At 47.4% G+C, this 141,300-nt stretch overlaps 6 protein-coding genes and 1 pseudogene across 16 annotated transcripts in view; 2 read left to right on the top strand and 5 right to left on the bottom strand.

The window, feature by feature from the left end:
- Nucleotides 1-6,644, bottom strand: part of Vps16 (VPS16 core subunit of CORVET and HOPS complexes) — a 19,859-nt gene extending 13,215 nt beyond the window's left edge. Inside the window, exon 1 of one of the 2 annotated variants that reach the window (XM_006984529.4) lies at nucleotides 6,505-6,644. In XM_006984529.4, coding sequence (XP_006984591.1) covers nucleotides 6,505-6,557 — 53 coding nt within the window. In that variant the 5' untranslated portion in view covers nucleotides 6,558-6,644. The remainder of the gene's footprint in view (nucleotides 1-6,504) is intronic. The other variant, XM_042276232.2, reaches the window with a different exon arrangement.
- Pced1a (PC-esterase domain containing 1A) lies at nucleotides 6,183-12,241 on the top strand. 3 transcript variants are annotated; one of them, XM_076570637.1, is made up of 8 exons: nucleotides 6,183-6,459; nucleotides 7,418-7,558; nucleotides 8,058-8,137; nucleotides 8,249-8,487; nucleotides 8,578-8,728; nucleotides 8,815-9,061; nucleotides 11,138-11,413; nucleotides 11,703-12,241. In XM_076570637.1, exons 2-8 carry the CDS (start codon nucleotides 7,435-7,437, stop codon nucleotides 11,948-11,950), a joined length of 1,365 nt encoding a protein of 454 aa, XP_076426752.1. In that variant the 5' UTR covers nucleotides 6,183-6,459; nucleotides 7,418-7,434; the 3' UTR covers nucleotides 11,951-12,241. The 3 variants fall into 3 exon arrangements, with proteins under 3 accessions (XP_076426752.1, XP_076426751.1, XP_006984589.2); XM_076570636.1 differs by lacking the exon at nucleotides 6,183-6,459 and adding an exon at nucleotides 6,983-7,118; XM_006984527.4 differs by lacking the exon at nucleotides 6,183-6,459 and having other exon boundaries at nucleotides 7,243-7,558.
- Nucleotides 12,242-25,313: 13,072 nt separating this feature from the next.
- Tmem239 (transmembrane protein 239) lies at nucleotides 25,314-26,411 on the bottom strand. Its single transcript, XM_076570638.1, has one exon. It carries the CDS (start codon nucleotides 26,409-26,411, stop codon nucleotides 25,956-25,958), a length of 456 nt encoding a protein of 151 aa, XP_076426753.1. The 3' UTR covers nucleotides 25,314-25,955.
- On the bottom strand, nucleotides 25,478-27,915 carry C4H20orf141 (chromosome 4 C20orf141 homolog). 3 transcript variants are annotated; one of them, XM_016003005.3, is made up of 4 exons: nucleotides 27,838-27,915; nucleotides 27,421-27,619; nucleotides 26,560-27,330; nucleotides 25,478-26,425 (listed from the first exon to the last, which is right to left on the bottom strand). In XM_016003005.3, exons 2-3 carry the CDS (start codon nucleotides 27,576-27,578, stop codon nucleotides 27,093-27,095), a joined length of 396 nt encoding a protein of 131 aa, XP_015858491.1. In that variant the 5' UTR covers nucleotides 27,579-27,619; nucleotides 27,838-27,915; the 3' UTR covers nucleotides 25,478-26,425; nucleotides 26,560-27,092. The 3 variants fall into 3 exon arrangements, with proteins under 3 accessions (XP_015858491.1, XP_042132171.1, XP_042132172.1); XM_042276237.2 differs by having other exon boundaries at nucleotides 27,421-27,555; nucleotides 27,838-27,909; XM_042276238.2 differs by lacking the exon at nucleotides 27,838-27,915 and adding an exon at nucleotides 27,736-27,824.
- A 3,716-nt stretch (nucleotides 27,916-31,631) lies between these two features.
- LOC143272991 (glyceraldehyde-3-phosphate dehydrogenase pseudogene) lies at nucleotides 31,632-32,543 on the bottom strand (annotated as a pseudogene).
- Nucleotides 32,544-35,085: 2,542 nt separating this feature from the next.
- Nucleotides 35,086-42,029, top strand: Cpxm1 (carboxypeptidase X, M14 family member 1). The gene is made up of 14 exons (XM_006984522.4): nucleotides 35,086-35,321; nucleotides 36,173-36,334; nucleotides 36,448-36,557; nucleotides 36,652-36,791; nucleotides 36,907-36,997; nucleotides 37,704-37,854; nucleotides 37,951-38,039; nucleotides 38,351-38,474; nucleotides 38,556-38,752; nucleotides 38,840-39,019; nucleotides 39,103-39,400; nucleotides 39,571-39,710; nucleotides 41,443-41,545; nucleotides 41,645-42,029. The coding sequence occupies exons 1-14, from the start codon at nucleotides 35,174-35,176 to the stop codon at nucleotides 41,884-41,886; spliced, it is 2,175 nt and encodes a 724-aa protein (XP_006984584.1). The 5' UTR covers nucleotides 35,086-35,173; the 3' UTR covers nucleotides 41,887-42,029.
- A 22,236-nt stretch (nucleotides 42,030-64,265) lies between these two features.
- On the bottom strand, nucleotides 64,266-134,810 carry Ebf4 (EBF family member 4). 6 transcript variants are annotated; one of them, XR_013050768.1, is made up of 18 exons: nucleotides 134,410-134,806; nucleotides 133,823-133,944; nucleotides 122,769-122,925; nucleotides 122,379-122,442; nucleotides 122,197-122,252; nucleotides 120,605-120,678; nucleotides 119,613-119,681; nucleotides 74,790-74,871; nucleotides 73,948-74,065; nucleotides 73,730-73,863; nucleotides 73,510-73,636; nucleotides 72,109-72,197; nucleotides 71,918-71,983; nucleotides 71,651-71,822; nucleotides 71,378-71,563; nucleotides 68,363-68,444; nucleotides 65,239-65,314; nucleotides 64,266-65,041 (listed from the first exon to the last, which is right to left on the bottom strand). XR_013050768.1 is itself a non-coding variant. In XM_076570634.1 (18 exons), the coding sequence occupies exons 1-17, from the start codon at nucleotides 134,716-134,718 to the stop codon at nucleotides 65,244-65,246; spliced, it is 2,094 nt and encodes a 697-aa protein (XP_076426749.1). In that variant the 5' UTR covers nucleotides 134,719-134,804; the 3' UTR covers nucleotides 64,266-65,041; nucleotides 65,239-65,243. The 6 variants fall into 6 exon arrangements, 4 of the variants coding, with proteins under 4 accessions (XP_076426749.1, XP_076426748.1, XP_042132163.1 ...); XM_076570634.1 differs by having other exon boundaries at nucleotides 68,363-68,560; nucleotides 134,410-134,804; XR_013050767.1 differs by having other exon boundaries at nucleotides 73,730-74,065; nucleotides 134,410-134,810.
- Nucleotides 134,811-141,300: the final 6,490 nt, after the last annotated feature.

Genomic DNA, 141,300 nt, shown 5'->3' with positions numbered 1-141,300 from the left:
CAAAAGCAACAATGGGTGTATCACCTCCCAAAGCCTTTGAGCGAGATAGTGCTCCTGGGGACAACACATGCTATGCCTCTTGGGTGGCGTGGGGAACAGATGTGCAGAATGGAGGGCAGCCTCTCAGGAAAGCCTAAGAGTAAAGCTTCCATGAGGACGGGCCATCCCTCAACGTAGAAGGCTAGTTATATGCTGTGGGAGGGTCTGTATGTCAAATGCTCTGATTGGTCAATAAATAAAACACCGATTGGCCAGTGGCCAGACAGGAAGTATAGGCGGGACTAACAGAGAGGAGAATTGAGAGAACAGGAAGGCAGAAGGAATCACTGCCAGCCGCCGCCATGACAAGCAGCATGTGAAGATGTCGTTAAGCCACAAGCCACGTGGCAAGGTATAGATTTATAGAAATGGATTAATTTAAGCTATAAGAACAGTTAGCAAGAAGCCTGCCATGGCCATACAGTTTGTAAGCAATATAAGTCTCTGTGTTTACTTGGTTGAGTCTGAGCGGCTGTGGGACTGGAGGGTGACAGAGATTTGTCCTGACTGTGGGCAAGGCAGGAAAACTCTAGTTACAGTTATATCCTTCTCTTCCATTCTCACATCCCAGAAATGGAAATCTCCTGAGCAGCAATAAATAGATCCTAGATTGTAATCTGGGAAATTGGGAAACCTAGCACTTTTGGTAGCCTCCATTCCAGCCCTGCAGTCATTGATAAAGAAGTCCCTCTGGCTATGCAGGTAGACTTCTGGGAAAGCACTGTCCATCGTGGTGGGAAAGGAGCCCTGTGTGCAACAGGCCGGGCAGAGAGGTCTATCAGGTCTGACACTAGGGAACAATCCAACAGTCTGTAGGTCCCTAAAGGGGGTCCACTATCATTTCCAAAACCCCTTGCTTCCAAACAACTCAAAACTAAATGATGCTCAACGACTCTGGGGTACTGCGGCTGGTGTGTAAATCGCACAACTGCTGTTGTGGAAGACAGTAGGGCAGCTCTTAAAATGTGAATGGAACTGCCAGACAATCCACTCATTCTATTTCCGGATATACACCCAGAAGAAGTAAAACAGAAACAGCGAGTCTGAAAAGGGTTTGTTCGTTCATTTCTTGCATTTCCCTCCATAAACTAAGCATGTACTCAACTAGCCTTTTTAAAGACACACACACACACACACACACACACACACATTTATGGGAGCATTATTCTCCAGAGCAACACTGCTATGTCTAATGGTTTCCTGGCATTAGAATCCAGGGTCCATTTACTGCTGCTAACAAGATTTCTATTTCTGGGGCCTGGGTAGAAGCCTTTACCACTGAGTGCATAGCCTGTCCTCATGAAAGCTGTACCACCCACCCCATAGGCTTTTCTGAGAGGCTATCCTCCATTCTGCATATCTGTACCCCATGCTGCTTACTGACAGAATGGATAAGGAAAATGGAGTATGTACATAAAAAAAAAAAAATCTTTCAGCCTTAAAAAATAAGAAACTAGCCGGGCGGTGGTGGCGCACACCTTTAATCCCAGCACTCGGGAGGCAGAGCCAGGCAGATCTCTGTGAGTTCGAGGCCAGCCTGGTCTACAGAGTGAGTCCCAGGAAAGGCGCAAAGCTACACAGAGAAACCCTGTCTCAAAAAACCAAAAAAAAAAAAAAAAAAAGAAAAAGAAAAAGAAAAAGAAAAGAAAAGAAACTATGACACATACTGTAACATTAACCTTGGGAATACTATAATATTAAGTTAAATAATCCTGTCACAAAAAGACAAATGATAGATATCGCTTGCATGAGTTACCTAGAATAGTCGAATCCAGAGAAATGGAAGTGCTTGTTTAATGGGGAATTGCTATTTAATAGGCACAGAATTTCAGTTTTGTTAGATGAAAAAAATTTAAATTGGCAGTACACCACAGTAAATGTACTCAACACTATTAAACAGTAATTAAACAATGGTTCAGATAAAGGGCTGGAAAAGTAGCTCAGTTGGTAGAATGCTTGTCTGGCATGCATGAAGCCCTGGGTTCAATGCCCAGTACTGGATAAACCAGGTACAATGGCACATGCCTATATCCCTAACATTTGGTAGGTGGAGGCAGAAGGTCATCCTGGGCTACCTGAGAGCCTGTCTCAAAAAACAAAATCAAGGAGGGCTGGGAAGCCAGCTCAGCAGTTAAGAGCACTGGCTGCTTTTCCAGAATATCCAGGGTCAATTCCCAGCACCCACATGTTGCCTTACAAATATCTGTAAATTCTGTTCCAAGGGGTCCCATGATTTTTTCTGGTCTTTGTGGGTAATGCACACATGAGGTACACAGGCATACATCTAGACAAAACACGCACAAAAAGATAAAAAAAAGTAAGTAGTGATATTTTCCCTAAAAACAAGGCAAAACACACAGAAAAGTTAAGATGACACATTTTGTTATATATATTTAACGATGCTTTAAATAAATATTTATGCTTATTCAAAATATAACTACAACTACAATACTAAAATAATCTCCTGGGGCTGGAGAGATGGCTCAGTGGTTAAGAGCACTGGCTGCTCTTAGAGGTCCTGAGTTCAATTCCCACCAATCACATGGTGGCTCACAACCATTCATAATGGCATCAGATGCCCTCTTCTGGCATGCAGGCATACATGACGATAGAACACTCATACATAAAATAAATAAATCTAAATAATAATAATAATAATAATAATCTCCTTCCCTTTTAAAAATAACGGGACTACCCAGTATCAAGAGAGGGAGAATAACAAAGAAAGGAAAAACAACTCTATAAGAATAAATTATTCAGTGTTATATAAAATGTATCATCACTCTTCTTCCTTTTACAAATGAAACTAAAGTTTCTAAAGTGCCTGAAACTCAATGTGTTCAAAACCAAGTTCAGGGGCTGCGGAGACAGCTAACTCATTCACTAAAGTGCTTGCCGCACAAGTATGAGACCTTGAGTTTGATCCCCAGCACCCACATAAAAATCCAGGCATGGTGGTGCATGCTTGTGGTTATGGTGCTGGGAAGGTGGAGACAGGTGGATCCCTGGGGAATGCCCAGCCTAATCAGCAAGTCCTAGGTCCAGTGAGAGACTTGTTTTTCAAAAACAGAGTGAATGGCTCCTGAGGAGCAACACCAACCCTCCCCCTTCTGCAAGAGCATGTGTACCTACATATACCACAAACACAAAATACACCCACACATACAAAACAAGTCCATCCTCTTCTCTGCCAAATCCACTTTTCCCTTTTCATGATTTTAAGCTGAGAACCCACGTCATCCTCGATTCCTTGCTTCCTCTCACCCCCAAGTTCAGTATTCCCCGTAGTAACCATGATCAAAGGTTGAGTCCTTATCCTCCATGTCATGTGCTGGCTGTAAGCGTTATGAACGTCAAAGGCACTCTATGTCTGACTCAACTTACCGACACATACCGAGTCTGGCAAAGGTGGGATCACATTAATGAATGGAATCAGCTCAAGTTGCAGTTTTAGGATTAAAATGGCTAAATCTCTAGAACCCAGTAAGAGATGGTCACCACTTCCGCTCCTCACCTTTTCAAATCCAGCAAGTTCTTGAGAAAACCAATCCAATGCAAAGACTCCTGCCCTACAGATGGGACTCAAGTGAAGAGTCTACTTTTTCACCATTCATCCACTATTCAGGATCACAGACTAAGTCCTATCCGAGGATATGAATGAAACCAAGCACCTATTCTTAAAACACTTTCACATTGGTGAATAAACTAGAAAATGCTTTTGCATTTTTCTGTCTTAAAAAAATTTGCTTCAAGAGGGCTCAGCTTTGTGAAGGCACTTGCTGCCAGCCTGATAACCTGCGTTCAATCCCCAGATCCCATGTGGTGGGAAGGGGAGAACCAACTCCTCCTACAAGTTGTCCCTTGACTTCTACACATGTGCCGTGGTGTACACACACACACACACACACACACACACACACACACACACACACACACAATATAAAATAAAAAATTCTATGTTTTGGCATTTAGAGTCTACCACTATTCTCTTGTTTTTGTCGGGGGGGGGGGGCGGGGAGGGAGGTTTTTCAAGACAGGGTTTCTCTGTGTAGCCCTGGCTGCCCTGGAACTCACTCACTCTGTAGACTAGGCTAGCCTCAAACTCAGAGATCCATTTGCCTTTGCTAGGATTAAAGGTATGTGTTACCACTTAATTACTTAACCTGGACTCTCTGTCCCTCAGCTTCCTCATCAGTAAGTTGGAGCAAATCATGATCCTGATTCCATGTAGTGGGATACTTAAGAAACTACACATAGAGTGCTTAGCATAGTGTCCAGTTTAAGAAAGTCTTATGTGTTAGCAACTTAGGACATATATATAATCTCCAGCAGGGTTAACACGTCTAATCATTTCTGAGTTCAACACAGGTAATGGGAAATTAGCCACTTCTATGACACATGCCCACACTCATATCTTTTGAAATTTTATGCATCCATGAAGCTAAGATTTCATACAATAAACAGGAGGAGCTCTGTTGTAATGAGGTCATTGTCTTCTATGCTCTGATTTAAAAGTACTTTAAAAATAATAGTTAATATTTTATTTTTATTATTTTTTATTTTAAATATGTATTTTGGGACAGAGTCTCTTCTTGCCTCCAATGTATGTATATAACCAAAGTTGGCTTGGCTGTATACATATATAGTGTATATAGTAATGTGATTACAGTGGTTAGCGTCTCGTTGACTTTCTAAAACAAAGTACAAACTGTTTCTTTTTTTTTTTTTTTTTTTTTTTTTGGTTTTTCGAGAAAGGGTTTCTCTTGTGTAGCTTTGCGCCTTTCCTGGAACTCACTTGGTAGCCCAGGCTGGCCTCGAACTCACAGAGATCCACCTGCCTCTGCCTCCCGAGTGCTGGGATTAAAGGCGTGCGCCACCACCGCCCGGCACAAACTGTTTCTTTCTAAGATAAAGTATAAACTGATCAGTTACTAATCATGATCCTCCTGTCCAGTAGTATTTTCAATGGGTGAAATCATTAATAGTTCCTGTTGATGTCAACTAAGTGTTTCATTTTTTCATTTTTCATATTGTACACGTGTCTAAGAGGAATTATGAATAAGCAAATGCAACATATCTCTAAAAATTATCACAAGGCATCCTTTGTCTAGGAAATGCATCACATTGTGAACAACAAAATTTCATTTCAAAGTCTGGCTATGAGAATGGTAAATTGTTTCACTCGTGGAAGCAAAGTCTTCTATTGAAATAAGACACCAATGCAATGTCTCTGTGATCTACAGGTGCATCAATAAAACATTCTTTGCAATTTTGCAACTAGTTGGGCAACTATTAGCTTTTGTTTGTTTCTGTGTTGTTGTTTTGAGACAGGGTCTTACTATGTTTCCCTGCCTGGCCTGAACTGACTATGTAGACCAGGCTGGCCTGGATCTCACAGAGATGAGCCAGCCTCTGTCTCCAGAGTGCTGGAATTAGAGTCATGGGACACCACAGGCTGGACAACTATTAGGTAACAGGCACTGGTTTAAATATGCACGGGAAATAAAAGAGACATTCTTAGCCTTCGAGGAGCTCAGCAGAAGAAACCTATACAAATATTGCCTTCATTTGTTACCTATAATAAGACTCTACAACTGAACCCTGAAAGGAAAAAAAAAAATTCTACTGTAAGAAGATCAGGGAGGTCCTGAAAGATGGGCAATAATTCTTCAGCGTGATAAAGAGGAAAATAGCAATGCCCACAAAAGAGACGGTAGGGCTGTGAAAACACACAAAGCCATGAAATTGCATGACGCGATGAGCCTGCCTGCAATTCTGTGCGGCTGGAACACGATTAGAGGATGGCTGAGATCAAATCGGAAGCCGCTCAAGGAGACAAAATAGAGGCTGGCCAATTGATGTGTGTTCCACAAGCAGTTTGCACTTTCTCTTAAGAAAGTAAGTCAGCGAGACGCTAACCACTGTAATCATATTACTAGTTTAGACTTGAGAAAGACCCACTGCTCAGGGCTCTCCAACTTCGGTGAGTTGCCAGTGCCTAGGGTTCTTCATTAATAGTGCCCCAAAGCTGAATGGCTATTCACCCCCCTCTCTCAGCTTTGGTCAGTACTGTCACCCCGCCCGCTGTGGCGATCCCGCCCTCCTCTGAGAGCCCCTGTGGTCTGACTTCAGCAGCAGTTTCCGGAAGGAGACTGGCACTCGCTGTCGCCACGGGCGGCCTTCCTCAATGTGATCTGAGCATCCTTCCGGAGGCCGACAGGCCTCGGTATTGGGGTGCCTTCTGAGCTTGCCTCCGTTGGAGCAGAGGAAGGAAAGATTGCTGCCCCTAGGCAACCGTGCATAAAGTGGCCGACGCTGGGGCGAGCCGCCCGAGGGGCGGACGCCAGCACCCGTAGTGACGCAGGGGGGGCGAGCGCCGCTGGCTCCGCCGGGGGAGGCTCAAGCCAGCAAACGAGCACGGTAAGCTAGGCGCTGGGCGAGAAGGTGGGGCGGCGGGCGGCTCACCGGTAAAAGGCAGAGTCCCCGAGTGGATTCCAATTCGCAGTGTAACAGTCCATGTCTGGTACAGCTGACGGCTGGAGGCGCCGGGAAAACACCAGCCTGGCGCAAGCTCCAGGCCGCACTTCCGCTTCCGCCCGTCGGGGTCACGTGGCGAGGCCGCCATAGCGGCCATCAGCACTGTGGGCAAACCGCACTGAGCTATCCTTCTGCCCTCCGCACTTACCCGGGCTTCGCGCCCGCCCGGGTGGGCCTAGCCCTGATTCCTATCCTTCACGGCGGCCAGCGTCGCTGTCTTTCTGACCCTTCCGACGTTGGGGGTCGCGCAGGGATGGACATGAGTGACCGGAAGTGGGAGCCATGAGCCTCTCCTCCTGGAGCTCAGATGCTGGAGTCGCTGGCCGCACCACCGCGACGCACGCATGGAGAGCACTGGGCGTCGAGCTGCGCACCGACAGCTAACCTGGGCACCCGGGCTCTGTGGGGCGGGGTCTTTGCAGAACCTACCGCCCTCCAGGGGCGCGGGAACATGACTCTAGATCAGGAGCCCGCTGTGGGCAAGGCGCCCGGCACCCGGGCCTGCCCTACTGGCCGGTGAATCCCTGGAGCCAGGAGACTTGGTAACTGGCGCGAGCGGACGTGTGCGCACACGCGCGGCCTCCGCTGACACGTGGCTGGGAGCAAGGGAGTCGCTGCGCGCGCGAAGCGCCATAGAATAGGCCCTCAGCCTAAGCGACCCTCCGCCTTCCTTCCAAGTGTGATGAAGGCTGGTGCTATCACGGGATGTGCCATGCGGCCCCACCCTCCTCCCTATTACTCAGAGCAGCCAGGGAGGGGCCTGTGCGCATCTGTCATCTTGGGACAGACTGATCGTCCTTGAGTCCCTGCTCTCTGTCAGCTTAGTGGCCTCTCCCTGCAGCCCGTGTCAGTGGCAGCATGGTCTTCTGTTTGGAAAACGAGATGCCACACCGTCTGCTGCGAAGCACCATGGTCCATTTCCAAGCCTCTGAAGTCCAGCAGCTGCTACACAACAAGTTCGTGGTCATTTTGGGGGACTCCAGTGAGTGACCACTCTAGGATGACATTTCACAGCCCTGTATCTGCAGCCTTTTCTTTATGTCTGCACCCCGTATCTCCATTTCAGTTTTCTTCTCCATCTTTTACTCTGTCTTAGACCACTAAACTGTTTTTCCCCGTACATACCTTCCACGGGTGTCCTGGCGTATCATTTGTACACCATTTTAGCCCATGCTTTTGCTTCTTTGTCTCTTGTAGCCATCCATGATTTTTTTTTAAAGGAGCTGTGGGTTATGTTGTGTGTTTCCCTGGTGACAGGGCCAGTTAGTTGGTCTTGGGTCACTATACATGAGTTAGAGGAGAGGCATATGACTAGAAAGAACCCAGCCTGGGTTTTTAAACCTCATCTTTTCTTCTTTAAGTCAACCCTCCATAGAGCTGCTGTTGGGCAGCCAAACCCTGGGAGACCAAAGGCCTTCATTTGGGAGGCTCTGAGACCGAGTGAGGCCTGCTTTAACCTTAGGACCCCTGTCTCCCTGCAGTCCAGAGAGCTGTGTATAAGGACCTGGTGCTTCTGCTCCAGAAAGACACACTGCTCACAGCTTCCCAGTTAAAAGCCAAGGTGAGAGAAGCTTGGCAGTCATGCCAGTGTTGGGTGGGTGCAGACCCTGGCCTGAAAAAAGACCACCTGCCTGGCATGGATCTGACCATCGGGGTGGGGGTGGGTGGGTAGGGGGAGCTGAGCTTTGAACAGGATCAGCTGGTGGCTGGGGGCCAGCTGGGCGAGCTGCACAACGGGACACAGTACCGAGAGGTCCGCCAGTTCTGCTCTGGCTCTGGCCACCACCTTGTGCGCTTCTACTTCCTCACCCGTGTTTACTCCGAGTACCTTGAGGACGTCCTGGAGGAGCTGTCGTATGGACCTGCCCCTGACCTAGTGATCATCAACTCCTGCCTCTGGGATCTCTCCAGGTTCAGGCCGGGGGGAAGGGAGATACTGGTTGGAGGTGGAGGTATGGCGCCATTCCTGTGCCCATGCCCACCCTAAGTGTCACCCAACAGATATGGCCGCTGCCCAATGGAGAGCTACAGGAAGAACTTGGAACGAGTGTTTGTACGAATGGACCAGGTTTTGCCAGACTCTTGTCTGCTGGTGTGGAACATGGCAATGCCTTTGGGGGAACGTGTCACTGGGGGTTTCCTCTTGCCAGAGGTGAGTGAGGGGCCCTTCTGGACAGAGGATAGAGTGGCTGGCTGGTAGATAGGACACCATCTTAGAGGCTCTACTTTCTCAATTAGCTGCAGCCCCTGGCAGTCTCTCTGCGACAGGATGTTGTTGAGGGGAACTTCTACAGTGCTACACTAGCTGGGAACCACTGTTTCGACGTCCTAGATCTCCACTTTCATTTCCGGCATGCTGTACATCATCGTCATCGAGATGGTGTCCATTGGGACCAGCACGCACACCGCCACCTCTCACACTTACTTCTGAGCCATGTGGCTGATGCCTGGGGTGTGGAGCTACCCAAACATGACCCTCTCCCAGGTAAGACCTGCCACAGAGTGGGTGGGTAGTGATGTAGACAGGACCTTTAGCACACAAGGCACAAAGAGCCAAATGCAACAGAGGTACTGGTAGAAAGTAGATGATCGCTTGAAAAACAGTTGTGGCTCCTGAGTGTTTCTTTCTCATTTCCTGGAAATGGGTAGATCACAGGAGTCCCATGCCTGCCCGACTCCCAGTTCTTCAGCTTTATGATTCCTTCTGCATACTTGAATGAAAATGTTCAAGTACTGATTCCAAAAGGCAGCCCCTACTCAACAGAGGAATGGGAAAGAAATGAGAATACTTCTAGGTAGTCTCGGGTATAGGAAGTGGGACGACAGATATGGAAGAAGAGCAGTCCAAGCAGTGTGGCAGAGGCAAGAGAGCTTATCAGCTGGAGAAGTGAAAGGTTCAGCCAGGTAGCAGGTTGTTGTCGAGAGACGATGTAAACTACAGTGTCTCTGCAAGTCGGTCTCAGGGTGATAGGGGTAGTAGACATCAGCTCGTGGGCTCCCCAACTCTGCTTAGGCTCCCAGTCTCACTGGATCCAGCCTATGCAGTCCTCCACTGGCCCCGTTCTAGTCAACCTGTGGCAGGTGCCGAGAGTGTCACTCCTTTAGCTTGTTTTGGGGACACTACTCGAATTGCATTCCTGCTGAGATGTTCTCTGCTACAAATCTTATGTTTGCTTGTTAGTCTCTTAGTCCCTGGCTGCCTGCAAAGAAAACATCGGAGTTTATTTCTACATCTGCTTCTCCCCTGCATCAGGTCACTTGTTGATAGTTCATCCCCTCCAGCCCAGTGCCAGGACAGATGTGCTGTGTTTCAGTGCCAAGAGTGCAGTGTTTGTCGAATTGGAGGCCTGAGTCATCTTAGATGCTGTTTGTGGCAGCAATAGAAGCTGTGGGGGACCTCACAGGCAAGGGATAGAGGCAGACCACTAGAGCCTAGAAGCTAGGAGCTGAGGCTTTAGGATGGATTCGGGTGGATTATGTACTGGTTCCATTTCCTTTGTTTTGCTTAATGAGAGAATTGGTCCTCAGTAAATAAAGGAATGCTTTAAAGGTTGAAAGACTGGTTTGTGGTGCTTCACAGTTTTTGATTCCGTCTAAGAACTATGGAAACAGCTGGAAATGTGGCTCAGCTGATAGAGTGCTAGACGTTGATGCATGCATGAAGCTGTGGGTTCAATCTCTGGCACCACATACAGCCAGGCGTGTGGTGCCTGCTTGTAATTTTAGCACTTGGGAAAAGGAAGCAGGAGATTCAGAAGTTCAAGCTCATCCTTAGCTTGAGTTTAAGGCCAACCTGGAAGATATGAGACCTTGTCTCAAGGGGTGAAAAGGAAATGAAGGTTGTTAAAAGAAAGACTTGATTTGAAGTGGGGAGATGAGCAAGTAGGTTTGATTAGGGCAGATCTGTTTGACATGTTGTGGAGAGACTTGGAGTCATCTGTACCCAGCAGAGGTATATGAGTGTGAACTGGGAAGGAGACAGCAGATCAGTGCTCACACCTCGGATTGCAGAGAGCAGATTGATGGGGAAACAAAAGTAGTTGAGAATGGAGAGGTGCTTTCAGGACAGGGTGTGTTGTTGATGTCATGTGACTGGACTGTTGGAAAGAAGAGGTTTGGTAGGTTTGTCAGGCTGTTCCATTTAGTAGGAAAAACATCGAAGGCATGAAGTGTTCAAAAGAGGCAATGCTCAGTTGATGAAGGATAAAAAACAGGGTAGAATCCTCCCTGGGAGGGTTTAGAAGCAGATGAAGACTAGTTGGGAGAGGGAGCTGGATCTTCATATTTGACTAATTTATTGGCCTGTGAGGACTCGGGAAGAAGAAAAAGCTAAAGATACAGGCACTGGGCAGGAGCAGGCATGAACTCAGAACACAGGTAATCATGAGCAGCAAGAAAAAAGGAACACAACTTGGTCTTGGCTTGAAGTGAAGGGGAATGAGGAGGGCTACTGGCCTTATTCCCCAAGAGGGTGCAGTAGAGCTCTGGAAGTGTAGATATAGGTAGCATTTGGGGCAGCCTGACTTCCCAGGCCTACTTAACACAATCATTCCATTCCTAGACACATGGATTGAGGACTGGCCAGAGATGGCTCATCCATCCCAGGGAAGCCATAAGCAGCCCCCAGACTTCAGGGAGAAGCTGGCCTTGCCCCTCCTCCCACCTTTCCATTTGCCTCGTCCCATGTCTTTTCCTTATCCACGTCTTCAGCCCTCACCACCTCCCTTGTTCCCGCCCCTGCACCAGGATGCCCCCTTTTCCCAAGGCCAGCCCTTTCGACGCTATGAATTCTTCAAACACAATGCAATGGAGGACTTCTCGGTGTCATCTAACTTAGGTAGGTGCCTCTGCAGCCTCTGCTCCCACCCTCCCCAGCCTCCTGTGCACATTCTCCTACCTAGCCACCTGTGTTGACATGAGCTTGGGAGTTGGGTTTAGTCACATTAGTCCCTCAGATTGGAACAGCATCGATAAACTTATTAATCTGCTCACAGTTCCTGGTCTGGGGTGAGGGAAGTAGAATCTCCATTCTGCAGATGGGAAATGAAAGCACAGAGAGACTTACCCCAGAGGAGCAGAGCTACCTGGTCAGAAACTTACTCTGATGATGACTGCTTCTCTTGTAGGATGTGGCCCTGGAGTGAACTTTGTGCCTGGTCCCCTGCCACCGTCAGTCTCTGGCCCTGTCTCCCATGGTCAACACCGGGGCCCCGTGGTCCACCGGGGCAAGCCACGTTGTGTTCCCAACAACCCCTACCATATACCAAGGATTGGGGGGGCATGTAGGCAGAGACTCAGGCACTCAGACAGACTGATCCACACATATAAACAGGACAGACGGGGACATGCCCATTCAGGGACATGGCCTGGGTAGACAGGATCTAGAGGTGCCAATGGCCCTGAAGGGTCTGCCTGATACCCTAGCTCTTGGGTTGGGGTATTTTTGTCCACTGCTGATATCAATAAAAGCATGGAAGGACAGAGTGACATTCCTGTGTGAGGGAGTGGGTCTCCCAAACCATGGCCTTAAGGGTTGGGGAAGCTGCCTCTTGGACCTTTGTACAAACTATTTAGAAATCAATGAATACACTCATTTAACACAGTTCTATCTTCACAAGAACACATATGCTAAATAAAGATCCCAGTGGGTCCGTTGTTATCAGCAGGTCTTTGGGACTGGAAAAAATCAAGGACTGAGTTAAACTGTCGGTATTTGAGGTGAGATTTTGGATCTGGCTCATTCTGACTTTCCCTCTCAGTTGTACACAGTCGTGTGTGTGCTTGGTACTCATCTCTTTCTGGAGGTGGGAAGACACAGCCTTAGCATGCATTCCTGGCACAGAGCAGGCGTGCAGTAAGTTGTAAGCACCTGAGTGAGAAGCTCCCAAATGCAGGCAGAAGACCAGTTAGGATCCCTTTATGTGCTTGATGCGGTGTGCGGTGAGAGAAAAGCAAATACTGACCAACCTTTGTCAGTCGTTAGAAACAAGAGCTGCTGGAGAAGACATCCAAGGTCACTGCAGAACAGGGGTGGTGTCAGAGATGCTCTGCTAAACTGGTCACAAAGTCAAGCAGAAGTTCAAGGCCTCAGCTTTGAAAGAGGGGAGGGAGGGGTGGAGTATGGTAGTGATAATGGGGCAGAAAGTGGGTCGTGTAAGGACCCATTACATTTGAATTAGAATGGATGGAACAGAATTCTTGGATTCATTTCTCTTCTTGTTAATGAAACCTTAAAAAAAGGCAACATCTCACCCAAAAGAAATGAGAAACCTAATCAGAAAGATGTTGACTTGGTTAACAATCTGGTAGGTTAGTAAACGACGGGGTTAACATACGATGGTGCTAAGGAAATGGTCACAGACAACAGGAGTTAATAAAACCGTTTGGAGGAGCCAGGAGACTGCAGAGGCACCAACACAGTGCCTGAGACAAATGTATGAATTCCTTTCTTATGAACAAGATTAAAGGGAGACACAAATGAAAAGCTTTTTTGGTTTGTTTTTATAGAGATAAGAATTATGACAATTTTCCTTGCAGAAATGGATTTTTTCCTTTTCATCATTGGAAACTTAATTGGTAGAGCAGCCTTCTCTAGCTGCAGTTTGTCCAGTCCCTGGTCACTTTCTGCATTTCCTTCAGAGACTTCTGTATCTTTGGTTGTCTAGTGTTGCTGGAGAAAACTGCACCTACATTGATTGCCAGGAAAACACTGAGTTTTCCAGCTTCATGGGCCTTCCCTGTTGCTGGCCATCCCATTCTCCAGAGTTTTGCATCACCTGCCCTCCTCAGCTCTCCTCAGCTTTTTCTACTTGTTCCTTGAATTCTGAACTTGAAAATTCCCAATTCTAGAACTTACACTCTATAAGCCACCTCAAGACAGGTATGCTTAATATTGTCTGCATTCTTCTTGTGTTCTAATTTCTACCCCATTTTACTCTGGCTTTCCATGCCCCAACCTGTTTTTTTTTTTTTTTTTAATTATCTTGCATCCCTTTAAAGTTTCCTGAAATAAGATAGATGCACTTTAAAATCTATCCTAAAGAGAGGATAAAGAGATTTTATTTTTCATTCTCATACAATTGAAAAAGTTAAGAAATAGCCTTACACATGCCATCACTTACATTTCAGTTATTTCCTGGACTTTGTTTTGAGGTATAAAAATGAGCCGGGCGGTGGTGGCGCACGCCTTTAATCCCAGCACTCGGGAGGCAGAGCCAGGTGGATCTCTGTGAGTTCGAGGCCAGCCTGGGCTACCAAGTGAGTCCCAGGAAAGGCGCAAAGCTACACAGAGAAACCCTGTCTCGAAAAACCAAAAATAAATAAATAAATAAATAAATGATCAAAAACTTAAGTTACCCCAATATAAAGGCCCACTATTGGCTAATCAGGACGGAACTCAATTTTCATTGTCTCCCAAACCATTGATTCACACTGCCTCACTCAGTTTTAAAGGATAGGTCCAGTATTCCATTCGAAGAAACCACTGAAAGCAGGACACGCTGTGTATTCGCTAGTGTGTCAGCTTTTATCTGACAACTTTGTGGAGTTCTTTCACCTTTATGTGGGATCCAAGGATTGAACTCAGGTTGTCAGGCTTATGCAGCAAGTCCTTTTACACCCCCCCCCCCCCCCCCCCCCCGTCTGCTTCCATGACCCAGAGTGTGCGTGGTGTGTGTGTGTGTATGTAAGACGAGGTCTGAGAGGTGTCAGATCGCCTGGAGTTACAGGCAGTTTGTGAACTGACTGGTGTCAGTGCTGAGAATTGAACTAAAGTTCTTTTACGAAAAGTAAAACAACTAGATTTTTTTCCCCTAGAGAATTTGATGAACTGAAAGTTTTCCAACAAAAGTGGGTAGCTGCCTGTTCTTGTGGGGCATGTATGTACACCATCATGTTGAAATGCATCCAGACATACAATAGCGAAAGTGTGTCCTTTCTCATCACAAGGAAATAGATGTTAAAAATATTGTATGTGACTAAGGCATTTAAAGCACACAGTTTGGTAAGTGTATCTGTGAGATCGTTGTCACCAGGAAAACCAAATTATTTTATACTTTCTCCCTCTTTTCCCGGCCTACAGCTTCCTCATATTTCACTACTTTAGTCCCCAAGCAACCATTAATACCAATCTGCTAGGATTTTTATATAAATAGAATCATTTGATAGGTGTTCTTTTAATCGGGCCTTTTCACTCAACCAAATGAATAGGATTTAAAAACCATTCCAATTTTTAAATTGATGTTGGAGATTGTGTACTTGTAAAATAGTTGTAAGACAAAGGAATCACACCCACGAGACTAGCTCAAACTTCCATGTGTGGTCCTTAGCTTACACAAGCAAGGATTCAGAGACAATGGATATGGAGTTGTTTTAGTTCCCTGTGACTGGATTTTTTCTTTTTTTTTTTTTTTTTTTTTTGATTTTTCGAGACAGGGTTTCTCTGTGTAGCTTTGCGCCTTTCCTGGAACTCACTTGGTAGCCCAGGCTGGCCTCGAACTCACAGAGATCCACCTGGCTCTGCCTCCCGAGTGCTGGGATTAAAGGCGTGCGCCACCAACGCCCGGCTGGATTTTTTCTTTAATTTAAGAAAAGTTGTGTATGTGGGTGCACAGGCACTTGTGTACATGCATTTGGGGGTCAGAGGTCAACGTTGGGTGTCTTCCTCTATTTTTTTTTTTTAATTTTCTACTTATTTATTTTGAGACTGGGTTTTTCTGTGTAGCTTTGCGCCTTTCCTGGAACTCACTCTGTAGCCCAGGCTGGCCTCAAACTCACAGAGATCCGCCTGGCTCTGCCTCCTGAGTGCTGGGTGTGTGCCACCACCGCCCAGCTCTCTATTGTTTTCTTTTTTGAGACAGGGACTCTCACTGAATCTGGAGCTCACTGGCTCCCCTCCATTGCAGCTTCAGGGGTTCTCTTGTCTCTGCCCTCCTCCCTTGCACCCCAACCTCATGCTGGGAGTGCAGATGTGGTCCACCATGCCTGGCTTACATTAGGTGCTGGAGGCCCAGATTCAAGGGCTTGCATGGTAACCATCGTTCCCAGCCCTGCTTAACCGAATCTCTATCTAGAAGGAACTGTTTCTAATTTTCACCATTAAACATAATTTAAGTTACGATAGGTTTTTGATGACTGGCCTTTATCCAGTTAAGACATTTTATTTCTAGACCATGAATGGATAAAAGATAGCAAAATGAAGGCTGGAGAGGTGGCTCAGTGGTTAAGAGCACTGGCTGCTCTCAGGGGACTTGGGTTTGATTCCCAGCACCCACGTGGTTACTCAACAACCAGCTATAATTCCAGTCCCAGGGTACCAGGCACACAAATGGTGCACAGATATGCACAGGCAAAATACCCTTACACATAAAATTTAAAAATAAGAAAACCAAAACCTTAACATCATGCTGATGTTAACATCATACTGATGAAAGAAGCTGAAAACTTTCTCCCCCAAATCAGAAAGAAATATACTCACTTTCACTGTTTCTGTTCAGTGTTATATTGGAAGTCCTAGCCACTACACAAGAGATCTAAATAAAAACCATAGAGATTGGACAGCAAGAAGACTTCCTGGCAGATAGCAGGATTATCTGTGTAACAAATCTAATGGAAATTTATTTTTAAAGGAAATCTGCTAAGTATTAAGTGAATTTAACAAGTTAGTTACTGTGCAGATAGGAAGACTTTGTCTCAAAAAATATATATTTTGGGGTCAGTAAGATGGCTCAGTAGGTACAGGTGCTTGCCAGTGTCTGGAACCAATATGGCTGTCTTGGGGTGCGGGGTGTAAAGGAAACGGCTGACATGACCATGCCATGACATGGTTATGAGAGAACAGCCAGAGGCATCGGGAAGATTTCAGAGCAGAGAGGGGAGGCCAACTGGACGTGGCCAGGGCCAGGGAAGCAGGAGAGTGGGAGGAATAGTGGAGCTAGCAAGACAGACTAGAGCACAGGGAAGAAGGCACGCTGATGGAGAGTGTGGTAAGACTGGCCAGAGAGTAAGTGCGGGGAGAGTAGAGAACCCAGTTATAAGGGGGTGGAGCAGCTGGGGGGGGGCAGGAGGCTGGTGTTGGGAGCTTTGGAATGTATGACAAGTACTTGTAACTAGGGACTGAGGGGGGCTGGAGGCTGGCATGGGCTTTGATATGCAGCTATAGATGTGTGTCCGTGGAACCATATGCCCCTTCTGCCAGAGGGAAGGGAAATGACTCCTTTCAGTAGACAGGAACCGGCTTCACAAGTTCCTGAGGGATGCTGGTTTTTAATCTAACTGTCAGAAACCCTCCTGTAGTCCAGGCTGAGCTCATTTCTGGATATTTGAAACCTTACAGTGGTCCAGAAACCCTCCTGTAGTCCAGGCTGAGCTCATTTCTGGACATTTGGACAGCCTGAGACCTTACAGTGGTGAAAGGGAAAAACAGATTTCCACAAGTTGTGCTCTGGCCTCCACATCCATGGACACACACTAAATAAAATTAAATTTTTTAAAACTGGAAGTGGTGGTGCACACCTTTAATCCCAGCACTCGGAGGCAGAGGCAGGAGGATCCCTGTGATTTTGAGGCCAGCTTAGTCTACAAAGCAAGTTCCAGGACAGCCAGGGGTGTTACAGAGAAACCCATCTTGAAAAACCAAAAAACCAAAACCAAAACAAAACAAAAACAACAAAACCACCTTTTTAAAATGACAGTTTCTTCAAATTGATCTCGATATTCTGTATAATCATAGCCAAACTGCAAACAATTTTGCAAAAGTTAACAAAGTAATACTAAAACTTTATATGAAACAAAAGATCGAGAGTAGCTAGCTAACAAAATTTTAATAAAACTACATTCAGAGGGTGTGATACTGGCACAGAGACAGGCACAAGTCTGTAGAGTCTAGAGGGATGGAGAGATAGCTAGTGGTTAAGAGCACTGGCTGCTCTTCCAGAGGACCCAGGTTCAATTCCCAGCACCCACATGGCAGCTCACAACTGTAACTCCAGTTCCAGAGGATCCAACATCCTCACACAGACCTGGCAAAACACCAATGCACATAATTCTTTTAAGTCTAGAAAGAGCCACAGAAGTATGGGCTGGAGAGATGGTTTAGAGGTTTAGAGCACTGACTGCTCTTCCAGAGCATCTGGGTTCAGTTCCCAGCATCCACATGGTGGCTCACAACCATCTGGAACTCCACTTCCAGGGATTACTTCTTCTGGCCTCTATGGATACCAGGCACATAGGTGCTACTCAAACATAAAGGCAAGTTAGTAGAGGATAGACTTAAAAAGTGGAGAAATCACTGCATAGTCATCTTAGGAAAATGCATTTCAATTTGTAATTCATACCACATAAATATTAGTTTGAAATAGCTATAGCCCAAAATGTAAAATTTAAAACTACAAAGTTAGAGGAAAATAGCTATAGCCTATTGTTGGGCAAATATGTTCTAGTTATAACACCAAAAGCAAAATCTATAACTGTAGTGGGTAGCCATTCCAGCTTGGATCTGGAAGTTCCAACCCCCATTGAGACTCTGGCAACTGTCACGCCTACGAGGCCGGGCGAGGGGAGGCGCTGGAAACCGGAGAGCTGGATGGGCCAGCGCTCTCTCTGTGTGTGCTCTCTGTGCCTGGACCCTGGACGGTGGAGGTTGACCGAGCAGAGCTCCAGAGAACACCGCTGGATTGCGATACACCTTCCCCAGACCCCCGCAACCTATTTATTCCTTCATTTGTAAGTCATCCACTAAATAAATCTTCCTTTTAACTACGTGAAGTGGCCTTTATAATTTTCCCCAATATATAACTTTCTTTTTCTTACTTTTGTTTGTCTATGTAGTCCTACCTGTCCTGAAACTCGCTGTGTAGACCAGGCTGGCCTCAAACTCACAGAGATCTGCTTGCCTGAGTGCTGGGACTAAAGGCAAATGCCATCATGCCCAGCCCAAAAAATAACATTTTAATATGCTGTTGTACTGTATGGTTCAGAGAATGACCTGTGATAACTATATTTTCAGTTTTGAGTGGCAGTTTATTACTCTAATAGTAAACCAAAGTAAAAGGATAAGTAGCAGGCTGGAGAGGTGCTCAGTGCTTAAGAGCACTGGCTGCTCCTCTAGAGGTTCTGTGTTTGGTTTCCAGCACCCACAGGGTGGCTCACAACTGTCTGTGACTCTAGTTCCAAGGGATCTCATGCCCTCTTCTGGCTTTTGTGGGCACAAGAAAAGCACATGTGTACCGACATACATGCAGGCAAAACACCCCTACACATAAATAAAAATTAATTTAAAAGAATAAGTAACAAGAACTAGCTAACCCAGGCAACATGTCTTTAGTCCCAGCACTTGGTAAGCAAAGGCAGGAGGATCTCTGTGAGTTTGAGGCCAGCCTGGTTTTACATAACACCTGTGAGTTTCAGGTCATCAGGACTAAACAGAGAGACCCTGTCTGGAGGGGCGGGGGTGGAGAGCAAGTGAAAGCTAAACATCAAATTGGGTGCTCAGAACATCCAGCAGAAATGTACTGGGGAAGCCTTCTCAAGGCAGCCAGCTGGCATTCCCAATAGAGAGGGGGAGCAGAGTGTCTCCTTGGGTGGGTGTCCAAGTAAAAGACATAGCAACAGATAATGTCATCAAGTCAGGCCCAACATCCAGCAGCAACCAACTGGGGAAGCTGAGGCAGTCCATTGGAATCCCAACTGAACTTTCTCTCCATAAATGAGCTTCCCGTGACTGAATTTGTGAGTTCTTTTCCTGCTGTGGGCACTTCTGTCATGGATAAACATTAGTAACCTCTGTTAAATAGCTTGCCTTCTAGACAGAATCCCAATCCCCTGGGAGACCCTAGCCAAGGCTACCTTTCAGGGCCAGAGCCACACATTCCACCAGGGGGTGTATCTTGCTACACTGAGCACCCTATTTCCCACACTGGCATTTTGGGGGACACCCATAGTCCAGGCCACCTTGATGTGGAGTAGACACAATGGTGGCTTTGGCAGTTCTCTCCCCTCCCTGTCACAGAAATTAGAGGCTAGTCCACCCTCAGACAAGGGGAGATTGGAAGACACTTCGATACAAACATGCTTTTTTTGAAATGGGTGTGGGGAATCCTGCTTTCAGAGCCAGCTTCTTTTTTTTTTTTTTTTTTTTTTTTTTTGGTTTTTCGAGACAGGGTTTCTCTGTGTAGCTTTGTGCCTTTCCTGGAGCTCACTTGGTAGCCCAGGCTGGCCTCGAACTCACAGAGATCCGCCTGGCTCTGCCTCCCGAGTGCTGGGATTAAAGGCGTGCGCCACCAACGCCCGGCTCAGAGCCAGCTTCTTGGTGAGCTCAATCAACACATGACAATTCACCAGTACAGTTCATTGTAGTTGTATTTCATTAAAATGTAAAACTTCTGTTCTCCTAGAGCTGTTTAGAGATGGCAAGCTGTAGCCTGGGAGAATGTCTTTACAAATCATACTATCTAGAATAAGAAACACCCTATTTCTAGTATAGAATAAATAACTCTTAAAGCCCAGTAAATTTAAGGGAATGCAAACAGTTTGAACACCTAAGGGAAGAAGATAGATTGTAAATAAACGCGTCAAAAGATGTTCAACATCTTCAGCCACGAGGAAAGATGCAAATACAAACCATAATGAGATAACACCATTTACTGCTGGAATGGCTGATGTAGAAAAGATTGTTCTGTATGATCTGGCCACTTCATCTTTAAGTGTTTACCCACACAAAATGAAAACATGTTCATAAGAAGACTTCATAATTGCAATTTCAAATGCTGAAAATGACTCATGTCCATCTATCAACGGGGTGGATTGATAAATTGGGTATACCACTCATTAGAATGCTACCCGGTTATTTTAAAAAGTGGACTATTGGGCTGGGAGGACAGTCCAGTGGGTGACGTGCTTGTCTTGCAAGCACGAGGTTCAGAGTTTGATTCCCAGAACTCACATAAGAATGCTCTAAGTATTGTGGTACACACTTGAATCCAGTGCTGGCGAAGACGAGACAGGCAGACCCCTGGGGCAATTTCAGCCTAATTGTTGAGTTCAGGCTGTGAGAGACCTTGTCTCAGAGGATGTAGATGGTGTTCCTGAGGCTTATCCTGTGGCCTCTGAGCATGCAGACATACAGTGTGAACTATCGATGCGTACACCAACATCTATTTTATTTGGGGGTCTGACATTTGAAGACAGAGAAGAAAATATGGTAGAAATAACAGATGTTAATGAATCTCTGTTTAAACTATTTTATTGCAGTTCCAGGAACCAAACCCTGGACATCACACATGTCAGCCAGGCTCTACCACTGAGCCACATTTCTGGCCCTAATTTTTTTTTTAACTTTTAAGATGGAAAAGACTTGAAAGGTGAGTTATCAGTATAAAGAAAGCAAAGGTTTCATTACAAAATATAAATGGAAATGTTGACTCAGCTGAAAAAGATGTTTTACACAGTTAATTGTGTCCAGATTCTCACCAAAGGCAGCTGGCCCTCACAGGATTTTCGTCAGCTGAGCCCTCCACGCCTTGGTTTTCTCTTTCTGGGTTAGGCAAGCTGGAGATTTAGGAAAGTAGGCAAGGAGGCAATAAAGCTGGCATCTGGTGATGGTAGACCTGCTATTTCTCCATGTCCCCAAAGTTTCACCCCACTCACCCTAAGATTGGCATCCAAGCCTGTGGAATCCCACTCCCCTGGGCGACCCTAGCCAAGGCCAACCTTTCACAGCCAGAACCACAGATTTTTGCCTGGGTGAGGAGGAGCATTGCTACATTGAACACCAGTTTCCCCATGCTGGAATTTTGGACTCTCTATGTTCCAGGACAGTTATCACTCCTTCTCCTTGTGGATGCTAATGGCCTTCATGTCCTAGGCTGGGCTTGGAATTTTCTTATGAGTGTCAGGCCCTTGTCCACCCTCTCCACATCAGTCCACCTCAAGGCTTGTCAGCTGCCCTCACTGCTCCTCTCCACTTAGCCAGACAGGATTTCCAGAGGACACCATCTAGACTAGGTGTCCCTCAAGCAATACAGACACACCCCTGCGCTAGCGATCTCCCCCTTGCCCCTGCCATTTGGTACAGCCAAACGTGAATACCAATGGTAGGCCCTTGATTCTGGGCTTTCTTCTGTCACTGCTCAGGTCGCCTCCTGGACCAGGATACCGGGCTTTCTGGCTCTTCAATTTGGCCAAAGGCCAGTCACCCTTGAGTACACGCTCTCGAGTCTAGTCTTACCACACTGAGCCTGGAAAGTAGCCTGTCTTCCTGCTTCTAGGGACCCCTTTCCTGCCTGTCCCACTCAGCCAGGCATGCTCATCAATGAGCACCTAGATACATGCATTCCCCTTTAATCATTTTTAAAGGTCCTTCTAGGTCCAGGCTGTTCTTCTTTTCTCCCTGTACCATGAGACAGAGAGAGAAAGGTCATATTGGACACACACACACACACACACACACACACACACACACACACACACACACACACACCTTAGTATCATATTGGTACCGTATACTGATAGTGCTTCTCAGTATCCAGATACGGTGTTGGTGCGAATCAACTAAGCCATACCTGACCTTTTTTTTTTGTTGTTGTTGTTTTGTTTTGTTTTGTTTTGTTTTGTTTTGTTTTGTTTTTTATGAAAACCATTGGTGGATCCCAGCCCCTTTACTCCAACCCCATCGAAAAAAACTGTGGATGAGGTGAGGAAGGGCAGGCAAAAATATACACCCATCACGTCAGTTGGGACACCTCTTTCCTCTTCGCCCAACTGGAAAGGCTTAGGACACTTTGACTTGAGTGTTTCCATTCTCCATTAGGTTGTATTTTAAGATCTTTTAAACTCTAAGTGGATGGCTTTGTATACATTAAAGGATTTTCAGGAATTATGTTGAAACTTTTTCTTTTCTGCAAGGTGTCTCACACTGTTGCCCACTCCCATTTGCCTGCCGCTAGTCATGCATGCCATTCTGCTTGACCCTAGTCATCCATGCCATTCTGCTTCTCGACCCTAGTCATCCATGCCATTGTTTCTTGCAAAAAGCAATATTGTGCCACTATACAATTTAAATGTGTGCAATGAGAACTGTATTTTATATTAAGATCTCATGACTGATCTGGTAGCTTCTGCCCCTTCTAACTGCTGCCTTCCTCTCCATGCTTTACCCTTCCCATCTCCTTGCCCCCATCAACAGTGCAGTCAAATCCTCAGCCCCATGTCCAGTGCCATGCCTCTCAAACACTTGTCACCTTGGAGTCTTTAAATGCAGGACCTAGCTCAGCAGGTCTAAGATGGAGCTGTAAAATCTGTTTTGGGTTTTGTTTGTGTTTCTTTCTTTCTTTTTAGACATCATCTCATGTAATCCAGCCTGGCCTCAAACTTGATATGTAACTGAGGGTGGCCTTCAACTTTTGTTCCTCCTGAGTTCATCTCCCAAGTCAAAAACTACCATCCAGTCTTCTGTGGTACTGGGGATCGAGGCTGATTGCTGGGCAGACACTGCCAAATAAGCTACATCCTTAGCCCCTGAGGGTCTACTTTTCACTTTCAAGTTTATTTTATGTGCATGTATGAGTGCTTGCATGTATCTGCACCACATGAGTGCTTGGTGCCCTCAGAAGAGACGGGGGCATCAGAGCCCCTGCAATTGAAGTTACAGATGATTGTGAGCTGACATGTGGGTTTGGGGGACTGAACCAGGATCCTCTTGCAAGAGCAGCAAGTGTTCTTGACTGCTCAGCCATCTCTCCAGCCCCCCTCAGAGTATTTATCTAAAGAGCTAAGGGATGACGATACTGCTCTTCCTGAGACCATGGTTTGAACAGTAAGACCCTCTGAGGACCTCTGTGAGAATTCATTTGCATTTCTAGGATACGAGGACCCCTGATTTATAAGGATTGCCCATCTGCTTTCTAGTTTCACTGTTTCACCCTGCCCCATACCAGCAGGTCAAGAGGGTGGAAGATGTATCTTGATAGGAGGAGAGGGGAAAGGCCTTTCTTGTTCTCACCTACATCATGTCCCCTGCTATCCTGTGCATATGGTCTTGGTTAAAACCTCCCCTCCCCTTAATTAGAATGGTCCCAGGTCTCTGGAGTGACGTCCCTGGTCAATGAAGCATGGCTAAATTAATAAAAGATCCAGGCTAGGCATCTTAGTCTCTGTTTCAACCACAGACAACTCTGAAGTCTCAGCCCTGTAGACATCTAGACACATTTGACTTAGGACATCAACTAGACCTTGGCTTCACCTCTAACATGGATTTCTCCTTAGTAGCCTGCTAGAGTGACCTAGGACTCAAACAGCCTGGCCTTGGCACTGGTGAGTGGCTATCTGATCCTGACAAAATAGTCACGGTGTACGTACGTACGTACGTGTGTGTGTGTGTGTGTGTGTATGTTGTGTCATTAGGGGCTAGTTCAGGCACTTGCAAGCTAGATGCCCCAAGGCAAGTGTCTTTTTCTTTGTTTTACCCATGTAGAAAATGAAGTTCAGAAAGACTTGTCAGGGCTGGAAATGTAGCTCAGTTGGTAGAGCGCTTACCTAAGATGTAGGAAACCTTCAGTTTGGTCATCAGTACCAAATAAACCAGGCATGGTAGCACATCCCTGTAACCCCAGCCCTTGGGAGGTAAGGGCAAGAGGATCAGAAGTTCAAGGTCATCCTCAGCTAACCGTAAAACTACAGCATCTCCATGTCTTGCCTTGACCCTTGCAATGGCCACATTGCAAGGGGAACTTCAAAGAAACAGGAAGGGCTAGGTTGGGGGTTTAGGCAACAAAGCTAAAGACGTCTAACCAACAACATACAGCGTTCCAAAACTGTGGCAAGTTTCAGACAAAATGAACCATGATTTGAGGTGCATGAGTGTTTAGGTGGCAGAAGAGTTTTTTTGGCCTAGAGCTTCTGAAGCAAAGATTTTAAAGTTAGATATAAAACAAAGAGTTGGGAAGCAGCAGGGACTGGGTAGGGGTTGGGAGTGGGTAAAGACTGGTAGCTGTGCCCTGGCTGTGGGCAAATCATCTAACATGTTTATTACTTCATTTGGGAACTGATACTCAAAGTTTTGTTTGGAGGGGTCAGCAGATAGGTAAATGGCCAGACCCTGAGGAAGTATGGATGCTCCAAAACCTTCTGGGATGTCAGCAACTTGCTTGATCAATTTTGGAAATCCCTGAGCTATTATTTTCCTACTCAGCTTTGCAAGCATCTCCTGCTACCAGGCTCCAGCCTCAGGGCATTGCACAACCGGTATAGTTTACTATCTGGCCAGTTTGAGGTTGTATGACACCAGCTTTTACATTTCATCCACACCATCCATTCTGGGTTAACTATTTTAGGGCTGAGATTCTATGACAGGATTTCTCTGGACTCCCAGAGAAACTTGCTCCATCATCCAGCTTCTGGATCAAAAGGACTTTTGAGCTTGTAGAATGATCTTGGAGCCAGAATACCTTAACTGCTTTTGGGCCTTACAAAGTACTTTTCATAAAACCAGGCATGGTGGCACAAGTTTTAATCCCAGTACTCTGGAGGTAGATAGAGGCAATAGGATCAGAAACTCAAAGTCATCCTCAGTTAGTGAGTTCCCATCATGGGCTTCATGAGACCCTGTCTCAAGATGAAAACAAAAACAAAAAAAGCCAAAGAATTTTGCTGATAGATACTGACTTTGGATCATAAAAATTTCGTGAATAAAAATGGGACCCACTTAACACTGAGGTTCAAAATAATGAATTGGCCAAGTGTGGGTGTCTGAAATGGGACTTATTCTTTCATAATAGATCTGGAGGTTCTATATGTATGTAGGGGCGGGGTATATGCTTATGCACAAAGCCTTTGATTCAATATCTAATATGTGTGTGCATACACACACACACACATGCACGCACGCGCGCGCACACACACACAAAACTCACTATGATGATTGACCCCATTTCTGGTAGGTGAGTGAGGTGAGTCCCCAGGGTTTTGGACCAGGACCTTCTATCTTTCTTTCAGTAAGGCCCATTCCAGAGTCTGTGCTCCTCCTGGAAGTAGAGAGGATCCGTGACAAGTCCAGGGGTATGTGGGTGGAAACTCTCAGGAAGCCTGAAGCAGGGAGGGCTGAGGTGGTGTGACACAAAGATGCTGCCCGGGAGACCAAGTGATGCTACCACATCCATGTGGGTGTTCTCGGTGGCTTGGCCTCTTGTCCTGGGTTACACCATTTGTCCTGTCCCCGACACCATCATGGGTTTAAGGTAGGATGGCCCAGAAGCCAGGCCTCCACCTGTACTTGTGACTGGGGGTCTGAGGTCTGTTGAGGCTCCACTGCCCTCCCCCCCCCCCCACAGGGCTCAGGCCCTAGTCCAGGGCTCAGCAGACACAGGCAGTAAGATGGGGTTGCCCTTCTATTGGTCCAAGTCCTGAGCATAGCCTGGGTGAGTCATGGAGGTAAGGAGGCCCACGAGGCTCAGCAGTGTGGAGAAGAGCAGCAGGAAGGAGGCAGCGAAGAGCAGAGCAGGCAGGGCACTGAGAACCAGCAGCAGGAGAGCTGGCAGCAGGTGGCTCCACATGGCAGCCACCACAGGCCACAGGGAGCTCAGCAGGTGGGAGCCAGTGGTGAAGAGTGCATGACACAGCATCAGCGCCAGCAGCAGGTAGAGCGTCCCCTCCAGACCCCATAGCATGCGCTGTAATGGTTGCCGCCAGCCTGATGTGTTCCACCACTGGGACCAGCTCCGGGGCAGGTGGCACGCCCACCAGCGCACCCACTCCTGGCGGGTGACCCAGGCTGACCAGGGCACTGCCCGCTGGGGCCCCTCGCCAGCCCCGATGATATCCGTCTCCACTCGTGGCTGCTGCATCACGGTTGGTGCACCTGTGGACAGGGCCAGGCCAGCTGTAGGAGCGGCCCTGGAGATGCCCAGGACCTCTGGATAGGTGGGGATGCAGGGGTCAGGAGGAGACCTGCACGGGCAGGACTGGGCTTTTGAACTGGGGTCTAGGACTTACCTTTGGGTAGAGCCACTTAAGTCATGATGCTTCCTGTTGTGCCCAGGCCAGCCTGGCAGCCAGGTCCCAGTCTCAACCTCACTCACCCCACCATCCTCAGAGGAGTCTATTATGACCTGGGCTGGGGCGGGGCCTGGCTAAGAGAGGAGCTAGTGCATAGTGTCAGACTCACTTGAGTCCCTCACTTATGGACCCTCCAGGCTGTCAGCAAGCCTCACAGTTACCATCCCCCTTGCTTATGGGAAGCCTTCCCAACTCCTGTTCCTCCTTGATGGCTTCCTCCACCTGCAGGGCTGGAGTTGGCTGCTGTATCCACCGTTTTCTCTGCCTTCTCTTGTTGCCCTAAGCCTCAGACCCAGTTCTCAAATGTCCATGTGGAACTAGAGGCCTTTGCGGTTCAAGTTGAACACAATGGAGTATTCTACCCGTACCCCACAACCTTACCCTCGGGTAGCTTGGGACGGAGGAGAAGAAACCTGGGGAAGCAGAATGGCTGGTGTATTTTTAGAAGGTATTCAGTTTTCGGAGGGCCCTTAGTCCCAAGGATGGAGGCAGAAAGCTAGGCCCAGCAGGGCTAAGGGTATACCAGAGCCTCCCAAGAACAGGCCCAGGCCCAGGAACAGCAGGAGCAGTGCATCCTGGAGACTGAGCAGTCCTGAGACTATCCCTGTTGGGAAGAGGGGAGCTGCCTGCCGTCCTGGGCCTTCACCAGCCCCCTGGCTCTGACCCATTGGGAGAAGTCTATGTCGTAGCGGCGTGGGACCTGAGGGCCTGTGGAGAGAGAAGACAACGGCAGCTCAAGGCAACTGCTCTTTTGTCCCTGCGCTTGTGACACCTACCCGGCAGGCTGCTGCCACTTACCCGTGAAGCAGGTCAAAAGCGAGGAAGCTGAACAGCAGCAGGAGCAGCAGCGCTATGCCAGCTGCCGAGAAGACTGTTCCAATGGTCACTCCGAGTGCCCCCAGCCCTAGGAGACTGTCCAGGAGCTGGGCCTGGCTGACATCCCAGGGGACACACATGGCTCACTCACCTGCTCAGCCCCTCTCTAGCATCCACACCCCTGGGAAGGACAGGACGGGGTCTATAAGGGCTTTGGGCATGGGCAAGCAGAGCTGGGGCTTGGAGGTATTAGGAAGAGCTAGTGCTAGGAGATTAAGAATCAGGAGGGAGGAGGACCTGTATACACGCAAGGGTGAGCTCAGAGAATGGGGAACTCGGCTCTTTGTCGATGCCCCCACCCCCAACTCCCACTCCACGTCTTCCCCAAACCCTCCTCACATCCTCCCACTTGGGTCAACCATTCTGGATTTGGACACCTGGGGCATTGTGACTTATTGCCAAGGGAGGACCTTGAGTTAAGGACAGGGCAACAGTTTGTCTTGCCTCATAAGCACTAGTAGCCTAGGTGGGGCTTAGCTAGCAAATAAATGTTTTCTGAGAAGTAGGACTCACCCTTAGTTACTGCCTTGGCTAATAATTCTCTGCCCTAGGGACTTCCCATGGGTTCTGGGTTGTCAGGAAAGCATGCTAACAGCATGACTGCTTGGACTCCTGCCCAAGGGAGGAGAGGCTACTTCTTCCTGGAAGTTCCTCAGGCTGTGTGTCTGGGATGTCATTCAGTCATTCAGTTTTTCTGTATCCAGTTCTCTTCCCTGAATGTGGGGTAAGGCCTGAGGGGTAGTGGGGGAGTCAGACCTGCAACTCTGAAATGCAGAATAGGTTTTTCCAGGAGGCAAGTTAGGCTATGGGTGTCCGGAAGATGCATTTGGATGTTTTAAACACTGCAGTTTGGGGAGATGTTACGGTTTCAGAAATGAGACAGAGAGCTGGGTATGGTAGCATATGCCTTAATTTCAGTGCTCAGAAGGCTGGGGCAGAAAGACCGTGAGTTTAAGGCCAGCCTGGACTATATAATGAGATGCTGCCCAGAGAAATTGAAAAAAAAAAAAGATAGAGGCCTACAACATCGTGACCCCAAGTTATTCTGAGCAAGGTCTGTTTGTGTGTTCCAGGCTGGCCTTGACATTTCCATATGCTGCAGGCTGCTCCCTAACTCTTGGTAACTCTCTGCCTCCTCCGGAGTGCTGGGACTGCAGGCATGCACAACCGTGCCGCATGCACAACCGTGCCTCGAATAAACTCCAAATGGGAAGTTAAAGGCTGCCACCTAAGAATGAAATTAAGGAATGAACATGGAATAAATGGATTGGCGCCATTACTGGTTACAATTATCCAATAAGAATAAACGTATTCCCACTGAATCTATGAAGGGGGAGTGGTTACAGAGTTACTAAGTACATGGACTGTTTGGTGATGAAGATGAGTAGAAGTGACATATAAGTTTAAATTTTACTCGTACTTTGAAGGAAAACTCAAAGGGTTGGGGTAAGGGAGACACTGACAATACAACCCCCAGAAAAAGAAGAGATTGAGTGATAGTGATAGCCCTCCCCTAAAGACCCAGGCCCAGTGACCTTGGCATGTTTGGTGATGGAGTTGGCACCGGAGAGCCAGTATCATTTGCCCTTCACATCATTCACCAGTTGCTCTTCCACTGGCTTCTGTTTGCCTGGGAACCGTGTTTCCGATATAGATTTGTCTAAAGGGACATAGAGACACCAGAGGATCCTGTTTTTTGTCTAAGTCTCAATTGTCTTTGTAAATGAGACAATTGGCATTTAGGTTTTCAATTGCCAGTTTCGTGAGTCTGCTCATTTCTGATGCAGCCACTTGCAAGATTGCATCCCTGATCTATGGGATTGAGAGTCACGTCCTGACAGTTCTCCCGAGAGGAAGTCGCCACAACGTAAGGGTTTGGGAATAGGGTATGAGACTAATACTCCTTAAGATTTAGCGTGTGCAAGGTGCTCTGAATAATTTGTAGGGGAGTTCTACTTGGAGTTTTCCCTGTTTATTTTTCATTCAGTAAAAATTTATAAAGTGATCCCTGTGTGCCAGGTTTTTCATCTAATGTTGGATTAAGACTCCTAAGACAGACCATGGGCTCTCATACAGATGTTCTACTGAGGGTTTGGAGTTGTTTTTTAGAAGGAAAAAAAATTAGGAGATGAGGAAAGAGAAGGGCAGGGTAGAGGAAAGGGCTAACCTAGCATGTGGTCTTGTCTAGAGTCCAGTCTCAGTCTGACCTTGCAGATAGCTCTGAGAACAGTGGATTGTGCTATAGAGTTGATCTCATCATATCAATCAGTCATTGATGATACCTCTTTCATGAAGGAAAGGGAAGAGGGAGATAGAAGTTGGAGAACTGTAACTTTCCTATCTGCTGAGGGCTTTTGTCTGTAGAGATGAGACAGCTATGATTTATGAATGACAACACACTGTTGGTAAAGGGGACCTCAGTGGGGAATCAATAGCATCTGGCAGCCTATCTTGTAGTAAAGGACTCAGCAAATCTGGATGATCTGTATCATGTTCATTCATGAAAACAATTTGTCTTAGGCTGGAGTAGAGCTTGGTTAAGAGCTCTTCCCACTATTCCAGAGGACCAGAGTGCAGTTCCCAGCACCCACATCAGGTGACTCACAACTATATGCAACTCCAGTTCCAGGGGATCCAACACCTCCTTCTGGCAACCCTCATACACATGAGCATACATATATATTAAACCTCAAAACTGGTTGGCTCTTGCTGGGCTCTCTAAGGAGCTAGTCTCTAAGTCCTTGGAATATCCTGTTCAATCTAAGTGTCTCTGTTTACACGGAAGTCTTGGGCCACATCAAATGGTCTATGCCAACAATGTGATTTTTGTTGGGGACTTAGACCAGAAACTAGGATTACCTTGGCCTCTAGAAGGTTTGGACTAACATCAACCAACATGAGCAGTCAACTGTACTTGTATAACTCATCTCCAAAAGTAATCTGGACACCGAAGTTGCAATGACTATTTCTTACTAACAGCACTTGGTGCTGATGAGACATGATGTCTCACATACTGCTGGAAGGATTAAGTCCTGGCTACCTGATTCCATTGTCATACAAATAACTGGAAGCTCGTATCCAGCGTTTCCTGTACCCTGCCAAAGTACATGCTCCTATTGTTGGTTTTAATCTACCTGCAACCTTCCTTTGCCACAATCTGTGGCCATTAGTATAACCACTTAGGTAAATTCTCCTGATAGAACATTGAGTTCTAAGAGAATGGTCATGGGGACTCCAGAAAAACGTTGGCATCTGAAGTAGGATTCACAAGGACAGCGCTGATTCACTAAAATAGGATGGAATCACGAGTTGAGAGAAAGGATAAGAGGGACAGTCTTTGATTCCCAGATGGCTACTTAGTCACCCACAGCTTGGAAATGAAGCAGTCTCATGATCAGGTTACTGGAGGTCAAAGTTATCAGTGGAATTTATTGATGACAGCTAAGTCCCAGGGGAGTTCTTTAGGAAACTGTCCAGAATAACAGAATAATAGCCAAATAGAATAATAACCAAAACCCCAAAGAAACTAAAAAAAAAGTAAACAAAAATAGAGAAATAATATTTGAAAGTTAGTTTTAGAAATTTCAAATAGAAAAAAAATCATAAATTTTTTTTCTGGCGCAATGAACTTTACCTATGTTATTCAAGGGAATGGGGCTTCTTAAGTGCCTCCCCTTCTTCTGGAGGCCTGGGGTGAAAGCTGTGAGAGGAGATGCTAAGTATTGGGGGATGTATGTTGGGGCTTGAGTTGGGAGAGGGAATCCCCAGCATCCAAGAGCCTCACACTTCCTTTCATTTTCTTTCGGGTGGGCGGTTCAGGGCTCCTTACTCCTTAGAGGCCACGTGAACCATAAGCTCCACCACCCTGCAGAGGTAGCTGAATTCGTTTGTCAGACCAGGAAATGAACTTGACAGAGTTGTTAATGAGAGCAATGCCACCCCTGCATCAAAGATGAAAGAGTGGGGGGTCACTGCTAAAATGACAGGAAACAGCCTGTTCCTCCCCATATAGCCCCAAATGCCTGCTACAGCTGGGTGCCTGCTTCACTACCTTTTAAAAACAATTTTAAATTTATTTTCTGTGTGTGGGTGTTTTGCCTGCATGTATGTCAGGGTACCAGGTGTGTGCCTGATGAATGAAGAGATCAGAAGAGGGTCCCAGATCCCCCGGAACTGGAGTCACAGATGGTTATGAGTCACTTTGTGGGTTCTGGGAATTTAATCCAGGTCTTCTGCGAGAGCAGCAAGTGCTCTCAACCAGAGTCATCTCTCCAGCTTCTTCACCGTCTTCTCGATGTGCTTGACAGCTTTCTCTGGCGGCAGATCAGATCTACAACACACACTGTGGGTAGGAACGTGGAAGGCCATGCCAGCGAGCTTCCTGCTCGGCTCCGTCAAGACCTTGTCCACAGCATTGGCGGTGCCAGTGGACGCAGAGTTGATGTTCTAGGCAGTCCCACAACCATCACACCACACTTTCCCAGAGGGGCTATCCATGGTTTGTTTGTTTGTTTTTTGGATGATGAGATGTCATGTGCTGTGGTCATGAGTCCCCCAATGATGCCAAAGTTGTCATGGATGACCTTGGTCAGGGAGGGTAAGCAATTGGTGGTGCAGGAAACATTGCTGAGAATCTTGAGTGAGTGTCATACTTCTTGTGGTTCATTCCCATCACAAGCATGGCAGCACCAGTAGAAGAGGCAGAGATGACGACCTTTGCCTCCACTCTTCAAGAGGGCCCCAGCCTTCTCCATGGTGGTGAAGACACCAGCTGACTCCATCTGTGTTTGGCACCAGATTCACCCCGTTTGATGTGGTCAGGATCCTGCTGCTGGAAGATGGACATTGTTTTCCCATTGATGACAAATTTCCTGTTCTCAGCTGACTGTTCCAGGGAACTTGCCCTGGGTGGAATCATCCTGGAACATGTAAACCATGTAGTTGAGGTCTTTGATGGCAACAATATCCGCTTAACCAGAGTTGAAGGCAGCCCTAGTGACCATGTGCCAATATGTTTGACCAATATGGCCAAACAGGGAGGATCAGAGAGCCTAAATCACGCAACTTTTAATAAGCTAAGTGTGGTGGTGGATGTTCCACCATGATGATAATGGACTGAACATCTGAACTGTAAGCCACCCAATTTAACTTCTTTATGAGAGTTGCCGTGGTCATGGTGTGTCTTCACAGCAATGGAAACCCTAACACAAGACCAAACTGGGCTACATAGAGTCCATATAGTCCTACCGGTTCATAGTCACGTGAAGTTAAAATTACTGGTGCTTCCTGCACAGAAAAAGATGACATACATATAAACAAAAAGGCAAAATGGCGCCAGAATTTTGTCTATTAATTATATTCTTGGTTTTAATGTTTCATTTGAGATCAAGGCTTGCTGTCCTGCTCATGCTGTCTTTGAACTCTTGATCCCAGCTTGTTCCCTCAGACTAACATCTCCTTCGGACGGGTGCCCCATCCAACCTACAAGGTTGTTTCCTGAAACATATTCTTGTCCCTGTGGCACCCAAAGATCTTCCATGAGGCTCTTGGAGATAGAGACCAGGCTATGTAGGTGACTGGGTAGAAACTTGCCATTGCATCCCTGGGGTCATCATCATTTGACTCTGTCTGGAGACCTCTTGCCTTTGCAGCCCAGATACCCAGTGGCCAGGGCCAGAGGTGGTAGCCTAGTAAGAGAGGGCTGTGAGAAGATGCGAAGTGGTTCAGGGATCAAGATGGGCTCTGAGGAAGAGTATGGAAGGAGGGAGGAGGGGCTGAGTCTCAGATGGCCTGTTGTTGCTACTTCTCTCTCCCCTCCTCCCTTTACAGCTCTCTGGGAAACTTGGTTGAGCGTGAGGCTTCTGGTGGAAGCCCAGAAGCCCTCTACCTTTTCAGATATTGGCCTGCAACTCAAGGAAGCTCTGCATCCGCTGTCTTCAGATGTGCATTGGCCCTGTGTTCAGAAAGTCTTGTGCCTTAAAGCAATCCTGTTTAGCTTCTGTTGTCAACTTGATACATCAGAGGGGAAAACCTCAACTGAGGAACTGCAGAGATGAGACTGGCCTATGGGGGATTGTCTGGATGGTTCATAGATGGATGAGGGCCCAGCTCACTGTGGGCAGCACCATTCCCTCCTGGACAGCTAGCTGGTCCCGGGCTGTATAAGAAAGCGAGCTAAGAATGGACCCGATAGCTAACCAGCAGGGTTTTCCTTCTGTTTCTATGTCAAGTTCCTGCTTGAGCTTTGCCTTGACTGCCCTGGATGAGCCTACAAACAAAAATAAATCCCTTTTCCCCCTAAGTTGCTTCTGGCCTGTTTTACCAGAGAGGCTTCCTTAAACTTCTCTGTCTCTCTTTCAGAGATGACCTGGGCCTAGCATGCTGCTGAGGTGGGGGTGCCAAGAAGGGACTTGGTCACACATTGATCCTCGGTGATCACTCCCTTCTCAGAGTTCTCTGCCCCTCTCCTTTGGAGTGTTACAGCTGGACCAGGTGGCAAGGCTTACCGGAGGTGGCCTTAGTTCAGGAGCCCGCACGTGTGGCCTCATGCATTTCTACCAGACCCTGGTTCCGTTCATGCTGCCAGAAAGGTGCCGCCTTGATGACATGGTTATTCGGTTTATTTCCATAGACCACGGCCCTGTACCCTTTTCTTAGGGGTCCCAGCCACCTGTGTGCGTCACTTCTTGTGGGAATGGAAGCAAAGGCAGAACAAGCACCAGAGTGCAGGCCTTCCTTTGGGGCGGGTGGCTCAGGGGCAGGGTAACCCAGAGGGGTCCTGGGAAAGACAGGGGTCTGAGAACTCCTGAAGGAGGAGAAGAGAGGAAGGAGGTGGAACAGGGAGAACTAGCCTCTCGTTCTTGACGCCAGCCCTCTGGTTATCAGCTCTGGCTGCCTTCCTCGAGTTATGTAACCCCCCAAAACGTGGCATCCCAGGGAGGGAAAAAGAGAAGAGGCGGAACCGAGGATGGTGGTGAAGAGGGGGAAGCGCCGCCTCTCTTTGCACCCCATGGGTTGTCTTTGGAATTAATGGAGGACCCCTCATCCCTCACCACCGCCACCCCCACGAACCCTGAGCCCTCACCCCCGCTGTATTCCAGCGGATTTTCCCGCTTTGTCCCACCCGCCCTAGCAAGGCACCCGAGGCTCTGGATGGAGTTTCCTCTCCAAATCTCACAGCCCTGCTACCTTGGCCACGTCTACTAACCGCCCCATCCGAGCCTCAGTTTACCAGTCTGTAACCTGAAGTTTGACTGATATTCAGACCACGTGCAAAGCCCCTGGCATAGGTGCCCGCAGTGGGATGGGCGCGCGCGGTCCGATGGACTGTGCGGTGGCTTTTGCAGGCGACAGTGGAGGGTCGGGCACCGGTGAGGCTGCGGCACCGGGTCGCCGGGCAGGCCCCAGCCCGCCGCCTGCCGGGGGGTCCTCGCGGCCCACCCGAGTCCTCGGCCACAGGGGGACCTCGCGCCTCTCCCCAGCCCGCCCTCCCCTCTCCTGGGAGGTCGGATTCCGGCGAGTGGCTGTGGGCGGGCCGGAGGCTGCAGAGGGGCGTGGGGCGGAGGAGAGCGAGCGGGCGGGCGGGCAGGAAGGGGCGGGGGGCTCCGCGGGCGCCGGCAGGAAGACGGGGACCCACCAAGAGCCTCGGCACCGCGGGCCCGCCGACCCTCCCGCTATGTGGGGTCTCTTGCTCGCTGTGACTGCCTTTGCGCCTTCCGTCGGTCTGAGTCTGGGGGCGCCCAGCGCTTCAGTGCTGGGCCTGGCACCGGGCTCAACCCTGGCCCCACATAGCAGCCTTACACAGCCGTCCACGAAGGCAAATGGTGAGCTCTGGGACCCACGGTCGGTCGGCTGCTGAGCAGGTCAGACCCACTCCCCGAGCTGGGTCCTCCAGCTCGCCCTGTGAACAGGGACACACACTCAGCCCTGTGCAATGGCTGCTGACTCAGCAACCCCATTCTGGTCAGACCTAGTCAGCAGTTCCAGGGCAGGCCCAGTGGGATGCTGGCCGCCCCAACTCCAGCCTTCTCTGTTCACAAATGAGGAAACTGAGGCCAGAATCTGGAGGAGCTCAAGCAAGGTGAAGAGACGCCAGACTAAAAGGGGCAGAGTGAGCCTGTGTAGGAGAGAGTTTACGGCCAAGGACTGGAGGGGGAAAGAAGGGGTGTTGAGGCTGCGTCGGGGAAAAGGATCATGCTCTCCTGATGGGTACAGGCAGGCTGTCTGGCCTCCCGGCTTCTTCCCGTGGGAAGTCGGAGCTCTGAGGCTAGCACGTAGGCCAAGCACAGACTTCAGGACAAGACCGGAGGCCTAGGCTGAAGCTGAGTATGGCTTGGAGGATGGTCGGGGGAGGTGTAAGGTCAGAGGTGGGCGGTAGTATTACTGCAGAGGGAGCAGCTGGGAGACGGTCCAGAGGTTAAAAACTAAACTCGGATCTTTAAAGTGACCGGTTCCTAATGGGTCGACATTGCTCCCCACTGGATCAGAGGCAGAGGGCACCAAGGACGTGACTAAGAAAGGCAGGCAGGGGGTAGGTGACAGGACTCGAAGGCCATGCTGAGACTTCAGTAATTGTAGTGAGAGTCCCAAATGCTCCAATGCCTTCTTGGGCTCATTCCATTTGGGTTTTATGACATTCTTCCCTCCCCTGGTACATTGCCTCCCGGTACCCTAGAGACCTCAGAGCAGCATGTCCGGCTGCGAGTCATCAAGAAGAAAAAAATCATCGTCAAGAAGCGAAAGAAGCTAAGGCAACCCGGTCCTTCGGCGACTGCCAGGCCTTTGGTGACCACCAACCCAGCGAAGACCCTCCCTGTCCCTGAGAAACAAGAACCAGGTATCGCCTTGCCAGGGGTCCTTCCTAGCATAGGATCACGCTCAGGCTCATCCCCTGAGCAGCTCTGGTCACCCTCTATCTAATCCCATCTCCTTGTTCTGTCCTTATGCCAGGATGTCCCCCTCTAGGCCTGGAGTCCTTGCGGGTTTCAGACAGCCAGCTTGAGGCCTCTAGCAGCCAGTCCTTTGGTCTTGGACCACACCGAGGGCGGCTCAACATCCAGGTCAGCAGCCTTAGGACCTTCTCCTTCGCTTCCCTCGTCCTGGCCCTTGTCTGTCGGCCTACCTGGCTTCATCACCATGACCTTGTGTCCACAGTCAGGGCTGGAAGATGGTGATCTGTATGATGGGGCTTGGTGTGCCGAGCAGCAAGACACCGAGCCTTGGTTTCAAGTGGATGCCAAGAATCCTGTCCGCTTCTCGGGAATTGTTACGCAGGGCAGAAATTCTGTGTGGAGGTGAGGCAGGCTAACTATTAGCCTGGAAGTGATTGGTGGACAGACACAGACGTCCTGCGATGGTACTACTTGGGCAGTATCTCCGTGTAATATTTCTCTTTATCTATGTGACCAGGTATGACTGGGTCACATCATACAAAGTGCAGTTCAGCAATGACAGCCAGACCTGGTGGAAGAGTAAGAATCACAGTAGTGGGATGGACATGGTAAGTGACTCCATAGTGGCCAGGACCAGCCCATTAGGGTACTGGGCTAGGGTGAGAATTCTCTGCAAATAAAAAATAGATACACACTTAGGCTCCAGGAGAAAGTTTTTTTTTTGTTTTTTTTTTGGTTTTTTTGGTTTTTTTGAGACAGGGTTTCTCTGTGTAGCTTTGCGCCTTTCCTGGGACTCATTGGTAGCCCAGGCTGGCCTCGAACTCACAGAGATCCGCCTGGCTCTGCCTCCCGGTTTTTTGTTTTTTTTCCCTGCAGTGCTAAGGCTCAAATCCAGGACTTTGTGCATTCACAGGGCAATTATTTACCCAGCACAAGCTCCTTTAGGATATCCTCATTAACTCCACCACAGGGTGGGTGCTGCAGCCTCTTCCTGGGACACCCTTCTGACCTCTGGCTAATTTACTTCTTGTCTGTTCATGGCTCTGGTTTTCCATCTCATGGACCTCTTTTATACAAGGCTGCAGAATGGATATGTTACTCTAATGAGCGGAGACCATGTCAGAAAACACAGCTGCCCAAAGTTGCCCACCAGCAGGAGCTGTGGAAATGGGGGTCCATGTTTGATAGCGTGCATGTCTCCAGCTGAACCTGCCGGGGAGGCTTGGCTCATGGGTGTGGGAGCCTGAACTCCTTCCCTGGATCTTGGGCCAGTGTCAGGTCTCAGCATCCTGAGCAAGGACTTCATATCCCCAGGTATTTCCTGCCAACTCAGACTTAGAGACCCCAGTGTTGAACCTCCTGCCAGAGCCTCAGGTGGCTCGCTTCATTCGCCTGCTGCCTCAGACCTGGTTCCAGGAAGGTGCCCCTTGCCTCCGGGCAGAGATCCTGGCCTGTCCAGTCTCAGGTGAGCAGCTGGGCAAAGGCTGTATGGGCAGGGTCTGACTTCAGGGGCATCCTCCAGTATGAACTTAACTTTTACCTGGAGTTCACTTCCTACCAGATCCTAATGACCTGTCTCCTGAGGCCCACACGCTGGGATCTTCTGACTCTCTGGACTTCCGGCATCACAATTACAAGGCTATGAGGAAGGTCAGATACAACCCCTGTGACCCAGGAAGGAGGCCTGCCTATCCCCTTCCTGCCAGGGCAAACTGGCTGTGACTACCCATGAGTCTCCTGGCCCTGTGTCCCACTTTTCTCCATTTCTCTTGATTCCTAAGTTCTGTCCAATTACCCTTGTCTTGACACCACCCTTTCTGTCCCTTCCTTCTGGCCTGCTGTGCCTTCATACCACGTTGCTCACATCTGTGTGCACCTCTGGCTCTGTAAGTCCTTCCACAGTTACTCATGGTCTGACTTCTTCTATGTGTAACCGCCTCATGCTCCCCTCTGTCTCCCAGTTGATGAAACAGGTGAATGAACAGTGTCCCAACATCACTCGCATCTACAGCATCGGGAAGAGCCACCAGGGTCTGAAGCTGTATGTGATGGAGATGTCAGACCAGCCTGGGGAGCATGAGCTGGGTACTCTTTGACGGCATGGGAAGGGGTGGGCACAGCACAGGCTACGGTGTGAGCTGGCGCTAAGCCTCCATGTATTTCCAGGAGAGCCTGAGGTCCGCTACGTGGCTGGAATGCATGGGAACGAGGCCCTGGGGCGGGAGTTACTTCTGCTTTTGATGCAGTTCTTATGTCACGAGTTCCTGCGAGGGAACCCACGAGTGACTCGGCTGCTTACTGAGACCCGTATTCACCTGCTGCCCTCCATGAATCCTGATGGCTATGAGACCGCCTACCACAGGGTAGGCCACCCGGCATGAGGGCCTCCCTGTCCCTTCTGCCATGGTACACAGAGCCTGTTTGACTTGAACAAGGACCTTTCTTGGCAGGGCTCAGAGCTGGTGGGCTGGGCAGAGGGTCGCTGGACCCACCAGGGCATTGACCTTAACCACAATTTTGCTGACCTCAACACACCACTGTGGTATGCAGAAGATGATGGGCTGGTACCCCACACTGTCCCCAACCATCACCTACCACTGCCTACTTACTATACCCTGCCCAATGCCACTGTGAGTATTTTGGGGCCAGTGGTGGAGGGCAAGCCCCCCCCCCCGTTTCTGTGTGTAGCCCATCCTCACCTACCCTTGTCTAGGTGGCTCCTGAAACGTGGGCAGTGATCAAATGGATGAAGCGTATTCCGTTTGTGCTGAGTGCCAACCTCCATGGGGGTGAACTTGTGGTGTCCTACCCTTTCGACATGACTCGGACGCCGTGGGCTGCTCGTGAACTCACCCCCACACCGGATGACGCTGTCTTTCGCTGGCTTAGCACGGTCTATGCTGGCACTAACAGGGCCATGCAAGACACAGATCGCCGACCTTGCCATAGCCAGGACTTCTCCTTGCATGGCAATGTCATTAATGGAGCCGACTGGCACACAGTTCCTGGGAGTATGTGCCTGAGAGTGCAATTTGTCCTGTCTCCATAACCACCTAGCCCATAATAGTCTTTTTGTAATGTATAGTACTTGTCAATCCCGACCCTGGGTGTCTCTCACGGGCACTGGGAGAGTGGGCTCCTATCCACCCACTTAACACTCCAGTGTCTTTGGTATCCCCAGGCATGAACGACTTCAGCTACCTACACACCAATTGCTTTGAGGTCACTGTGGAGCTGTCCTGTGACAAATTCCCTCATGAGAAGGAGCTGCCTCAGGAGTGGGAAAACAACAAAGATGCCCTTCTCACGTACCTGGAGCAGGTGGGATCTGAATCCCCAGTTCCTGGCCTCCCTCCCTGAGTTACCCCTGGCCAGTCTGCTGCCCAGGAGTTGTACCGTAAAGAACTGGGAAAACCAGCAGTCTTAACTGGCATCAGATTTCCACTGCATTGTGGACCACGTGTGATATCAGATTGCCTTGGAATGATCTAGGTGAGGAAGTGCAATTTGCTAGTAGGGTGGTTTCAGATATTGTAAGCCAGTGGAACTAGAAGCCAGAATGACCTGAGGCTAAACTGGCCCCTGGAATAGTCTCAGACCTGTCATTGTTAGGATAGCTTTTCTCAGAAAAGACATTAGTTAGAGGTAACAATGTTACATCCCTCTGGGACTAAGATCCCTGTGAATGGCTCTGTAAGAATAGCATCCATGATTCTACAAAAGATATCTCCCCAGCATGAGATGGCCCGGAGGTAAAGTCACCTGCTGCTCAGCCTAACAGCCTGGGTTTAATCCATGCCATACACGTGGTGGGAGGAGGGAACTGACTCCTACAAGTCCTCTGACCTCCACACACTTGTCCTGGAGTGTATGTCCCCACATGCAAACATAGGCCCACACAACATAAATAATGTAAAAAAAAAATTCTTTTTAAAAGAGGATTGAAGTTCAGATGCCAGCACCCATGTAACAAGCTGAGCATCCCCAGAAATTCCTGTAAGCCCAGCTCTGAGTTGGGTAGACAAGAATTGCTGAGCCTTGCTGGCTTCCAGCCTAGCCAAGTGTGAGCTCCAGGTTCAAGGACAAACCCTGCCTTAAAGAAATAGGTGGAGAGAGATAGAGGAACTTGATGCCCTGTTCAGGAACGCCTGTACATACACAAAGATAAGCTTAATAACAGCCCTACCACACTTCGGAAAGCCCCAAAGTTATACCTTCTTACAAGACCAGGTATATGTTATCAGTTAGGAGATAATTTTTTAAAAATAAATTTATTTTTTTATTTTTATATCCCAGCTGCAATTTCCCTTCCCCTTTCTCCTTTTTAATAGAAATTTTGTCACCTAGGATCATAGTAGATCTGGCACCTTATCAAGCTTGCAAGGCAACAGTCAGAAAGTTAAAAAAGTCACCTTTTTTTTTTTTTTTTGAGACAGGGTTTCTCTGTGTGGCTTTTGGAGCCTTTCCTGGAACTCACTCTGTAGCCCAGGCTGGCCTCGAACTCACAGAGATCCACCTGCCTCTGCCTCCCGAGTGCTGGGGTTAAAGGCATGTGCCACCACTGCCCGGATCAAAGTCACATTCTTACGCAAAGGGAAGGTGTCTTTAAATTTTTTGTTTATTTGTTTGATTTTAAGTCAGAGTCTCACTGTGTAGTCCAGGCTAGTCTTTAACTTGAAATCTTACATCTACCTCAAGGCTTTGATAAACTTTTATACAGGCTGAGGTGATTCACACCTGTAATTCCAAAACTTGGGAAGTGGAGGCAGGAGACTCAGGCTCAGGGGTAGCCTGGACTACATATCGAGACTTTACCTGAAAAGTCTTCAGCTGGGCAGTGGTGTCACATATCTTTAATCCCAGCACTCAAGAGGCAAAGGTGGGTGGATCTCTGAGTTCGAGGCCAGCCTGGTTTCTAGAGTGAGTTCCAGGACAGCCATGGCTACATAGAGAAACCGTGTCTCGAAAACCACAAACAAACAAGCCCCACCAAAAACAAAACAATAAACAACAACAACAAAAAAAAAAAACCCACTTAACTTCCGCTACACAGGTGCGCATGGGCATCGCAGGAGTAGTGCGGGACAAAGACACAGAGCTGGGGATTGCGGATGCTGTCATTGCTGTGGAGGGCATTAACCACGATGTCACGACAGGTGTGTGTGTGGCCGAGGGAGGAGCTGGGGACTTTTCGACTGGTCAGGAGTTGAAGATCCTTGAACCCCATCTAACCTCCCGCCCTTCACTTCTATCAGCATGGGGCGGAGATTATTGGCGGTTGCTGACTCCTGGGGACTACGTGGTGACAGCCAGTGCTGAGGGCTACCATACAGTTAGACGGCACTGTCGGGTCACCTTTGAAGAGGGCCCTGTTCCCTGCAATTTCCTACTCACCAAGACTCCTAAGCAGAGGCTTCGAGAGCTGCTGGCAGCGGGGGCCAAGGTGCCCCCAGACCTTCGGAGGAAGCTAGAGCGGCTGAGGGGACAGAAAAAGTAATGTCTTCAGCTGAAGAGAGCCACATGCTTGGACAGGCTGGACCTGTCCGGAACTGAGGGAGGAGGATAAAAGAGGGAGGAGGGAGGCACAGGGCAGAAGAAGAAGAGGTGCTCTGCCTTATTAAAGCTTCCTGGTGCCTGGTATTCCTGCCGTCTCTATATGTCCCAGGTCCTTCTCCAGGCTAGGGCTCAGCCTGCCTCTGAGCTCCTATTCTGCGTGCACTTGTACACACTAGCGCGTTATGTACAAAGAAGATCCCACCTGAGCCCTGGTCCCCGGGGCGTGGCAGAGCAGCTCACTTCTGTCTGTGATTTTCTGCCATGGGTGCTATTGCATTCCTTAAGCATCTGCTTGGTGTCCAGTGTGTGAGCAGTCAAGAGTCAACAGTGTCTGTACCCGGCCTTCTGGGGCTTCCGGTGAGGAGGGCACAGGCAGTCCACTGTGAGGTGTGCCGAGGTGGAAGACAGTTGATTTTGTAGCGCAGACAGGGTGGTCATACACATGGGAAATGAAGGTCTGCAGGGACTCCAAACAGTCAAGGATGCAGTAGAGGTGGTTTAGGATTTCAGATGAAGTCCACGCCAGGCAAAGGATTATGGATAAGGGACTAAAGATCAGTAGAAAGCATCTGAATTTATTTCATCAGCTATTCAGTGAGTACCAATAAATACATGATAGTTTCTTTCCTACTAAAGGAGGAATTGACTTGTGAACCTGTGTCTTGCCAAGAAAACAACCCATTACAATGATTCCAGACAGAAAATTTTAATGCTAGAAATAGTATATAAAATTGAAATTACTTCATGAGAAAACGGGGGAAAGGAAATTTCACCCAGAAAGCAGGAAGTTAATAACCTTTACTTACTGTTGTTGCTATTTAAAGTTTTATTTCTTTAATGTGGGTGCCACATGCTCGTGGAGATCAGAGGACAACTTCTGGGAATCAGTTCTCTCCTACTGTGTGGGCTTCAGGAATCAAAAGTCATCAAGCTGAACCATCTTGCCTGTCCCTGCTTTGGGGTTTATACCTGTATTTAGTTATGTTGATGCTGAATCCAATTAACTTAGCTGTCAAGGAATTTGTAAAATGTAGGTAAGCTTTGGGCCCTTTACAATTCAGAGTAGCAGAGATTCCTCTCCACTGTGTTCCATTCGGTTTTTACTTCATTGGACATAACAGAATCTTAGTTGCAGACAATGGAATCCAATCAACAGCTTAAGTAAAAAGGGACTTGTTAAAAGGTCTTAGTTTATACAGCTTCCAAGAGAACTAGAGACCAGACTTCAGTGCTTCCAATTCTAAACAACACAGCCATTGTCAAGAAAGAGCAGAGGAATGCCAAGCCATGTTATAGGAATATCTTATAGGAACCATTTGCTTTCTATTGGCAGCCAAGATACTAGAGACCAGATGTTAGAAACTTCTCTATATGTACCAGAAGAACTGGACACTTCCACTACCATAGTCAGAAAATATGCCATCTCCTGTTGCCCAATTTTACACCCAAGTCTAGGGCTATAGCATCTCTTCAGTGGTATCTAGGTTATACGAGTAATATATGAGTAATCCCAGGTAAAAAGAAATCTGAGAGACTTAGCTCTTGGCCTTTTGCCTTTTAAAATATAGGAAGTCAAGTTAAAACAAGCTTCAAATCAATGATAAGTGAGCTCGTTTACATGTTGGAAACACTGAAGAGGATTTCTGAGCAGGATCACTGTATTGTGCAACATTAGGGAATTGTGTTTAAAGTAAGTCAGTACTAGGACTGGAGAAATATCTCAGCATTTACTTTTCTTGCAGAGGACTCAAGTTTCGTTTCCAGTTTACACATGGCAGCTTACAACTTTCCTTAACTCCATTTCTGAGGTATCTGGCACCCTCATCTGGCCTCCAAGGGCACCATGCATGCACACAGTGCACATACATATGTTCTGGCAAAACCTTCACACATCTTTTCTTCAAAACTTAAAATGAGCCAGTAACCCAGAGGCCCACAGAACAACCAGACCAATGCTATTACTCTCGGTTACTCACCAGAAGTAGATGGTAAGGTCCTGTTGCTAAAGATACCACACACTTTGGTTGCAGGACACACAGAAATCAAGCGAACTGACTAGGAAACATCCCCTCTGCTAGCTGGCTTTCACAGTGCTAAAAGGTGCTGTGCAGGTCACTGGGAGAGAAAATACACTCTAGTCTTTGAATAGGAATCATCTAGGAACTGAAGTTTCAGCACAAAACACTTCTTGGAAGAAAAGCTTTGGAGTCTTCTTTTCATTCTAAGTACCCCAGAACGTGTCCTCTCTTTCTGTCATGTGGATTCTGGGTTGATTTCAGGTGTTGCTTTTTTTTTTTTTTTTCTGCTGGGTCATGTCTTCAACCCACAGGAACAGTTTTCAAAGAGATGTTAACCAAGCATTTTCTAGAACTGACAAAAGACAAAAATTCACAGGTAAAAGAATCTGGGGGCTAGGAGTGGGTGGCCACGCCCACCCTGCAAAGGCAGAAGCAGAGGCAGGAGGACGGCTGTGCATTTGAGGCCAACCTGATGTACAGAGTGAGTTCCAGGCCAGCTAGGGCTCCATAGTGAGAGCCTGCCACCCTGCTTCAAAAAAGAAAGAAAGAAAGAAAGAAAGAAAGAAAGAAAGAAAGAAAGAAAGAAAGAAAGAAAGAAAGAAAGAAAGAAAGAAAGAAAGAAAAAGAAAGAAAGAAGAGGTGGGAGAGAGAGAGAAAGAAGAGAAATATGCAGATTACTCAATTTTGGGGAAGGGGGTTGGGTTTTTTTTTGTTTTTTGTTTTTTTCTTTGTTGGTTTCTCTCTCTTTTTTATTAAGGAATTCTTTTAATTCATTTTACATACCAATCACAGATCCCCCTCTCCTCCTCCCTCCTCCCCCTTCCACCTTCCCCCCCAAGCCATCCCCCATCCCCTCCTCCAACAAGGCAAAGTCTCCCACGGGGAGTCCACAGAGCCTGGTACATTCAGCGGAGGCAGGCCCAAGCCCCTCTCCCTGAATCAAAGCTGTGTAAGGTGTCCCACCATAGGTAATATGCTTCAAAAGCCAGATCATGCACCAGGGATGGATCCTGATCCCACTGCCAGGGACCCCTTAAGCAGACCAAGCTACACAACTGTCTCACTTATGCAGAGGGCCTAGTCCAGTCCCATGGAGACGCCACAGCTGTTGGTCTAAAGTACATGAGTTTCCATTAATTTGGTTTGGTTGTCTCTGTAGGTTTCCCCATCATGATCTTGATGTCCCTTTCTCATAGAATCCCTCTTCTCTCTCTTTGATTGGACTCCTGAAGCTCAGCCTGGTACTTGGCTGTGGATCTCTGCATCTGCTTTGGTTTTAGCCAAGGCTGTCCTGGCACTAGCCCTGTAGATCAGGCTAGCCATAAGCTCATCAATCCACCTGCCTCTGTCTCCCAAGTGCTGGGATTAAAAGCCTGCATTATCACCATCAAGCATTATCCAATCATTACTTGCAAATACTAACAATTTTTTTATAATTAAATTCATCTTGAAGAATTTTTTGATTATATTTTTTATATTTGAATGCATTCTAAATACTTCTCATTATATTCACTGGTAAGTGTAGATCTCACCTCTCATCAAAAAAGCTACTTTTATTTTATTTTTGCACCAGGTAAAGATCATTACAGAAGGCTACAATTAGTCAAAATGCATAGATCAACTGACCATGGGGTGCCCATCCCCAATTAGTACATTTGCAACACAACCCCTACATTTAAGGTTCAACAAACATCATGGAAAAGCGGGGTGAAGAACTGTAAGAGCCAGAGGACCAGGACATCTGCTTAGGGATAGTCTCTTCTAAACAAAGGACAAGAAGTGTTGTTGGTTGTTTTTGGTTCTTTTGGGGGGCCCACCACCCAGCTCCCAAATAAATCAAACACGGAGGCTTATTCTTAATTATTAATGCCTGGCCTTAGATTGACTTGTTTCTTGCCAGTTTTTCTTAATTTTAAATTAACCCATCTGTCTTTTGCCTCTGTGCTTTTCCCTTTCTCTATTTCTGTATACCTTTCTTTCTTACTCCACTGCTGGTTGTATAGATGGGTGGCTGGCCCCTGAAGTTCCCCTCCTTCACTGACTCCTATTTCCTCTCTCCTCCCAGCTTTCTCCTCCTATTTATTCTCTCTGCCTGCCAGCCCCTGCCTGTCCTTTTCCTGCCCTGCTATTGACCGTTCAGTTCTTTATTAGACCACCAGGTGTTTTAGACAGGCACAGTAACACAGCTTCACAGAGTTAAACAAATGCAACATAAACAAAAGTAACACACTTTAAAATAATATTCTACAACAAAGAATTGTGTGTGTGTGTGTGTGTGTGTGTGTGTGTGTGTGTGTGTGTGTGTGTTTGTTTCTGGGAGGGTGAATATGATAAAGATACATTGTGTGAAAATCTCTAAGAATTAATAAAAATATTATATTTTAAAGGAAGAAGATTCTGACCCACAGTACAGCACAGATAAACCTTGAAAACAATATGCTAAGTGAAGTAAGTTATATGACAAATACAGAGCTGTGTGATTCCACTCACATGAGACAGTAAGTCAGATTAGTGGTTGCCAGGGCTGGGAAAGAAGAAACTAGGAATTATTTTTTAATGGTCGTATTAGTTACTTTTGACACAACTCAAAGGAGGGAGAATTTATTTGGGCTCGTGTTTTGAGGGTATGGCATGAGCAGGCAGCTCCCCTGTGGCGGGAGGCACAGCTGGGACTCTTCCCATCTCACATCCTGGTGGAACAGGAAGCAGGGGGCGGATAGAAAGCCAGGGCAGCTGCAAACCTAAAGCTCACCCCCAACAATCCCTTAATCTTCTGAAAAGTTCTATGACCTACCTCAACTCGATGTACCATGCTCTGTTGACACCCATGGGAGGCCTGCCCCTTTCTAAACAGAAACAGAGGAGGAGTGGATTGTGGGGGAGGGGTGGGGAGGGGTGGGGGGAATTCGAGGAGAAGAGGGAGGGGAAACTTTGGTTGGGATGTAAAATAAATGAATAAATTTAATTAAAAAAAGTTCTATAACCTCCCAAAGCAGTGCCATCAACTGGAACCAGGTATTCAAACATATGAGCCAGTGACGGGACATTCCCCTTTAAATCACAGTGGGTACATAGAACTTGAATTTTGCAAGGTGAGAAGAATTCTAAAGATGGATAGTGGTGATATTTGCCTGACGATATGAGCATATTCAATATCACTGACCTGTGCCCTTAACAATGGCGATGATGAGCTAGGCATGATTTACAGCACCTACAGTCTCAGCTATCCAGGGGACTAAGGAGGGATTGCAAGTTCAAAGCCAGAGCTTGGGGAGACCCTGTCCCAAAAATGAAAGATACACCGGGGAAGTAGTTCAGTGACATCACACCTGCCCAGCTCTCCCCAACGAGACACCACATTAAATTCCCACTACTTCGGGGAAGAGTGGTAAAATAAAGTTAAGATGACAAGTTCTATGTAAGTATGCTTGACCACAATTGATTTTTTAAGTTATTCATTTTTATGTGCTGGGTGTTTTACTGTGTGTGTGTGTCTGTGCTCCACATAGTGCCTGTAGAGGCCAGAAGGGGCTTCTGGAGTCAGATTTCCTGGGACTAGCGTTGCAGATGGTTGTGAGGCACCATGTGGGCACTGGGAATTGAACCTGTATCCTCTGGAAGAGCAGCCAATGCCTTCTCTCTGCCCCCTACAATTAATTTTAAAAAAGAAAACTGAATGGTTATATTTGAGAACAAAGGTTAAAGATGCAAAAAAGAATGAAGCATGTGACCAGACACAGGACTGGGGGCTAATTTGGAGGTTTCTGTACTGAAGGGAAGAGTTTTTCTTTCTTTTCCTTCTTTTAATTTTTTTTTTAATCTAAAATCTTATTTTTTAAGATTTATTTATTTATTATGTATAGTGTTCTATCTGCATATATCTCTGCAGGCCAGAAGAGGGCACCAGGTCTCATTACAGATGGTTGTGAGCCACCATGTGGTTGCTGGGAATTGAACTCAGGACCTTTGGAAGGGCAAGCAGTACTCTTAACCTCTGAGCCATCTCTCCAGCCCTCCTTCTTTTAATTTTTTTAATGATCTATTTTTTATTATTTTAAATTATGTGTACAAGTGCGAGCGTGTGTGTGTGTGTGTGTGTGTGTGTGTGTGTGTGTGTATGTGTGTGTGTGTGTGTGTGTGTGTGTATGTGTGTGTGTGTGTGTGTGTGTGTGTGTGTGTGTGTGTATGTGTGTGTGTGTGTGTGTGTGTGTTTGTGAGTACAGGTGCCTGGTGCCTGAGGAGGCTAGAATTGACAGATTTTCCTGAGGCTGGTGTTCCAGGCAGCTGTGAGCTGTCCAACATGGATGCTGTCGACCCATGTCCTCTGGAAAAGCAGTATGTGCTCCTAACCACTGAGCCTCCTCTCTGGCCCTCTTCTTATCTTTTTTCCTTCCTTCTTCTTCTTCCTTTTTTTTTTTTTTGGTTTATATATTTTATTTTATGTGTATGATTGTGAATGGCCCCTATAGGCTCAAAAATTTGAATGTTTGAGCCCTAGTTAGTAAAACTGTTTTGAAGGGGATAGGGTGTGTGGCCTTGCTGAAAGAGATGGGTCACTGAGAGCAGGCTTTGAGGTTTCAAAAGCTTTAGTTATTCAGTTATTCCCAGTCTCTCTCTCTCTCTCTCTCTCTCTCTCTCTCTGTGTGTGTGTCTGTGTGTCTGTGTGTGTGTGTGTGTGTCCAATTTGTGGATCAAGATGTAAGCTCGCAGCTGTTTTTACCATCCTGCCTTTTTTTTTTTTTTTTTTTTTGGTTTTTTCGAGACAGTGTTTCTCTGTGTAGCTTTGCGCCTTTCCTGGGACTAACTTGGTAGCCCAGGCTGGCCTCGAACTCACAGAGATCCGCCTGGCTCTGCCTCCCAAGTGCTGGGATTAAAGGCGTGCGCCACCACCGCCCGGCACCATCCTGCCTTTTCTTTGCCATCAAGGACTGTAACTCTCTGAAACTGTAAGCCCCAATTAAACACTTTCTTCTATAAGTTGCCTTGGACATAGAGTTTTATCACAGCAATAGGAAAGTAACTAAGACAATGAATATTTTGCCCACATGTGTGTATGTGCACCAGTGTGCATGCATGTGTCTGTGGATGTCTGAAGAAGGTATGGAACTGAAGTTCTGAATGGTTGTGAGCCACTATGTGGATGATGGGAATCAAACTCACATTCTCCACAAGAGCAACAAGTGCTTTTCACTGGGGAGCCATCTCTTCAGCCATTCTCTTTCTTTCTGACAGGATGTGCTGCCCAGATGTCCTTTTTTTTTTTTTTTTTTTTTTTTGGTTTTTCAAAAGAGGGTTTCTCTGTGTAGCTTTGCGCCTTTCCTGGAACTCACTTTGTAGGCCAGGCTGGCCTCGAACTCACAGAGATCTCCCCAGTGCTGGGATTAAAGGCCTGTGCCACCACAGCCGGGCACCCAGAGTGTCCTTTTAATCCCTGATCCTCCTGCCTCTACCTCCCAAGTGCTGAGATCACCGGCTTCACTACCACAGCTGGCCTTGTATGTTTCCTTTTGTGTGAAGTGTTCAGTGTAGGCAAATCAGTAGATACAGAAAACAAACTATTGTGTAGGGATGGGCACAATTGGGAAGGAGTTCTAAAACAAAAGAATAAGGTTTTGTGTTTGTTTTAGTGGCTATATTTTTGTCTTTCCCAGTTCTAAAACTGAATGTGTTGATAGTGATATATATATATATACTTACAACTATATAGAAAACCACTAGGTTCCAAAAAGCCAGCTCATGCATTAGGAACAGGTCCCGATCCCACTGCCGGGGAGGGGGGGGGCTTAAACTCTGTGCAGCTTTGGTGCAGGGAGGAGGGGCTTGGACCTGCCTCAGCTGAATGTACCAGGCTCTGCTGACTCCCCATGGGAGACCTTGGAGGAGGTGGGAATGCTGAGGGGTGGGAGGAGGGAGGACAGGGGAATCTGTGGTTGGTATGTAAAATGAATAGAAAATCTCTTAAGAAAAAAAAGACATCTGATATTAAAAAAAAAAAAAAGAAAACCACTGAACTGCATTATTGAAATGAATGAATTGTAAAGTTGTGAATTTCATCTAGAAGCTGTTACAGAAAGTCTACACTGGCAGATATACAGTGCATCAAATACAGTTTGTTTGACAAAATCACATTGGAGATGCCGAGGAGGGGAGCGGAGGAGGAGCGGAGTTCCTGCACACTATGAAAGTTGGACAGACGCTGGGATGCTGTTGAGTGGTATCACCGTCCCCATGGTAACCACTGAGAAAGTAACTCAAGGGAAATGGCAGAGGGAGAGATGGGAACTTAAGTGACACAAAAGAAAATGTTTTAACATGCGAGAAGTTCAAGAAAATGAACAGCAAAGTGGTATGTGCAAATCTCACATCGGTTTAAGTGACTGAACCTCATCCTCTAATTACATAGCAAAGACTAACACAGTGAATTAAAAGACACATTGTGTAGCTGGAGAGATGGCCCAGTAGTTAAAAGCAATGGATGCTCTTCCAAAGGTCCTGGGTTTGGTTCCCAACACCCATGTGGCAGCTCGCAACAATTTGTAACGTCAAGGGAATCCAATGTCCTCTTCTGGCCTTTGTGGACACACACATGGTGCACAGACATACATGCAGGCAAAAAATACCCTTATACATAAACAATTTAAAAAAACACATTGTGGGAGTGATTTTTCTAAGAAATGCTGTTAAAAGTTTGCCTTTACAAATCAAATGTTCACTCAACCTGTAACCAAGTTAATGCTGTGCTTTGAGGCCATTTAGAACCCAGCATTCTTCTGTTGACATACTGGGTACTTAGCCTGGTTAGAATTAAAGTGACCTTTAAGAATAACAATGCAATCAATCTTATTATACTTTGGACTTCCAACATAATTAACTCCTACAAGCTCCACTAAGTGCATAGCTTTGATTTTACTATATTCCCCATTTCTTTGTGATCTAGTCTTGCCCCTGACTCAGAACAATGCATGCTTGCTTAAGATGTGGTGCCGAGACCTAAGACCATTTGCTGGAAGCGGCGAGGAACCGAAAGCAACTTCTCCCAAAGATGTTGAAAGCACCAAGCGGGCACAGATTGATAACATCTGATTGTGGCTTTCTGCATCAGTGGGTTTGGAAAAACAATTTCTCTCTTTAGGAGACTCCTGTAAAAGTTCCCCATTCTTTCTGTGTGCTTATCTGAAGTATTTATTCTCAAGAAATAAATATTAATGCATTTGGTTTTGCTTGAGGAAGGAATGTGTTTTTCTAAGTTGTATAGAGATTTCATATGCACTGTGCTCAAAATGAAGGCTATTTGAAATCACCAGAGAACATGACAAAGGCAGTGTAAGTCTGTGTTATATACGTGTCTCAAGCTCGATACTCCCAAGTTAGCAAAGGGGCTCCAACTTTAATGCGAAATTACTACCTACTAAAGTCTGCACGCAGGAAGGCTCGGGGAAGCCCAACCAAGACCCGGACCTGGCTCCCCAGGGTTTGGTGAAGGTATTCTGTCTTTATAAGAAATTCAAGTGTGTGGAAGTAGGTTGCTAATTCAGGCCGAGCCAGAAGAGGTTGCTTTGCAAACAGTGTCCCGGTAGTTGGGATAATGGAAGTTCTGGTCATTCCTGTTAGTTTGTTGAGCTCACTGATTTTTATTTTGCTTTGTTTATACCCTTCATTCCATTGTTGAACCCATGATTATTGTTAATTTTATTATTTTTATTGTTGAACTTTTTATCATAACTCCTTTTCAGTTCTGTTTTTATTAGCTTATTCATCTCTCTGCTCTCACTGCCTTTCCTTACTAAGGCTGTTCTCACTTTGCTTCAAGTGTATTCATACTCATTTGTCAATCACTTTAAAAACCATCTCTGTTAACTATATTAATTCTGTGTTGTATCCAAGGTCTTTTCTTATTCGAAATTCTTTTTTGTTTTGAGACAGGGCCTTACTATGCCTGCCTGGCCTGGAACTTGATATATAGACCAGACTGGCCTCAAACTCACAGTGATGCACTTGCCTCTGCCTCCTGAGTGTTGGGATTAAAGACCTGTGCCACCATACCTGACAACTTTATAGGTAGCTTTTTACTGGTGCCTATCATCTGGGGTGGAGGGGCTGCTTTGTCAGATGGAGGTAGAAGATCTAGTTTCCCCAGATGATGAAGGTTGGCTCCTAAGGACCTGTTTCTTTTTACTGATAGGCAAGGGTAGGGTGTCTGGCCCTGTGATCTCCTATGACAGACACCATGGTGTCAGGGAAAGGCTAACTTTGGGCTATGGTCCTGACCCTTTACTGTAACATGAATCTTAAAAGGTTTTATTAATAGAGACAAACTCAGAGCCAGGTATTGGGGTGAGTGCTGGAAGATCAGAGAAGTAGAACAAGCCACAACTAACCTCGCCTCACCAATTCCTCAGCTGATCCTGTTTTCTCAGATTGGAAGCCTCTGAGTCCTCATCCAAATGGATCTCAGCTGAACTGCTGCTCAAAAGCCTAAAAGCTTAACCAGGGCCCTAGTTCCTGGTTTTCACACCTTATATACCTTTCTGCCTCCTGCCATCACTTCCTGGGATTAAAGGCATGTGTCACCATGCCTGGCTGTTTCCAGTGTGGCTTTGAACTCACAGATTTCCAGACGGATCTCTGCCTTCGGAATGTTAGGATTAAAGGTGTGTGTGCCATTATTTTCTGGCCTCTATATCTAGTGGCTGTTCTGTTCTCTGACCCCAGATAAGTTTATTAGGGTGCACAATATATTGGGGAACACAATGTCACCATGCTTCACTAGGCTTTTGATGACGCCAGCCCCAAAGTAAGGCTGAGCAGCACCCGTGGCTGCTGAGTAGGAGTGGAAATGCTGGCTTCTTCCTTCCTTCCTTCCTTCCTTCCTTCCTTCCTTCCTTCCTTCCTTCCTTCCTTCCTTCCTTCCTTCCTTCCTTCTTCTTTTTTTTTTTCAAGACAGGGTTTCTCTGTGTAGCTTTGGTGCCTGTCCTAGATCTCACTCTTTAGACCAGGCTGGCCTCAAACTCACAGAGATCCACCTGGCTCTGCCTCCGGCTAAATGCTGGTTTCTTATGTGGTCTTCACTGAGAAGTGAGGACACAGTGTAAGTGGGAGGAGGCTTCACTGGCTGGCATGGACGAACATCACAGGTCTTTACTCAGTCTTACCGGACACTGCTCCCTGCAACTTCAGGAGGGTGAGAAATGATGCTTTCTACCTGGCCTTTGCTGGTGCAGCAGGACACAGGACAGTTTTGCCTGTGGAGTTAGCCAGGAATACTGTTTAATTCTCTCTAGGGTTTTGTCTTAGAATCCTTCCTTTCCCATTAGCTCCTCTGCTCAGGACTTCTTTCTCAGCACTTACTCTCCCAGAGCATGCTGTCTTTGTTCTCTGGGCATTGTCCCATGTCTCCTGGGGTCCCCTTCACCTCCTTTCTGTCATTTATATCATCACCTCTATTAATCAGTGGTACCTAGAGCTGCCTAAGGGAGACTGCTAATTAAGACCGCTGTCCCAGCAGTAGAGAGGAAGAGACAGAGCGGGTTCCATTTTCTTGTTTCTGTTTGTTTTTGAGTATCCAAGGACTTGGAGATCAGGACTTGATGTCAAGAGACTCCAGTGAGACTAGGAGACAGTAAGATCACCAGCCCTCATCCTACCCTAGAGACTGGCAGAGGGTCACCTGACCTGGAAGGTGCAGGAGAAGGGAAGGGGAGCCCAACCTGTGGAAGTGTGATGGGGGACAAGGTTTTGGCCAGCTTTTAGTGATGTAGGTAGCAACAAAAGCTATGGTTCAACAGAACTCGTGTGGACACTGCTGGGTGGTTTTGCCAATTTGACACAAACCTAGACACGTCTGGGGTGAGGGAGTCTTAACTGAGAAAATGTTCTCTCTTTTTTTATTCTTCAGCTGAGACAGCAAGATGATTTATTGTACACAAGTTACACTTGGCCACAAGTGAGAACAGAACAAGTCCAGAATGCCTTGGGTTCAGGGCAGAGGGCCAGCAGGACTGTACTGGTTGTAATGAAGTCTCTCAGGCGGTCTCTGCGAGCAGATGGTGATGTTCCAGGTCCATTGAGACTTATACCAACAGTAGCACACAATCCAACAACTTGTACCAGCGTCCCAGCCTACAGCATCCCTTGCTTCTGTCCTTCAGCCTTGTGGGTGCACAAGCTGGCTCACTTGGGCCTCTGCCTCATTTTTGTCTTGTTCTTCAAGCCTGCACATGTGCTTCTTCCTCCACTTGGCTCTCATGGCGCAGGAGTTTCAAGGAAGATGGTGCTAAGGCCAAGCAAGAAAACGTTCTTATGAGATTGTCCGTGGGGCATTTTCTTGGTGATTGATATCAGTGTGGAAGGGTCCAGTGTGGGAGGGTGGGCAATGCCACCCCTGGGCTGATGGTCCTGAGTGCTGAGAGAAAGCAGGTTAGGCAACAAGACATAGGGAGCAGGCCAGTAAGCAGAACTCCCCTTGCATCTGCTCTGCATCAGCTCCTGCCCTGTTTAAGTTCCTGCCTCAACTTCCCTGAGTTGTGGAATATTCCTTTACACTGTGTGAAGATATATCACTGTGATTGGTTTAATAAAAAGCTGAACAGCCAATAGCAGGCAGGATTTCCGGGCACAGAGACCACTGGGAAGAAGAAAGGCAGAGTCACCAGCCAGATGGAGAGGAAGCAGCATGGGCAGTACAGAGTAAAGGTAATAAAGCCGCGAGACAAAAAAATAGATTGATAAAAAAATGGGTTAATTTAAGCTGTAAGAACTAATTAGTAACAAGCCTAAGCTATTGGCCAAGCTTTCATAATTAATAAGACGTCTCCATGTAGTTATTTGGGAGCTGCCTACACTTAGTGATGGAGTTTGGCCTGGGAGTTGTAAGTCAAAGCTAACCCTTTCCTCCTCAAGTTGTATTTGATGACAGCAATAGAAACCCTAACTCAAGGGGCTTGAGATAGATGGCTGCTCTTCCAGAGACCCTGAGTTCAATTCCCAGCAACCACATGGTGGCTCACAACCATCTGTAATGAGATCTGGTGCCCTCTTCTGGCTTGCAGGCACACATGAAGGCAGAACACTGTATACATAACAAATAAATCTTTAAAACAGCAACAATTGACGATTGTCGAGTCAAGTGTTTACTTGCTATCTTTGTCCACTTCTGCTGCAGAGCTCTGCCAGGCTCCTTTGACCCTGCAGGAGGAAGAAGACTCTTTGCCTCTCAGTGGCCTATAAGCTTCACCTGTAGTAGAAGTGGAGTCTTCACTACTCAAGAAGTGGAGATGGCATAAAGGAGGTCCTAACTCTTTTTCCTGGAGACACTGGGCAGATTGGCACAGTGTCTCCCCCAGATCCTCTTTAACAGCTGTTTGGTTGGAGCTTCTGGTAGCCCCTGTACAAGCTGGAAAACCCTGTCTGCCCTATTTCCTCTAACCCATGCTGCACTGAAAAAAACTCTAAAGAAAGGAATGGCACCCAAGCGCCCGCACAGGGACCTAGCTTTTGCCCATACTTGGGTGCAGTCCCAGCTCCTGGCTGGCAGGTCATCACCCCTTTCCTAATATCTATACAACCTCCCTGCCTTAGCTCAGGGGTGCAGCTTCTCTGGCCTCGTTCTCTGAGACCGGTGAACCCACCCAGGAGCTGCTTTGTTCTCAATAGCCCTGTTGTTATATTTGTAATTTGGCTTGATCTGGCTTACTGGGTCAGTAGGGGAACATTTTCTGGGGAAACTTATAATCTGGGAAAAAAAAAAACATTTCATCTTGGTGCTGAAACCTGGGAGGATTTGAGCCCTCAGCACAGCGGGCCGGCCCTCCAGATGTGCGGGGAGGCTGCTCCTCTCTCTTTTTCCTTCCGCCTGACTTTCTACTTTTGACTCTGGGTAAGTCACCCATTTCCCAGCCACCATCTAAGAGGCACCAGGTGCCTCATCCAGGGTCCAGGACCCCAGGTCCCCTGCCAAGCCTCAGCCACACCAGGGCAAGCCTGTTCCAGAACAGAGACAGTCTCTGTTCTGGGGAGCCTTTGGGTTCGGAGATGTCCTTCCCAAGGCTACCCCATGCCTACTGCTCAATTCCAGGCTATCAGAGGGGATGCCTTGCCCTAGTCATTAGTCTCCAGCACAAGCTTGGAAATGGGTGACACCAAGTCTAAACCCGATCCTCAGTCATCCTTGGGGTATCTGCTGCAAAATTTATCCAAATTGGGACTATCTCAGACCATACACCAAAACACCTAATTTTTCTTTGTTTTGTGGGCTGGCCTCAGTACACTCTAGATAACCAGTCTAAATGGTCACCATAGGACATTCTTGACTTTAACATCCTCCATGATCCTAAAAAATTTCTATAGGTACACGGGTAATTGGTCTGAACTACCTTATGTCCAGGCTTTTGGAAACTGCACTCACATTCCTCCCTCTATAGCCAAGGTTCCACAGCTCAGATCCTGCTAGCAAGGACAGCCACACTGGCACCCCTTGCCTCCAAGGACGGACCCCAAACCCGAGACATCTCCCTTGACTGAGCCTCTGGAAACTCTGGCTCCCCTGTTCTCTGTCCCTCCAACTCCCAATCACGCCCTCCCTACCACCCTGTCTCCTCCCCTCCTTCCACTCCATCCCCTCCAATACCCCAGGCTCCCCTCTCCCTCCTCCCTCTTCCTGGTTTCCATCCTCCCACTGGCCTAAACCCCTTGAAGCATCGACTGTGGCCTCCACATCTAGATAACTGATCTAAATGGCTGCCTAACAGCTCCCTGGATCCTAACTTATTTAGGATCTTTACACCTTTTGTGAGAGCACAGGAAAATGGAAAGAGATCCCTAAGTCTCTGCTTTTTCCTTTCTCTGCTCCAAGCCTTCCCTGAATGCCTCCTGCTCACCATCCCACGTCCTCCTTGCTCTCAAGTCCTCAGCCCCTCCCCCACACTTCCGTTTCTGAAACTGGAACTCTGGCCTTCAACCCAGCGGATGACCCTCCCCCTCCTCCCCCTCCTCCTCCCCATCAGTTTCATTCCCAACAACCTCCTCCTGCGTTCATCACCCTCCCCACTCCTCCATCCACCCGGATTTCACCACAGCCAAACAGACTAGCCTCTGTGTCCTTGGCTCTCACTCATCCTACCCTACACTCCTTAACAACAGATCAGCCCTGTGTCCCTCTAGAGACTCACTTTCCTTCGGCTCATGTGTGTGTCCAGGATGGGGCGTCCTGGCTCGGCCTCTCAGGGGTGTCCAACCTGAGCCACTGCTTCCTTTGTGCCAGCCACCCTGGGCCACCCTTTTTTTTTAATTTTATTTATTTATTGTGCATACAGTGTTCTGCCTGCATCCCTGCAGGCCGGAAGAGGGCACCAGATCTCATTACAGACTGGGCCACCTTTTACAGACCAAGGAAGGTCTATAAAACCTCCCTGCCTTAGCTTGGGGGGCGCGACTTCTCTGGCTTTGTTCTCTATAGGCCTATAGGTTCTCTATAGGAGTTGCTTTGTTCCCTATAGGCCTATTGCGGTACTTGTATCTGGCTTGATCTGGCTTACTGATCCGTCCGCAGTTTCCCCAGAAACTTATTATCTGGGGGAAAAGAAAACGTATCACCAACCGCTATACTCACCCCTCCATCTTGGAGAGTGCTGGCTACTAACTTTGTGCACAGCTGTTTCCTTCTTCCAGGTGTTGCCCATGGCCAAATGGGAGCTGCTTTACCCAGGTTACCAATCTGGCAGTCAGCAGCCAATTACCAGGAGCACAGAAATACAGCTGTAGCTTTTCACCAGGGCGATCCTAGTGTGGTGCCCTGCAGCCTCCAGAGCTTGGACGGTGTCAGACTTCCATGGAGATGACATTATGCCAAATTGCCCCCTGCCCTTGCCTTTCTTCCAGAGACAACTTTCATGCACATCTAAATCTCTTCAGGCTCTGCTTCCAGGGTCTCCTACCTCAGATTATAGTGCACGCTGAATAAATTATGGATTTAATGGCAATGTAGCACCATCACATTGGCTATGTGGAGGGAAGGGAAGGTCTTGCTGGCTCTTTCTCCTGCTACGGCAAACCCATACCTGGCACAAGCCTCTCCCCACACCTTTGATGCTGAACTGCTTCAAGGGGAGCTGGATTTGGAGTTCTGTCAACCTTAAGTGGTAGTGATGGGCTCTTTGGTTTTCAGGTAAGACCAACAAACAATGCCTCACTCAACAGGGGCCCAGAGAGATGTCTGACAGCCTCTTCTGGCCTGGCCTGACTCTCCAGCCCTCCATCTGGGGAAGCCGTGGGAGACCGGCTAACAGTTCTGCCAAGTTTGGGTGTTTTCAGCAGCTGCTCCACCACATTTCACCAGTAACCAGTTTGTTTTGGCAAGGTGAACCCCTAGGCCCAGCTTCTTAAGAAGCGCTCCAGGAGTGGCCCAGAGAAACCAGTTTTTACCACAGAAGCCAAGGGTGGTCAGATTTGAATAAGTACCAGTTCAAAATGGCTGGGTCCTCCCCTAGTCACCTGAGCGTGGAGTCAGTTCTGGGTAAGGGCATGGATGCATGGCAGGGAGCAGGCTCATGGTAGCTACCAGGGCTCCATACAGCCAGGGGTTCCCGCCACCCCCAGCCAAGGATGCACTGGGACAGCTTCTATTCTCAGGCTGGCAGAAGATGGGAGAGAAAAGCCTTAGGAACTAAGATGCTAAAATGCTGGGCCCTGGGCGTGGAGAGATGGGTCAGTGTTAAGAATGAATACTGCTGTTTCAGAGGATCTGAGCTCAGTTTCCAGTACCCATGTTTCAGGTGGCCTGTAACTCCCTTTCTAGGGGCACCCAACACCTCCAGCTGCCTCAGGTACACACACACACACACACACACACACACACACACACACACACACACACACAACTTTCACACACAAGCACACAAGTTAAAAGTAAAATAAATGTTTTAAATACCTGCTATTTGATGACATTTCCCTTCCCCTTTTAAATGCTTGGCTCCTTTGCTCTCAAGGAACAAAATAATCAAAAGGAAAGAGGTCAAAACCAGTCTTGTTCTGTTACTCCCTGCTGGGAAGCCTCCTCTTCATCTTTATAGCCATGAAGTCTATTCTGTTCTATCGCCAGCTGGAACCTCTGCACTCAGAACCCCACTCATCCTCAGGTTCCTGAAGCTGCAAACCCAGAGCCCCTCCTCCCAGACCTTGGGTGCTGACACCCTATTAGGGTGAGCTGAGGAGCCTGGACATCTTTGTGTATTGAGTAGATACAGGGGTTTCTAGGCAGGTCACCCACCAGGGCTCTTCTGGATCTCCAAGAGTGGGGACCCAGAGCTGTGGCGCCTAGCTGGGCTGGAATCACACAGAATAGGACAGTAAAAGGATCAGTCATAGGGAGCTGAATGACTGTAATTTGTTTGTTCTCATATTTTCTCCTTCCTGGATCCCAGGAGGTACCAGAAGCCAGCATGGAAAGAAAAATCGATATGGTATGTAGATTTCTGCATTTTGCTTCCCAGAAGTCATAGAAGCACAGATTTTTATGTGCCGAGAAGTAGGAAGGACAAGAGCAGGAGATGGTGAGGAAGAGAATGGGGCCACATATTAGTAATTAATACACCTGGTCAGAGGACATGTAACAGTCCACCACTAAATATGTCGTTCAAGTTAATGCAATGGTTTAAAATTAGCCATGTAACTAATGTGATTTAGCACAGTAACAAAATAATGCAGAAAATCACTTGATTATCTTAAGAGATTCAGAAAAGTATTTAAAAAAATTTGGAATTCAGTCACAATTTTTAATTAAGAAATTAGATTTAATGATAACTATAAACCAGACAGGATACTTGGTGGTTCAGTGCTCAAAGTCGGCCATCCAGGATCAAGAACAAAGATATCCACTATCACTACTTTTATTCACCATGAAACTGAAGATTCTAAGTAGTACATTTAGACATAAAATTGAAATTAAAGTAAAAACTGCAAGTGAAGATGTTTGTAGATGAAACAGCCATACACTTAAAAAGATACATACTTAAGACAATCTATTGATAAACTATTACTGATTGAAGTATGTTGCTGGATATAAAGATATTATTTTTAAAAATCAGTTGTGCTTCTAATTGCCATTTACTTAAGTATTTATAATAAATGCTTAAATAACAAAATGTACAATTATATAAAATTCTTAAAGTGAAAGATGTGCAAAACTATCATGAGAAGTCTCTAAAATATTATTTTTTAATTTAGTTTTTATTTTTTGAGATTATAATAGAATTACATAATTTTCACCTCCCTTTCCTCTCTCCAAACCCTCCAATATAATGTTCCTTTCTCTCCTTCAAATTCATGGCTTCTTTTTCATTAATTGTTATTATGTACATATATGTATATGTATACATATTCCTAAACATATAAATACAACCTGCTCTGCTGTGGGATGGTCTGTATGTCAAATTGCTCTGATTGGTCAATAAATAAAACACTAAATGGCCAGTGGCCAGGCAGGAAGTATAGGCAGAACTAACAGAGAGGATAATTGAGAGAACAGGAAGGCGGGGGAGTCACTGCCAGCCACCACCAGGACAAGCAGCATGTGAAGACGCTGGTAAGCCACGAGCCACGTGGCAAGGTATAGATTTGTGGAAATGGATTAATTTAAGCTATAAGAACAGTTAGCAAGAAGCCTGCCACAGCCATACAGTTTGTAAGCAATATAAGTCTCTGTGTTTACTTGGTTGGGTCTGAGCGGCTGTGGGACTGGCGGGTGAGAGAGATTTGTCCTGACTGTGGGCCAGGCAGGAAAACTCTAGCTACACTGCTCAGTCTATATGTTACTTGTATGTTTTTTCTAACTACATTCTAAATATCTGTCCTTATACCTGCAGATGACTGTAGTCTTCACCCTCAACAAGAAAACTTCTCTTTGCCACAGATGGAGACCATTACAGAAAACCACAACCAGTCAAAATACAGAGTTGTGGACCACATTCCTAACAGATACATCTCCAGTACAACTCTTGCACCTAGTAACAGTTCAGAAGGGACAGAAAGATTAGCAGAGCCAGAGGATCAGGGAGTTTGCTATGAGACTGTGTCTCGTGGGAATGTCAAAAGCTATGCCCCCATTGGTAAGTTTTAAAGGAGTGAAATCAATGGAGAGCTACAAAAACAATATTCCTAGATCAAAACACTTAAGTTGCTGGTTCTGCATTAATTAATTTAGAAATTTAATGTAACCTCAATGAGAGTCCAGCAGGTTTTCAAAATAGCAATAAACAAATTTTTTGTTTTGTTTTTTTCCGAGGCAGGGTTTCTCTGTGTAGTTTTAGTGCCTGTCCTGGATCTCACTCTGTAGACCAGGCTGGCCTCAAACTCACAGAGATATGCCTGGCTCTGCATCCTGAGTGCTGGGAATCAAGTTGTGTGTAATAAACAAATTTTGAAATAAACATGGACTTGAATATGGCAACACACACCTGTCACCCTAGAACTTGGGGAACTGAGGCAGAAGTATCAGAAACTCAGGACCAGTCAGTAAATCTCTCAGATAGGAAACTAAGTTGGTACCTTGCTGTATGTGCTGACTAGTTTTATGCCAACTTAACACAAGCGATATTCATTTGGGAAGAGGTAACCTCAATTAGGAAAATGCCACCATCAGACTGGCCTGTGAGGAAGCTGTAAATTTTCTTGACTGATGTGGGCAGCATCGAGCCTGGGATGGTGGTCCTGGGTGCAGATAAGAAAGCAAGCTGAGCAAGTGTGGGAACAGGCCAGTAAGCATCACTCCTCCATAGTTTCTGCATCAGGTCCTGCCTCTCAGGTTCCTCCCTTATGTCCCTACCCTGACTCCCCGGGATGATGGACTACAAGCTGTAAGAAGAAATAAACCCTTTCCTCCCCAAGTTGCTTTTGGTCATGGTGTTTATCACAGCAATAGAAATCCTAAGACACGGTAGTATACAGCAAAGCTTGCTATATATCTAAAGCTGTTAGGATCCTGTGGTGTTGGTGTGACAGATGAAATGACCAGCAGATCAGAACAGAGAAAAGAGAACAGGCCGGTGTAGAGACAACTGCTTTGTGATTAATCTCCACTGCAGTGAGATGGAGGAAAGACAGAAAGCTTAACAAATAGAGCTGGGCGATGACTATTCACCTGAAAACAAGTACATTTGATCCTTGGTCACCACAACACAGAAGGTGATTCTAGCTGGGTGTGGTGGTGCACCTCTTTAATCCCAGGACTCAGTGGCAGGCAGATCTCTGTGAGTTTGAGGCCAGCCTGGAATACATAATGAGATTTAAAAAAACAACAACAACTAAACAAACAAAAATCGAACACAACTAATAATGCTATCGAAGAGAAAGGGAGCGACAGGATTGAATGGCAGACTCTAGGGTCCACATTTGTGGTCACAGCCTTGTACTTATCAGGCTCCCATAAGGACAGTCTTCTTGTAAACATCAGGCCTCTAGGCTCCTTCTGTTCCATCATCCACTGGTTGTGGTTATCACCACTGAGGTGACAGCAGAAGGCAGAAGCTTGAAGGTAAAAGTGCAAAGGTGTGCAGGGATTGGAGGACAGTGCCTACTCCAGGCAAAGGAGATCAGGACTTCAGAGAGTCACGATCCGTGAAAAGTCTCTTTTCTAGGGGAGAAAGATGCTGTAGACTGACTGCTTCCTATGTGGAAAAGTCATCTTGGAGCAGACAGGCTTCAGGCTTATGTGAACCACCTCAAACGTGTTTAATACTTGTGCCTTCACACACACACACACACACACACACACACACACACACACACGCACGCACGCACGCACGCACGCACGCACGCACGCAAAGAGAGAGAAATAGAGACAAATAATAATAAAGTTTTTATTTTAAATTAAAAAATTGGTTGTGTCAGTGGGGAACAGACCTTGGAGGTCCCTCTGGCAGAAGGATGCTTATCTTTCCGCAGGGGAATGAGATGACTGTTTCAGGTTTTTCGTTCTGATGTATAATCTACCCGGAACTGGTATGTGTGTGTGTAAGAGAGGTCATGTAAACTCAAATGGTGCTTAAGTACTGTGATGGGACCACGGAGGGAAGACAGATATCGTATCTCATTTTATATTGAGTATGGCAACTGACCCATTTGGGGGGGGGGACCAGAATGTAACCTCCATCCAGTTACCAGTTGTCTCCAGTACTGAATAGAGTCTGTAGAGGCCAGGCCTTGGAAGGCTTGGCTTGGTAAGAAAGGCTTGTAGCTGAATGAAACAGGCTTGGGGGGATAAGCTTTGCTGTAGATAAGCTAAGGGGGCTTCCGTCCGGGACAGCAGGGGAGGTCAGGCACTGAGGGCAGGGGGACACCAGTCATGCATCCCAAGTGAGAGGAATCCTAGATTCTGTCCAAAACCACTAGAGAACAAGTGGTGAGACCTCTAAGGACAAGGCCAGCCCACCTGCTGTGACAAGGATGCTTTCCCAGAAGGCTGCAGGGCATTGCTGTGGGGGGGTAGGGGGTTGGTAAAGACTTGGTTTCCAAATGCCTGAGGTCCAGATTGGGCATTGGACTCACTGGGTAGTGGATTTAAAAAAAAAAACAATGGCTTTCAGGAGAGAACCTGACCTTACCTAGGGAGTACGGCTCAGGGTCTGGGAGTCTTCTAGCACTCTGGGTGGATGAATAGGCCAAGGAAATTTTTCACTATGCTCCTTTTAAATTCTTAGATAAAGCCAAAAGGGGTCTCAGTAAGAGGCAAGAGAGGTTGAAAGGTGATTCAAAGGGGGTCTCCTGGGACCCATAGGCTGCCAAGCCCAGGTAAGTCCTCTAGCCTCTGAAACTGGATTTCACTTCTGGACTCCTACACATCTGAGTTAGTATGTTGCTTTTGTTTTTAGAGACAGGGTTTCTCTGTGTAACATCTCTGACTCTCCTAGAACTCACTCTGTAGACCAGGCTGGCTTTTAACTCACAGAGATCCGCCTGCCTCTGCCTCCCAATTGCTGGGATTAAAGGCGTGCGCCACCACCGCCTGGCTCTAGGTTAGTATTTAACGTGCTCTGCTCTAGTTCCCGGCAATGTCTCAAAACCCTCATCTTGGTCTTGGCCAGATGGTCAGGAAAGCAAGTTCTAAGTTCCTGATCATGTCCCCATACAACACTGTTGGGATCAAACCCATCTAGAAGGCATAAAGCAGGGGTAATTTCTCAGCTGATCCCTGGAGATGTCGTAAGAGCCTGAGACACAAAGTTGCCCAGGGGCATGGATCAAAGCCACCCTAGGAGAGCTGCAGGGCCATTGAGAAAAGCAGACCAAGGAAGCAGGCCAGAGAGGCCACGTGGCCACCTGCATCTGGTTTATTGTTCCATTTTGTCCAAACTCAGCGGAGTGTGAGGCCACCAAGGGGCAGCCAGGCTGTTCTTTCCGGCCAACTAGAGTTGGGTGTGTGGTGGTAGGGGGACAAAATTCACGAAACATCCATTGGGGTAAGAGTCAAATTTCAGGAGGCCCTTCTGTGCATCTTCCATGCCTACAACCCCCCCAGGGAGGTGTGATGGGATCCGCATGAATGTGCTACTCTCAAAGGAAGTGGGGGCAGCCATTGGGGTCCAGTGGCTTGTGGGCAGCTCCATGGGAGCCTGAATGGGCCTCCTAAGACTGCTAGACACCACCTTGTTCACAAGTGAGAAGGTGGGCTGCTAGGTCAGGTGAGACTGCTAGATCACCTCTCCCTGAGATGTCCTCTTTCCCACGGTTCCTAATTCTTGCTCACCTCACCAACGTCTCTGGTCTTCACAAAATCCATCTCTTACAGAGGAACCAACCCAGTGGGTAAAGGCCCGACATCACAACACCTCCCTATGATGCTCTCTTGCCAAGAGCATCCTCACAGTGCTGGGCTCCTAATGTGCCCCCTCCCAAAGGGAGGTAAGTATGAGGGTCTGTGGGTATGAGGGGGCCTTGAGCGCAGAGGTGAAGGCCTCTCCCTGTGTATCCCAGGGATTGAGGTCTACCCACAGTCTTGACCCTACATCTGTTTGTGCTGCCACCCCGGGCCATGAATGTGAATCCAGAGGAAGCTCCAGTCCGGCCTCATTGGGGGCAGCACCTGCGGACCTGCGGTGGGGAAAGAAGGGAGAAGAAAGTCTTGGAGGAAGCTTGGCTGCAAGGGTATAGTAAGCCATTTTCTTTCCATGTACCTTAGTCAGCTGTCTAGACAAGCACAAGGAAGGAAGACCTGGACCCCCACTCCCCAACCCTGCCAAATCCATTCCAGGGCCAAATGAGAGAGGAAGACTGAGATGGATCCCTACCGTGATTAAGAGTATGCCAGGCCCTGGAGCCCCCGGGCTGCCGAGTGGAACTTGTCAGTATCTTCAAAAGGCTGGTCTGTGGTCACCAAGGAGAGAGGGAAATAAGCCTTCTGTGGCCTGCTGATCTTACCTGCCTGTTCTTCTCTGGGCTGAAGATAGAAGGCAGGGTATATAACGCTTCTTACAGGCTGTCAATCTATCTGGCACCCTTCTGGTGTCTCAGAATGTACAGCCCACATCCTTGATTTCCTTACTTCCCTGACCTCTGGGCTTCTCTTCCAGGCTTATCTCTGCTTCCTCTTCTTCTCCCCATCCCTGTGTGTTACTGTGTGTCCGTGTCTGTGGTGTATGTATGTGCATGCAAGGGGGCTCACTTGAGCACGTGTGTGGTGAAGGCCAGAGGCTGGCCTTGGGTGTCTTCCTCCACTTTAGAGTCAGGGTCACTCACTAAAACTGGAACTTGCCATTATTTTCCAGGTAGACCCACTGGCCAGTGAGCGGTGGGTATCTGCCTGTCTGCCCCAGGGCTGGGGTTACAGGTGTGTTCCCCCACACTTGGCCCTTATGTGGAAGTTAGGTGTCTGACTCATGCTTTGCTCAAGTCATCTCCCAGGCCCAGACCCACCTTCTTCAGAGGGCCTGTGCCAAGGTGAGGAAGCAGATGGATGAGGACCAGGACAGTAATGAAGAGGCAGCTTCCAGGAGCGCTGATACACACAGCAGCATCCTGTCCGCCACCCACAGGTGGGAAGCCATCATTTCACTAGCTCCTACCCCACTGACCCCTTTCCTTGAGCCGGCAGGAGAACTCTTGAGTCCTCTGTCTTCCCCATCTCTCACATTTTAAGCTGCACACGCATGTTAAGAAAAATTCCCCAAAAGTTGGAAATAAGACCAAGAAAAGGGGTGCTGTGTCCTTGGGGGCAGGGGATGGAAGTTGGGAACAGGGTCCTACTATGTAACCGAAGCTGATTCTTTCTTTCTCAGCATCTTAAGTTCTGGGACCCCCAACTCCACCTTCCCGACATTACAGGCAGGCTGCCAGGCCCACCCAGCATCTGTTTGTGTTCTGGGGATCAGAACTCTGGTCCTCATGTGTGAGAGCTTCAACCTCTGAGCTCTCCCCCCGCCACCCCCCCCCCCCCCGCCCCCGTCAGTTCCCATGAACTCTTTGTTGCTGGTTTTCTTTTGTTTTTGTTTGTTTGCTTGTTTTTCTGAGACATGGTTTTCTCTGTGTAGCCCTGGCTGTCCTAGAACTTGAACTGTAGACCAGGCTGGCCTTGAACTCAAAGAGGTCTACCTGCCTCTGCCTCCCTAGTGCTGAGATTAAAGGCCTGTGCCACCACTGCCTGGCCCTCATGCATTCTTTTTTTTTTTTCAAGACAGGGTTTCTCTGTGTAGCTGTGGTACCAGTCCTGGAACTCAGTCTGTAGCCCAGGCTGGCCTAGAACTCACAGAGATGTACCTGCCTCTGCCTCCTGAGTGCTGGGATTAAGACGTGTGCCACCACCACCCACTCCTCATGTATTCCTTAAGTCACTTTGTCTCTCTGCTAGCTGATTCATGAGTTAAGTGTTTTACATTTATCTATATGACTTATCTTCTAAAACTTTGTATATGGGTCCCTATATCCCGACTTCCCCCTCTACAACTCCTTCCTCCCCTAGAAAAGGAGTTAATTCTTCAAACCCTGCCCGGGCAAGGCCTTTCTTGACAGCAGTCCATCCTGTGGATGGCATACCAACCAGTCTTCTAGTCCTCTTACCCTAGATAAAAGTTTGCAATTGGTTGAATCACCACCTCAGATCTGTCTGGAGTGTCCAGAGGAGCAGCCTCCAGAGGGAAAGAACTCATTCTATCTACATACAGAGTAGGGCAGAGCACAGAGGAGAATTTCCAGATTGCTGCACCACCCTCCACTACAGTCAGTTTTTTGTGGTCAGGTGGATCTTCTGACTGCTGTGTATGTTTGTCATCCTTAGTTGTCTTCTCGGGCCTCAAGAATGCCACACACTCCTTCCAGTGTCCCCTGTCTCTCATGAAGAGAACCTTAGAGCTCAGAGGCCTTTCAGGGTACTGTCTACAGTTCTTCCAACAGTCACTGTGTGGGGCTGACGCATGACTGTGGGCCTTGTTACAGCGGCTTGGCTTCCATGACTTTATCTTGGCCTCAGCAAACCACTTCGTATTTAGGAAACCACATGGGTGTCTCTACCTAAGCCCCAAAGATATTCCCAGGAACTAATGCCAAGATGATCTCTTTTTAAAATAAAATTTGTGCCGGGCATAGTGCTGCACTTCTTGTCCTGGCGGCAGCTCCAGGTGGTCTCCCTTTCCTTCCTCAGTTCTCCTCTCTCCTTGTCCCGCCTATACTTCCTGCCTGGTCACTGGCCGATCAGTGCTTTATTTCTATAGTGCGATATCCAGTCTGTGTGTTTATTTTATAAGTGGGCTCTGGGACTGGCGGGACTCGGCGGCGGCGAGCTGGAGAGAAATTCTCCAGCAACACTGTGACTTCTACCTCCTTCCCCATAACTATTCTCTCCTCCTCTCTACCGAGTTTCCAGTGACTGTTTGGGTGGGGTAAGTTCTGTGGGCTAAAGTATCTGCTGCCTATGTGTACAGTGACAGAACAAGCCTTTCGCTACTGAGACACAGGACAGGGACTTGCTCTTAATTCCTAACCTGTACACTGGGAAAAGGGAAGGTAGGCTAAACCTTATCCATGGTCAATGTCCTCTTGTTCATTAGATGACCCAGCATCAACGTGGTATGTCCCTCTCGTGGACACAGGAGAAAGACATGCAACCTGAATGGTTCCTTCAGTTCTTAGGGTTGGGTCTTTACTCTAGGCTCCATTGAACCGGGCTGGACTATTGAGACTTTTTCCAATTGGGATTTCAACCTTCTTGGTCAAGCGGTCAGTTGAGTGGGTCTAGACAAAGGCCAGGACACTTCTAGCTTTAAGTAAGGAAGTGCGGTCCAGATGGGTCTTCCTGGACCCCCACAGAACCTTTTGCTGGGCACCCTCCAAAAACCATTGGTCAACTGCATGGGACATGGGTGGTGATTAGATGGAGTAGGCCTTCCCTCGGGTCACTCTGAGGCAGCCTTGGTTGCTCACCTGGAAGCCCCTCTCTGTGGGCTCTGGGGCAGGCCTGGGATGGGGAGCTGGGTGGGCGCAGCACAGGGGCGAAGGCGCTCCTCTGTTTGACAGCGGAGATCATGTTGACAGGCGAGAAGGAGAAGACGCTGGTGGTGGGGGCAGCGGCCGGGAGGGACATGGAGGAGGCAGCCGCCAGCGGGGGGCTAGAGGGCATGACTCCGGGGCGGGGCGAGGAAGGGGCAGGTGCAGCAGGGAAGGCAGTGGGAGACACAACAGGGAGACAGCACCAGAGTGAGCAGCAGGACTGGGGTGCCACGTGGGCAGTGAGTCCCTTGTGGACTGTTGACCAGGCTGCGGGCTCAGACCTCCCTGGGGGCTACGACGGTCCTGAGACAACCAGTACAAGAAAGATAACGTCTAGAGGCAAAATGGGAGCTTCTGGGTCCTGGGCCAGTCCTTGCCTTTTGAGGAGTTCTGGACACCATTTTCAGGGTTGGGAGATGACAGGATCAGACCCAGTGAAAACAAAACAAACAAACAACAAACAAAAACAAACAGTGGGAAGTGCTCTCAACGATGGGAGATAGGAAAGAGATGAAAAGATTGGAATGCCTGCTGAATACCACTGGGATTCGGAAATGCTAAGAAATGTTTATGGGCCTGTGCTGCTGAGACTAAACTCAAAGTCCCAGGGTCACAACAGTGCTGGAGGAAGCAGATAGGGAGGAGGTTTTGGTGGGTATGCAGCCTCCTGTGGAAAGCTGCTCTCCCAAGGATGACAGCTCACACATGCACCCTCACTTCCTCTCTAGGGAGCTTTCCCACCCAATGTGCCCTGTACTTCATTTGTCTACCCTCCAACCCTGGGCACCATTTCTTTCCACTTTAGTTCAAGGCCTCTTGTATCTGCTAGGGCTCCTGTGTAGGGCATCTCTGTCCCGTCTTTCTCCATCCTCATCTGAACCCATTTCCCTGCGTCTCTCTTCTAAAGACCAGCAAGCAGGATTTTTAATCTTCTCCAACCAGCAGGCAACGGACAGCAGACATCTTGGAAGATATCTGTGGCCTTTGACATCACAACATCCGTTCATCGACTTTTGGCACAAAAAATGACTGCAATAGCTAACCTAGTCTCAATGTCCTTAGCCTGTGGTCACCATCTCCCCGGAGAAAATGCTCAGTGCTCAGGTAAAGCCATGGCCATTATGGAGTGCTTAACATCATGATTATATATATATGGTATCTGCTGAGGCCCAGAGAACTAACAGCCACATTTTGCGGATTTATGGAGTTCTAGACTTGCTAATAACTAATACCATAGACCAAATAGAGACACAGGCAGCCCTAGACCCTCTGGCTAGGACAGTTCCAATGACATTTTAGGGACACCTTGGCAAACTCAGTGAGAATGACTCCCTGTGCAACTGTGTCACAAGGCATCCTGCACTCGGGGGAACGGTCTGGGTAGAGTCCCGAGTGTCCCTGCCGATGGTGAAGTAGGGTGTAAGTGACTCGGGAAGTTCTGATCTGGTTGACTAGGGTGACCCAGGATGGACTGTGCATTGGGCAGCTTCTTTCACGGCTGACAGTACTGTTGTGTATTTGGGGAAGGGCGAGAGAGTCAAACCCAGGGGAACACAGGAAAAGGCTGTGAGGTCGCTGTCACTGAAGGGATGTGGAGCAGCGGAACCCGGCTGAGCCAGGAGAGACTGGCCTTGGGAGGGACACAAGAAGGCCTGTGTGGACTCTGGCTTGGAGGGACTTTAGGTTCCACAAGTTAAGTCAAGGTCAAAGGGAAATGGCAGGCCAGCTTTGTAGCCAGTAAGAACAGCGCCCCTGGTAAGGAAAGTTAGGCAGGTGGCTAGACAGTTAGGTAATGAAAAACTGAGGGAACTCCAGGTAAAGCCAAAACAAGCTCCTTCGTGGGCAGATGTTGCTATTTCTCAGACTCAGTAGTGCCCCGGGCCTTGAGGAACATGGTCTCTTGTGACTGGTAGAGAGGTTTTTGCTGGTGAGAAAGTGTGGACAGAGTCGCCCAAACCTAGTCGTTCTCACCATGTGGATTCTAAGTACCTGCCAGGTAGCCATTGGTATTGCAAGGGCCTGACAGGCCGTGTGAAATGATAAAGCACACAAATCCACACTGTCCATCCGCCAGAGAGCTGCCTTAACCCAAGGTGCCAAGCACTGGGCCTACAAAATCATACATTCTTTCTAAATTTTGTCTGGGTTTCCAATGGCATATTCAGATAAGGGAGCTACCTGAGGCCGGGGTTGTACTGATCCTGTTTTACTGAAGGGGACTTAAGTTCATAGGTGCAACTTGTTGAATGTCCCACAGCTCCTGGCTAAGACACTCAATCGGGTTCTGATCAGAGGACATTGTCTTGTTTTGTCTGAACCATCTGGGAGAACCTGAGAGACTGCGCAAGGTACTCCGAGGGACGGGACAGGAATAAGAGTGTCCTGTGCGTGAGGGAGCTCCTCCAGAGCCCCGCCACACCCCTAGGGGTCGCCCCACTAGGTCCCACTGTTTCCCCGCCCTGCCCCAGGAAGTGCTGCTGAAACCCGGAGCCACACACATCCCCGGGGCAGCCGGGCGCTGGAAGCCCGAGTCTTTAGAGTTTCCTTAGGCTTCCAGCAGGGGCCGCCAGCCTCCTCCCGAAGTCCCGGCGAAGGACCAAAAGGTTGCTGTCCACCAGGTTTCAGCACAGGTCCCCCTAATTAAGGGCGGCTTCACAATCATGGGAGGGCTAGAAGCGATGTGTACAACTGGGGTCAGCAAAGGGGGCTTAAGGTGCAAGAAGTCGGGCCCCAGGATCCCGGGGCTCCCCAGGATTGAGGCTAAGGTCCAAAACCAGGGAGTGGCCGTATGAAAGGAGCATTGAGGGCTCTCCACGGCTAGGCCAAGGGCCACCCACATAAGGCAGGAACTGGAAGCCCGCACCCCAGGGTGGGCTGAAGGCAGGGCTGAGTCCATTCTGCATTCCCAGGCTGGCCCCACCCCCTTTCCTGTGGGCTGGGGACACTCACTGGCGAAAGGTGAGGTTGCGGTGGAGCCATTGAGGAAGCTAGGGGACCCGGGCACGCCGAGGCCAGTCACACCCGGCGCCCCGTAGCTGCCCAGGCCAGCTCCAAGGCCACTGCCGTAGCTGCTCTGCTGAGAGCCGGGGCTGGGCGCGAACCGGGGCGACGCGCTGCCGCAGCTGCGGGCATAGCCTGCGGGAGAGGGGCGGTTAGCCCAGCTGGCGACGCTGGGCTCTCCTGGGGCACCGCAACGGAGGGGGCAGGGGTGGCGACACGCACCGGGCTCCGGTGTGGCATCCCCGACGGCGATGGCCAGGGGGCTGCTGAAGGCGTTGATGCCCACGACGGCGGGGTGTGGGTGGCTGGGGGCCAGGGGTCCGAGGGGTGCGGGTGCGCGCGGGGTGCTGTACAGAGCCTCGGCCACGTCCGCCGCACGCTTCAAGAGGAGCTCCTGCGAAGACAAGAACGGAGCACGGCCGGGGCAGCCGCAGGCGCGGGGTCAGAGCCCCGGCCCCTAGTGCTGGGAGGCGGGCGGAGGCACCATACCTGGTTACTGCTGGGCACTCCGTACAGGGCCTCCGCCAAGTCAGCCGCCCGTTTCAGCAGTACTTCCTAGGGCGAGGGAGGAGACATTAGGACGGAGGGGCAGCCCCTGGGGGCGCAGCGGGACCCTGGAGGGGCTTCCTCATTCCCTAGCCCACTGGACATCCTTATTCCCGGCCCATTCCTCTGAGTACCTTGGGCAGCCTCTCCGGGTCCCCCGGATGTCTGGGAATGACTTTTTGTAGCCTCTGGAATCCGTAGTCAATGGTAGGCTCATTCAAGGCTGGGAAGAATGGCAATATTTGGAGGACACCCCTCCCAGAACAGAACTCACATCCACCATGCCCAGCCCCATGTTGGCCAAAAAACCCGTGCTCCAATATCAGTGAGCGTCAGAGAAGTATTTGGTCAGAATTAATTCAACAAATATTTACTGAGCCAGGCTCTGTACCGAGCTTGGTATCAACACACACACACACACACACTTCTATACTTCTAGGGGCAGGACTCAGGATTTTTTGCATTTGGTCATATCAGTTTGCCATTAAAAAAAAACCTTAACAATCTTTATTGATCATGGAGCAGCTTCTTGGCGTAACTATCAAGGTTTGTGCCTCAGGAAAGGGACCAGCCAAAACCTTGGGCTCTCAGGGGCTCAGCCCCTGACTCTCTCTCCCTTGAGCTCCTTACTCCAGCCTGGCCTCCAAAGTTCTACTTTCTTCTCTTCCAAAGCTAGGCTTAATTTCCTTTCCTTTCCCCAAAGCATAAAGTACGAACTTCCTGGGCTTTTTTTCTAGCCAGTCTTCTGCTACCAACGCCTACCTCCCTATCCCTCTGAGTTACAGCTTATACTCATACTCCCAGGTGTGGGCTTTCCTCAGGCAAGTCCTCTACCCTGTAACTCACCCACCCACCCAGCCTGTGTTTGCAGCTCAGCCTGCCCAAGTTATGAAGGAACTACCTGAGGCCATCCCGAGCCCCCATGCCTCAGAGGGTATGGGGAGAAGTCAGTGGCCAGATACAGAGACCGGTGAATGAGGATTTCCACCAGTGGTCAAATTGAACCCAGTTTTCACTACATCCCCTTGAACCTTGGGCTAACTGTTCACCAAAGCGCTTGTACAAGGGTGTGTATGTGTTTGTGAGCTCTCTCTCTCACACACACACCAGTATGTGAATGTAGAATGCAGCCTGGAAGACCCAAGACACTCAGGAAAGACTTGGAGAGTCGTGAGCCAATTTGGAAGCACCTTTGAGATGAAAAAAACAAAGCAAAACAAAACAAAAAGAAAACCCTCGAAGAGGTTCTCAACTCCTGAGTTCATGCAAGGAGGGAAAGACTTGAGGCAGAAGTTGTTTCCAAGGAGCCAGAAACTCAGGGGAAGAAACATAGGTCAAGAGGAAAAAAGGACTTTGAGAGATGGCTTAGCAGGTGCGGGTGTGGGTGAAGGTGTGTGGGGGATGAGGAGCCACTGCTTAGGGCCCGTGGCCACCTGTAGATTTCTGTCTCGCCCTGCCACTGTGTTTGCATCCTTGAGCTCAGAGGGCGATTCTCTGTGGATCTCAGTCCCTGCTTCAGCTGCCTCCTTCCTTACCTGTGTAGACGAAGCGGCCAGGGGCTCCTTTACAAAACTGCTTGGATTTGTAGGAGAGGGTCACTTCTACCACCCCAGGGATGTGTCGCGGCGGCGTCTGCACCCGGATAGCGTGGGGAGTGATGAGCTGTGAGAGGAGAGGGGGGAAGCCTGCAGGTCTAGTCCTGTGGGCAGGGCCTAGCCCTGAGACTCAGAGGGAGACGGGCAGGGGTTGGCCCACCTCGCTCCACAAGAGCACGTTGCCAAACACGACCTGCAACCCGTCGAAGAAGTTGTCTCCGATGATAATGACGGTGGCGCCTCCCGTGGTCCAGCCCTCCCCGGGGCTGATGGCCTTGATGCAGGGGGTGGTAGCTGGGAGGTAGGAGAGGACCCAGGTCAGGGGACTGCACCAAGGTGGAGACTGAGGTTGGCCAGGGCCGGGCCGGGAGTCCTGACCTTCAGAAGGGTCCAGGCGTCGGGCTCTGCGGCCATGTTTGGAGTTGTTGTGTACAAACATGTTGTCCGACACGGCCAGGACGTGTCCATCCACGCTCACTGTTGTGGACACCACCACCTGTGTGGACAGAGAAGACCAGTCTGGCTGGGGCCCTTGGGACATCTGGACAGGCACTGTCAGGGAGAGCTAGCACCTTGAGTTGGGTGGCTGGGAGCTGGAATTCACAATGTCCTTAGGGGAGGGGGAGTTCGGCTGGGTGGGGCCTGTGCTGGTGGAGTTGAAGCCAGCTGAACCACGTGACACCCTCAGAGGGACTGACCTCTCAGGAGCTACGAAAATCAAAAGCCCAGAAAAAGTTGTAGCTCCTCAGGCAGAGGACCCTCCATTTTCGCACGCCCGGGAACACTATTCAGGACCGATCAAATCTGGAGACAGTTTGCCTTCCTAAAGTTGGGCACAACATCAGTTACAGAACCCATCAACAGGAGCCCCCACTTTATTCTGGGCAGGAAATTGGTGCTGCCTTCTCCCTACCCCCTGCTTTGGGAGGGGTGTGCAGGTTGGGGATGTGCTAAGGGCAGCTGTTCTCAGCTTCACACTATGCAAATTACCTGGGTCGTTAATCATGTAAAAATGTCACAATTAGCATCTTCTTAAGTGGGACTCTAATGAAGCCTCCCTTGGCAGCCAGCATAAGTTGAGATGGAGCTGCCCCACCCCCAGCAGGCACCAGGCCGCGAGGCACTGGGCTGGGCAGGGAGCTGGCAGGGTCACAGCTTTCCCTTCACCTATCGGTAAAGGGTAGATTTGCAGGGGGTGAGAGGGCTTTTCCCAAGCCTACCTGGAAGCGGCGCATGTCTCGGGGATTCCCCGCGTTCTTCAAGCAGTTCTGGTTACATTTGAGAAAGAATTTGAGGAAGAACCTGAAACAGTGAGGTTTGGGAGGCTCAAGGGTCTGGGGGTTCTGTAAATAGATGAAGAGCATGCCTCCTCCCAGCACACTGACACCCCTTGTTTGCTTACACACAGGTGCACACTCCACATTCCTATCTCAAGCTGTGTGCACACGGGGTGCCTGAGATGGACCAAATAGATCCATCACCGGGACTACCTTATTACACAGATGTACACAGTGCTTATTTGTCTATAAAGTGTCTGTTTCCCCCGTGCACAATGTAGATCCATCACAGAATGTGCTAACCATAAGCTCTACGGTATATGTGTGTACCTATTACTCACAAATTATACTCATCACAATGTGTACCTATCACACAAACAACGCATATTCCACATGTAGCATAGACTTACATATACCAAATACCAAACGTAAGGTTTTCACCATGTATCTGTTACAGTCTGTGCCCACCACACACAATGAATCTGTCATACAGCACATCTCTCCCCCAGGTGATAACCACCACCTATACAATATGTACTCAACATAAACTGTGTCAGTTATAGATGATACATAGGCTTTATTTATTATTACCCACAAGACACAGCCATACCACAAGCATATATTTCACATATGACCTATGCTCATCAAACATAAGGCCGGGTGGTGGTGGCACACACCTTTAATCCCAGCACTTGGGAGGCAGAGGCAGACAGATCTCTGTGAGTTTGAGGCCAGCCTGATCTACATAATGAGTTTAGATCAATCAAGACTATATAGAGAGACCCTGTCTCAAAAACAATCAAAAACCAAACCAAGCAAGAAACACAGATTATGAGTAGTACAATGCACATGTGAGTCCATGCCCATCATGTGTGTTATGAATCCATCCTACAGGGTATATGCATAGCAAGAATATAAAAAAATATACCTACTTGTATATGATTTAAAAAAAAAAAACTGTCATTGACATCCCCTTCAGCAGATCCCTCTTCCACGGATTTTATATTCACTATACACAGAAAACTTGATAACACAGAACACATACTTACCATATACACACACACCATGCAGATATGCAGATTAGCTTCTTTGTTTTGTTTTGTTTGTTTGTTTGTTTTTCAAGACAGAGTTTCTCTGTGTAGTCCTGGCTATCTTGGAACTCTTTTGTAGACCAGGCTGGCCTCGAACTTGCAGATATTCACTTGCCTCTGCCTCCCAAATGCTGGGATTAAAGGCGTACGTCACCACTACCCAGCTTTTTTTCCCATATAATTGGTAAACAACAAACAACAACAACAACAACAAAAACACAGGATATGCCGTGAAGAGGCCAATCCTCCAGTCTTTCAAATTGGTGGGAAGCCCTGACACCATCAGTAAGGTAACCATGGACAAAACTCTAGCCATTGTAAATGCAAATACTACAATGTGTGCCTTAGCCCCGTGAGACTCTGGGAGCATCTTTGGACATGTCTTACACGTAGAGGGCAGGGCTAGGTCCATGGAGGGTCTTGGCATATAACATGGCTTCCTGGGCATCTGGTGGGTTCTTCTAGTTAGTGTTCCCAATTTACTTCCACTTATTTGGGAGACATTTTTACCATGTTGTTTCTTATAATAAATAGCAGATAAGGGTCTAAAATTAGGGCAATACTCTTAAAGAGTACATATTGTAGCTCTCTATATACTATTTATACACATTTCTCACTTGTTAAGACATTGTATGGTATAGATGCTCTAGAGCCTCATTCATACATAGTCCTCATACATGTCCCACACTCATATGGATAGTGTATCAGCTCCCTAGGCAGAGTCCAGCCTAGTTCATTAATTTTCAGTATCTACCATACTTTATCAGGGGCTAAAAGGAGGGAAACATCTCAGATTGGGACACAGTCCATGTGCTGAGGGGGTTAATGCTAACTCTTAAATACCAGCATGGTGGTGGTGGGATGACCCAAAAGGTATCCACACTGTACCTAACACCCAATCCTGTAGAGCTGAGAGGAAGGGTTCCTGGGATGTGGATGAGATGTGGGTACCGTGAGCAAGTGCTACCCTGAACACACTCTGTCAGCTGGAGGGGTGTGAATGTAACAGTGGTTCAAAAAGCATCAGACCAGCAACACTGCATGGAAACTTGTTAGGAATGCAGAAGCTCAGGCTCTGCCCTAGACCTGCCGCATCTAAACAGTTTTGTCAGGGTCCAACATCTGCGTTCTCTTAAGTACTCTATGGCATTGAACCTCTTGGAATGTGTGTAGTCTCAATCTGAGATGTACCACAAGTATGAAATACATACTTGGATTTCAAACACTTTGGAAAAAGATTATAAAATAACTCAGGAGTTAGCTGGGCATGGTGGTGCACACCTGTAATCTCAGTCAGTACTCAGTAGGTAGAGGCGGGAAGATCAGGAGTTCAAGGCTAACCTCAGCTACACAGTGAGTTTAAGGCTAGCCTGGGCTACATGAACCCCACTCCCCGAAAAATAAACGTTGGTAATTTTTGATCACGTTGGAACAATAATAGTTTAGATACATTGGATTAAAGAAAATACATTATCACCATTAATTTTACCTATTCTTTTTTTTAAAAGAATAACTTGTTAACTAGAACATCTTACATGTGGCCTGCACTGTACTCATATTAGATAATACTGCTGTAGAGTGTTATGTCACTAACAATGCCCTGGAGGATCTGGTCCTACTCCTATTCCCAGTGAATGGGGCAGCCGTACTGAGGTTAGTAGCCGACTGGTTAAACACACACCCACACCCACACACACACCAAAAAAATGGTAAGATGTAAATGATGCTTGTTAGAAGACGTAAATAATTTTTTGTTTGGTAGAGAAATTTTGCAATGTTTGTGTCCTATGGACACTATCTAGCTTTGGATCTAACCTGTCATATTCCAGCCTTTTCACACACATTCTGCCTTTCCTTCCCTCCCCTCCCTCCCCCTCTACTTCACAGAAATTTCCTCTGGGCCAGTCTGTTACCCCCCTGGTTACAGAGAACGTCAACAGATTCACAGTCATGGTCTTTCCACATTTGACGACTGAGCTTTGACATCAGCGACTGACTGTGCCACCCAGTGTCCCCGCCGCCCAAGGCTGGAGTTGGAGGACTTCTGGTTGGGAGAAGGAGCGTGGTGAAGTCAGAGAATGGGAAGAGGGTGGCAAGTTCTCTAACCCATGTCTGTAGAGGTCAGATGTGGAGCCTGGGAGCTGGGGCAGGGAGGGCTCAGGAAGCTGTGGGGAGGACCGCAGCAGAGGGACCAAGGCACATGGGGAGATGGACCCAAGCATCTCCAACACCGTCAGGGACCCGAGGCATGTAGGCAGGCATACTTGTGTTGTTGAGGATTTGTAATCCCTGCTCATCACAAAGGGAGTACACTTCACCCCTAAAGCCGTGAGTCTTCTGTGCAACAATCCTTGTCCCTGGCTCCACAGGGCTGGAAGGGAGCTCCGGGAAGCCCTTTTCTCTGACTGAGATGGGCCACAGGCTGGGGGAACAGAAGATAAGGCCAAGCCATAGACCCTAGTAGAGTGAGTATGGGACTTTACTTAGTGCCATTCTCACTGACGGCAACAGATATCTCTGGGGACACAATTTCATCTGGATCTCCAAGAAATCACTCTGAGAGAAAGGCCACACCCCAGGAGCTGCCCTTGGAATTAATGGGAGGAACTACTACACATACAAGTACGAGGTGAAAATAAAATGCTTCATAGAGGGAATGATACAGAACCCTGGGGGCAAACCCATTCTAACTAATTATTAAGTGAATGCCTGGGACTCTGCTCAGTCCATCACTTATTATTGTCTCGTTTCATCCTCTCAAAACTCTGAGGCGGTGTGTACATCTGTAATTGTCCCCACTGCACAAACTAGGATCAAGGCTAAGCAAGAATAAGTTATACAGTACGTAAGTCTAAAGCTGGGATGTGAACTTTGGTCTCTTTGAACTTCGGCTGCTGACAAGAGTCCCTGTAGGTGGGGATGTCAGAATCCAGGGTTATCTAGCCACAGCGTGGTGTGGCAGGACTCTGCAGCCCTGAGAGGTGTCCTATGCAGGGACCAGTAGATCCATTCTATGCTATTTCCTCACGGTCTCCATTGGCCTCTAGTGTGGTGTGGGCCTTAGGATATTGTGACTGTGGCCTTCAAACGTGCTAGATTAAACATATCTGAACAAGATGAGATAAAATTAATGATTTTTGAAGCTCTCTGAGGCTCAGTATCTTTCTGCTTCTATGTTCAACTCTCTCCATACTAGAAAATGTAATTAAGGTGGGTGATGGTGGTGCATGCCTTTAATCCCAGCACTTAGGAGACAGAGGCAGATAAATCTCTGAGTTCGAGGTTAACTTGGTCTACAGAATAAGTTCCAGGAGAGAAACCCTATCTTGAAAAACAAAATTTTTTAAAAAAAAGGGGGGGAGGAGAAAGAAAAGAAAATGTAACTGAAAAAAAAAACAAAAACAAAACAAAACAGAGAAAAGCTGTGAACAGTACTCATGCACTTAATAAAGCATTTAAGGAAAATACCCACCAGGACACAGCTGCCTGTGATTTAAATGACAAGTTAAGAGCAGGCATGGTGGTGCACACCTTTGATCCCAGCACTCGGGAGGCAGAGGCAGGTGGATCTCTGTGAGTTCAAGGCCAGCCTGGTCTACACAGAACTACACAGGGAGACCTTGTCTCAAAACAAAAGAAAGCAAACAGCAGAGTATCTCAGACACACCTACCTTCCTACATCTGAACTTAAGTCTGATCATTTCTAATCATAATCATTTCTCTTAGGACTTTTTATTCCTTTGAATAAACACAGCTCAAAATGAAATTAAACTGGCCCTTCTTCATCAATGGGACATTCCAAAGAAGTAAGGCTGGGTTGAGAATGAGTCAAGTACAAACACTGGACTCACATATGGCCTCTTAGGAGGGCAGTGCTGATCAGGAACTCTAAGCCAGCACAGTCTTTATCCAAAGGAGACACTCAACAGAGAGGAAAATGTATGGGCAGTCAACGACTCCACTGTTAAATGTGAGCTTCACATGGGGGCAGAAAGCAGAGTGGGGTGAGCTACTCTTGAGGCCAGAGTCCAAGGACAGCGCAGCTGGGCAGCACTTGCCTGAATCCCAGCCCCCCAAAGCTGCCCTAACTGTTGGCTGCCCTATTTGTGATTCATCCCCAACTGGAAGCATAGCCTCCATGTCATCAACTCACGGTGAATGAAGTGGATTGACAGTCACTAGACAGATCAACGCTGAGGCGTTCACACTTCAGACCACCCCAGGGCATTAGGAAGTTTGATTTCCTTGCCAAGTTCTTGCCCCTGCCCTACCAGGTCTCCTTTACTCTATTTTTCTTTTCAGACATCTCTTCAAATAACTCACTTTCACGAAAGTCCCATCTCATGATAAGAAGTCTTTCTTTTGGCTCTTCTTACCCTTGCCTCCTTCATCCCATTCTCAGACACTGAGGGCTGAAATTATGGTACCCACTTCCAAAGAGAAAGCTGTTAAGAAACTCAAAGACCTGGGCTCAGAGCCAAGTAGAATTCACCTACAGGACAGCCAGGAGCCCAGAAGAGTGTCTAGATTTCAGTGCCATCCCACTTCCTCCAGAATGACATCCACTAGCCACACACAGCTACTGAACCCTTGATGTACGGTGACTGGGGACTTCATATTTGAAACCTTATTTCACTTTCACTAACGTTGTTTTCCCAGGCAGCTTATGGCTGCCATATTGGATTGTGCAGATCTAGAAAGAGAGAGCGTAATGAACGATGCACCAGTTGGGTCAAAGTGTTCAAAACAACAGTGGAACTCAGGAAAGTCTTGGGAAAAAAGGCAGATTTGGCACCAAAGACAGCATAGACCTGAAGGTGTATTTCTAAGTACAAGATGGCACTACAACCCGGGGTGTGGATAGGGGCCCTCTGCTAATTTTTATCCTAAAAGCCTTATATTTGAAATCATGAACCTCAAACAGAATAGCACCCAGAGTGATGTTGTACTTGTCCACGCCCAGCTCAAGTTCATACTACAGATGCCGAATACCCTGACCGAACGTATTTTACATGTCTGTCACAGGGGATCTAGAGGCCGACAAGAGTTCTTCCTTTGCTGCTGCCGTTAGATGTTCCGGGGATTGGATCTGGGGCCCCTTGCATACTGGGCAAGTGCTCTACCACTGAGCTCCAGCTCCAACCCCTCACTTAATTACTCAGGCTGGCCTTGAACTTGTGATCTTCTTGCCTCAGTCTCATGAGCAGCAGAGATTATAGGCCTGTGCCAATAGGTCTAGCTTCTGAACAATATTTTAAATAACTTACAGTACATTAACAAAGATAAGGAAACTCAAAGTAAGAGCAATGACTGGTACAATCTGGTGGTGGGTGTAGCAGGACAGTTTGCCAAGTATTTCCTGCAAGAACCACTTGTTAAGCCTGACAAGGGTACAAGAGTTTCTATAGTTCTTACCTGCTCTTGAGCATTGGGTCTCAGAGGACCTCGGAGAGAGGCACAAGGCAAAGAGATACAAAGATGATCTCTTCAAAGATCAGTGGCAAGAATGGCACATTTGTCCAGTGGTATCTGAGGGCAGCTGTAGGTCAGAGCCCGGGGCTGGCTTCAGTTCACGTGTGATGTGGATACTGTGGGCAAAGGAAAGTCCTCACGGGGTGCCTTACTGACTATGACACCTGGAAGAGCCAGTTTGGTTCCAGAGAGAAGCAGACACTGAAGAGATGAGGCCAGAGTGAACGAGGAGGTAGATGATATTAGTTGAGAAATACATGGAGGTGGCTCAGGCTTCTTCCTGAATTTGGTGCGCAATAGTGGCCAAGACAGAGTATCTCCAAGGCCATAGCCACCTGACAGGCCTGGACCTGGTCTCCCCACCAAGATCTCCAACTAGGGGAGAGGTGGCTGCTGTGCAGATGGGCTGCGGGACTATAAATAGCCAGGGCGCATACATTAGCATGCCAATGCACCCGCACCCCATCCTCTATGCTAATGGCCCACCATGCGCCTGAACACCTTCTGTTCCCCTGCATGCATTTGCATGCACAATTAGCATAATCTTGTATAATTAATGAACAGCGTCAATTTTAGCTCCTAAGTAATTTGATTAACATGTTGATGGGGCACTTACTAGGCTCTCCAAACCTCAGGGCTGGGCATGGGGCCTGAGGAGATGGGGAGAGGGGGTGGAAAGATTGCTAAGAGGTCCTCAGCTGTCCATGAAGAGTTGTGGGAACCCCACTTTTCCTGAATAGGGCCTGAGGTGAAAGGAAGTTGAGAGGTTGATAACTGAAGGCCTCTGGGTCCTTCACAGGGAGTTGGGGGACCAGTTGGAGTGCACTGACAGTGGCTGATCTGAACATTAAACTTATTTGTGCCCATATGGACACAGGCACAATCATACATCTCTTACGTGTTCCCCTAGCCTGGAGAATCTTATATGGCTGCAAGGATATTGGACCTGCCTCAACTGAATCTACCAGGCTGGGCTGACTCCCCAGGGGAGACCTTGCCTTGGAGGAGGTGGGAGTGGGGGGAGGACTGGGGGGTAAGGCCTGGAGGGTGGGAGGAGGGAGGATGGGGGAATCTGTGGCTGATATGTAAAATTAAATTAATGATAAAATGAAAGCATTTATAATGAAAAAAGATATTAGACTCTTAATTTCTCCTCACAGAGAAGGAGGGTGAATTTATGGGTAATGTGGGGATATGAAGAGGAAGGGAAGACTTAAGTGGTATGTTCCTCAGCCTTGAGGGTGGGAAGCTGGGCTCTTGAGGTACAAGACTTTGGCAACTCCTACTTATGAGTTAAGTGGGAGGTAGGTAGGCTGGCAAGTCCAGGCATCTTCTACAATGTACCAAGTAACCTAGGGTAGAAGGAACAGATAGAAGGCTGTACATAGTTTCTCTATTTAGAGAGAGACACTCTTCCAGCCCAAGACACACCAAAGCCCTGAGCCAGAGCACATGCTAATGGTCACCATCCTTCTGCTCATCTAAGATCATGGTTAGTTAGAGTCAGGAAGGTCTTCCTTGGCTTTGACTGGATGTTCTTGCTGCTGTCTAGGCTCAGGTGCTTTTACTATCTAGGATGGTCACTAAAGAGAGGCTGGGCAGGAGGGACAACAGGTAAGAAGTGATACTGTGGCAGGCACTGTGTTGGGCACTGGCTGTATACATCTCACTTAACTTCACATGGCCTCTCCTTTTACATCATCGATAATCTCTCCTCCTCTTCCTCCTTAATGAGTATGTGTGTCTGTGTCTGTGTGTGCACACATGCTTGTGGAGGCCAAGGGACAACCTCAGTTTGTGCATCCACTTTGTTGATTGAGACAGGCTCTCTCATTGGCGTGAAGCTTAAGAAGTGGGCTAGGCTGGCTGGCCACTGAGCTCCAGGGATCTGCCTGCCTCTGCTTCTCCAGGATTGAGATTATAAACACGTGCCTTCAAACCTAGCTCTTCTGTGTGGGTTTTGGGGATTAAATTCAGGTCTTTGTGCTTGCACAGCAAGACTCTTACCAACTGAGGTATCTCTCCAGCCCTCCTTATTCTTAACATCCCTACCAAGTGAGCAATCAGTCAGATCTTTTTCACCAAGTAAGAGACTGAAGCCCAGACTAGAGAGGCAAGGCTCAAGCCACATGACCAGACATCTAAAGTAGTTTGAGCCCCAGCTACAAACAATCCTTCTGTGGTGGTTTGGATGAGAATGGCACCCATAGGCTCACATATTTGAAAGTCTGGTTTGCAAGGGCTGGATTATTCAGGAAGGATTAAGAGGTGTGGCCTCGTTGGAGGAAGTGTGTCACTGCAGGTAGGCTTTTCAGTTTCAAAAGCCCATGTCATGCCCAGTCTCTCTGCCACTAACTTGAGAATGAGGTGTGAGCACTCAGCCACGGCTCAGTGCCATGCCTGCCTACTTCCTGCCTCGCTCCCCACCATGATGGCCATGGACTAACTTTCTGAAACTGTAAGCAAGCTCCCAATTAAATACTTTCTTCCATGGGTTGCTTTGGTCATGGTGTCTCTTCACAGCAATAGAACAACAGTAACTAAGACACCTTCATTTAAAACAAAACTTAATACTCAAGTTGTAGACAATCAATACTATAGATGTCTATCATGGATCTCTAGGCTTCCTGGGATTTCCAAGGGGAGAGTTGCTCCACGTCCTTATCATTATGACTGGCATTTCAGTCTATATATTCCCCAGGGCAGATAGGAGAAATTTCTCTCAAACTTCTTCTGTTTTTACCTCCCCCAAATAATTTGAGCTGTGAAAAGGATTAGGTGGGGAAAGAAGATGCAGGCTATTCAGGTGAGAGGAAGAAAAACTATCCAAAGGAATGGACAGAATGGGTCCAGACAGACACCCACATGTGCAGCATGACCTGAACAAAGGAGTCTGGCTGGGAGGGCAGAAGAAGATGGAAGCCACCGTGGGCTTAATTTGGGACCATGGGGCCAGGAGTGCTGCATTTACTACTGTATTAGGAATATGGCTGATTCTTCTGGGCCCTCCAAAGCCTTTCTCATTGACTTTTACCTGTTAGGATGTGCTCAACTGAGGGGTTAGGATGTAAGTAGACGAGAGCTGACCTCTGCCAGGTGGCTGAGACACGACCTATCTTAACAGTGTCGCTTATAACAACACTCATTGGGCAGCAGGCACAACCACACAGCAGGAGCCATCACAACTAACAGGTAGAAGAAGGAAGGATGGCCTCCAGTGGGAAGGGATCTTTTTCTCCAGCCCAACCCAGGATCGTCCTGGCCAATCACGCAATTGTTCAGTCTTAGAACTGTGATCTCTGATACAGCATCTGTGTGTGCTTATTTAAATCTGACTGACGCAGGGCTGGAGAGATGGGTTCCCAGCCAAAATCACTTCCTTCTCTTGCAGAAGACTTGGGATCAGTTTCCAGACCCACACAATAGCTCACAACCACCTGCGATTACAATTCAGGAGAGCTGATGCCCCCTTCTGACCTCCACACACACACACACAGACATAGACACACACACACACACACACACACACACACACACACACAAAGTTAAATCTGACTTAGTTATAACCAAATATAATTAAAACTCAGTTATTGGTGCTGGAGAGATGGCTCAGGGGTTAGGAGCACTGGCACAGGTTCAATTCCCAGCACCCGCATGGAAGCTCACAACTGTCTGTAACTCCCATTCCAGGAGATCTGACACCTTCACACAAATGCACATAAAATAAAATTAAATAAATTATTTTTAAAAAACTCAGTTATGTAGTCACAGAAACCAATTTCAATGTCTGTGTGTGGTGTTGGCTACTATGTTGGGTAGTGCAGTCTTAAGATCCTATATTGCTCTCTATTTCCTCTTTTAAATTTCATCTAGTTATTTGTTTGTTTGTTTGCTTATTTGTTTAATGTGCATGGGTGTTTTGCCTACATGTATGTCTGTGCACCATATCCCTAGAGGACCGAAGAGGGCATTGGACCCTCTGGAACTGTAGTTACCAACAGATATGAGCTGCTATGTGGGTGCTGGGAATTGAACCTGGGTCCTCTGGAAGAGCAACCAGAGCTCTTAGCCACTGAGCCACCTCTCCAGCCCCTCTCTATGTCCTACATTATGTAGTATATACAACTAACTTGGTTTTAAGTTCACTGATTGTCTTCATTATTATGAAATGTTTAACTAATTATATTTTGTCTCTTCAGCGGCTCTATTGGGGCTTTCTGGAGGCGTGGATCATTTGTTTAGATCTCCCTTTCCCCCCCGCAAAGACTTATCATAGTGTCTGCCTCACAGAAGGTGCTGGCTTATGATGGAATTAAAGAGTCAGAAATTAGCCAGGCAGTGGTGCCGAATGCCTTGGGAGGCAGAGGCAGGTGGATCTCTGTGAGTTGGAGAACAGACTGATCTACAGAGCGAGTTCCAATTCAGCCAAAGCAATACACAGTGAAACCCTGTCAAAAAAAAAAAAAAAAGAGAAAAAAACAAAAAAGATTTTGGGGGCTGGAGAGATGGTGCAGCAGTTAAAAGCACTGGCTGCTCTTCCAGAGGACCCAGGCTCAATTCCCAGCACCCACATGGCAGCTCACAGCTGTCTGTAACTCCAAGATCTGACACCCTCACACAGAATATATGCAGGCAAAACACCAATGCACATAAAAAATAAAAGTAAATTATTTTATCTCCCCTCCCCCGCAAAGAAGCAGAAATTGCTGTAATGGAGCCTGGGGAGATGGTTCAGTTGACAGAACTCTTGTGTAAGCATGAGGACCTGGGTTCAATCCCCAGAACCCACACTGAAAAAAAAAACCACCCCTAGTCTCAAAATAGCAAGTGGAGGGGGGTCAGTTGGAGAGAGCACTTGCTGCTCTTACAGAGGACCCAGGCTCGATTCCTAGCACCTACATGGTAGCTCACTACCATCTGTAACTCAAGCTCCAGAGGATCCAATGTCCTTTTCTGATCCTTGCAGGCACCAGGCACACAGGGGATGCACATACAAACATACAGGGGAAAAGTCATACACATAAAATAAATAAATATATAAAAAATAACAAGGTGAATTGCTCTTGAGGAAATGACCCTTGAGGTTGTCCTCTGTCTTCTCCATGTACACACCATACATACACAATCCCCCCACATACACACAATCCCCCCCCCAACTCTGATAAGATGAATGTTGGTCCAAAGTCCCCAGTCACTTTTAATAGGAAACACTGTAAAGTTGTATACTCAGGTTAAAGATGCCCACCACAAGGACAGGACTATTGAGAACCACAGAATGTTCCCACAAGTCAGTAAAAGCAGTGACAGAAATAACCACAATCAACTTTTTCAAAACTCTGGGTTTTGTTTGCTTCTTTTGTTGTGGTTGTTCTTTTTTTGAGACAGGGTCTTAAATAGCTCAGGTTAACCTTGAACTTACTATATAGCCAAGGATGACCTCGAAGTCCTGATCCTCCCACCTCTGCCTCCTAAGTGCTGAGGTTATAGGTTGTGTAACATCCTGCACAGCTAACATTTTCACAACTCTGAAAAGTAGTACTTTTTGTAACATTTATTCAAGAAGAATGTCTGAATTTTATAAGAACAAAAAGTTTGGCAATGTTTAAATAGCCCTATTCAGAAACCTCACAACTATGGCAACTGGAAGAGCGGCAGCCAGCCAGGAGCAGGTGGGCTAGCCTCTGACAAGCTGGCTTCCCCAGCAGTCGTCATTCTTTGACCAGTCTGGTGGCCCCTAACAGTCCTAACCATAGACCTTCACTCGATTCAGAACTTGTTCTGAGAGAAAAGCCCTATGCAGGATGTTTGTACAATCAGCTGTCTGGGGAAAGCAAATCTGGCCAAAAGTTTTTTAAAGGGAAAGGACAGGGAAAATAAGAGGTCTACGGAGGGGGAAGGGGGGACGTGGGGGGGGGGGCTCTGAAAATTTCCAGCACATTCTGAAGGTCTTAGAAAGCCATGCCTGTTGTGGGAAAGGGCACACACCCAGGTATGGTCTGGGAGGGTCCTAGTCTCATCTCTGGCATCCTGCCCAAGCAAGAGGAGACATCTAAGGCAGAGGTGCCACTTGCTAGAACAACAGAAGTGTGAACTGGTACACACAGAGCCTTTCAACAAAGGGCAGAAAACCTGCATTATTGAGTTGATCACTAAGGTGGTACCACACATCATAGAAAAATACAAGCTGGAGAACTGATCCAGAAAAGTTACAAAACAAAAACCCTACACAAAATAAGCAATAGCAACAAAACCATTAGGGGATATGCTTTCCAGAGGTTCTACATTGTATAACCAAAATGACCAATATATGAACAAAGAATTGTGATATTTGCAAAATGATAGGAAAGTGAGACTCATATGTAAATAGAACTGCCCCTGAGGAAGCCCATGTTAGACTTTCTAGACAAATAATTTAAAACATTATTATTAATGCTTCTAGAACTAAAGGAAATCATGTATAAAGAATTCAAGGAAAGTATGAGAAAGATGTTTCATTCCAAAAATATATCAACAAAGATAAATGTTTTTTTTTAAATGTTAATTGTGGAGTTGAAAAGACATGATTGAAATGAGAAATTCAGGTGAAAAAAAGACTAGCAGTGAACTTGGCCAGTTGAGACTGTCTAGTTCATGAGAAGAATAACAGGAAATGAACAAAGCCTTTGAGACTTACGGAGCATCATCAAGCACGGATAATATATACAGTGTATTCTCTCTGAGAAGGGAAAAGAAAGGGGAGGGTTAGAAAGAATGCGTGAATAAATAATGGCCTAAACATCCCAAATTTCATGAAAAACTTTATTGAGCACATCCAGGAAGCTCAGTCAATTCCAAGCAATACTTACAGACCCCACAGATGCGTCAGACTCAAACCACCCCAAGGCAGAGATGGAGACAGAATCTGAGAAGTAAGTAGAGAGAAATAACAACTCCCCCTGGGCAAAGGTTCCTAGAAAGATTAACATCTGACTTCTCAGCAGGCAAGTTAGCAGCCCATGGACACGGAGATGATATGTTATGCTGAAGGGAAACAGTTAACCAAAAATACTGGCAAAATTTCTACCTCAAATATGAGGAGAAGTTGAGGCATTTTCAGATAAACAAGAACTGAAGATTAATCATTAGCAAATTTGTCATGCAGAAAATATTAACAGGAGTCCTTCACTTTGAAATGAAAAGTCACAAGACAGTAGTAATTCAAATTTACATGAAGAAGAAAATAATAGATAAATACAAAAGACAGCACACATGTAACCATTTTGTTTTTTACCTAATTTAAAAGACTGGTATGGGGTCAGAGATTATAGTAATGCCTTGGTGTGCATACATGTGGGAGAAGGGGTTATAGGAACGCCCTGGAGTACCCTTGTAGAGAAGCAGAGGTTATAGGAATGCACTGGAGTGCCCCTGTATAGAAGCAGGGGTTGTAGGAATGCACTGGAGTGCACACATGTGGGAGCAGGGGTTATAGGAATGCACTGGAGTGCCCTTGTGTAGAGCAGGGGTTATAGGAATGCACTGGAGTGCACACATGTGGGAGCAGGGGTTATAGGAATGCACTGGAGTGCACACATGTGGGAGCAGGGGTTATAGGAATGCCCTACAGTGTCACTCCTCCTCCTCTTCCTCCTCCTCCTCCTCCTCCTCCTCCTCCTCCTCCTCCTCCTCCTCCTCCTCCTCCTCCTCCTCCTCCTTCTCCTCCTCCTCCTCTTCGTTTTCTTTTTCAGGGAATCTCAGGTCCAGATTGCCCTCCTGCCCCCACCTCCTGAGTGCAGAGGGTGCAGGCGTGTTCCACTACAGCTCTTTTATGTGATGCTGAGGATCAGACCCAGGGCTTCAGGCATGCTGCTGAACTACACCATCAGTTATGCAGTAACACTTTACTACAACTGTTCTTAAAATAAGGTCAATTTTTAAATGAGATTTTATCTTACTGACAATGGGAGACTGAAAGAGGAGAGAGAGCATGAGACTACACCGGGACACTGTTATTAGTATTATAAACTGGTTTGCTTTATTTATCTGTTTGTTTTGTGGGTGTGCATGTGCAAAAGCCATTTCTCTGGTCTTGGAACATTATTTCTGTATATTATTATTTTAGTGTATAAATTAAGTTGATTGTGGCTAAATTAGATTATTCTAAATTTAAGATATTTAATTATAAATCTTAGAGCAACTGTTAAGAAAATAAGAGCAATAATAACTACAGCAGAATTAAAACAGTTCATTGGAAAATATACATTTAATACAAAGAAAGCAAAAGTGGAGGAATAGAGAAACAAAAAAGATAGAAAACACATATCTGGACCTGGTGGTGCAAATCTTTAATCTCAGCTGTTGTGGGTTGAAAGCAGGAAGACCACAGGGTTAGGGTCCACTTAGGCTATATAGTAAGTCTATAGGAGCCAGGGCAAGGTGGTATGATCTTGTCTCAAAACGTAAAGTAAGAAGGGCTAGAGAGTCAGCTCAGTAGAAGACCATTTGCCTCATATCAAAAGATCTTAGACTTAATCCTCAATATCAAATACAAAAAAGTGCAAAAATCACTACATTAAATATAATGTATCAGTAACTATGTTAAATATAAATCAATTAAACGCCCCAGTTTAAAGGCAGAGATTGGCAGAATGGATTAAAAAAACCACGTGATTCAACGATATGCTATATATGTGAAACACACTTTAGAAAACAGAGGATGGGAAAGACAAATCATACAAATTCCAGCCAAAAGAGAGCCAGAGTGACAGTTCCAATACCAAACAGACTGCAGGATAAAATTGCTATGAGACACAAAGAAGGCCATTTTGTAGTAAATGTGTAACTGTTAGTAGAAATAACAATTACAAACATACACAGCTCCAAAATACACATAGAGGAAAAATGGAGAAGAAACAGTCCAGCAATAATAGTTGGTGACTTCAGTTCCGGTTTCAGCAATAGATAGAAGAACCAAGCAGAGAGCTAACAAGGAAGCAGAAGACACTGTAAACCCCCAGACCTAAAAGACCATCTGCTAAGCAGACATTCTTCTCAAGTGTGCATGGGACATACAATAAACAGACATTCTTCTCAAGTGTGCATGGGGCATACGATAAACAGACATTCTTCTCAAGTGTGTATGGGCTCTTTTTTTTTTTTCTTTCTTTAAGCATACCTCATATTAGGCCATTTTAAAAGCCCCCATAAACTTTTAGGGATCAGTACCCTACAAAATTTACAAAGTATGTTCTTTGTCCACAATGGAATTAAATATAGAAATTAATAATAGAGGGAAGTTTACAAATATTGGAGTGAAATAATATACTTGTAAATAACCAGGGAGTCAAGGAGGGGATCACAAGAGAATCCGAAAATCTTTTAGCTAACAAAATGAAAACAGAACATACTAAAACTTATGTGATGTTGCTAGAGGAATGCTTAGGTGAAATTTTGTGTAATTCATGTAATCTACATGAACTATAGTTAAAAAAAATAAGAAAACAGATCTCAAATCTCTGACATTACCTTTAAAAACTGGGAAAAGTGGAAACTACACCCAATGTAAACAAGAAAAAGGAAATAAATATTATGGCAGAAATGAATGAATTAGAGAATAAAAAATAGAGATAATTAAATAAATTTTTTTTTTTTTTTAAAGATCCACAAGGCTGGTAGCGAGATGGCTTATCAGGGAAAGGCACCTGCCAGACAAGCCTGAGGACCAGAATTCCACCCCCAGAACTTTTAAACAGATTCGAAGAGAAGAATGACTTGACCCAGGGAGAAGTAGATAAAGTGCTTGGTTTCTCATGTCACACAACTACTGAAGGAACCAAGGAGCATGCTGCAATGCCACCCGGGATTGAGCTTTTTACCAAATTCCCTTTTGATATGGACTACAGCATCCTTTACTATGTTAGGTTTCTATGGACCACAGCATCCTTTTCTATGTTAGGTTTCCATGGACCACAACATCTTTTTCTATGTTAGGTCTCTATGGACCACAGCTTCCTTTTCTATGTTAGGTTTCTATGGACCACAGCATCCTTTTCTATGTTAGGTTTCTATGGACCACAACATCCTTTTCTATGTTAGGTTTCTATGGACCACAGCATCCTTTTCTATGTTGTTTCTATGGACCACAACATCTTTTTCTATGTTAGGTTTCTATGGACCACAGCATCCTTTTCTATGTTAGGTTTCTACAGCCTGAGTAGCGCACTCCACCAGTCCTGTGGCAGCTCCTGACATGGTGGCAGTTTTGATCACTGCCTTCCCAGTGTACATGCCAGAACTTGGTCACCACGAGCAGGGGCTGGCTGACTGCTACCTTCTCCAGGGGGAGGGGCTGGTGCTACTCAGGCTGCCAAGAAGATAGGGTCTCAACAGGAGCCGGGGTGCAGCTAAAGACAAGGTCTTATTCAGTAACCCAGAGAAAGAGTTCAGTTAATGCCTATCAAACAATTGCAGTCAGAAGTCTAATTATGGTGGTTAGCAAGGTGTAAGACCATCATGCATGCTTTATTAAGTCACTTTCCTATAGCATGTCATTTATTTTCTGTGTCCTGTAGGACTTGGCTATTGGGTCTTAAAATTAGAGAGAATAAAATATATCAGTTCGTACAAGCAGCAACAACAACAACAACAAAAAAAGTGGGATGAGAGACTGGGCTACACAAGTTGTCATCTGGCCGCTATTCTTGCATGGTGGCATGTGTACCCTAACCCCAACGGTAAATTTAAAAAAAATAATAAAAAGAGTAACAAAGTAATAAATATCCAACTGACAAAGAGAAGAGGAAGATCCATGCTGCCAAAATTATGACTAAGAGAGGGGCTGGAGAGGTGGCTCAGAGGTTAAGAGCACTGACTGCTCTTCCAGAGGTTCTGAGTTCAATTCCCAGCAACCACATGGTGGCTCACAACCATCTGCAATGAGATCTGGTGCTCTCTTCTGACCTGCAGTCATACATGCTGTATACATAATAAATAAATAAAATCTTTAAAAAAATTATGACTAAGAGAGATAATATCATAACCAATCTGCAGCAGTCAGAACTGTGGGAAAGTGTTATGGACAACGGCACACTAGACAACATAGATGAAATGACAAAACTTCAAAATGCCTCAGCAGGAAAATAGAATTACGATGACATGTTGAATTAGCTCTTTAAAAACCTTTCACAAAATCTCAGGCCCAGATGGCTTTAGTGTTGAGTTCCATCAAATATTCAAAGAAAAATATCAATCCTTTACAACTCTCAACAAGACTAGAAGTTGGACCCCTATTTCATATCTTAAATATAAATTAACTCAAGAGGCTGGTGAGATGGCTCAGTGGTTAAGAATACTTGTTCACCAAGGAATTCAACTCCCTCCTCTGGCCTCTTCCTGCACCAGCCATGCATGTGATACACAAACATACATGGAGGCAAAACACTCATACACATGAAATAAATCAATCTAAAAAACACATAGACAATAATAAGTATTGATGAGAATTCAAGAATGTAGAGCCCTCATATATTAGTGATGGGGCAAAAGCTAGTATACTTGTTTTGGAATCAATTTGAGAATGTTTCAAAAAGCAAAACAGAGTTAACCTATAACTCAGCAATTCCACTTGAGTTAAAAATATTTGCTATGTACATAAAGCCTCTTAGTTTTGTTTATATTTTGGAGCTAAGGTTTCTCTAACTTGACCTGGAACTTGAAGGTCTTCTGCCTTGGCCTCACAAGTAGCAGGAATTATAGACATGAGCTACTGAACCCATCCATAAAACTTAGTACACAAAGCTTCATATTACACATAATTCACAATAGCTCAAAGCAGAAACAGCCTGGCTCTCTATGCACTGATGAATAGACAAATAAAAAGTAGACCTTTATAGTAGAATGGTATTTGGCAAGAAAATGGAATGAAATGCTAATGTAAATTATAATCCATATGAACCTTGAAAATACCAGGCCAAATAAAAGAAGTCAGTCACAAGACACCATGTACTGGAGTTGGGGAGACAGCCAGGTAGATAAAGGCATTGCCACATAAGGACTTGAATTTGAGTCCAAGAGACCCCACATGAAGATGAAAGGAGAGAAGTGATTCCATAAGTTGTCCTCTGACCTCTGCACAGGCATTGTGGTGTGCACATTCACACATCCACACAATGCACACACCACAACAGCAACACCTATGTACTGTGTGATCCCACTTATATGAAGTATCCAGAACAAGGAACCCACAGACACTGAACATAGATTAGTGAATGCTAGGAGCTAAGGGCAGGGAAAATGAGGAGTGACTGCCAAAGAGTGTTAAATTTGTTTTAAGAGCTACAATGGTTAGTTTTTGGCAACTACACACAAACTAGAATTACCTGGTTAGAGGATCCTCAGCTGAGAAACCGCCTCCATCATAGTCCCACGTGGGTGTGCTTGTGGGGCATTTTCTTGGCTAATGACTGATATGAGAGGACCTGGACAGGTCCTGAGCTGTATAAGAAAGGAGATTGAGCAAGCCATGGAGCAAGCAAGTAAGCAGTGTTCCTCCATGGTCTCTATTTCAGTTCCTGCCTCCAGACTCCTGCCTTGAGTTCCTGCCCTGATGTCTCTTCATGATGATGGACTATAAATGGTGAAATAAACCTTTCATTCCTCAAGGTGCTTTTGGTCATGGTATTTATCACAACAACCAAAATCAAACCAGAAAAAGAGTGATAGAATAGTCTAAATGTAAGCAGTGCTGATGCTTGTATGATTTCATTTAAAAGAGTGAATTTTTGGTAGGTTAATTATATCTTTTTTTTTTGGAGCTGAGGATCAAACCCAGGGCCTTGCACTTGCTAGGCAAGCACTCTACCACTGAGCTAAATCCCCAACCCTGGTTAATTATATCTTAAAATATATAATTAAAAACTCATTTGCAATAGCATGGGTAGGTGTTCCTAGGATTACAATAACAAAGCAAAAACCAACAAACAAACGTGGCCAGTGACAAAGAGGCAGGTGGAGAGTGACACTCCTGGCTTTAGGCCTGCTCTAAGAACTCACCTTCACGTTCCCAGAATATGGGAATATGAAGACCCATCAAATCGCAAGCAGATGGATACCTGGGTTCTGCACCAACTCCATGTTCTAAAGGGGACCATAGACTACAGGGGTTTGCTCCAGTGGGAGAGGTATTTAGTAGCAATGGGCAAAGGGAAAGTTTGTCCATAGAAAAGTGAGAGTGACCAGATAGGGTATGTTCATTGTCTCTGTGTCCACATTCTTCTCTGTTTGGATAGAAATGTCCCTCATGGGCTCATGGAGGCTCAGTCTCCCACTGTGGGAAGGTCTAGACACATTAGGAGGTAGGGCTTAGCTCAAGAAAGGAGGTCCCTGGCAGTATGTCCTTGCTGGTTGTATCTTGTCCTGTGCACCATTCTTCTCTCTCTCTCTTTCTCCCTCCCTCTTTTCCTCCCCTATCTCTCCTTTCTGCCTACCATCATGTGAATAGCACCTTCCTCCATATGCTCCTTCTGCTAACAATGTTCTACCTCACCACAGGCCCAGAAACAATGGAGGCAAGTGACCAAGGAATGAACACTCTGAAAACTAGGAGCTCAAACAAATCTTTCTCCTTTAAGTTGCTCTCCCAGGCAAACCAGGGACAGTGACACAGAAGTAAATAATACACTCCCTTTGTTTTCGTGACAGGGCTCTTTGACTTATCTGGGTTCAGCAAAGTCCACCACAAATCTACCTTTCCCAGCTCCCCTTGCAGCAAAGCATGTCCATATGACTATGTTCTGACCAATGACATGAATAGAACTGTGGTGTGCTCTTTAGATCATATCTGAACCTTCTTATAGTGTGTAGATGAAGGTGTTAGTTTATGGGAGCGCTGAGGACAAATAGATCCATCTTGGATAACTTTGCGGAGAAGAGCCACCTAGAATAGCTACATCTAGACTGTTCCACGTAAGAGAAATGAGTACTCATGCCTTTGTATTCGGGAACTCTGCTACAGTAGATGACCAGATTCATGGGGGCCTAGCAGGGAACACTGAGACAGGCTGGACACAGAGAACAGGCATCTCTCCAGCAGAGCTGCATACTTCTGTGTCCTGTTCCACATGATAAACTGGCTGGGTTTAGCATGCCATGTGCTCAGGAGCCTCATTAGCAACTAAGAGGTTAACAGATCCTCCAGGGGATCTCAGGCAACATAGTGGCTTAAGGATTTCTTGTATAGATGTCATAGATAGATCATTAAGCATTTAATCCAATCCCTTTCTCTGGGTGCAGTGTGGTGAATGTCTCACCACCCCCAAAAAGTATAGCCACATTTCACTACCTGTAAATGTGACCCTATTTTGAAAGAGAATCTGTCTTAGTTAGGGTTTCTATTGCTGTAAAGAGACACCATGACCATGGCAACTCTTATAAAGGAAAACATTTCATTGGGGCTGACTTATAGTTCAGAAGTTTAGTCCATTATTATCCATGGCAGGACATGGCAGTGTGCAGGCAGACATGGTGCTGGAGAAGGAGCTGAGATTTTTACATCTTGCAGGAACAGGAAATGAACTGTGACACTGGCCATAGCTTGAGCACAGGAGACTTCAAAGCCCACCCCTACAGTGACGCACTTTCTCCAACAAAGCCACACCTCCTAATAGTGACACTCCTAATAAGCTTATGGGAGCCAATTACATTCAGACTTCCGCAGAATCTTTGTAGATGTTATTAAATTAAAGATCTTGAGATGAAATCACTGTGAATTATCTGACTAGGCCCTACATTCAATGACAAGGATCCTTGTGACGAGAAGGCAGAAGATACACAGGAGAGGAGAGGATCCTGTGACAGCAACCGTACCAGTGAGGCCACAGCAGAGCTGGCAGACACCTTGAACTTCAACAGACAGACAGCAGGACAGGCTGGCTCCACCAAGGCCTTCATTCTAACCTGACCTCTAGAACTTGGAGAGAATGAATTCCTTCCTAGTCACAAAGCTTGTGAGAGGTATTATGAGGTCCCAGAGATCAACCTACTGGGTCAGTGTACTCAAAACCAGCTGCGCCTCCCCTGGAGATGCAAAGAGCCACTCCACCTAGAAATGTCTGATGATAATTCCCCTACCACAAGTCTAGCTTGCAGCCTCTGACTCACCTGTTCTCCGGAGCTGCCAATGCTAGTCCAGGGCCTCTACCACTCCAGAGTTCCCGGATGGATGAGGCTGGAGGCAGACTCCAGCTTCGCCCACATCCTTGCTCACTGCCTCCCTGCTTCCTTCATTCCACTAGCAGGAGAATCCGCCTCAGGTTGGACCTCTCAGAAGACTTGCTGGCTCATAAACAGGAGCAACTACTGCTGCTTATGTAAGACGTGAAGAGGATTTTCGTTTGGAGGGGTCTTAGTTTCCACTGAGGACTGAATTTAGGTACAACAGAGTAGATCCTGTTACCTGGCAACAAACTGAAATAAGCTCATGACCCTGAGCTCATTATTTGGTTTTATAAAGAAAAGTGGGAACATTCAGGGTGTCTTAGCCCCCCTCTCCCCCCTCCCCGCCCCATCTCAGTTCAGTTGAGCTTCGAAATAACTATGGAGAAACTGTAAAGAGTTCTCTAAAGGTAAAGAGCAAGAAATTGATCCTGAACTGATACCTGTCAGGTTATCAAGGGCCTGGGAAATGGCTAGCTCAGTTCAGGCTCTGAGCAGGGCTGGGTGCTGGAGACACCCAGGGACCAGGGGCTCTTCCAGAGCTTGTCAAAGAAGGAAGATGCCTTTCCATGAGCCAAATGTGGACTCCTTGAGGATGACTAGCTGTAAGATGTCATGGAAGTGCACTCAAGAAGGACTCAAATGTTGTTTCTAAAGGAATGGGGGTAATAGCTCTACATCGGAAGGTCTTAAATTCCCTAACTTTTTGATATTTTTGGTGTCATGATCCCCATTAAGTCTAGTCTCAGACTAATTTTCCATTGGTATAAGACAAAATACACAGGATTATAAATGTAGTTATTAATACCTGGAATGGTAATGTGGCTACATACTTTACTAATTGAAGATATAACATGATTATTAACAATGGTCATGATTTTGAAGCAACACTGAGTATCAAAGTTTAAAGTATTCTCAGCCCCTCTATATTATAATGTGAAAACTGATTATTTGGGGGGGGCAGCAAGATGGCTTGGTGGGTAAAAGTTTTTGGGGGTGCTGTACAAGCTTGAGTTTATCCTAAGACCCACAGTGGAAGGAAAGCGCCAACTCCTGAAGGCTGTACACACACACACACACAGAGAGAGAGAGAGAGAGAGAGAGAGAGAGAGAGAGAGAGAGAGAGAGAGAGAGAGAAGAAAGAGACTATTGTGGAGACGGTTATCCACAGTGCAAACCTTCCAGAGTCTGTTGCTTATTCCCTTCATTGAAGTAAACACTAAAGTTTAGCAAAAGGTTTACCAAGCTAGAGGCTGGATAAAATACAGATAGAATTTTCTCAACCAAATTTACCCAGAATTCTATCTCTGGGCCCATAGAGTTGCTTGTAGACTTCAGGCTAAGGATTCCTCCAGGGGATGAAGAATTAACAGCAGGAAGAGGAAGGGTCTCTGGGGTGTGAGAGTGAAGATTTCAGAGGGACACAATGTTTATCCCCAGTGAAAGACTGAGTTGCATATTGTAACCAGAAGCAGGAAGGCCACACTGCCGCCACAGGACTGTCTTTTCTGTCCCAAACCTCTTTAGCTTTCTACCATTTCAATCACGGTGCTGACTCTAAACTACAGGTGAGAGTGGAAACAAATGTAGGAAACGAGACCCTTTGTTTTGTAATTGCTTCCTCAATTGAAACACACCCCCTTCTCTGGATGCAGAGAATTGAAACACACCCCCTCCTCCGGAGGCAGAGCCTCATAAGACCAGGGAGCTCAGAAAGTTATAAAAATCACAAGTCTTTCTCTGTTGTATAAGCAGGAAACAATTGCTGGGATACAGGATTCTCTTTACTATACATACATATATGTATCTCTTTACAATACACATACACACATATATACATAGACACATATATGTAAACACACATATACATACATACATTTTATATCTATCTATCTATCTATCTATCTATCTATCTATCTATCTATCTATCTATCTATCTATCCCTATCTATCTATCTATATACCTATAGATAAGATAGACAGATATGCCCCCAGCATGCAGCTTTCTTGGACTGTCACCCACACTGGGCACTGGAGATGAAGTCGTCTTTGAGTCACTCATGCCTCCGTAGATAACCCAGGTAAACTCACTGGTCCACCAAGCTAGACTTGAGTAGATCTGTGTCTCTGCTCTTTCCCCAGTGCCTTATCTGTGGTCAGGTTTGGTGGTATCTCCCCAGGAAAAGTCACAGAACCCAGGAGTCTGTCGTCAAACAAGCAAAGGGGAAATGAAAACCTCCAGTCATGTTTTAAAAGACAGAAGAAGGGAGAGGTGGAAGTTTGTCTCGGCTGCCGACTTGACAGGATCTACAGTCACCTAGGAGACAGACCTCTGGGGATTTCTGTGAAGAAGTTTCTAGATTAGGCTAGCTAGGCGGAAGATTCACCCTAAATGCAGGCTGTACAGTAGGTACAGCAGACTACAGACAAAGAAGAAATTGAGATGAGTATCAACGCTCATGTCTCTCTCCGCTTCCCACCTGCATATACAGTAGGGGCAGCTGCCTCCGGCTCCCGCCATGACGGACTGTTTCCTTGAACCATGAACCAAAACTAAACCGTTCCTTCCCGAAGTTGCTCTTGTCCGGTGTTTTGTTCCAACAACAGAAAAGTAACTAATACAGGGGGACAGAAGAGCCAGCACACAGGGGAAGTAAATGTCAAGACAGTGAGACCAAAGCTAACCATGCCAATAACCACACCAAGTGTGAACAGTTCAAATACCCCAATTAGAAGGCAGATAGTGCTGGCATGGTGTTGTCATGCCTATAACCCTAGCACTCTGAAGGCAGAGGCAGGAGGATGCCCTGAGCTCAAGGCTAGTCTGGAGTTACACAGTGAGACCCAGTTAAAAAAAAATCCCAAATACACAACAGTCAAGTATTATCATAATGGAGTTTTAAAAACACCCAGGTTTCTTTATAAGCCATGCACTTTAGGGCTGGCAAAATTATTCAGTGGGTGGAGGTTCTTCTGTGCAGTCCTGAGGCCCGAGTTCAATCCCTGGGCTCTACAGGGTGGCAGGAGACAACCAACTCGCAGCTGGTTTTCTCTGACTGCCACAGACATGCATGGCACATACTCAGATGGAATGGAATAAAAGCTAGCATGACCATCTAGTGTCAAAGCGGATTCCGTGATATGAGCCAATGAAACAAGAGGACTTAATAATCTCAAATTCTGCACCTAATAAATTGTCAACCTCTAGGAAACAAAACTGACAGAAACCCAAGAGAAAGAGAACACACAGTAATAATCAATGACTTTATTTTATTTATTTATTTATTGAATTAGGGCCTCATGTAGCCCAGGCTTGGAACTTACTGAGGATGACCTTGAACTTGTGATCCTCCTGCCTCCACCTCCTGAGTGCTGAGAGATTACAGGTGTGCACCACCACACCTGGTTTCGGCACAGTGCCTAGGAGGGAACCCAAGGCGACATGCATGCTAGGCAAAGTCTTACCAAATGAGCTATGCCTGACTAGTCAGTGATTTTTTTTAAAAAAAATTTGTTTTTTATTTTATGCATACAGGTGTTTTGCTTGCATGTATGTCTATGCACAACATGAATGCCTAGTGCCTGTGGAGGTCAGAAGAGGACATCAGATCCCCTGGAACTAGAGTTACAGATGGTTGTGAGCCACGATATGGTTGCTGGGAATTGAGCCCATGTGTTCTGAGAGAGCAGCTAGCGCTCTTAACCACGAAGTCATCTCAGCAGGCCCTGTCCCGTGATCTAATAACCTCCTTTTAGTTATAGAATAGGCAGAAAATCATTGAGGATATGAGTGTGGTATTGTATTCCCCCAAATACTGTGCATGCTAATAAACTTATCTGGGATTAAAGGCGTGATGAGTCACCATGCTTGGCTGTATCCTTGAACACATGGATTTCTGTCTCTGGAATGCTAGGATTAAAGGCGTGTGCTACCATTGCCTATCCTTCATGTTTAATATTGTGGCTGCTCTGTCTCTGACCCCAGATAAGTTTATTAGCATGCACAATATTTGGGGGAACACAATACCACATGAGCCTTGTGCAACCATGTCATCGGCTTTGACTTGTTCAATATTTATTCAACTTTATCCATCAATAACATAATACATGCTGTTTGCATATGCAAACAAGACATTTTTAAAAGGTATGCTATGCCCTGGCTCATAAATTAATGCTTAACAAGTTCAAAAGGATTCAAGTCATACAAGGTATGTTCAACTAGAAACTAATAATGGGAGGATCCCAGGAGCATTTCCATGTTTCTATTTTTTACTTTTTAAACTGCATTTTTTGTGAGTGTGTGTGTGTGTGTGTGTGTGTGTGTGTGTGTATGCACGCACGCGCGCGCATATACACACACCAAAGTGAATATGTGGAGGCCGGGGGACAGCTTGTGTGTTAGGGATTGAACACATGTTGTCAGGCTTAGCAGCCTTTACACACTGTGAGTCATGTCACCAGCTATTTTTAGATCATAGATAACACGTGGGTCAGACAGATCTCTAAAGGAAAATTAGAAACATTTTTAAAAGATTTATTTTCATTTTATATGTATTATTGTTTTGCTTGCATGTATGTATGTGCTTGGTGCCCAGACAGTTGTGAGCTGCCATGTGGGTACTAGGAACCACATCTGGCTCTTCTGGAAAAGAAGGCAGTGTTCTTAACCACTGAGCCATCTCTCCAGCTCCATGGAATTTAAAATTAAAAACTGAGTGAAAATGAAAACAAAACTTAGCAGAATGTTTGTTTGGTATGTTACTAAAGGAGTATTTAAGGAGAAATTCCTAACTCTGAAAATCCACTTTAGATAAAATGAAAGGCTTTAAATCAGTGACTTGGCTTCTACCTTAAGAAACAGAGCCAGGTGGTGGCACACACCTTTAATTCCAGCTCTTGGGAGGCAGAGGCAGGCAGATCTCTGTGAGTTTGAGGCCAGCCTGGTCTACAGATTGAGTTCTAGGACAGCTATGACTATAACACAGAGAAACCCTGTCTCAAAATAAATAAACAATAAAATAAATAAATAATAAATATAAAAAAGAAAGAGAAGATGGAGCTGGAGAGATGCTCAGTGATTAAGAGCACTGGTTGCTCTTCCAGAGGACCTACTAAGACTCATAGCATCCACATGGAGTCTCATAACCTTCTGTAACTCCAGTACCAGGGGATACTACGCCCTCTTCTGGCCTATGTAGGCACTGCACACATGTGGTGCACAGACATACATGCAGGCAAAACACCCACACACATAAAATAAAAAAGAAAGAGAAAGAAACCAGAAAAACTACAGAAATTTAAACAAAGGTAAGCAAATGAAAGAAAATGCATATCAAAGTAGAAATCAGTAGGATAAGGGCTGGGGCTATAGCTCAGCTCACCTTGCCTGCAACTACACACAACACACACACACACACACACACACACACACACACACACACATACACACACACACACATACACACACACAACACACACACACACACACACACACACACACACACACACACACGAAATAAAAACAAAAAGCAACGGAGAAAATCACCCAGAGCTGGTTCTCTTGGAGCAATAAGACAGGCAAATCTGTACCAAACTGATGAATGGAAAAAGAGAGAGACCACAAGTTGCCAGTCTCAGAAACGAGAAAGGTGATGTTACTATCAACAGTAGAACATTATGAACAGCTTCAGATCAACAAGTTGAGCTATTGTAAAAAATGAAAAAAAAAATGTGTTAAAAGATCATTCATGAAGAAATGGATACATTCTTTTTTAAAAATAAACTTGTTTTGTTTGCATGTATGTGCAGGTGCATGCGCAGGTGTGTGGTTTGAATGAGAACGGCCCCCCATGGCTCCCATATGTTTGAATGCCCGGTCCCAGTTGGTGGAACTGTTTAGGACCGATTAAGAGGTGTGGCCTTGGTGGAGGAGGCGTGCTTCTTGGGGTGGACTTTGAGTTTTCCTTCCCAGTGTGTTCTCAGCCTCCTGCCTGTGGGTCAAGATAAGGGCTTTCAGCTGTTCCTACTGCCATTTCTTTACCTCACAAGTGCTGGGGTATGTGCCACCACACCTCACACAAAATACATAGTTTGAAGAGAAACAGAGTACCATGAAATTTAATGTTGAAGACAAGGCTTGTGCTGAAAGAGATAAGGTGATTAAGGAGTGGCCTGATCCAAAATGGAATGAAGGGAGGGATGCCCTCATGTCAAGACCCCACCCAGCCAAGCATCCTACTTGTGAAAGAAAAGGCCTAGGAAATTTTCTGCTAAAAACAAAACAAAACAAAAAACAAAACCAAACGAAAGCTGTTGCAAATGGATTCACAGTTCCAGGGCAAGCTGGCAGCCAAACTTGGCAGTGTCATTCATGTGGGCTCCATAGTCCTGGAGGATACACTAGCAAAGGGCTTGTGGAATCTTCCTCTGAGGTTCGGGAGAGCTGCTGAGGCCAGGCAATGGGCGGCAGGGCAGTCCCTGCAGGAATGCCCTAAGAAGCCATTGTGTGATGCTATGAAAGTGAACTCTGTATTGCACTGGAGACCCTCACATGTTGGAACTGCCAGAGCTGTGGGATCCCTGCCAAGGAAAGCTGCAGACAGGGAGTGGAACCAGCCCGAGAGAGAGAAGTGTTCTGCAGTCAGCAAAGCTGCAAGGGTGGAGCCATCTAAGCCCTGACACCAGACATGGAGTTACAGGATTTGGAGTTTACCTTGCTGGGTCTTGGTCTTGCGTTGGTCCAGTATTTCCTCACTATCCCAATTTCGCCCTTTTGGAATAGTCACATATATTTTTGTGTTACTGTATGCTGGACATATGCAATTGCCTTTTGATTTCTACAGAGATTACCTTCAGTCTCAAAAGAGATTTGGATTTTGGATTTTAAGGCAGTGTTGAGACTGAAAGACAATGGGGACTTTTGAAGTTGGACTAAATGCATTGTGGATTATGATACAGCCACGAGCCTAGGGGGCCGGGGAGGGGAATGTGGTGGTTTGAATGAGAAGAGTCCCACCAGAGGCTCATGTGTTTGAATATTTAGGCCCAGGTGGTAGAACTGTTTCAGAAGGATTAGCAGGTGTGGCCTTGTTGGAGGAGGTGTGTCTCTGGAGAAGGCTCTGAGTTTTCAAAAGACTCCTACCATTCCCAGTGCCCCCCACTTCCACTTGCAGATTAAGATGTAAGTTCTCAGCTGTTCCTGTCACCATTCCTTTGCTCTGCCAGCATGGACTCTGACCCTCTAACACTGTAAGCCCAATGGAACACTTTCTTTTATAAGTTGCCTGTTCACGGTGTTGTGTCACAGTGATTGAGAAGTAACTAAGTCAGCAGGCCAAAGGCTGACGTCAGGCATCTGCCTCAACCACCCACCACCTTACTTTCTGGGTCTCTTGCTGGAACTTGGAGCCCACTGCTTCTGCTAGCTGGGCTGGCCAAAGAGGCCCAGAATCCCTGTCTTTGCTTCTCTACGGATGGGGCTACGAGCTTGTGCCATCAAGGCCTGGTTGCTGTTATTTGTTCGTTTAGCATAGATGCTGCAGAGCCAACTCAGCTCCCCAGGCTTCGGTAACAAGTACTTTACCAACTGCTCTACCTCCTCAGCTCCAACAAAAAGATAAATCCTTATGTCAACTAAAGAAAACCTCAGGCTAGGTGGCTACACTGGTGAGTTTTGTCAAATACTTACTGAAGAAGTATTATCAATTCTACACACATTCTTTCAAAAAATTCAAAGAGGATGGGCATGCAAGATAGCTCACCGGTAACGGTACTTATTGCCAAAGCTGACAACCAGAGTTTGATTCCTGGAATCCACATGGTGGATGGAAAGAACCGACTCCCACAAGTTACTCTCTGCCTTCCACTTGTGCACACACACACATGCACTCATGTGCACACACACACATGCACTCATGTGCGCACACACACACACACACACACACACATAAATTAATAAGTGTAAAATTTGTTTTTAAAAACCAAAGAGGAGAAATACTTTCCAATGAACCCAAGGGATATCAAATATGCATATGATATTCAAATATTACCCTAATACTAAAAACAAGCAAATAAATTACAAGAAAAAAATGTAAGTATTGATCATGAAGACAGTTGTAAAAAATTATAAGCAGGGCTGGGGATGTAGGTCAGTTGCAGAGTGCTTGCTTTGCAAGCATGGAGCCCTGAGCTCAGTCCCAAAGGCCACACTGTCTGGGCTTGACGGCACACACCTGTACACCCAGCACGTTGGGAGGTGAAGGTGGGATGATCTGGAGTTCAAGTTCATCCTTGGTTACATAAAGAGTTCAAGGCCAGTGTAGACTGCAAGAGACCATCTCAAAACAAAGAAAGGAGCAAAGAAATTAATGGGGCTTTAGAGATGGCTCAGCTGTTACGAGTCCTTGCTGCTCGTTCAGAGGATTTGAGTTCAGTTCCTAGAACCCATGTCTCATAACCACATGTAGCTTCACTCCAGGGAATCTAATGCCCTCTTCTAGCTTCCATGGGCACCCACAAACATGTGGCATACTAATACACAGACACGCATACACATGAATAAAAATAGATGCTTAAAATTTTTTAAATTAAGTTAAGTATTCTAAACAAATTTTATTAAATTGAATTGAAGAGCATATTAAAATGTGATACATATTTTCATACATACAAGTAGAGTTTATTGGACAAAATGTAGGGTTATTTTAAAATTAGAAAACCATCTAACGTAGTTTAGTATACTAAAGCAAAAATTTTCAATATATGATGGCTCAGTGGTTAAAAGCATGTATTGCTCTGCAAAGGATTCAGATCCTAGCATCCACATCAGGTGGTTAATAACTAACAGTTTCTAACTCCAGTTCCAGGTGACCTGATGACCTCTGGCCTCCTTGGGCACCCGCACATATGTGGTACATATAAATTCAAGCAGTCACATATACCTACATATAATTTTTTAATCATAAAAGTATGATCATCTTAATAGATGCAGAAAAAAAGTATTTGGCAAAAATCTAATATCCAATGTATTTTTTGGTCTTTTTGAAAGAGAATCTCACTATGCCCTTGCTGGCCTGAAATCACTGTGTAGACTGTGCTGGTCTCAAACTTGCAGGGACCCTCCTACCTCTGCCCCTGAGTGGTAGGATCTCAGGTGTGTGCCACCATGCCCAATCCCAACACACCTTTTTTCTTTTCATTTTTATTACAGTTTTAGATATGTGTGTGTGTACATGTCACAGGGCACACATGGAGGTCAGAGGACCACTTGTAGAAGCCAGTTGGCTCTGTCCTCCCACCATAGAGGTTCCAGAGATCAAGCTCAGGCCATCAGGTTTGGTGGCAGGCACTTTTACCTGCTGACCCATCTTGTTGGCCCACACCACCCAATCTTCATAAAAATGCTCAGTCACTAAAAACAGCGGGGACTCCCTCAACTTGATAAAGGTCATTTTTTAAAAACTTACAACTAATGTAATATATATGGGTGAAAGTCTAAATGTTCTCCAACCAAGATCGATACATACTCATTCTCACCACTACTAATCAGCTTTATTTTGGGAAATAGAGTCAGAATAGTCAGACAAGAAAGAAAAGCCAAAGGTATCTAAATGAGAAGTAATGAATTAACTTTATTTTCAAATGGCAAGATTGTCTATGTAGAAATCAGACAGATTCTTTCAAAGGCTACTAGAAGTAAATAAATGACTTTGGTAAGGCTGTAGATTATTAAAACAATAGACAAAAATCACTTGTATTTAGAACTGGAAACTAGAAACTTAAAGTAGTATTTACAGTAAATTAAAATAATAAAATGGAAACAAATCGTAACAATGTAAATCTAAATAACTAAAGAGATGTAAAATGTCTATACTTCAGAGTGCAAATATTCCCAAGAGTAGGGACGATCTAAATAAGTGAAGAAATTACCTGTGGGTACACTAGAAAACTCTTTATTGTCAAGATAATAATTTTTCCCAAACTGATCCAGAAATACAATATGATTCTAATCAAACCACTGGGCCTTTTTCTCTTGGAGGGGAAAAAAAAGATAAACCAGGTTTGTGAAGACAGCTTCATGGGTAAAAGTGCTTGCTACACAAGCCAGAGGCTTACATTCAACCCCTAAAGGCACACACACGTGCTAGTAATAAAAAATAATTTTAATTGGTGAACTGATCCACAAGTTCATTTGGAAACGCAGAGAATGGAGACTAGCCATACAAATGGGAACAGGAAGGACAAGGGCTGGCAAGAAGGGTCAGTGGGTGAAGGGGCTTGCCACCAAGTCTAATGGCTTGATTTAAATCCCTGGGACCCACATGGGGAAGGAGAGAACTGGTCCACAAGTTGTATGACCTCCACAAGTACACAATGGTTTGCATGCATGTGTGTGCACACATATACAGTAACAGAATTATTTAAAATTATATGAAGGACTTACATTCCCCAGCTGCAAGGGTTATGGGCCAGAGATGGAGCTCAATCGGCACAGTGCTTGTCTGGCATGCATGACATCCTGGATTTGATCCTCAACATGTATTAAACAGGGGTGGTGGCATACACCTGTGATCCCAGCACTTGGGAGGTAGAGGAAGAAAGATTAGGAGTCATCTCTGGGTCCACAGGAAATCCAAAGCTAACCTGGAATCCATGAGACTCTGGCTTGTGAGGCAAAGGCAGGAAGATCAACCTGAGTTCCAGACCAGCCTTGTGTACATAATGAGTTTTAGGTGCCAGGGCTACATAGTGGGACCTTGTCTCAAAGAACAAAAACAACAGGCATTATCATAAAGCAACAGTAATCAAAACAGGGTGAGACTGGCATGAAAGAGAACACTAATGGATCAACAGGACAGACAACAGTCCAGAAATCAGCCGAGACACATAGAAATAAGGGGGTGTGCCTGCGCATACGAGCAACGAAGAGCAAAGGCAATGTGCCAGAGCAGAGAGTCTTAAATAAACAGTGCTATAACAACTGAATATCTCCTGGGTGGAGAATGCAACAACAACAAAAAGAAAAACAAAGGAAAGAAAAGAAAAGAAAAAAAAAAACTTAACCTACCCAATCAATCAATCAGAACCAGTTTGAACCAAGACCTCTCTCATCATCTATGAAAATTTACTTAGGGGCTGGGGCTGTAGCTTGGTGGTAGAGCATATGCCTAGCATGCACAAGGTCCTGGGTTCTATACCCAGCATTGTAAAAATTAGATTAGGACTGGAGAGATGGTTCAGTGGTGAGAACACTGGGTGCTACTGCTGTGGACCCGGGCCTGTTTCCCAGCACCCATGTGGCAGCTCACAACCATCTGTAACTCCAGTTTCATGTGATCTGGTGCCCTTTTCTGGCCTCCTTGGGCACCGGGGATGCATGTGGTACACTTATATGCATGCATTAAAAACACTCATATACATACAATATAAATAAATAAATCTTTAAAAATTAACTTAAATGGATCATAGATTTTTAAACATAAAACCCAGGCCCATAAAATATAGATGATCTCAGCTAGGACAACAAACACACAAACCACAAAAGGGAAGAAAAAAACAAAAAACATGTATTAAACTGCCTTTGAATAAGTAAAATGTCTGTTCTTCAAAAGGCAGTGCTATGAGATTAAAGACATAAACACTGACTGAAAGAAAACACTTGCCAAGTGCTTGTCTGATGAAGCACCTGAATCTACAGTGGATGGAGAACTGCCCTGATTCAATGCTAAGAAGAGAATCTGCCCAGTTAAAAAGGAGGGCAGGGGAAGCAAGCCAGGAAGCAGCATCCTCCACGGTCTCTGCATCAGCTCCTGCCGCCAGGTTCCTGCCCCGTTTGAGTTCCTGTCCTGACTTCCTTCAGGGATGGACTACAATTTGGAAGTACAAGTCAAATAAACCCTTCCCTCTCCCCACCCCTCAAAAAAGGAGGGTGGTGATGAGGATTTGAACAGCAGCTTACCAGGACACTGAGGGGAGGGCAGATAAGCACATTGAAGACATTGGCGTCATTAGCACTTAGGGACACACAGACTGAAAGCACAATGAGATTCGACTACACACCTATTAGAACAGCTAAAATTAAAACTAGCTCTCTCTAAGCGTTAATGGGACGTGCAAACACTAACGACAGGGATGTAAAATGGTCCAAGCACTCAGAGACAGGCTGCCGCTTACCACTCTAAATGCACACTTGCCATGGGACTCCTGTTCCGATTTTAGACACTTTACCCCAGAGAAACAAAAACATTTGTCCATATAGAGTTGCATGTGAATGTTATGAAATTTTATTTGCAATACTCCCAAACTAGAAACAACTCAAAAGTCTACCAAATGGTGAGCTGACAAACGTTGTCAAATTCATACAATGGAATATGACTCGACAATATAAAAAATGAACTATTGATGTATGCCACAATAGGGATAAATCTCAAAAACTTGAAGCAAGTAAAATAAACTAGACAAAAAAGATCACATATTGTACTCCTAGACTGGCTTTGAACTTGAGGCAATCCTCCTGACTTAGCCTCCTGGGTGCTGGGATTACAGACATGTGCTGTACTTGGTGAATTGAATACTACATATGCCTTTTATTGTTTATCATTATTTCTAAGTAAAACTATTTTTAAAATAAAGAATAAGGAAACATACTTCCAAGGTCCCTGTAATAAAAGGGAAATCATAACAAAAATTGAACAATACTTAGCACTGAGCCAGTCACAGTGGCCCTATTTCCCCAGCTCCTGGAAAAGCATTTTAAGTAAATGACTTAACTTTAAGTGATCGTATGAATAAAGAAAATGGTAAAAACTAACAAACATCCGACTTAAGAAGCTAGAAAAGAATAACAATATAAACCCAATGAAGCAGAAATTAATGTACTGAAAAGCAATACACATTAGGAAAAGATTGACAAGGCTAACAGCTTTTTGGAAACAATAAAAGGCTGGAGAGATGGCTTAGTGGTTAAGAGCACTGGCTGCTCTTGCAGAGGACCCAGGTTCAATTCCCAGCGCCCACATGGCAGTTAGCAACTGTCTGTAATTCCAGTTTCAGGGGATCTGAGGCTCTCTTCTGGCCTCCACAGGCAGCAGGCACACACGTAACTCACAGATATACATACAAGTAAAATACTCAAAAACCAAACAAAAGTATTAAATAAAAATAATTTTAAAATATTTTCTTTATTCTTCTCTCATACAATACATCCCAACCACAGCCTCCCCTCCCTCCCCTCATCCCAACCTCCCCTTCCCCCCAGATCCACTGCTCCTGTTTCTCTTCAGAAAAGAACAGGCCTCCCAATGGTATCAACCAAACACGGCATAAAAAGATGCAAAAAGATTAAGTATGACTCTCATATCTGGATGAGGCAACCCACTAGGAGGAAAAGGGGTCCCATGAGCAGGAAAAAGTGTTAGAGACACCCCCACTCCCACTGTTAGGGGTCCAACAAAACCCCCAAGGGTGTGGTAGGGAATCACATAGCTTGTATGCGGAGAACCTAGTGCAGACCCATGCAGGCTCTGTGGTTGCCACATCAGTCTCTGTGAGCCCCTATGAGCCCTGAGACCCACGGCCAAACATCAGGCAGAGCTCTGAGCACCCCAGCGAAGAAGGGGAGGAAGGCTTATAGGAGTCAGAGGGGTTGAGAACATAACTCACAGAATCAATAAAGATTTAAAAAGAAAAAAAAGTAAGCACAAGTATAGGGAAGGGCAACATACTTCTACAGTCCCAGCATTCATGAGGCTGAGGCAGGAGGATAGCTACAAGTTTAAGGCCAGCCTGGACTACAGTGTGAGGATCAGAAGAGTCAGGACTGCATAGCAAGATCCTGCCTCAAACAAATACACAAGAAATAATAAGCACATAATGAAAATGTTGATTTGCCAGAAAAACTTAAGGACAAGGATGTGGCACACAGAGAGAAAAGATTCACAGCCAAAAAAGCAGATTTATTTATTATTTAGAGATAGGGTTCTCTATTACTTAGCCCTGGCTGTCCTGGAACTACCTATGTAGACCAGGCTGGCCTTGAACTCACAGAGATCCACCTGCCTCTGTCTCCGGACTGCTTGGATTAAAGGTATGAGCCACCACGTCCAGCCAGAGAAATTATAAAAAGAACATTAAGAACAACTTCTGTGGCCGGGCGGTGGTGGCGCACGCCTTTAATCCCAGCACTCGGGAGCCAGAGGCAGGCGGATCTCGGTGAGTTCGAGGCCAGCCTGGTCTCCAAAGCGAGTTCCAGGAAAGACGCAAAGCTACACAGAGAAACCCTGTCTCAAAAAACCAAAAAAAAAAAAAAAAAAAAAAAAAAAAAAAAAAAAAAAAAAAAATACACTTCTGTGAAGGGAAATTCGAAAACTTAGCAACGGTGCGCAGATCCCTTTAAGTGTAAGCTCATGAAAACGGTGGGAGGGGCTTGGAGTGCAGCTCAGTGACAGGACACTCGCCTGGTATGCATGAGGCCTGGGGCTCAGTGGAAAGAAGCAGAAGGCCTAGGTAGTTTTCTGATAAGTGAAAACAGAGTCAAACTTGAGACAAATGCTAATGAAATTTCACAGAACAAATCCAAATTCGTCCAACCAACAATAAAAAGAGACCAGAGCCCCACTGAATTATTTAATGCTGGCAAATCATGGGTCAAAAAGTCACACAATAAAAAGTAAATTATAAGACATTTACAGATCACAGATGAACATAAAAGCAAGCACCTTAAACATATGATCGGCAGAGCAGCTAGCATGGCAGATGGAGGTAGTGAATCCTCATAGGCTCGCTACACCATGAGTCACGTGGTATTAAACTTCGTTAACATTAATGGAGCTGCTCAGTTGGTAAAGTGCCCGTAAGCATAAGCATGAGACCTGGGTTTGATCCCCAGCATCCATGTAAAAAGGTCAGAGGTCATGGACATCTGTGATCCTAGTGGAGGGGATGGAGACAGGCAGATCCCCGGAGCTCACTGGCCAGCCAGTCTAGTCAGTCTGTGCATATCAGGTTCAGTGAGATACTATCTCAAAAGGCAAGGTGGAGGAGAGGGAGAAAGATGTCAACCTCGACCTCTAACTTCCACACGTGTTCACACAAGCAAAAACCCCCACAAAATCCCATTAACGTAATTCAGCACATTAATGGGTAAATAGATTAAAGGAGAAAAGTTATATGAGCAACTCAAGACATGTAGAGAAAAGCAACATTTTAAATTCAACATCCATCCATGGTTGAAATGGAAAGCCACCTTCCTTAACCCCATGGAATGTAATCCACAGGTAGGAAGCTGAAGTTAACACTCTTTTATGTTGTTCTGAGAAAGGGTCTGATGCAGTACAGGGCAACCTAACCTCGAACTTGCAATGTAGCCAAAGAGAGCCCTGAACTGCTGAGCCTCCTCCCAACTGTGTGCCACTGTACACAGAGCTGGACCTAGTGGTACAGGCCTGTAATCCCAGGCACTTGGGAAGTGGAAGCAGGAAGATCACAAGTTCAATGCCTGTCTGAGATAGTGAATGAGACCAAGGCCATCCTGAGAAACTTAGTGAGACCTTGTTCCAAAATAAGAGGTAAAAGGAAGAATGAGGAGTGAGTGAATCCTGGGAGGAAGGAGGGAGGGGAGGGAGGAAAAGAGGGAGGACAACCCACTAAATAAAAGAGCCAACCAAATAAATAAATATATTGTCTACATGCCGAGTAGCCAGGACTACACAGCAAGACACTATTTCAAAACAAAACAAGAATGCCCATTACAAGCAAAGCATGGCAGCTTACTCCAGCATTTGGGAGCTTAAGGCTGGAAATTCACAAGTCTGAAGCTAGCCTGGTTTATATAGGGAGGCCCTGCCTTAAAAAAGAGCCAAACCAATGTCCATTATAGTGCTTGGTTACTTTTTTTCTTGACAGGTTTGAACTGTTATATAGACCAGTCGGACCTCAAAATCATAGAATTCTGCCTGCCTCTGCTTCCTGAGTGCTGAGATTGAAGGTGTACACCAGCATGCCCAGCCACAATGCTTATGGTACTCAAGGCTGTACTTGTAGTCCCAAACAGTGTAATAAAAGTCACACACAAAAGGCCTGGATAGTTAAAACAGAGGTTCAGAGTAAATGGCATGTGCACAGAAAATTAAATCAAAGCAAAGCAAAAGATCACATCTGAAAATCAGTTGCACATCAACAAATGATATGTGGATATGGTGGCTCTACAGGAGGGGATTCCATGCTTGGTCAAGAGTCCATGGATGAGGCTGGAGAGATGGCTCATCAGTTGAGAGCACTGGCTGCTCTTCCAGAGGACCCAGGTTTGGTTCCAGCCACCCACAAGGTAGCTTACAATCATTTGTAACTCCAGTTCCAGGAGATCTGATGCCCTCTTTTGGCCTCCACAGGCACCAGCACTGGTGTGTGTGTGTGTGTGTGTGTGTGTGTGTGTGTGTGTGTGTGTGTAGGCAAAATACTATACACATAAAAATTTTTTAAAAAATGTAAAAGTCCATTGCTGGGGAGGTCCCAGGCTCTTGGGTAGAACTGGTTATTGTTTTGCTAAGTAGTCATACTGTCAAATGCCTTTTACATATTTATGTTTTCTCTCATAGACCTAGGCTGCTCTCAACCTTGGTCAGGAAGCTACTTGATACAGTGGGTAGTAGTCAATGCAGCGTGATTGATCAAAGTGCTGAGAATAAGAAACTGAACATTCAGTTCTAAATGTCACATCTTTATCAATCCTACCACTAGGGCTCAGGGAACATCATGGAAGAGAAAGCACAAAGAAGAGCAGGAAGAAGGAAGAATGTAAGAGCCAGAGCAGTGGTTCTCACCTCGAGGGTTGTGACCCCCATCAAAGATCACTAGAAAACATATTTATATCACAATTCATAACAGTAGCAAAATTACAGTTATGAAATAGCAATGGAAATAATTTTATGTTTGGGGGGTCACCACAGCATGAGGAACTGTATTAGAGGTTCTCAGCATCAGGGAGGTTGAGAACCACTGAGACAGAAGATGGGAGCTAATGCTCTGAAATGCTGTCTTTGAACAGAATACAGACATTGTCATCATGAACTCACAGCAGCGATGGTTACCTGCACAAGATCAAGTCACCCAAAATTCTAGCACAGATAGGGTAAATGATCTCCAGGCCCACCCTTTACTGAGGAGCTACTGGTAGTTGATAGTTGCTGGGAGAAGGAGAATCACTTTTTTTTGATGATTGATGTGATTCCCACGCCCCAGTGCATGACCCCACACTGGTGTACATGTGCTGTTAGTGAGCTTTAAAAAAAAAAAAAAAAAAAAGACATGATTGGGGTGGTGCTGGTGCTGGTGCACAACTTTAATCCCAGCACTCAGGAGGCAGAGGCAGGTGGATCAAAGCCAGCCTGGTCAACAGAGTGAGTTCCAGGACAGCCAGGGCTACACAAAGAAGTACCATCTCAAACAAACAAAACAAAAACCAAAAAAAACCCTATGAAGTTGGGGAGATGTTAAGAGGATATGGTTGGGTGTGATGAGCTGGGATGGGGAAACCAGGGGTAGATATGATCAGATTTATTGTTCATGTGTATGAATTTCTCAATAATAAATAAAAAATTAAGGATATAATTTTCATGGGAATAAAATATGTAAATGGTCATGAGAAGGTATGTATATCTGAGTGGCTCATTCCTTCATCTCTTGAAGTCCTTCCTCAAATGCCACATTTCCAGTTAAGTCAACTGTGACTGTGCCATTTAAAACTGCACTTCTCTATCAGAATTACTCACTTGTCCCATTTACCCATTTCCTTCTAAAAGACTAAAACTTTATATAAGTAGATTCAAAGATTTACATGAGAACACAGCAGGGCACAATAACCAACATTTTCTTGAAAATTATTATTACCTAACCCCCTGCACTTTCTCTTTCCAGGGGGACAAGTATTTTTGTCTGATTTGTTTATTCTTTTATATTTATATATAAAGCCTAAAACTGTCCCTGGGGTCTCTTGGTTCTTGTCTTCTTGAGAAGGAAAAAAAAATTCAGTCAAGACTGGATGATTTAAGCAGAAGTTTATTTAACAAAGTAAGCAAAATAAACACTCCAAAAAGAGATTGTAGTGGACCGCCTCAAGTCCAGGAGGTTCTGCACTTGGATTTTTAAAAAGGTTTTCATGTGTATTATGAGATTAAGTGGAAGGTTCATGACATAAGGTAACTCTCCCTCCCAAATCACGGTGGAACAGATCTCCGTTTTAGAGCACTGGTTCCCATGCTCCTCTAGAAAATCCCACCAATAGAGAGTATCAGAAGCACAGTATGGGGCTGGAGAAATGGCTAAGAGGTGAAGAAGAGCTCTTGTTGCTCTTGCAGAGGACCCAAGCTTGTTTCCAAGCACCCACATGGCAGCTCACGACCATCTGTGAGCCCAGTTCCAGGGCACCCAATACCCTCTTCTGACCTCCTCTGGCACCAGACACGCACGCTGTACACATATATCCATGCATGCAGGCAAAACACCCATACACATTAAACGAAAAGCCACAATGCAAGTAATAGTATAATGATGTCAGGTCTTTTGAGAACGTAGACCCCCGTGAATGCACGTGTGCAGGAGAATGCCCCCTGGCATCTTAATGTCCAACAAAGCTGGAACAACGGTAAGTGCATTTTCAAGGATGTTTAACCACAAAGGCATTCTGACTGGCAGGAGACACAGTTGACATGATGCAGCTGCAGTTTTCCTTGGTTCCTTCATCTCTAGCTCCTTGTCTATCTAGTATCAGACTCTGGCACATACACTATTTACCCAGTGTCTGGTACACAGTACTGTTCAACAACTATTTACTGAATAAGTGAATGAGTGAAAACACTACGTACATGTGGCCTTGGAAAATTATACAACTTTACTGAATGGCATTAAAAGCAGCTGTGTAAATGGACAGATAGACTGTATTCATTGCAATATTACTCAAAGGATATTATTACACACTAAGTAGGTGTGTGTGTGTATGTGTGTTGTGTACATGTGTAGATTGATGTGAGAATCTATACAAGCAGATTCTAAAATTTGCATGAAGAACACTAAAGGTCCAAATGTCCAGTATTCTCTTGAAAAAATATTTAGGAAAAGTAAGCACTTGCCCTATATACTTTTTTCACATCATCATCATCATCATCATCAATCTATAGTGATTAAAACACTAAGAGGTCATGAAAATCAACTGGGAGCTGAGTGTGTCAAACATCTACTGTCCCAGCACTGTACAAGGGAGGAAGCAAGAGAATTACAGGTTCAATGGCAGCTTGGGCCACTCAGTGTCTCAAAAACTATAAATAACAAGTAGGTAAATAAGTAAATAAATACATAAACAAGAAAAAACTCAATAATTGAAAAAAGAAAAATGTAGGCAAGGCGTGGTGGTATATGCCTTTAACCCCAGCATTTGAAAGGCAAAGGCAGGCAGATCCCTATGGGTTCAAGGCCAGCCTGGTCTATATATCTAGTTCTGGGCCAGCCAGAGCGACACAGTCAGACTTTGTCTCAAAACAACAGCAAAACAAACAAGCAAACAACAACAACAAACACAACTCTAACTACACAACATATTATTTAGAGATTATACAGTCCGTGGTAACTTAATTTAGAAATAATGAAGTCACACTCATCTTCACAAGAGGACTACACAATGGTATAAAACAAGAAAGAATTGGTTGCAGTGAGATTTTTAAGTCTTTGTTTATTGTTTTTGTGGAGCAGGGTTTCCCTGTGTATCCTAGGCTGGTCTCATATTCACCCGTCATGTGGAATGTTTCATGATTTTTATTTTATTGTTCTCTGGTATGTATCATATAGGATATAACATTTTTGCTTTAAAAAGACTTTAAAAAATAAATCACTTTATGTGAGCGTTTGCCTGAATGTATGTACACATATCACATGTGTGCCTGGTACCCTAGGATGTCAGAAGAAAGTGTTAGATCCCTTGAAACTGGAGTTATTGATGGTAGTAACCATCATGTGGGTGCTGGGAACAGAGCCGAGGTCCTTGCAAGAGCAACAAGTACTCAATCACTGAGCCATCTCTCCAGCCCCATAGGATAAACTTTAAAAGTCATCTTAGGGATGAAGGTGTAGTTCATCAGGAGAGTATCTCAGAGGCCCTGGGTTTCACCCTTAGCATCTCCAGAATAAAATAAAATAACGTTAATATAAAAGCCTTTCTAAACACAACAAAAGCCCAGAATATTTTTTTTTAAATTGAAAGACCAGACAAACTTCATCACAACACCGTTCAAGACAACAGCCAAACAGAACAAACACGTACAGCTCAGAGCAAAAGACCGAGTTCTTTCAGATAAGCCACCACGAGACACCAGTCTTAGAGAAGACTGAGCACAAAACATGAACAGAGAGTGAGCGTTAAAAAGAAACGTGAGGGTGTGCTCAGCCGTACTCAAAACGGAAGTCGCTGGGACACGACTGCCGGCGTACCGATGGAGACGGGAAGTCGGGGAGCCATTGCTCGCTGCATCCGTCCATCAACCCCACGCTTCCTGTCAGTCCTTGGAGCTCTCACTACTGAATCACTATCTATAATCCCGAATGCTGCTTCTGTATACATACAGTCCTTGATGATTTCAGTATCAATACAGATGTTTTTCCTTCCGATACTCTCTCCACCCCATTCCTGGGGCATTTTCTCCTCTGTTGACATTGCTCCCCTCTTTGGCTGGCCTTGTGGCACAAGATTCAACACAAACACTCCCACCTCTCGCCAGTCTACTCTCCAACCCCCTTCTCACTTCCTGCCTAGTCCCTCATCTCCAGCAATTCCTCGGCCCCATCTGGACCTACATCCCCCTCCTCACTCCGGTCCACGTGAGTCCCAGCTCATCTCTGTAACGACATCTTGCCCACGTCTTCCACTCCTTTACCACCCCAGCTTCCACTGTGCTCAGCTGGCAACCCCTCCCCTGGGGCTCACATAACCACTCCCCTGTTCTGCAGCTCTACCCCTATGGCCCAAGATGGCCAGAGAAAGCTCTCTCTACGTGTATGACCACAGAACTCGAGCAGGCCCTACTGCTGCTTGGTAATGGCGTGAGATTTCCCCAGAGCATTCATTCTCCTAGATAACCATGTCACCCCCCCAGTGTCTCCCTCTCCATCTTCATCCTCAGCTGTCCACCTTCCTTCTTCACTGAGAAAACAAAGCCGTCATAAAACAAAGCCAAACGGCAATCAGAAGGGAGTATCAGCAAACCCCCACATGGACCCACTTCAGAGTCCACATTCTCTGTCTTCCTCGTTCCTCCCCCGGCCCAACGGTCAGTGTTCCCGGATGAAGCCAGTGCATCAGCCGATGCACTAGAGCCTGCCTCTTTCACTAGCTGTAGGGCAGTAGCGTAGAAATCCTCCCTTCTCTTTCTTGCCTATACTGGATGTCACACTGGGGTTCTCCTTGTTCTTACATTGTTCCACCAGCCTGCTTCTCTGACCCCTTCAAGGTTGTTCTGCGGTTTCTGAACTCTACAATCCTATTCTCCTTGTACACTGTAGGGAGCGAGTTAAGTCCTGACTGTATGTACATTGTTGATCTGGGCATCAAAAACTCCAGCAGCTCAGTCCCACAGGAGGAGCAAAGCCTTCCCCAGGTGAGGCTGAGAGGGACGGAAAAGCCTTCCTTGGGTCTGAGTTCGAAAGCTGACAGATGCACAGACCCACCCCACCCCCACCCTCCAATGTTCACATCCCGGAGACTGCTCCCCTACAGAGATTGCTCCTACTGCGGTTAGCTAAACCTACCTCCCTGTGCAGCTGTAACAACCCCGACTGCTTGTTTATCTGTAGGTAATAGCCTCAGCCCCTTGTGTAGCTGTATGCAATAACCCCACCTCCCTGCTGAACTGTACATGTTAAACACACTGAGCTTCTGGGATGCCAAGGCTCCTCTGAGATCGAGCACAGAACATCCAGTCCCAGCTTTTCTGTGTGTCCATGGGTTTGTCATCCCTTCCTTCCCTGGCTGCCCCAGTTAGGTCAATCCCTGGCATTGTACAAGGGCTCGGCAATGCACCTCAACTCCACTCAAATATTCCTGTTGAGGTCACCAACGTCTTTGCCGCTGCTAAGTCTAAGGATCAGTGTTGAGCAGTATTGGTTACAGTTGCCTACTGCCTCCTCCTTGGGAGCATTTTTTTGACGTAAGCTCCAGGGCACGGCACTGCCTTGGTTTTTCTCTTACCTCACTGGCAGTTTCTATTCATTCTCCTTTGCTTGTTCTACGCCTCCATGACATCTCAATACTGGACACCTCAGGTCCAGCCCTTGGAACCTCCTGTTTTCTATCAACTCTTGTTTCCCCCATCCCATTCATTCACATTTGTGTCCACGGCCTACATCCTTCCCTTAGGACGCCCACTTGTGTTCTCAGCTTCTTCTTAAACTTCCCACCTGGGGGTTTAGTTAGCCTCCCAAACATGGTATGGCTACCACCAAACTCCTGGCATTTCACCCTGCATTTGCTCTCTCTCCCCCAAATCTCCTTTCTAATGGACTCCCTCCATTAGATCCAGGTTGATCAGACCTGCAACCTTGTGGACACCTTTGAATGTCATTTCTCTCTCTGTGTCTTTGACCCTTGGCTTCTCTCCTTCCATAACAACATCCAGATCTAAGACGGGTGTGGGAGTGCACAGATGTGTTCCTAGCACTCAGGAGTCAAGTCAAACAGCGCAGAGCACCAGCACCTTGCCCACAGCCACCCCACTCTCTGTCTCTCTCCTCAGATGCTCTTCCCCATCCTGTCACATCCTTGTTCTTCTCTGGTTCCTTTGCTAAAGGAGCTGGGGACTGCAGCTCCAGAAAGCTTGTCAGAGGGACGTCTCTCAGCGGGCTATGGCTGGCACTTCCTTGGCCCCTTAGGAAGTCTCACTGGCCTCAGAGCCACCCACACAGCACCCTAGGGAACCTCTCTGCTTCCACCTCTCTGCTGAATGCTCAGTGGCTCCGTCCAGGCCCCCTCCCCAAGCCTGTACCTGTCAATAATGACGGGGTCTGAAGGTGTCTCATTCCGGTTACCACAGCTCTTGCGGTCACAGCAGCGACTGAAGAAGAGATGAAGAAAGACAGAAAGAAGAGATGAAGGAGTGTGAGAGGACAGGCCCAGTGAGGGATCAGATGTCCTGCTCAGGGTGTAGAATGCCTATGTGCAGGGGATCTCCTCCGGGGACTTGAGGGAGAAAGCCAGGAAGGCTCTCAGCAGGACACTTGGCAGCTCAGTTCTAAGGATGAGGCTGGCTGTGAAATCTTTGTGCCACCAAGCAGTGGGTCACCTGCAGGGTCTCCTGGATGATCACAAAGTGAACCTGCCCCTGTAAGCAGCACCCTGACCTAGACACGTCCAGTGCCCAGCACTCCAGAGGCCTTCTCTAGCTTTTAAAAATTATTATTATTTTAATCATTTCCCTTCCCAGGGTGGCCACTGTCTCAACTACAGGTTTTTAAACGTATTTTCTTTTCCACATATTAGGAACTGTCTCCGAGGCACAGCAGGACTGGTATATCCAGGGAAGGCCTGCAGAAAATGTTAAGCTCTAGAGTAAAGGGAAGGGAGAGCTAAGAGCTATGTCCCCCTCCCCACCCCCAACTTATCTACCAAAGAGCTGCCCAGCATTTCTCACCTCTAAGCAGCTGGGTTTCCTCCACCAGGCCCCTAAGCAAATCCCAGAGGCCTCTGTGTTGCCCAAGCCAGCCCTGTGCCCATCTTCCCAGAGAGTTACTCCCTGGAGCTTCATTAGTTAAGCTTCCAGAAGCAGTAGGAGGCCTCTCTTGCAAAAACACTTAGAGACATCACATAAACAGGCCAGGCTAATGGGGCCTCAAGGAGTCTCTCCCCTGTCCCTGCTTCCCTAGGGGACTGGAGGTGTTGTGAACTAGGAGCAGGGCTTGACAGGGACCCTGAGCTACATCGTGACAAGGTACATTGTCTTGCCAACACCAGGGTGCATCCTGACACTGCCCATCTTACCTGCACATGATCTCGTGAGTGAGCAGCACTCGGCACATTTCAGGATTCTTGTCCTGCCCCTCATAGATGATAGCCTGGGGAGGAGGAAACGGGCAGGCTCGCGGGGGAGGGGGGCTCCTCTCAAGGCCCTGAGCCCGTGAGCCTGCCCTGGTGTCGGCCAAACCCAGGCCCAGGAGAGGTCCCCACCCCAAGAAAGATCATGCCCTTTGCCCTGATCTGAAGGGTCCATGGGTGCAAAGCAGGGTCCATCTGAAGCCTGGCTGCTCAGATGGAAGAGAGCCTTCTACCCTCACATAGGACCATCACCTAGGTGGCAAGAATGGCGTCAGCTCTGCAGATCCTCTGCTGGAGGAGCCAACAGGCTGCTGGTCCCACCCTGCATCATGCTCGCATCCTCAGCCACTCCTGGCATCCTGCAGGCTGTTCTGTGCGTACGGTGGGCTCCTGCCTCTCTGCTCATGTACACTGTCCCTCTCTGCACTGAACAGGCCACTGAGCTGCCTCTCCCCGCCTCCCTGTCGTCACTTCCCCAGCTCGGACCAGTACCAGTACGTTGCCCTTGCACCATTGTATCCCATCTTCCCCAGTCTCCCAGGTCCACCCCCCATGCCCCCCCTAGAATTGAGCTTCCGGAACTGTAAATCTGGCTTCCTAGTCCCCTAGCCTCTGGGCCTTCCAGCCTTCCTCTGTTTGTAGGTCCTTTTCTCTCTAGGCTCCCACATTGCCACCCAGTACCACTGCCCCTGCTTGGCCTGCCTCCCCTGTCCCAGTGACCAAGAGCTCTCTGGGTATAAGCCACTCTGCTTTGCTTTGGGACTAGGACTGGGTGGAGGCTGCCGGAAGCACCTGTCCATACACGAGCTAGCGAGCAAGTTGCCACGTTTCATTCCAGACCTGCTAATCTGGCCCGTTTACAACTCAAGCTCCTTCTCCCAGCATGTTTCTGAAAGCCCTGGGACCTGGTCCGCCTCTCACAGTGCATCAGGTTGGTTTTCCTGAGCTGCTCGGTCAGCCCCAGCCTCCTTCCTGCAGTAGGAGCTGTGGGACGCACACAGGAAGACCCAGTGTACCCATCCCCCTTTACAGTTGGTGATGACACCAGAGGATTTTCTCTGGAGAACTGCTCTCAGTGGAGTTACCTCTACTGTGTACTCTCGCCTTCGGCACGGTCCCCAGACAACAGCTGATGGACAGAGGATGCAAAATGCTGCCTTCTGGCTCTGAGGGCACCAACTCCAGTGCTATTTCTAGTCCAGGGATGCCTGTGGACTGGGCTAAGGCTGGACTCTACCTGAGACCACTTGCTTCCCGGGTATCCCCCTGCCCTGCTCCCTCTCCTCTCCTCCTGAGGAGGGCGTTCTCTCCTCGCCAATAAACTGCACGCCCCTGATTTTGTGCTGCTAAGGGATAGGACTTAAGCCAGGGTCTTTTCATAAGTACTTTCTTTTCCCGACTGGAGAGACAAAGCACCATCTTCTTGCCATAGGCAGGGAACTGGGAGAGCCAGAGCAGCGGGAGGAAAGGTACAAAGGAGGCCGAGAGGGGTTAAGGATGTTTACTCAAACAAGCCTAGGATGGGCCCGAACACTCACCTGCTTCGACATGGAGTCGATGAGACGCACGTAGAGGTCTTGCTCTGTCCGAAGTCCTAGGGTGGGAAGGTAGAAAGAACTTGCTATCGGGGGAGGATGAGGGTGCCTCAGATGACTAGACCCACACCCTTCCCAGCCCTGATGAGGGTGCTATGTGCCTCAGGGTGCTTCAGACTGCTTACCATTGTTATACACCAGCCGAAGGCGGTAATGGATCCCATTATTGGTCTTTTCTGTCCCAGGCTCCTGCAAGGACAAGACAGGAGGATGTTCAGGTGCTCAGGGCCTTCAAGCTCCTTCACCCATAGCCTCCTTCATCCCTACCCTCCACCCGAATCCCATGGTCCTTCTTTGCCTTCCAGCCATTGGCCCATGCTTTCCCACTCACTCACCACCTATCTATCCACTCAGCGCCCCCAGTGTGCTTGTGTGTGTGTGTGTGTGTGTGTGTGTGTGTGTGTGTGTGTGTGTGTGTGTATGTGTGTGCGCTCGTGCGTGTGTATGTGGCCAGGTCCCTGAAGCCCCTCCATCACCCCCGGTGCTAGTCCCAGGCCAGCCCATGAGCCTCTCACTCGATCCTTTTCCACGAAGTCGATGAAGGCTGTGCGCTCCACCTCCACGGGCTGCCCCTGCCGGTCGTACATGGCCAGCACGAAGTGGAAGAAGTTGGACTTCCTGAGGTTGGAGGGGGGCTGCTTTTCAAAATGTGCTCTTGCCAGGCCCACGCCACTGTGGGAGGAAAGGAACTGGAAAACCACGGGAAGGGCCCTCCGGTGAGCAAGACCCCAGTGGTTCCGGCCAGGTAGGTGGCTGGCCAGGAGTAGGCTTGGACATGCCAAGAGGTCAAGTGAGATGGGCCCTTCCATCCTGGACAGGACCACATCAGTTCCACAGAGAGGCCTCCAGCACTGAGGCTACCCCAGCGTGCTTCTTTGAGAAGAAGGAACACCACAGTGCTGCATGAAGGCATCGGACAGGCTCTCCCCACTGCAGGCTTTTCCCTGGGACCCATATTTAGGAAGGCTTATCTCTAAAATGGTGTATAAACTGTAAACCAATTCACTGTACTATCCAGAGGCATTTAGGAGTGTGTACTAGGGCATCAGGGGGCACCTTGGAGATACCGGAATGAATTTCCTACTGCACCCCAGCTTTCAGCTAGGGCTTCACTGAGACGATGGCATTGCCTGGGACATGATGTCCATCAGACTAGCAGGGACACTGAGCTGGTTCCAGGCTATTAGCCTGCTCATCGTAGACCTTGGACTATAGATGGGCAATACCCTTTCCGGGTACAGAGGGCATGACTCCAGCTTCATGACATCATGGCCTCTGGGCAGGAGGATCTCCTAGTTTGGCCTTAAAAAAAGGCTTTCTCCTGGCTCATCAGAAACTTTGCTCAGAAGCAAGGAGGACGAAAAGAGCAAGGCCTCGTTTACCAGATTGCCCATAAACTCCAGTGCAGCACTAAAACCCGGGACCATGCAGCACGGCACGTAGCACTGGAATTAAGTGCCTGGAAGAGGCAGGAATTTGCAGGCAGGTCAGAGTGTGGGCACCCTAGTCCCAAATATGTCACCATGTAAAAAGAAGAAAAGGAGGAGCATATTGTCTGGGGGTTCTTTTTGTTTGGTTGGTTTAGTTTTTAGTTTTGTTTCGGGGTGTTTTGGTTTTGTCTTGTTTTATCCTTGTTGTTTTTGAGATAGGGTCTCACTCTGTAGTCTAGGCTGGCCTGGAACTCACTATGTAGTTCAGGCTGGCCTCAAACTTGCTGTGATCCTCCTGCCTCAGCTTCCCAAGTGCTGGGATTATGATATGAGCCACCACACCTGGCAAAAAAACAAAAAAACAAAAAACAAAAACAAAGGATAATAATTCTTTTTGTGGGATATGGCGGAGGCTTACAGAGACGGCGGCTGTCCCGCCACCCCAGGGAGTAAGTCGAAACTCAGCAACCGGAAGAGGCAAGAGAGCAGAACAAACAGGCCCAGAAATATCTGTAAGGGCAAGTGTCCGTGGAGCAGATTTCAAAAGGTGGAGCACTGGGTGAGGGATGTAGCTCAGTTGGAAAAGTGACTATTGCCTGTGGTGAAGGAAGCCCTGGCGTCGATACCTAGTGCCACGTAAAACCAAGATGGGTGGCGCACACCTGTAATCCCAGGGCTCTGGAGGTGGAGACAGGAGGACTGGAAGTTCATCCCTGGCTACATAGTGAGTTGGAGGTGAGCATGAGATACAGGAGACTCTGTCTCAAAATAAAGAAAGAGAGAAAGGAGGAGAAAAATGAAAGGCAATGGGAATAAGTGGACCGTGGCTGGGGAGTCGGCTCCGTGCTTAAAGCACTTGTCATGTAAATAGGAGGACCTCAGAGACCCAGAACCCCATAAATGCGGGTGGCTGTGGCACAGTTAGGAAGGCAGGGACAGGGGTGCACATAACAAGCTGGCTAGCTAGCCTGGCCACATGGATGAGCCCTGGGTTTGATGGAGAGACCTCACCTCAGTGAGTAGGTTGGAGAATGATCAAGGAAGACTCCAAGGAAGACATCCACCACAGGCCTCCACATGCACACATCTGCATGTGCCCCCACACACGCCAAGATGCACGTGCACGCGCCCGCACACCACATAGACACATTCATCGGGGTGTAAAGCAAGGAGAGAAAAGTTTGCATTGGAAGTTCCTGCCAGACTGTATAGGAATATGAACACCAGGAACAGTTTAGACTTTCTTCTCCAGGCCAGGCAGGCATACCAAAGCATGTTTCTTACAGGTTTCCTTATCTTCTCCCTAGAGAAGAGTGCTGTGGCCACACTGCTGACTCACAGCACTTATGGGAGTCTTTGAAGGCCTTTGGACACCCTGTAAAAATGGACTCCACTTCAGTTTGCTCAGGCTAGTATTCCCCATGCATTAGGTACCCAGACTCCAAGATGATGGTTCCCAAGGATTCTGCCTTTTGATACTCATGTGCTTAAGCAGGTTCCTCTCACAATGTGTTCCTGCTGGTCCGTGTGGTCAATAGAATATAACAAAAATAACAGCACATGACTTCCACATTTTAGGTCCTGAAAGCATCATAACCTCTGTCTTGTTCTTTTTCTTGACCCATCCCACAGGGGAAGCCAGCTGCCATTAAAAACCAGTGCCCAGGACTGGGGATGTGGCTCAGTTGATAAACTGTGTGCTTTATAAGCATGAATACCTGACTTTGGACTCTGAGAACCAACATAAAAAGCCGAACAAGGTGTCCTATGCCTGCAATCCCAGAGATGGCAAGATGGGAATCAGAGATGGGCAATCCCTGGGGCTTGCTGGTCATGGGTGAAGTCCCCGGCCAGTGGGAGACCCTGTCTCAAACAGAAGGTAAAAGGAGCATGAGGAATGGCATGAGGCTGTGCTCTGACTTCCCTGTGCGCTCCACGAATATGCATCCATAACTGAAAACACACTCATGTGCACACACACACACACACACACACACACACACACACACACGCACACGCACACGCACACGCACGCGCACACGCACACCAGCATCCCAGATGCCCACCAGGCATGCTTCCTTGACAATGACTACCAAATTCATTGCTGTTTAATATTTTCTCCCACATAATTTAAAATCGGGAGCCAGTGAGCCGGCTCATTGGGTAAAAGGCTCTTGCTGCCAACCTGAGTTTGATCCTAGAAACCTACATGGTAGAAGGAGAGGACCAACTCTCACCAGGTGTCCTCCTGCCTCGGTAAGAGCTCCATGGTACATGTGAGCACCGCGCCCCACCCCCACCCCCACCCCCCAACCCCCCCACCCCCCGCCAAATCACACACAATTAAATAAATACAAGTAAAAAAATCAACTTACTGTTTTCTTTGGCTTCATACTAGGCCACAGTATCTAGGCTGTCGGGGAATGAGGCGATTGCTATGTTTGCACTCATATAGAGTACAGCAAATAAAAAGTGAACTGTTCTTTCTCCTGGATATATTCTTGGGAGCCACAGTGGCCATGGGAATGGGTGATCTAGGAGGCAGATGTCTTGTCTCCCGTTCAAGAGGACAAGAGGCGCCCAACACTCTTCCCTACCAGAAGTTCCCTGCTCTGGGGGTATTGTCCTCTCTCCATTCTTTCCCATTCCCTCCCGGCTAGGTTGCCTTTCAAGTGGGGACTTGACCACCCTCTGTCAGCTTCTCAACCCAGCAGAGAGGCAGGGAAGCCTGAGGAGAGCTTTTGATCGCAGCGGGTCTCTGATTACTATGGATGAATATGCTAATGAGACATCAACTCTGAGCTCCACCCTCCTGCTTACAAGGCCAGCTTAGCTTGAACTCTGCCAGGGGTGGCTTCAAGAACCACCAAGTGGAACAGATGACCGAAGGGGGTGGCCTTGTAGGGCAATCCCATCACTGCTGTCCTATAGTCCTGTGCTGAGTCTGGTCGGCTCTCAGACAGTGGGCAGGAAGTAGAGAGGAAGGCCTTGGCAGAGGAGAAGTGCATGCTGAGAGAGTGCAGAATCCCCAGGCCATTCAATAGGGCTTTTCTGTGCAAAAGCCTGATGGTGACCTGAGTTTCCCTTCCCACCCCAGTCCCCTTGACAAATGCCAGTCAGTCCAGAGTCCTGTCTCTCCCCCGATTATGCTGGTCTCCCGAGACTCAAACCTGGGAGTCTTCCCTAAGCCCTAGGCCACACCCCCCTGTGCTGGGCCTGCCCTCCCCACGGACAGGGTTGTTTGGGAGAAAGAGAGAACAGAGATCAGGGAAGGGGAAAGCAAGCAGGTTCCTCTAGGGGATAAGCACCAGTATCCGGTTCTAGAGTGTGTGCGAGGCATAGAGAAACAGAGCCGCCTCACATGCCCCACAACATAACCTCACTTAGCCTAGCTCTATTCCTCCTAAGGCAGCCGAGAGTAGCATCCAACCCTCCACCCTGCTCGGGCTCACAGGCTTCTGTGGGGCAGCATTGACTAGTTAACATTTCCACTACCATGAACTACCACAGGACAATATTAATGACAGTCTTAGCCCCCATCAGACCAAGATTCGCCAATAGAATGGGAAACCCCCTGTTAGGGGCATCCTCTGCTCCTTGCCTGGGAATTCTCCAGTTTACCTCAGTCATGCCTCAGCCAGTTAAGTGAGGAGATTGAGATAAAATGGGAAAAGATTTTGCTGGGAAAAGTCTAGTATTTTTATGTGCATGATTCACAATAATACAAAGAATGTGCTGTGCAGAGGAACAGAAAACCAAAAAACAAAACAAAAGAACCAGAAGCAGGCTGGACCGTGTCTCGCTTCTCTGGTTGTCCTCGTTGCTCCTGTCCCTGTAACTGCAAGAGGGGATCAACACCTGTTAGGCTGAACTGCAAGCTGCAAAGAGAGAAACCTGGGGAGGAGGAAGGAAAATGCTTTTTCTCTTCTCCCGTGGGAGAAGCTGCTGCTCTTGTGATGAGAAAACAAACCATAGTTAAAGAACAGAAACAGAGACATACTGGAACAATGCACAAAGTACCCAGTGATCTGAGAGTCCCCATGGCCACAAGCTGGGCACAGGCATGGGAGCTACAGGCCGTATTGAGTGTTCTCCGCTTAGAACAAAAAAAGATGGAGGGATAGGAAGATCGGGCCCCTGAATGCTGGAGAGGCAAGGTGTCGTTTATGTTCTAGAAGCAGAGAAACTCCTGTGATTAAAAACTTAACTATTAACAGCGTATTGGATTGATTCAGGGAGCTTCAGGAGTGGAGTGTGACAGAGACAAGAAAGACAACCCAACAAGCTACCACCGTACGCAGCCGAGCCCAGGTCTACGGGGAACAAGGAAAACACAGAGAACAAGTACTTCAAACTCACCCCCCACCCCCAGTACCGGGTCAGGGACTTGGTGTGTCCGGCACTGCCACCTTTTAAGCCACGACCTCCTCCTCCAGATTTTATTTGTGTATGTGCATGAATGTATGCGGAGGTGTGCCCGAAGAGGACAGAAGGAGGTATCAACTCTCTCGGAGCTGGAATCCGGTCTCTGGTCCTCATGACGGAGAAGTAAGTACCACTAACTACTGAGCCATCCTTCCCAGCTCCCGCGGCTGGCCTTGTTTGGTTGCTGCTCTCCTGCCTGCCGAACGTACGTACTTGCAGGAAGAACAAGCCCTGGCCTCCTTCGCAAGTCTTCAAGCATTAGGAAGCAGATGCTGGCTGAGGTAGAGCTTTGCCAACCAAGGGTACTAAGAAGGTAAGCGTGGGTTCCAACTCTCAGCCACGCAGAAGCACTGGGTACGAAGGAAGCCGGCCGAACTTTAGCCCCTGGAGCCCGAGGGCATCTCGGCAGATTCCGGGTGTATGATGAATGTGAGCGAGCACTGGCCTACTCAGGATGTGTACTGCTGGAGCCCACGGTTGAGTGACATTTCATTCTCTTAGTGTCACAGGAAACAGAGCATGTACCTTCTTCAGATAAACGCCGCTGAGTGACAACAACCGCCACACCAACCGTTTTTGTAAGAATCCAGACTGGCCAGGCAGTGGTGGCGCACGCCTTTAATCCCAGCACTCGGGAGGCAGAGCCAGGCGGATCGCTGTGAGTTCGAGGCCAGCCTGGTCTACAGAGCTAGTTTTAGGACAACCAATTTGACACAAAGAAACCCTATCTCAAAAAAAAAAAAAAAAATTCAAAAGAGTTTATTCCCTCAGTTTCTCAGAAAGGTTGTTGCAAACACAATGTCCAAACACTTTCCTCTCAGCTCTGGAGGGTGTTGAAGCGGTAGAGAACTCGTTCCTAGTCTAGAGAACCCAGACTTGGAAGCCTTCATGCCGGTATTTCCCACCATGTCCCACCTTCTGTTCTTACACAGGCCCAGGATTAAAGGGGACTTTGTGAGACACCGGGAAGAACTTAGTCTGCACAGGTACTCTTTGGACAGAAGAGTCCCGCTGTGCAGCAAGCTTTGGTATGCCTAGGCTTCCTGAGCACTGGGTCAGGACTTTGAGGTGAAATGAACAAGGACAACTTGACATTCTTAGCCCAGGCTACTGAGACGAACTGCACTCCAGAGCACACGGGCATGCTAGTTGGCATGGTAGGGCAACAGAGTATCTGGTTGCTATTACTGAGCCCACCCAGCAGGCCCCGGGAGATGTTCCCTTGCAAGGCTGAGCAAGATGCCCCAGGGCGCTCTTCTCCTGGCATCCAGAACTCTCTAGTAGACAAAGCCCCTGTTGCAGCCTCTGTCTCTATTTACAAAATGCTCACGCTTGATCACATACTTACTATAAATAGTAATTTAACAATAACCACCTGCATCCCCTTACAAGGCGCCCCTGGGGGCTTCGGCCTTCTGGTTTCCTGCCAAATGTTAAGTCTGGCCTACCTGACAGCCCAAGATGCTGAACAGCAGCACTCGGGCTTGAGCCTTGACCCATCTTCAAATCTGAGATGTTGAGTTAAGGAGACACACCTTGAAGTCATCAGCATTGGAAGCAGGCTCTGCTGACCACCCTCTACCTCTAGCACAAAAATGTATGCCTCCCATATCTCATCGCTAGTCTCAGATTTGCCTCAGTTTCTCCTGCTGTCTTGCTATTCTCTTCCCTCTCCCGCCAGGGCTGCCGAAGTCCCAGGTTCGTTTTCTTCCACACTCCTCTCCCTTTAAGCATCCCATTGGTGCCCAAGCTCTCCCTTAGGCATTCTCTGTGCCCAAGGACTGATCGTGATCGTCATGCTGTGTCTGCCTCCAGCCAAAATCTCTTGGCTTAGCCCTGCCCAGGCCCTGAAGTGCTGAGAACCTAGCCATGATGCATAACAAAGAAGACAAAAGTAGTGACACACAAGGGCACACCCACCTCAGTGGTACCCACAGAGGGAAGGCCTGGTAGCTCAGGGCAGCTGCCCAGAACCTGTGTGCACGAATCCGCTGAAGAAGAGGTTTGGGCCAGTGGAGGTTTCAGAGTCCCCCTTTCCACTACTCAGCACAATTCTACTTAGTGACCCATGTCTAAATGGCCAGCAGGGGACAGGAGACCCTCACACGTGAGCTCTAGTGCTTTCCCCAGCGTCCTTCAGTTCCACCTACCGACTGCTCACCTCGTTTTTTTCTTCTGCCTTACCCTCTCACCATCCACCCACAGGCCAGCCTGCCAGCCAGGTTCCAGGATGAGGAGCAGCGATTAATTATTAAAGCAAACAAAAGCATTTCCTAGCAGGGAGGCTAGCCTGCAGCTGCTTACAGGAAAGACATCCCCAGCAGCCTTTCTTCTCTGGGCCTTACTCCTGGGCAGAGACTGCCTGAGCCCTGCAGGGTAAGGCTGAGCAGGCCCCTCTAGACCCCCCAGCCTAGGAAACCCACCAGAAGGACCAACGTGCTGCCCCTGGGCTAAGCCCACCGGCAGGAAGACCTGTCTAAGGAGGAGGATGGAGAACAGTCTGCGGCTAGCTCTCAAGAGAGGAATTCCTATTGGTGCAGGTCAGGGGCAGTCACAGCAAAGGCCAGGGGTCTTTGAGCAGACATCCCTGTTAGGGAGCCCCCAGCAGGGAGAGGAAGCCTCTCCCCCAGCCTCCCCTCCCCTTCCTGTGAGCTGGGCATTCAAGTCCTCTTCTTTCCCTACTTCCCATGCTCAGAATCTTCTTGGTGTAGGCAGAGCCCCCCTCACTGATCTTAGGGAGGCCTTCCAGACTTTTTCTCCTCATCCACTTTCTTCAAAATCTTGGCATTTTTGTAAAGTCTAAGTTGTAAAATTGGAGAGGGTGGCTGGAGGATGTAGGGCAGTTGTTGGAACATACTGAGGTGAAGAGAGGCGCCCAACAGGGAAGCTTTTGGAGACAGCTAGGTGGACTACTGAAGCCGGTGGGTGCTGTAGAAAGAAGGACGAATGGACTGCCATCTTTGCCCCACAGGAAAGCCTCAGCTGGCAGGGCCAGTACAACAGGGACAGGCAGAGGACGGCAGAGCCTGGCCTCTAGTAAGCATCTTTACGTAACATTAGGAACTGCTCTCCAGGGCAGGGAGGCAGGGCACACACAGAGCCAGGTGCTGAGGTGGAGTCTGGTCTTCAAGGCTGGCTGAGGCTCTGTTCAGTGGGTGTGTGGTTCTAAGGGCTTGAGGACTGTTTTAAGAAAAAGCAGGTCTGGCAGTCTTGCTGGCTCTCCAACACCACAGGCCACTGTCATATGGAAAGTTGGGAAAGAGAGCTGGGTCCGACTGTGACGAGTCCTGAATGCCAACTATCTGGGAAATGGTGATGTGTCAGGGACAGCATCCTGTGGTGACCATCCTTAGCCCTAAAAACCGTCTGGGCAGGGTGGGAGGACACAGGACACAGACAGAGGCGTGCCGTGAGGGGGTGGGGCACTTTTCCTTTCTTTCGTCAGGGCGAGGGCATGATCGGAGAAAGGTGCTTTGAAGCCTGGTGTGGTGGTGTGTGCTTGTCATCCCAGCACTCGGGAGGCTAAGGCAGAGTTGGAGGATAGCCTGGGCTACATAGTGAGCCCCACCACCACCCCGAGTACCTTGGAAATGTAGCTTTGGTGTGTAGAGCAGGGAAGCTAGTTTGGGGGAAGGGGTGGGTCAGAGTACGGGACCAGGAGTCTCGAGTTATCTATCCTTCAAGCCAGGGAGGAATGGGGTCTGGCGCACAGGAGTTTAGTTGTTAAAAGTGGTATTTGGGGACCTTGGGATTGAGACTGGGGACAATGCGTTTGGGTGCTTTGAAAACCAGGTGGTTGTCGCTGAAGGTGAGGAAGGCACAGACCATCCACACCGAGCAACCTTGCAGGAGAATGAAACCAGGCAGGGAACGGAGATGAACGGGAGGATGGGAGATGGATTTTCTTGTCATGTTGTGGGATGGGAAGACCTGAGCAGACAACTGACTGCGGGAGAAGATACACACCGGAGAAATGACGAACATTGTGGAGAGGAATGAGAACCGAGGATTAGCTTCCCCTCTGGAACACATTTGAAAACTCTCAATCTATGTCCTAGAGCCCGGGTTTCCAGACTTGGGGGGAAGCAAGCTCAGGCCTGAGGAATATTCTGTTCAAACTTCAGAAGGCTTTGGACTTCAGTTATGTGGCCTTGGGGACCCAGAACAGACACCACTCAAGAACCTTTCTCTGTGTAGACAACACTGTTGGTGAGTGGGGGAGGGGTGATATTGAAAGTCTCATCCCCAGATTTCTTGCCCCCTTCACCCACCTTCAGGACATCATCTCTGTTACTCCTGCTTGCCTCTCATTAACCTGCTGGCCCTGAGCAAGCAAAGAGCAAAGTCCGAAAGAAACACCAACTTCCATTCTAATATACTCAACTACGTAACTTCCCACAACCACTTCAACTTAAAGAAAAAGCCAAAACCAACAGAAAAGGGGGCACACAGAGTTATAAGCACGGCACGAGACGACGTTAAAGGGGGAAATGGGAAGGAAATAGACTATCACGCTGATAGCAGTTGTGTTAAACAACCGTGATTTGTGTTTCTATAATCTAGTTAGATCACTCTAAAAACTTACTGGATTTGGCTTATCTGCAATATCCATTCTTGTCCTGGAGAGATCACTCAACGGAGAGACCAGCGCTCTCCCTGAAGGCCGTGAAGACAGGTGTGCAGAAAAACTGCATCCCTTTGCCCACAAAACACTCTGTGTCTACTATGAGGTGAGGTTGGGGAGCATTGCAAGTGATGCCTGAACAAGTTTGGATATGTGAATGGGAGTGGCACAAGTTTGGATATGTGAATGGGAGTGGTGTGCCAGCCCCGGTCTGCTTTGACAATCTCTAGCCGACGTCCTTCAGAGGATGGGTAGCAGCTATTTAAACTTCCAGGACACCCAGTGCCCACCCTGCCCTGGGTCTCCAGGGGCAGTCCCTACCTAGCACTAGGCTCTATGTGCTCCCCATGCGATGTATAGCCTCCAGTCCATGTTGTATGATTGGAGGAAGTGTTAGAGACCAAGTACCAGCGGCTGCAGAGACCGGGTTAACAAGCCTTTCAAGTCCCCATCCAAATCCTGGAGTTGATTCCTTACGGAGGTCTCCTGCCCAAACCCCTATCCTTCCCCTGAGAAGTAACCAGAGTAGATTCTGCTAATTCCCAAGAGCTTCCTGCCTCCCTCAGGACCTACCCAAAACCACCCAACAGAGGAGGAGTTCGGGCCCCATTCTCAACCCCAATCAATTCTGCAAGGTCAACTGCCCACTGGTTTAGACACTCTTCAGCCCCACCCACACCTCTGGCCCTGCACACCACCATTGCTCCAACTCTGAGGAGCGTGGAAAAGAAAAAATGAGGCAGAGTTTCTTGCCTTTCTTGTCGGGTAGCCACGGAACTGGACAAGTGGAACAGTAGAGACTGCCCAAGAAGAAGGGACTGGACATCTCTAGACGGCTAGTAACTGTGGGTCAAGGCTCAAGATGTGCAGCGGGATGCGACACCTCCTCCAGAGCTCTGGACACTAGTGAGCAACCTCGCCCCATATTCTCAGGAAAAAGTCTGTCAGACTCAGAGGGTGAACAGTAGACTTCGTCGGGACGGTCAAGTGTTAAGACTCTCTCCATCCCTTGCTCCAGTAGCTAAGGCACGCTGGACGAAGGCGACAAGAAGCGGTACAACCAGAGTGCTAGGTCGGGTGGGGCTCTTACCTCTGCGCCGCGGTGCTGGAGTCCAGGATGCCCGCGCTCTGCATCCAGGAGCGCACCGAGCCCAGGCTGGAGGGCAGCAGCGGCTCCTCTTTCAGGTGGAGCCCACCGCGGGGCAGAGCGTCCTGTGCGGGGAACATAAGGACCCGCAGTTCGTGGGCGCCCCCCACTGCCAAGGATCGCTTCCCGCCGAGGCTGTGGGCGTCGCAGCTCAGCCCGACCCGACGGCACCGGGAGCCTCCAGGAGCGCAGCGCTACACGGAGTCCTGGAGCCTCAGTGCACGCTCGCCTCTCCGGGGCTCTCTCAGTCAAAGCGGGTCCCTGGGCGCCGACGCTGTCCCCTCCCCTCCCGGGGAGCGGGGCGGGGAGATGGAGGGATTCCCCCGCGGCCTGAGAGCCGGTGAGCAGACTGAGAGCGGAGCCCGCACCCGCTCCGCACGGAGGCGCCCCAGAGGCGCGCTCTGGCGGCTGCCCAGAGCCGCGGTCGTCGGAGGGGGGGGGGGGGGCGAGCGCCCCTCTAGCTGCCCGCCCTTCCCCCCGCCTCGGTCTCCCCCCGCCCGCCCGCGGCGCCCGCGCGGGGCGCTGATTACCATCCGAGAGGGGGAGGCTGCGGCCGTAGAGCTCGGCGGCGGCGACGGTGGCGGCCGGGGTGGCAGCAACAGCAGCAGTCGCGCGTCCCGGGGAAAAGCAGGGCCGGCGCCGGGCCAGCAGACGCAGCCGCCGCCAGGTCCCCGAATGCCCCGGCGCCCCGGGCCTGCCGCTGCCCCGGGCGGCAGCACCTGCAGCAGGAGCAGCAGCAGACCCGCCGACTCCCCCCGGGGCCCGGTCCCCGGGCTTCCCCGCCGCGGCGGCCGCCGCCGCCCGCCGCTCCCGGGGGCCTGGCCGCGGGCCCTGGCCATGCCGCCGCCGCCGCCGCTCCCTGGGGAGCGGGAGCCGAAGGGAGGGAGCACGGGCAGGAGGAGGGCTGTCGCGAGCGGGTGGGCCCAGGGGACTCGGGGCCAGGGGAGGCGGGGGCGGGGCGCGAGGCCGGCCGAGGGGCGGCCAGGGACGTGACATCATCGGGGGAGGAGCGGCCGGGCTGGGGCCGCGGCGGCGGGGCGGACCCTGGAGAGTCGGGAGCCGGGTTGGGGGCCACGGCCGGGGAGACGCGGCGGGAGGGCGCCGGGAAGCTGGCCCTGGCCGGGGAAGGCGAAGACCGGGCGGGCTGGGGGCTGCGCGGCGAAGGAGCTCAGCTTAAGCAGTTCAGCTCATCACGCTGCGCTCGGGAACCACCACGGCCTCTGGGTCTCCACCAGACGAAGCTCCAGCATCTTTTTGATCCCATCTCCTTCCCCTAAGTGTGCGCCGCCCTCTCCTGGGCCAAGGCTTGATTCCGGGAGTTGCTGCTCATTTGGTACCTTCTGACTTTTCACTGGCCCTCCCGGCACTTCCCTCAGTGAACCTGACCCCGGCTTAACCTCTGGTTTAGTGCTCTAGGGTCTCTCAGTGTGTAGCAGGTTGCGGGCCCCAGGCCAGCTGAGCTACCTTAGTCGGGCATCTCGCATCCTTATTCCTGTCCTTGGGTTACTTAAACTTAAGTTTACATTCCCAACTGCGCCTTTGAGAAACCTCTTGACTTTTGATGGCGAGTTGGACACGTGGGACTCAGACTTAGGGTTAAGAGCCCAGCTCACCTCCCGGCCTTTGACCTTGTGGCACAGCCTTTTCTGTGTGTCCTGCGGGCTGTCAGGAAACCTTGGATCGAATTCAGCAGTTTTCTGCAGAACAGCGAAGGGGGACGGAGGGGGTTGGCTATGCCCTTGCCCTCTCAGATCTCCATCCTCCTGGGGGTGGGGCACGCTCCAAGTCAACCCTTAATATCCTGCCTAACGCTGACCCAGAGAAAGGATCCCAGGGACGCTTTGGGGTCTTGTGTCTCCCCAGAGTTCCTCTGCCTCTTCTCCTGACCTCTTTGTTCTTCATAATCCCTTCCCCTTTATGCCCAATTTTCCACCACCCGTCACCTCTGAAAGAGGAGGAAGGGACACTGCCACCCAGACCTCTCAAGGTCTCAGCTTTTACCCCAGGTGGAATTATCGAAAGCGGGTCTTTCAAAAGGAATTCTTTTCCAATCGCCCTCCACATCCTTTTAGCTGACTCTAAACCTTGCCTCTCATAGTATGTATAGCTCCTGGATCACCAGCATCGACACTGGTAGCTTGTTAGAAATGCGGACTTGAGGGCCCTCCCAGACCTGTCAAGTGAGAGCCTGCCTCGGAGAGCCAAAGTGCTGGGATCACACTATGTATGTCTGGCTAAGACTTCCCATTCTTAAAAAACCTTCTCCTTCTCCCCACCTCCTACGATCTCCGCCCCTCCTGTTTCTGTGGAAGTTCACAGGAGTACTCCACTAAGGATCTCAGCAGCTGCTCTCAGAGGCTCACAGCCTGACTCCTCCCTGCTCTGGCTCTGCTTTGACTCCACCGTCTCTTGGGGCTTCTGGCCCTCTGACCTCCTTGCAGTATCTACTGGCCACATCTCCTCCGCCCCCCACCTATGTGATGAAGCTACCTCACAGACAAGAAGTTTGATGGTTGTTTGAGTGATGTGCAGTCTGCCCCCCCCATCCCCCATGTCTGTCTGTCTGTCTCTCTCTCTCTTTCCCTCTCCTATCCTCCTCCTTCTTCCCCTCTCCCTCTCCCCCTTTTTTTTCTTCAAGAGTTCATGTGTTGTCCACAGTCTCTGAGGCTGTCATTGGGAAGACCACAATCCTAGCTTGGGCTTCTGTCTTCCTTCTGTCTGTCCTGACCATCAACCGGACCATGTCCTGACCATTAGACCATGGGGCAGGAGAGGGGCACCTGCCCCAGGAAGAGTCCCCAGCACAAGGGGCTCCGCTCCTAGGCCACAATGGCAGTTTAGTTCCCACATGCCCATCCTTCACAAGCCAGTGCACCCCTTGTGTGTATCCACATCACCCCCTCCTGCCCACAGGCTTGAGAGGGCGCGCGAGGGGTGTGTGTGTGTGTGTGTGTGTGTGTGTGTGTGTGTGTGTGTGTGTGTGTGTGAGATCTCTGACATGTTTCTCTTCCAGCTCCAGCTACTACCACTTTGTCAGATCGTCCATGTCCTTCCCCCAGCACTCACAGAGGATGTCTCTGATAGGAACACATGTCAACACTGGATTCCACTCTCGCTTGAAGGAGATACATTTCCTCATCCGTCTCCACCTTCCTCAGGCAGGTTTTAAAGTGTTGCTTGATTTGGAGTATATCGAACCTTCTTAAGTAGAGTTCATTGTCTCTTAAGGCTTCCCACACGTAGGAACTGTTTAGGAGCATTCCTGGCTGATCCAGTTTCTCTCACTAGACAGTCTTCTTGCTGTGTCGGATCCTTGGTCGCCTGACACCAAGAGCTCTCCACTGCCTGAACTCTTCATACTCCGGGCTGTCCCTTTGCCCTGCTGCCCCCTCCAGCAGGAATGCTTGAGCTTAGGCAGTGCTTTTTTCCCCAGGGCACAGTGGAGCCCCTGTGCCTTTTTGGTGTTACATTGTGACTCTGAAGAATAGATTTGAGGGACAAGTGCCCAGAAATAACCTGGGAAGTAGAGGATTTGGTTGGCCTAGGAAAGTGCCATTGAGAGGTAGCTGTCATAAGTGGCGGGCAGGGGATTCCTGACTTGCGTGGTTTCTACTCTACCCTAACTAACTCCATGGGATAGAAAGGAACCAGCCAGGATGATGTTTGGCAAACTCTGCAGCCTCAGGGAAGGGATTATGGGTTAGAGCTGCTGACCAAGAAGCAAGGGTTCTGGGACACTCAGGGTATCTCCTGGACAGTGTTAGAGCTGTCCTTGGAATCTGAATTGAGTGTCTCTTCTTAAGGTCCAGCCACAACTCTGCTTCTTGGAACGACATTTTATTTTGCATGATTTGTCTTATTTGGGTGGGGGATGGATTTTCTCCTTTCTACATACTATGACTGCTCCACAGACAAGAATTTAAGTGTTCTGGAGGCATGGTAGCAGACAGAGGAGGTTTGGTCTGAGCTTATAGAAAAAGCCATACCCTCCTTTGGCCCAGGCAAGGCCTCACTTTTGGAACCATTAGGCCAAACCCTCTTACCTCACCCTTTTGCTTCATGGACATTCATGCTCATGTTCAGAAAGAGTTTTGTCATGTGCCCAGTGCTAGAGAATAAGTGGACAAATAGAGCCTAGCTGTGCCCTCCTGAAGCTCACAGTGGTAGATGCATGAGTATTCAACGTTATTCCGGAGTACGTGGACTATCAGAGAAGCTGGGATGGGTAATGGGACCAGCACAGAAGGGCCCAAGCCTGGGAGGAGAGAGAGGCTTATCAGCCAGAAGGATGAGCCCGTGGAACTGGATGACTGGCTCCCTTGCTTCCAAGGTGGAAGATGCCAGCACCTGGAATCATGCTGGTACTTCACAAACCACGCCTAGGAGTTCAGGGTTCATTTTCTTTCTATTAATTCTGGTCTTGAGATAATGCATTTTAAACAGAAAAGATATTTCCCCCAAGCCTCAGCCCAGTGCAAACTGTGGGAAACAGACACAGAATCATTTTCGACTGACTTGTGCTTGGATGTCTGTGTATTGTACTATAGTGCCCCCTGGAGTCCCAGAATGTTAGGTAGCTGTTTCAATCCACTTCCTCAGTCACCTGATAATTAGAAAATAATACCAAAATGAAAGCATGCACTAATTGCGGCTTCTCGGATACTCCCGTGAAGCAAAGAAAAGGGTCATTTCAGAAAGTCGCCTGGAGGTTGTTTCAGCTCTTAGTCTTCCTTGATACTGACTCCTGAAGTCTCAGTCACTTCAAGAAGAGCGAATGGCAAACACATCAGAACAACTCGTCTTGCCTGGGGATGGATTCCATTCCTGGGCTGGGCTGCCATCTAGGCTGATCATTCAGTCCTAAATAATAAAACAGTGGGAATCACAATGTTGGACCCTTTGGCTGAGTTCTCATTTCTCATCTTTGGAATGAAACAGAGGCAAGATATATGCTGTCATTATTCTAGGCTGTCCACACCCCTGCCAATCACCAGGAAACTCGGAGACAACCAGCCCCATCCTCACCGATGAATAGGAGGTGGCTGCTTTCCTTCATGCTTCAAGGAATGCTCACTCCACGCTCTTTTGCAGAGCCATGCTGCCCCTTTGGCTTATCCTCCAGCTTGGAGAGGCCAGAGGCCTTCTAACCGAGCACTGGAATGGAAGGTAGCAGTCCTGGGTAGCTGCTTCTTTGCTGTCTACAGGCAATGGCAAAACGTCTTGAAGTTGAAAAGCTCCATGTGGCTGCTGTTTTTTCTTTCGGTGACCATGACTATTATTTAGGCCAAGAAGGTCAGACTCTTGTTTTGTAGGGATATCTGTGTATATGCACTAGTAGGTTTTGTCCCAGAAGAATAGAAGTAAGTCCATGAATTGTTGTTTATATTCTTTAATATATATATATTATATATGTTATTATATATACCACAGATTCCCCTGTCCTCCTTCCTCCTGCCCTCCAGCCTTCCTCCACAACCCACCCCACATTCCCATCTCCTCTAAGGCAAGGTCTCCCATGGGGAGTCAGCAAAGCTTGGTACATTCAGTTGAGGCAGGTCCAAGCTCCTCCTCCCTGCACCAAGGCTGCACAAAGTGTCTCAGCATAGGCACTGGGCTCCCAAAAGCCTGCTCATTCACCAGGGACAGATCCTGATCCCACTGCCTGGAGGTCCCCTAAACAGTTCAAGCTAAACAACTGTCTCACCTATCCAGAGAGCCTAGTCCAGTACCATGGGGGCTCCTCAGCTATTGGTCTACAGTTCATGCGTTTCCACCAATTTGGCTAGTTGTCTCTGTACTTTTTCCCATCATGATCTCGATGTCCCTTGCTCATAGAATCCCTCCTCTCTCTCATGGATCTACATGAGCAAACTGGGGGTGAGGGGGAGCAATGGAGGGCAAGGGGTGGGGGATGAGAACATAGGGGAACGGGAGGTTCGAGCTGGAACAGGGACAGAGTGGGAGAGCAAGGAAAGAGATACCATGATAAATGAAGACATCATGGGAATAGGAGAAACATAGTGCTAGGGAAACTCCCAGGAATCCACAAGGATGACCCCATCTTAGACTACTGGCAATAGTCGAGAGGGTGCCTGAACTGGCCTACTCTGGTGATCAGATGGCTGAATACCCTAACTGTCCTCAGAGATCCACAGCTGGGTGCCAGGCCGAGCTCCAGGAGTCCAATCGATGAGAGAGACTGATTCTTCATGAGGCTTTTCATAGGCTCTCTTCAAAGTCCTTTGAGAATTCATTGTGATACATTCTCATGGTTATTTATATATATTATATATCATAATTGTATCTTCTTTTAAAGGACCCATTCCCTCCAATTTATAAACTTCAGCTCCACTCCCATACTAAATCTTCTGATGGGACCTGGAGTTAAGTAGGAACAGTTTATGTCAGAGACAATAAAAACCTAAATTATGGGTTGGGGATTTAACTCAGTGGTGGGCGCTTGCCTAGCAAGCGCAAGGTCATGGGTCTCCTCAACTCCAAAAAACAAAACAAAACCCTAAATTAGCTACGCATGGTGGCTCATGCCTTTGATTCCAGTACCAGGGAGGCAGAAGCAGTTGGATCCCTGTGAGTTCAAGGCTAGCGTGGCCACTTACATAGTGCATTACAGGATAGCCAGACCTTGTCTCAAAAAAAAAAAAAAAAAAAAAGCAAAAAGCAAAAAACAAAACAAAATAAAACCCCCAAACAAAAAGCACATAATGAAGCAAAACAAATAACACCAAAAGCTAAATTAAGTGAGGGGCTGTGCAGGTCTCAAACAGGGAAGCAAACGTCGGGAAGAGATAATGAAAGCCCAGTGCAGACTGCCTTTGTCGACCACTTCAGACACTTCATTGGGAGCATATCTAAACACAGTACAATTGGGGGAAAGCTTTCCAGGCAATAGTCAGTCCAATCAGTCCAATTTCAGGTGCACACTAGCCTAAGGTGAATACACAGAGACTCCTTTACACAGTGCATGTGACCATGAGGGTGGGTTCTGTAGCTAGAAGGCCTAGAATCTAGTGTAGACTGAGATAGCCTAGCCGTCAACAGGCCATACAGTATTTATGACATCAACCCTAAAGATGGCCAAGGGTCCAGGGAGGGAGGAGTCTGGGATAGTCATTCTGGGGAATTTGGGTGAGGTCTGTCCCTTCAGAGAGCAAAAAGGTCACCAAGTCATTAACAACCTCCACTCTCAGCTTTCTGGATGGAATGCAGCATTTGATTTGTATCTCCTCCATTAAGGAGACACCCTATGTGATTAACATTCCTGATTCTCTTAGTGCTTCTCTGTGTGTGCAAGGACCTCTGTGCTCCCCAACAATTAAGCAGGGTCAATGGGGAGTAAGATATGCCACTTATTGGTCTGTAGCTTTTGAAGACAAGGTTTTTGGCCCGCCCTCTCTCCCTCC

This window comes from Peromyscus maniculatus, chromosome 4, assembly GCF_049852395.1.
Source record: "Peromyscus maniculatus bairdii isolate BWxNUB_F1_BW_parent chromosome 4, HU_Pman_BW_mat_3.1, whole genome shotgun sequence".
Taxonomy (NCBI): Eukaryota; Metazoa; Chordata; class Mammalia; order Rodentia; family Cricetidae; genus Peromyscus; species Peromyscus maniculatus.
Note: the sequence above shows the minus strand (reverse complement) of the source record. Positions and strands in the feature narration are given on the sequence as shown.

Bases quoted from the DNA above. Each gene is read 5' to 3' on its own strand.
- C4H20orf141 (XM_042276237.2), bottom strand. From the start codon at position 27,884: ATGCCCCAGGTGTCCAAATCCAGAATGGTTGACCCAAGTGGGAGGAT. The intron at 27,556-27,837 runs GTGAGGAGGGTT...CTGGGATGTCAG, and splicing joins GTTGACCCAAGTGGGAGGAT to CCAGGCCCAGCTCCTGGACA. The intron at 27,331-27,420 runs GTAAGTGGCAGC...CTCTCTCCACAG, and splicing joins GCTTTTGACCTGCTTCACGG to GCCCTCAGGTCCCACGCCGC.
- Pced1a (XM_076570637.1), top strand. From the start codon at position 7,435: ATGGTCTTCTGTTTGGAAAACGAGATGCCACACCGTCTGCTGCGAAGC. The intron at 8,138-8,248 runs GTGAGAGAAGCT...GTGGGTGGGTAG, and splicing joins CTTCCCAGTTAAAAGCCAAG to GGGGAGCTGAGCTTTGAACA. The intron at 8,488-8,577 runs GTTCAGGCCGGG...GTCACCCAACAG, and splicing joins TGCCTCTGGGATCTCTCCAG to ATATGGCCGCTGCCCAATGG.
- Cpxm1 (XM_006984522.4), top strand. From the start codon at position 35,174: ATGTGGGGTCTCTTGCTCGCTGTGACTGCCTTTGCGCCTTCCGTCGGT. The intron at 36,998-37,703 runs GTAAGTGACTCC...TCATATCCCCAG, and splicing joins ACAGTAGTGGGATGGACATG to GTATTTCCTGCCAACTCAGA. The intron at 41,546-41,644 runs GTGTGTGTGTGG...CACTTCTATCAG, and splicing joins TAACCACGATGTCACGACAG to CATGGGGCGGAGATTATTGG.
- Ebf4 (XM_076570633.1), bottom strand. From the start codon at position 134,718: ATGGCCAGGGCCCGCGGCCAGGCCCCCGGGAGCGGCGGGCGGCGGCGG. The intron at 120,679-122,196 runs GTGAGTGTTCGG...CCTCCTCCCCAG, and splicing joins TCGACTCCATGTCGAAGCAG to GCTATCATCTATGAGGGGCA. The intron at 119,682-120,604 runs GTAAGATGGGCA...TCTCTTCTTCAG, and splicing joins ACTCACGAGATCATGTGCAG to TCGCTGCTGTGACCGCAAGA.
- Tmem239 (XM_076570638.1), bottom strand. From the start codon at position 26,411: ATGCAGCAGCCACGAGTGGAGACGGATATCATCGGGGCTGGCGAGGGG.